The following is a 115,455-nucleotide window of genomic DNA, read 5'->3' as shown; positions in this document are numbered from 1 at the left end:
GCTTTCTCTGATCTAGTTTTCACATTTTTTTAAAGAGCTCTTCTTACTAAAGTTTTAATAATGGCCGCTATTATGAGCATCTTTCGATCTTCGACTGTGGTCGAAAGAGCTGATCGAACGAATTTTCATTCGGTATTATGACGCACGTTCGATGAAGGCAAGCATTATTGTGAATTTCGATAAATTCAAAAGTTCACAATAGCACATTTCCTTCAGCTGTCAAATAAAATAAAATTAATAGACAAAAGCAGATCTAGTTATTAAATGCAAATATTGAAAATAAAAGTACGACTACGACGGAATTGTGGTTTTATGATTCGTCAGAAGAAGAGAAAAGCTTACTGGAGCTAGTCAGAAGTAGAAGACGCGTGAGGGATGCTTCAAATACTTTGAAAATGAATTCCACCACGTAAGTGTAGCTTTCTAAATAAGTTGTTAAATTGTTGAAATTATAAGTTTTGTTTATAGATTTATTCAAAACTTCAGACTGTCCAAAGAAGCGTTCATGGACTTGTTGTCCAGTACAGATGAACTGCTTCAGCAATGCACAAGAGCCAAGCATATTCCTAATATTCTAAAATATGCAACAGTTCTCCGATTTTGTGCTTGGGGATCCTACCAACTGAGCATTGGAAACGAAAATGCATTCGTACTTGCCCAGCCGAATGTGTCTGTGGTTCTAACAGAGGTGTTGAATGTCTTGGAAAATTTTATTTGTGAAAGATGGATAAAATTCAATTATGAGGAGGCTGAGCTACATCAATCAAAGTTGCATTTCTATAATGTTAGCAGAATTCCAGGGATTATTGGCTGTGTTGATGGCACACACATTAAAGTTGTTGCTCCCAAAAAAGGATTACAGAATTTTTATTACAACAGAAAAGGATTCTACAGCATTAATGCTATGATTGTAAGTATACCATTTTGATATTAGTTTCAGGTTGGAAATACATAAGTTTACATCTTTATACAAATATTTTTTAGGTTTGTGACCATTCTATGACTATACGATACATAAATGCAAAATATCCGGGAGCAACACATGGTTCTTGTGTGTTCAATATGTCGGCCTTGAAATCACATTTGGAACAGCAAGAGCCCTTCCTACACACCAGAAAAATACAAATTATAAACGTGTGTGCGGCTTTGCACAGTACAAATTTCTGTAGAAGAGTTATCTAATGAAGAGGACGACCATGATATCCCATTCGCCGAAATTGAATCCACAACCAACTTGGAAGCAGAAGAAATCAGAAACTAAATATTGCGAGTTTTGTAGATACTTCATTTTATTGAAATAAAAAATTCATATACATGTATATATATAAAAAAATATTTGGTAAATTCATTATGGTTTTCATAATACAGTCTTAAATTTTATTATAAATTTGGTATAAAAAATATCACTTCAGTTTCATATGTTTGTTTAAAAAAAAAAAATCAGGTATTGTTCAGCACTTAAAGCATAAATTTGTGATGGCCTTATTTTTTCATTTTATACAACTCCAGCTTTTCCTGTTTCAATTTCAAAAAATCACGTTTATAATAGTACTCCAAGCTATACGTTCTCTTCGCATACTTTTCTGTCTCAAGAGCACTTTTTTTGATCTCTTCCAATGTTTTCAGCATCTCTTCTTAAACATTTTTTTGATTTGCTGTCTGCTCTTGCAATAGTTTGAGCCTATCGTTTTTGCTGCACTTTTTCGATTTGCTTTTCGTGGCCTCTCCTCATCAGGTGCATTTGTCCACTTACTTCCAAATTCTTATCCGATTCTAAGTTATCACTATATAATCGCTCCACAATCATATCTTCACATTCTTCATTCGCATTAGTACTAAGGCCATGCTCTTGTCCAGGTGGATCTACACTGGTCTGAAGACTTAACAAACCCATTATAGACTCTTCTGAATGCGTAAAGATATTTAACCTGTTTGGTCCACCACCAGTTGCACGGCATTCCACTATGTTCTCCGACAATTTTGTTTTTGTTTTTGACTTCATGTCAGCCCACACCTGAGACGACAAAAATAAAGTTGTATTATACAGAATTGACTTCTATGGTTCTTTAGTTCACCTTAATCCACTTTTCCGTCGTTCTTACTGGTGGTCCTAAACAGTTCAGCTCCACTGTTATATCATCCCACTTTTTTGTCACCTGAACCTTTGTGCAAGTTCATTTTGCTATATGGGAATTTTTTTCCATAATTGAAACCAGTCTTTCAAGCTGTTGTTTTGTACTCACGACCTTGGACCTATATACAATTAATTCAAATATTTTAAAATTACTACTAGGTAGTAAAAAATTAGAACATAAATACAAAAAATTTACATTTTAAACAATTCTTTTTCTGTTCGATACAGCGTCGACAACAAATTTCTATTCGCTACAAAATTCGGTACACAACGAAAATTTCGACAGAGATGAGGTGTCATAATACCAACTTCTAATTCGATTTTCGATGTTCGATAGCCAACGAAGATCGAAGATCGAAAGATGCTCATAATAGGGGCCAATGTTATCCGGAAAATCATTATCTTTTAATCATACTGTTATTTCTTTCTTAACCTCATTGTGGTAAGTGTCGTCCGATATATTCAACATTCGTTTTATACAGCCCATTGCTGTATTAATTATCATTGTCTTAAGATGTTTCGAATGAAAATACATGATGCGTCCTGATAATGTTGATTTCTTATACCACACTAACTTGATTTGATTGTCTTGTCTTATTATAATTGAGTCGAGATAGTGAACTTTCCGTCGTCTTCGAGTTCCGTAGTGAATTTAATATGTCTATCAAAAGAATTTAATACGTCCAGTGTGTTTTGTACCTCATTTTCATTGACTATTGTGAATATGTCGTCAACGTATTTTGTGAGTAGCCTCGGTTTGATTGTTAATTTTTCCACGCTGTTATCCAGTAACTTTTCCATTAAAATGTCTGCAATAACTGGTGACGTTGGTGATCCCATTGGTAATCCTCTCAGTTGTGTATAAATAATGTCGTTGAATTTAAAATATCTGTTCTCTTCAATGCAGAACCATTCAAGGCAGAACTTTAAAATTTCCATGAAAATTTTCTTAGGTATTTTAGTGAATTTTTCTATTATGGTTCATTTTTCTAGTATAATGTCAAGTGCAAGTTGTGTTGGAACACTAGGAAACAGTGATACAACATCGAAAGAAATCATTCTTTCATCGTCATAATATACGTATTATTAATTTTATCTTTGAAGTCAAGCGTATTTTTAATATTATAATTCGAATTCGTTGCCAAGTTTTTCAAAATGTTTGCAATATATTTACAAAGGCCGTAGGATGGTGATGAGGAAACAGAGCATATGGGTCTGAGTGGAGTACCTTCCTTGTGAACTTTTGGAAGCCTGTAGATCCTGGGAGATAGTGCCGTTGTAGTGATCATATTATTTCTTTCCGACTTGGAAATAATACCCATTTTAAAAAGTTTATCTACTAGACCGTTGTTTTTAGTTTGTAATCTGGATATGGGATCTTGTCTTTGTACTCTATACATGGTCAAATCATTTAGAATTTCATTCATTTTCTTATAGTAGTCATCTATTTCCATTGCTACAGTTTTATTTCCTTTGTCAGAAGTTAGAATTCGAATATTGTGATTTTGTTTAAGAAATTTACGTGTTCGTTCCACTGTGTCCACTATTGCACGATCTATTGCACTGGGTTTGTTTGTTTTTGCATGTTCTTTTACCAACAGAGAAAATTTTGTGCGCGACTCCTCTTGTTGTTCTTTACTTTTGTGTGTTTGTATTAGCTCTTCACCGTCCGCGATGTATTTAAATAAAGGGAAATTCTTGTCCTCAATTGGCAGCGCAAACTTTGGACCCTTGGTTAAGAGCGATTTTATATCTGGTGGAAAATCCACTTTGGTATTATTTATGAACCAATCTTGCTCTTTGTTGTTATCGCCGAATATGTTGTTTCGTTTGTTCCGTAATTCCTCATACTTTTCCTCTTGTTTATTTTTCAATGTTAACGTGAGTTTGTTGCCTACGTATTCCTGACTCTTAATAAACGCTTTAAAATCATCTTCGCTCAGACGTTCCTTCAGATTTATTGTAGTCTCCTCTGCCTGTTGTTGTTGCTTTCTTAATAGTGTATGTTTATGTTTAATAAGTAAATTAAGTATTTTTGTGTGGTAGTTATAAGTATGTCTATCTACAGTTTTGTCCGTGTTTTTGTGTATATCTACGTCGAAACTAAATAATTTTTTACATTGTGTTGTATTTTTGATAAACTTAGGGATTAACCTAGACTTTCTACATTTTAATAAGAATTTTAAACTCGATTTTAGTTTTACCAATTTCTTAGATATAAGTTGAAATTTGTTGATTGTTGCTTTTACGTTGTTGTTGTTATTCTTTATCTCCGCATATACCATTTTGCTGCTGATTTTATGCTGACGGCGTGCCTTCCGTTTCTGTATTATGATTGTTTAGCGACCTATTAAATTTTACCTTTTTACTTGCTGGCTCGAGGTCATATAAATAAAAACACGGTGTTTATATTTTGTGCCAATACAGCAACAATCAACAAGTTTCAACAGTGAGGTTCGAAAGTTACAATTGAAGTTCAAAAATTTCAATTCAAGTTCAGAAAATTTAAATTCAAGCTCAGAATTTCTATTTGTAGTTCAGAAAATTAAAATTGAAGCTCAGAATTTCTGTTTGTAGTTCAGAAAATTATAACTGAACTTAAATTGTAATTTTCTGAACTTCAGTTGTAATTTGCTCTGCTGCAGTTGAAATTTCTGAGTCTCAATTATAATTTACTGAACTTCTATTGAAAATTTTGAACTTCGATTGTAATTTTTTGAACTTCAATTGCAACTTTCAAAATTTTTTTATATAAAATGAACAATTTAACATTTTTTCTGATAGTTAAAGTGGTGAATTGCCTACCAGAGGTTTTAAACCACTTGCATTCTTGTTGGCGCTTCTCTATATTAATATAACAATATCTTTTAAATAATTTCATTAATAGTTAAATATAAATTTTTTCCTTTACATTTTAGAACTGTGTACAAAAATATGTAATTTTACATATCGCAACCTAAACCAAAAAGTATTGCAAGTCATAATCAGAGAACCTTTGGGTTGAATGTTGATTTTTATTTATTTTTTCTTAACAAAACCAGGCTAAACGATAACGTTAACTACAAAAAAACATAAGTTATTTTACGATGCTGTCATGGATCGATTTACACTTAAATACCGTTCAATTTTTTTTTAAGTTTTCACATTTTTTAGTTTAAAATGCGATATATACATTCAGTGGAATAAGTTTAGATTGAGGGTACTTCATGCAATTTTCTTTCTTCGTGATTTTGCAATAATAAACGTAGGTACTCATACTAATTTTTAGTTTTGAATAAGGGCCATTTAGTTGATGGTATTGGTACTGTCAGTTAAATTCATCAGCAATTACTTATATTCAAAATATTTTTTTGTTATACATCTCTTTTATAAATTTTGGTTAAAAATTATTGACAAATTCGTTGCAATTGAATTGCTTTAAAAATCTTTGCAAACTTTACGAGATTCTTGAATATTATTTTAATTAGAGCATAAAAAGCTTAGAATAGTAACGTAGGAAAAAACTTAGAATTATTTCAGTTAAGTTCATCACAAATATTTATATTCAAAATACTTTTTTGTTATACATCTAGTTTATAAATTTTGGTTAAAAATTATTGACAAATTCTTTTCAATTAAATTGCTTTAAAATTCTTTGCAAACTTTACGAGATTGTTGAATATTATTTTAATTAGAGCATAAAAAGGTTAGATTAGTAACGTAGGAAAAAACTTAGAATTATTAGATTCTTAGATAATCTTTAACCAAGATTCTTTCAGTGTGTGTTGTTCGTTGCATATTAATTTCCAGATCAAGAATACTCAAAGGTGTCGTGGCATCGTCTTGTTGGTCAATCGCGCGCCGTAATATCCAGTGATGGGATGCTGCATGCGCCATTCATTATAAAGTAGCGAAGGCACGGTCCTGCGCAAACACATCGCCATCCTATGTTGGCAAAAGATATGCGGAACTGTAGAGGAAGAAACATTTTTAAGATTTAATAAAATCAAAAATTTTAGTTGTGCTAAAAATGGGTAAAGTATTGTATGTTAAAGTATAGCAAAGTCTCAGCGGCATTGTCCTGGTGAAAATTGAGTGTGAATAGGTCTTATTCTTCATTCTCAGAAACATTTACAAAGGTACCTCGTAAGATATTAAAAATCCTACACGCTTTTTGCAATAACTTCAAAAAAACTCACATTCAAACCGGTATCATATCCCTACTTCTGTTTAAATTGTACATATCAATAGCTATCTTCACCACCAGAAGGAGTCACTATTATTTCCTACACCATATCGTCGCCAAGCCTAAGGATTACCCACTGGAAGAAGCTACAGGCCTGCCAAAATACTGCCCTCAGAACCGCCACGGGTTGTCTCTTTATGTCCCCAGAACACCATCTATATAATGAGGCGAGAATACTCCCAATAGGTGAAAGAAATGAAATGCTAACCGAACAGTTTCTGTTGAATACCCAGGAACATGGGCATCCCAACAGACATCTGATTGATGAGCTAACACCGCCCAGGGTCTTAAGGAATCACCCCCGTAAGCACTATGAGGAAATACGGCACCTGAGAACACAGCCGTATGAAGCCAAAAAACATAAGCAGGTCCTTGGTGAACTTCATAAACAGGCGTCGGACCTCTATGTCAGGAATTGCCCGGTGAATTCAGTACTCAAAGAACAATACCCTAAAATTGCAGAATAGGAATGTTGATGTCTGCGTATAGCTCGTACAGCTCATCATTAAATCTTCTTCGGTACTCGCCTTCGCCAACGTGTAGAGGTCCATAAATCTTTCGAAGAACTTTTCTCTCGAACACTCCCAAAGCCGCTTCATCTGCTGTTGTCATGGTCCATGCCTCTGCCCCATATAGCAGGACGGGTACGATAAGTGACTTGTAGAGTATGATTTTCGTTCGCCGAGAGAGGACTTTACTTTTCAATTGTCTACCTAGTCCAAAGTAGCATTTATTGGCAAGATTGATTCTTCGCTTGATTTCAGTGCTGATGTTGTTGCTAGTGTTGATGCTGGTTCCCAAATAAACGAAGTCTTTTACTATTTTGAAAGTATGGCTGCCAACAGTAGCGTGGTTGCCAAGGCGCGTATGCGCTGACTCTTTGCTCGATGACAGCAAGTACTTCGTTTTGTCCTCATTCACAATCAAACCCATCTTTACCGCTTCTTTTTTCAGCATATGCCAGTAATTGCACGCTTTTATAGTATTATGTTCCAGTGCGGTTAAGTTCTGCAGCTAGTATAATTTTCTCCAGCATCAAATTAAAGAAATCGCACGATAGGGGGTCACCCTGTCTGAAACCTCGTTTAGTTTCGAACGGCTCGGAGAGGTCCTTCCCAATTCTGACTGAGCTGATGGTGTTGCTCAACGTCATTTTGCACAGCCGTATATGTTTTGCGGGGAAACCAAATTCAGACATAGCGGCATATAGGCAGCTCCTTTTCGTGCTGTCGAAGGCGGTTTTAAAGTCGACGAAGAGGTGATGTGTGTTGATTCTCTTTTCACGGGTTTTTTCCAAGATTTGGCGCATTGTGAAAATCTGGTCAATGGTAGATTTACCAGGTCTGAAGCCGCACTGATAAGGTCCAATCAGCCGGTTCACGGTGGGCTTCATTATTTCGCACAATACACTTGAAGGGGCCTTATATGCAATATTAAGAAGGCTGATTCCACGATAGTTGGTGCATTTTGCAGTATCTCCCTTCTTGTGGACTGGGCAAAGAACACTTAGATTCCAACCGTCGGGCATGCACTCGTCCGCCCATATTTTGCTAAGCTGCTGCATGCGCCTTACCAACTCCTCGCCGCCGTACTTGAATAGCTCCGCAGGCAATCCATCAGCGCCCACGGCCTTGTTGTTTTTCAGTCTGGTTATTGCTATTCTAACTTCGTCATAATCGGGCGGGGGGACATATATTCCATCATCATCGATTTCGGGATCAGGTTCTTCATCTCTGCGTGGTGAATTGCTGCCTCCATTTAGGAGAGCAGAGAAGTATTCCCTCCATAATCTAAGATTATGGAACTCGTCTAACACCCCTCTCTTTATGGTCCACCCCTGTTGAAACAGCAAGTTTCCTCGGACTCCCGTTGGGGGACATTGATGACAATTTGTGATTGTTCAGACCTATTGGATGGGGCGAAGCACTGCTACAACAACAACATCAGAAGGCACTCGAAGACGATGCCTCAAAACTAACAACAAAAAGCAATAATTATCATTTCACTGACACAAATTTTATAGTTCTTTCTTCCGTAGTTGGACACAATCTTTTCATAATATTACTTAACAATTTAAGATTAGACATTTTTTTCAAGTTGTATTTTGACTTACCAGCAACAATAGAATCATGTTTAATTGTACGCTGCACAATCATTGTACCATCATGTAACGAAGCTCAGTTTCTTCCAAAAATTGTTCGGCACTGCAACGTAAAATCAGTGTACATGTTCTAGCATTAACGCAACCTTTAAATAATTACAAACTATAAAAATAAAATTAATGTCAAACCCACTATCAAACCTTGGAAAATGTTGAAATGTTCACCACCAACTTGACGTTCTTCAAAGTAATCACATTGACCCAAAACACTTGAATTAATATCATTAGTTGTAGTCATAACAAATCTTCTTCTGGTACACTAACAGAACATTTGACGAACTGCAAAATACTGTGTACCAACATCACCAATTGGTAGTTTGGATAACATAACATTGGCGTCGTACTTGGCTAGTTTATTGTACAGAATATGACATTCAGCATCAACAATTTTCGGATACTCTTGAACATTATCAATACGTACTTCAGCATTGTCACGCTCAGCCTTGAATTCCAATTCTATATTTAAAATTGCGATTTTATATTTTTTGTATGACGTCGGATCCACCAAAGAAAAGTACAGCGTCCACAACCATTTTAGAAAAGAAATCTTTTTGTTGATGAATAAGTTTGGAGGATATTGCTGTGGCAGCGCATTTTTCCAATAAAGCCCGTTGTTGTTCCTTTGATTGGCGCTTCGACATGTTCAGCCATGTCATATTTTGGTCATGCATACCCTGCAAAAATTGTTGGATTACGTGTTCCATTTTCTTCATGTTGGAGTACTCTAACAATACTCCTTTGCAAAGCGTTTGCGGACCACCATCAGCCGATCATTGCTCGTTTTTTAACGACCGTGATCACAACACGATGACGATTGAACAGAGTTGCCAAAAGTAAAATATTGCATACAAATAACAGCCCTTCAAAAAACGCGAGTACTCTATAAATAATGTAAGGAATACTCCTTTGGGAGTATAGGACTGCTCCAAATCTAATCTGTATTCATACAAAAAATGTGCTCCAATTAACATTGCTATGTCCTAGGAGAGGAGTAGGAGATCCCACTCTCGCTTTGTTTGTGAGTATTCCATAGAGTACATACGTGAGAGTACTTTCCAAGGTACTTTCACTGTAGCACTCCATGGAGCACCCACAGAGGATCATATGCCAAAGTACTAAAGAGGAATTGTGTCGGAAAGAATTATCGAAGTGAATTTAATTTAAAATGAAAGTAAATGAAGAGGGGCAATATAACTTTTATATTTTATACTACGAATATTCTTATGTTATTTAGCATTTGCGTGAATAAAGAAACTAATATAATATGTATACATAAAACCAGTGCGCTGTTGCATTTTATAAGAGTTGCCAAAGTAAAATTTTATTATCAGTTATTTGCATGCAATATTTTACTTTTGGCAACTCTGTTCGATCGTCATCGTGTCGTGATCACTGGCGTTAAAAAACGAGCAATGATCGGCTGATAGTGGTCCGCAAACGCATTGCAAAGGAGTATTGTTAGCGTACTCCAACATGAAGAAATTAGAACACGTAATCCAAGAATTTTTGCAGGGTGATAATGAAATTTTACTATGGCAACTCTGATAAAATGCAACAGCGCACTGGTTTTATGTATACATACTATAGTATAGAGAAATATTAGTTTCTTTATTCACGCAAATGCTAAATAACATAAGAATATTAGTAGTATAAAATATAAAAGTTGTATTGCCCCTCTTCATTTACTTTCATTTTAAATTAAATTCACTCCGATAATTCTTTCCGACACAATTCCTCTTTAGTACTTTGGCATATGATCATCTGTGGGTGCTCCATGGAGTACTACAGTGGAAGTACTTTGGAAAGTACTCTCACGTATGTACTCTATGGAATACTCACAAACAAAGCGAGAGTGGGATCACCTACTCCTCTCCTAGGACATCGCAATGTTAATTGAAGCACATTTTTTTATATGAATACAGATTAGTTTTAAAACACTCTTATACTCCCAAAGGAGTATTCCTTACACTATTTATGGAGTACTCGCGTTTTTTGAAGGGAAATTATAATGCTTTGCGTATAGCTTTAATGATGATACGTGCATGCACACCTTCCTCAACATATGGCTTAACTTGTTTTAAGATTTCACATGCTTAAAGTACTACTGAAGTGGTGCCATCGCCGACCTGATAAGAGAAACATTTTTATATGTATTTAATTAGCGAGCTTTTCTCATATTGCTTTATACAATGGTTTTTGTAATTGATATTAGAGAAAAATTGTAAGTTTACAAACGGCGATGGTTACTGGGACATTTTTCTGAATTTCACTTCTTCATCAGCTAGCTTTTCGGGAGCTGAGGGTTGAACTCGAATCTCGAACATTCACATCAGTGCAAGCCTTTAGTTGCTAAGCCATATGAATGTCCCGTTGTTCGCTGTACAATTGGTCTCTAACGCCCCGATTCTAGTGTGGTAACAACATTCTTCTCCACGGTAACGAAATCATGTGGCAACTTTTACACCCTTTTGGTATTCTACCCGCGAAAGTAACCGGATAATTTTTTATCCACAAAAGTAGGTGGTTACATCGAAATAACCTCACAACAGCTGTTGTTTAAAAAAAGGCAAAACTGAAAAATAAAGAATTGTAAGCCCAAATAAGTAAAGATAATAGTAAAAGAGTGTTGTCTATTGCTATACATATTTGTTTACATTATGTACTTTCACAGAATAAAGTACAATATACCTATGTATAAACTTATCATGCATAATATGCATATACACATCGTTCCGTTCATTCCCCTACAAGAAACGCTGATAGTTTTACTAATACACTCACACTTGTAATTGACAATGCTGATCCTGCGATGACGTAAACATTGATACTCAAATTTATGTATGTTCCTTTGTTCGCTCACGCATGTCCGCATGTTCCCAACGACAGCCTATAATCATGAAAAAGGACTCAAACTGGGAAAGCTTCGGACACCTGGTACAGAACAAAAGAACATGCAGCAGATACCATTATGCATGTGAGACAGATACATAATTCTCATCGGAATTTTATGTATGCGAGAACAGTTTATCCGATTTAATCATGTTGTCACTACTGACTGTCATGTGACTATCAAATGATTATCACGGTTGTCTTGTTATTTTTTAAATTTCGCCATTTTCTACCGACGAAAACCATATAAAAAATAAGTTTAAAAAATGAAAAAGAGAGCATTTCAAAGCTCCATGCTAAAAGAAAAAAAATTGAAAATAATATTAAAAAATGCCATTCCGACAGAATGTATGGGGCGCACTCAGAAAATTGATACGCGAAAAATAATAGTGGTTAGTGGTGATTCATTTTTAAGTGTGTTTACGCATGAGGAAAGCGTTCTTCTGTTGTTTTGTTATTTTCTGAATTTAAATTGAACATTCTGAACTCGAATTCTTATAAAACTATTTATTTTAAACAAATAAACACGTACAAAATTAAAAACGTAATGAAATAAAGTAAATAAAAAGCAAAAAGCATTGTTTCATTTTTGGCGGAATATAGCAATGGTCATTTATGATAGTATAACAGTCAAACCTGATATCTACAGTAAACTATCATTTATGACACTTTTTGATAGTTAGAGTGTCAGCACTGATCTCGGAAAAGGAATGAGAGTGTGCAGTATGGCTATATACTTAATCAATAGGCCATGTTGGTGTATAAGAAGGAGACAAAAACTCACACGTACACAGTTGTTTACATCACATTTGCGCAAGTCCTCTTAAGTTTTTGATAGAAAGTTTGTATGAGGCGCTGATCGTTAGGTTGACATTGCTGACAATCAGATGATAGTCATATGATAGTCAGTATTCTTGTAGGGTCGTTAACCTCGTATCTACAAGTGAGACATTTTCGGTAAAGCGAACACGGTTGCCACACCATGTTTTCATTTGGGACCAAAAAAATAAAATATTTCTTGTGTCAAGATACTTAGTTTTCAACTACCTTGCGCGGCTTAACACCACAATAGTCCTGGAATTCCTTGAAATCATTGAGCTGGGTGAGAAAGATTTAAATATCAAAGTGTCAAAAGAGAAGTAATGCATAGAATTTGTTTATATAAGTTTTGAAAGTGTGAGGCTCGCGGCAGAGTGCTCGCTATAAGCTATGCTAGGCGAGAAGCAATTTTTATATTCATATATTTTACATAGTGTTGTATAACCGACCGAAATATCTAGCCGTTATTAATATTATTATAAAAAACGAGTTTTTTTATTAGTCGGTTATTTCATCAACAATTAACGACAATGTGTTTGCCAACACTTTTCTTTTTAATGCCTGGCATAAATTATATCCTAGGTGAAATGTTATTGTTCTAGTACATTTTACTGACTGAGCAATTTTTTATGGTGAGAGTTCCATTGAGGTATATTCAAAATTATATGGGGGTTAACGAAACTGTGGCGAGTTTTTGGGCAATATTGTGAATTTTCACCTGAGTGAAAAAGAAAGAAAAGTACCAATCGTGGCTACTGCCTAAAAAGGACCAAAATTGAAGAAAAGGGACCAGCGGACCAAATGGGTTTGGAAGGGACCATTTTTGGTCCAAATGGACCAAAGTGGCAACCGTGAAAGCGAAGAAAACTACCTTTTAAATTTCTCCACAGACACTGGTGAGTTTATAGGTGATGACAGCGTTACCACTTGGGCCAGACTCGCGAATAAAAGAACTGGTAACGATATTCGGTTACATAATATTCTGGGAACTATTTTACCGGTAACGCTCAGAATCGGGGCGTAAGAGTTGCCTTTTTGTTTATATTCCTTTTGATCACCATGTAGGCACATACACTCTGTATGTAGTTTATTCCTAATGGTGTGGATATGATTTTTAGGCGCGCTTTTGAAAGCTTAGTAACATTTTTTCGGATTTTTACAGTATTTGATTTTAATACTTCTGCTGTTACTATTATATCAATATGATCATATGTATTTAATTAGCGAGCTTTGCTCATATTGCTTTATACAATGGCTTTTGTAATTGATATTAGAGAAAAATTGTATGTTTACAAACGGCGATGGTTACTAGGACATGTTTCTGAATTTCACTTCTTCATCAGCTAGCTTTTCGGGAGCTGAGCGTTGAACTCGAATCTCCAACATTCATATCAGTGCAAGCCTTTAGCTGCTAAGCCATATGAATGTCCCATTGTTCGCTGTACAATTGGTCTCTAAGAGTTGCCTTTTTGTTTATATTCCTTTTGATCACCATGTAGGCATATACACTCTGTACGTAGTTTATTCCTAATGGTGTGGATATGATTTTTAGGCGCGCTTTTTAAAGCTTAGTTACATTTGTTCGGATTTTTACAGTATTTGTTTTTAATACCTCCGCTGTTACTATTATATCAAATGATCATATGTATTTAATTAGCGAGCTTTGCTCATATTGCTTTATACAATGGTTTTTGTAATTGATATTAGAGAAAAATTGTAAGTTTACAAACGGCGATGGTTACTAGGACATGTTTCTGAATTTCGCTTCTTCATCAGCTAGCTTTTCGGGAGCTGAGCGTTGAACTCGAATCTCCAACATTCACATCAGTGCAAGCCTGTAGCTGCTAAGCCATATGAATGTCCCGTTGTTCGCTGTACAATTGGTCTCTAAGAGTTGCCTTTTTGTTTATATTCCTTTTGATCACCATGTAGGCACATACACTCTGTATGTAGTTTATTCCTAATGGTGTTGATATGAAAGCTTAGTAACATTTGTTCGGATTTTTACAGTATTTGCTTTTTAATACTTCCGCTGTTACTATTATATCAATATGATCATATGTATTTAATTAGCGAGCTTTGCTCATATTGCTTTATACAATGGTTTTTGTTATTGATATTAGAGAAAAATTGTAAGTTTACAAACGGCGATGGTTACTAGGCCATGTTTCTGAATTTCACTTCTTCATCAGCTAGCTTTTCGGGAGCTGAGCGTTGAACTCGAATCTCCAACATTCACATCAGTGCAAGCCTTTAGCTGCTAAGCCATATGAATGTCCCGTTGTTCGCTGTACAATTGGTCTCTAAGAGTTGCCTTTTTGTTTATATTCCTTTTGATCACCATGTAGGCACATACACTCTGTATTTAGTTTATTCCTAATTGTGTGGATATGATTTTTAGGCGCGCTTTTGAAAGCTTAGTAACATTTGTTCGGATTTTTACAGTATTTGTTTTTAATACTTCCGTTGTTACTATTATATCAATATGATCATATGTATTTAATTAGCGAGCTTTGCTCATATTGCTTTATACAATGGTTTTTGTCGCATGCCTGACGTTCTTAACGTTAATAAACGAAACGAAGTCACTTCGTTTCGTTTATTAGCGTTGATTATCGTAACGAAATGATATCGTTTCGTTCGTTAAGCATGCCTGGTTTTTGTAATTGATATTAGAGAAAAATTGTAAGCCATGGCGGAACCATACAAGGTGGCAGCATGGTGACATACCTTCAGACATAAATAAAAATTCCATGTACTTTGTTTTTGTAAATTCAATGGACAAATGTCAAAATAGTACTGCGCTGGAGGTTGCTGTATCAAATCAAATAAAAAAAGTTTATATTCAGCTGTCGCATGCTGCCTCTTTGTATCGTTCCGCCATGGGTAAAGCGAAGAAAACCAACTTTTAAATTTCACCACAGACATTGGTGAGTTTTTCGGCGCTGGCAGCGTTACCACTTTGGCCAGAATCGCGAATAAAAGAACTGGTAACGATTTTCGGTTACATAATATTCTGGGTACTATTTTACCGGTAACGCTCAAAATCGGTCCATTAGAGACCAATTGTACAGCGAAGAACGGGACATTCATATGGCTTAGCAGCTAAAGGCTTGCACTGATGTGAATGTTGGAGATTCGAGTTCAACCCTCAGCTCCCGAAAAGCTAGCTGATGAAGAAGTGAAATTCAGAAACATGTCCTAGTAACCATCGCAGTTTGTAAACTTACAATTTTTCTCTAATATCAATTACAGAAACATTTTTATTCTACACATTCTAATATAACAAAAAACTTACCTCTGCATTTTGAGATTTGGCGATGTCGACTAGAGTTTTACGGCTGGATGCACAATATCCAATAGTTTCATAATGGTTGCCCCATCATTTGATATTGTGGCCCTACCACTGGAATCAACAATATGTTTTGCCATACTGTTTGCGTCCACAATTGAATGCGAGGCATTGATGTTGGATATGAGTTGAGGTTCTACCTTGAGAGCTATCGGTACCCAAATATTTTTTACACAAAAACTCATGTACCCAATACAAGTTCAGGACGTTCATATTTATCGACACGCTGTCCGGTGTGGCTCAAATGTTGGAAATATTCAGTTGGCACTGTTGAGAAAAAATATGGATCAATGAACACAAGTAAAAGTGAAAGAGTTTTTTTACCATCTGTTGTTACTTTACACATTAGACATTGGAAACGACGACAAATTGCATATTAGCCTTGCAACGATTACATCTAATTGGACCCATTTCACCAAAATTTACAATGGGTGGCTCATATTCACCCTCAACCGTGAGTGCCATTGGCGAGATGGTAAGTGTAAAGGACAAAACTGTTGTTTTTAATAAATCAGCTGTTGCAGGTATGCAATAAAAAAAGGCCTGCAAACGAGAAAGATCAATGTAATTGCCAAACAAAAAATTAATTTCGAATATCGATACCTAACGTAACGTGGCGAGGAGTTACCCTGATCTTGTACCACATATTTTGTGGTCACCAATGGTGGTAATAAACCCTGTTCATTAGTAATAAAAGCACCATCATATCCTATAAATAATGTAAGGAATACTCCTTTGGGAGTATAGGACTGCTCCAAATCTAATCTGTATTCATACAAAAAATGTGCTCCAATTAACATTGCGATGTCCTAGGAGAGGAGTAGGTGATCCCACTCTCGCTTTGTTTGTGAGTATTCCATAGAGTACATACGTGAGAGTACTTTCCAAGGTACTTTCACTGTAGCACTCCATGGAGCACCCACAGAGGATCATATGCCAAAGTACTAAAGAGGAATTGTGTCGGAAAGAATTATCGAAGTGAATTTAATTTAAAATGAAAGTAAATGAAGAGGGGCAATATAACTTTTATATTTTATACTACGAATATTCTTATGTTATTTAGCATTTGCGTGAATAAAGAAACTAATATAATATGTATACATAAAACCAGTGCGCTATTGCATTTTATAAGAGTTGCCAAAGTAAAATTTTATTATCAGTTATTTGCATGCAACATTTTACTTTTGGCAACTTTGTTCGATCGTCATCGTGTTGTGATCACTGGCGTTAAAAAACGAGCAATGATCGGCTGATTGTGGTCCGCAAACGCATTGCAAAGGAGTATTGTTAGAGTACTCCAACATGAAGAAATTGGAACACGTAATCCAAGAATTTTTGCAGGGTGATAATGAGATTTTACTATACCAACTCAGATAAAATGCAACAGCGCACTGGTTTTATGTATACATACTATAGTATAGAGAAATATTAGTTTCTTTATTCACGCAAATGCTAAATAACATAAGAATATTCGTAGTATAAAATATAAAAGTTGTATTGCCCCTCTTCATTTACTTTCCTTTTAAATTAAATTCACTCCGATAATTCTTTCCGACACAATTCCTCTTTAGTACTTTGGCATATGATCCTCTGTGGGTGCTCCATGGAGTACTACAGTGAAAGTACTTTGGAAAGTACTCTTACGTATGTACTCTATGGATTACTCACAAACAAAGCGAGAGTGGGATCACCTACTCCTCTCCTAGGACATCGCAATGTTAATTGGGGCACATTTTTTGTATGAATACAGATTAGTTTTGGAACACTCTTATACTCCCAAAGGAGTATTCCTTACACTATTTATGGAGTACTCGCGTTTTTTGAAGGGTAATTGTAATGCTTTGCGTATAGCTTTAATGACGATACGTGCACGCACGCCTTCCTCAACATATGGCTTAACTTGTTTTAAGATTTCACATGCTTAAAGTACTACTGAAGTGGTGCCATCGCCGACCTGATAAGAGAAACATTTTTATATGTATTTAATTAGCGAGCTTTTCTCATATTGCTTTATACAATGGTTTTTGTAATTGATATTAGAGAAAAATTGTAAGTTTACAAACGGCGATGGTTACTGGGACATGTTTCTGAATTTCACTTCTTCATCAGCTAGCTTTTCGGGAGCTGAGGGTTGAACTCGAATCTCGAACATTCACATCAGTGCAAGCCTTTAGTTGCTAAGCCATATGAATGTCCCGTTGTTCGCTGTACAATTGGTCTCTAACGCCCCGATTCTAGTGTGGTAACAACATTCTTCACCACGGTAACGAAGTCATGTGGCAACTTTTACACCCTTTTGGTATTCTACCCGCGAAATTAACCGGATAATTTTTTACCCACAAAAGTAGGTGGTTACATCGAAATAACCTCACAACAGCTGTTGTTTAAAAAAAGGCAAAACTGAAAAATAAAGAATTGTAAGCCCAAATAAGTAAAGATAATAGTAAAAGAGTGTTTTCTATTGCTATACATATTTGTTTACATTATGTACTTTCACAGAATAAATTAGAATATACCTATGTATAAACTTATCATGCATAATATGCATATACACATCGTTCCGTTCATTCGTTAACCTCGTATCTACAAGTGAGACATTTTCGGTAAAGCGAACACGGTTGCCACACCATGTTTTCATTTGGGACCAAAATTCATCGAAAAAAAGGACCAAATTTTTGTTTTATTATATTAGTATAAAACACAAAATTTTAGGATGTTTCCATATAAAATTTTACTAAACATAGTGAAGACTTTTCTTTAATTCAAGCTGAAAAAACAAATATATGTGCATGCAACCAAAAATGATAATATATTTTGACATAGGATAAGTTTATGTCCTCCACCAACCAAACGTTGTGAACATAGTTTTGGTCACAAAGCTCTTGGTTCTGGAATTATGTTGTTGATTGCAATGAAATAAAATTTATAGTGCAGCTAGGTTTTAGTAAGAAACGGTTCAAAATTTGCGTTCTGATGTTGCCGAACTATGTATGTGGTATGTAGTAAATCATAAATGAAACTAGGCTATTTTTATAGATGATTACTTTTTCCCTTGCTGTTTAAACTTCATATAAGAGCCTAGATTCAGTAAGTGTGAGTTTTGATCCCAGGTCTCAGGGGTTCTGCTAGCACCTACGGGAATAATTTTATACAAAACATTTCTTCCGAAATCAAATATCTTTTGCATTTTTTTTCCTTCTGTATTCGAGTTAAAATATTTCTTGTGTCAAGATACTTAGTTTTCAACTACCTTGCGTGGCTTAACACCACAATAGTCCTGGAATTCCTTGAAATCATTCAGCTGGGTGAGAAAGATTTAAATATCAAAGTGTCAAACGAGAAGTAATGCATAGAATTTGTTTATATAAGTTTTGAAAGTGTGAGGCTCACGGCAGATTGCTCGCTATAAGCTATGCTAGGCGAGAAGCAATTTTTATATTCATATATTTTACATAGTGCTGTATAACCGACCGAAATATCTAGCCGTTATTAATATTATTATAAAAAACGAGTTTTTTTTTATTAGTTGGTTATTTCATCAACAATTAACGACAATGTGTTTGCCAACACTTTTCTTTTTAATGCCTGGCATAAATTATATCCTAGGTGAAATGTTATTGTTCTGGTACATTTTACTGACTGAGCAATTTTTTATGGTGAGAGTTCCATTGAAGTATATTCAAAATTATATGGGGGCTAACGAAACTGTGGCGAGTTTTTGGGCAATATTGTGAATTTTCACCTGAGTGAAAAAGAAAGAAAAGTACCAATCGTGGCTACTGCCTAAAAAGGACCAAAATTGAAGAAAAGGGACCAGCGGACCAAATGGGGTTTGAAGGGACCATTTTTGGTCCAAATGGACCAAAGTGGCAACCGTGAAAGCGAAGAAAACTACCTTTTAAATTTCTCCACAGACACTGGTGAGTTTATAGGTGATGACTGCGTTATCACTTGGGCCAGAATCGCGAATAAAAGAACTGGTAACGATATTCGGTTACATAATGTTCTGGGAACTATTTTACCGGTAACGCTCAGAATCGGGGCGTAAGAGTTGCCTTTTTGTTTATATTCCTTTTTATCACCATGTAGGCACATACACTCTGTATGTAGTTTATTCCTAATGGTGTGGATATGATTTTTAGGCGCACTTTTGAAAGCTTAGTAACATTTTTTCGGATTTTTACAGTATTTGTTTTTAATACTTCTGCTGTTACTATTATATCAATATGATCATATGTATTTAATTAGCGAGCTTTGCTCATATTGCTTTATACAATGGCTTTTGTAATTGATATTAGAGAAAAATTGTAAGTTTACAAACGGCGATGGTTACTAGGACATGTTTCTGAATTTCACTTCTTCATCAGCTAGCTTTTCGGGAGCTGAGCGTTGAACTCGAATCTCCAACATTCATATCAGTGCAAGCCTTTAGCTGCTAAGCCATATGAATGTCCCATTGTTCGCTGTACAATTGGTCTCTAAGAGTTGCCTTTTTGTTTATATTCCTTTTGATCACCATGTAGGCATATACACTCTGTACGTAGTTTATTCCTAATGGTGTGGATATGATTTTTAGGCGCGCTTTTTAAAGCTTAGTTACATTTGTTCGGATTTTTACAGTATTTGTTTTTAATACTTCCGCTGTTACTATTATATCAAATGATCATATGTATTTAATTAGCGAGCTTTGCTCATATTGCTTTATACCAGGCATGCTTAACGAACGAAACAATATCATTTCGTTACGATAATCAACGTTAATAAACGAAACGAAGTCATTTCGTTTCGTTTATTAACGTTAAGAACGCGAAATTAACGTTAATTTGACGATCTTAACGTTAATAAACGAAACGAAGTGACTTCGTGCCGTTTATTAACGTTGATTATCGTAATGAAATGATATCGTTTCGTTCGTTAAGCATGCCTGCTTTATACAATGGTTTTTGTAATTGATATTAGAGAAAAATTGTAAGTCTACAAACGGCGATGGTTACTAGGACATGTTTCTGAATTTCACTTCTTCATCAGCTAGCTTTTCGGGAGCTGAGCGTTCATAAACATGTCGAAGCGCCAATCAAAGGAACAACAACGGGCTTTATTGGAAAAATGCGCTGCCACAGCAATATCCTCCAAACTTCCCTAAAAGAAACGCTGATAGTTTTACTAATACACTCACACTTGTAATTGACACTGCTGGTCCTGCGATGACGTAAACATTGATACTAAAATTTATGTATGTTCCTTTGATCGCTCGCGCATGTCCGCATGTTCCCAACAACAGCCTATAATCATGAAAAAGGACTCAAACTGGGAAAGCTTCGGACACCTGGTACAGAACAAAAGAACATACAGCAGATATCATTATGCATGTGAGACAGATACGTAATTCTCAACGGAATTTTATGTATGCGAGAACAGTTTATCCGATTTAATCAAGTTGTCACTACTGACTGTCATATGACAATCAAATGATTATCACGGTTGTTTTGTTATTTTTTAAATTCCGCCATTTTCAACCGACGAAAACCATATAAAAAATAAGTTTAAAAAGTGAAAAAGAGAGCATTTCAAAGCTCCATGCTAAAAGAAAAAAAATCGAAAATAATATTAAAAAATACCAAAAGCTGTCGGAATGTATGGGGGCGCACTCAAAAAATTGATACGCGAAAAATAATAGTGGTTAGTGGTGATTCATTTTTAAATGTGTTTCCGCATGAGGTAAGCGCTCTTCTGTTGTTTTGTTATTTTCTGAATTTAAATTGAACATTCTGAACTCGAATTCTTATAAAACTATTTATTTTAAACAAATAAACACGTATGCTTTTATCACGTACAAAATTAAAAACGTAATGAAATAAAGTAAATAAAAAGCAAAAAGCATTGTTTCATTTTTGGCGGAATATAGCAATGGTCATTTATGATAGTATAACAGTCAAACCTGATATCTACAGTAAACTATCATTTATGACACTTTTTGATAGTTAGAGTGTCGGCACTGATCCAGGAAAAGGAATGAGAGTGAGCAGTACGGCTATATACTTAATCAGTAGGCCATATTGGTGTATAAGAAGGAGACAAAAACTCACACGTACACACTTGTTTACATCACATTTGCGCAAGTCCCCTTAAGTTTGTGATAGAAAGTTTGTATGAGGCGCTGATCGTTAGGTTGACATTGCTGACAATCAGATGATAGTCATATGATAGTCAGTATTCTTGTAGGGTTATTCATCAAAAAAAAGATTTCTTTTCTAAAATGGTTGTGGGCGCTGTACTTTTCTTTGGTGGATCTAACGTCATACAAAAAATATAAAATCGCAATTTTAAATATAGAATTGGAATTCAAGGCTGAGCGTGACAATGCTGAAGTACGTATTGAAATTGTAAGTTTACAAACGGTGATGGTTACTAGAACATGTTTCTGAATTTCACTTCTTCATCAGCTAGCTTTTCGGGAGCTGAGCGTTGAACTCGTATCTCCAACATTCACATCAGTGCAAGCCTGTAGCTGCTAAGCCATATGAATGTCCCGTTGTTCGCTGTACAATTGGTCTCTAAGAGTTGCCTTTTTGTTTATATTCCTTTTGATCACCATGTAGGCACATACACTCTGTATGTAGTTTATTCCTAATGGTGTGGATATGATTTTTAGGCGCGCTTTTGAAAGCTTAGTAACATATGTTCGGATTTTTACAGAATTTGTTTTTAATACTGCCGCTGTTACTATTATATCAATATAATCATATGTACTTAATTAGCGAGCTTTGCTCATATTGCTTTATACAATGGTTTTTGTAATTGATATTAGAGAAAAATTGTAAGTTTACAAACGGCGATGGTTACTAGGCCATGTTTCTGAATTTCACTTCTTCATCAGCTAGCTTTTCGGGAGCTGGGCGTTGAAGCCTTGGTTTGTAAACTTACAATTTTTCTCTAATATCAATTACAACAGCAATATGAGCAAAGCTCGCTAATTAAATACATATGATCATATTGATATAATAGTAACAACGAAAGTATTAAAAACAAATACTGTAAAAATCCGAACAAATGTTACTAAGCTTTCAAAAGCGCGCCTAAAAATCATATCCACACCATTAGGAATAAACTAAATACAGAGTGTATGTGCCTACATGGTGATCAAAAGGAATATAAACAAAAAGGCAACTCTTAGAGACCAATTGTACAGCTAACAACGGGACATTCATATGGCTTAGCAGCTAAAGGCTTGCACTGATGTGAATGTTGGAGATTCGAGTTCAATGCTCAGCTCCCGAAAAGCTAGCTGATGAAGAATTGAAATTCAGAAACATGTCCTAGTAACCATCGCCGTTTGTAAAATTACAATTTTTCTCTAATATCAATTACAAAAACCATTGTATAAAGCAATATGAGCAAAGCTCGCTAATAAATACATATGATCATATTGATATAATAGTAACAGCGGAAGTATTAAAAACAAAAACTGTAAAAATCCGAACAAATGTTACTAAGCTTTCAAAAGCGCGCCTAAAAATCATATCAACACCATTAGGAATAAACTACATACAGAGTGTATGTGCCTACATGGTGATCAAAAGGAATATAAACAAAAAGGCAACTCTTACGCCCGATTCTAGTGTGGTAACAACATTCTTCACCACGGTAACGAAATCATATGGAAACTTTTACACCCTTTTGGTATTCTATCCGCGAAAGTAGCCGGATAATTTTTTACCCACAAAAGTAGGTGGTTACTTCGAAATAACCACAACAGCTGTTGTTTAGAAAAAGGCAAAACTGAAAAATAAAGAATTGTAAGCGCAAATAAGTAAAGATAATAGTAAAAAAGTGTTGCCTCTTGCTATATATTATATATATGTTTGTATTATGTACTTCCAAATTACAATATAGCTATGTAAAAACATATGCATGTGTGTACATATATACACATCGTCTCGTTTATTCGTTAACCTCGTATCTACGAGTGACACATTTTCGGTAAAGCCATGGCGGAACCATACAAGGTGGCAGCATGGTGACATACCTTCAGACATAAATAAAAATTCCATGTACTTTGTTTTTGTAAATTCAATGGACAAATGTCAAAATAGTACTGCGCTGGAGGTTGCTGTATCAAATCAAATAAAAAAAGTTTATATTCAGCTGTCGCATGCTGCCTCTTTGTATCGTTCCGCCATGGGTAAAGCGAAGAAAACCAACTTTTAAATTTCACCACAGACATTGGTGAGTTTTTCGGCGCTGGCAGCGTTACCACTTTGGCCAGAATCGCGAATAAAAGAACTGGTAACGATTTTCGGTTACATAATATTCTGGGTACTATTTTACCGGTAACGCTCAAAATCGGTCCATTAGAGACCAATTGTACAGCGAAGAACGGGACATTCATATGGCTTAGCAGCTAAAGGCTTGCACTGATGTGAATGTTGGAGATTCGAGTTCAACCCTCAGCTCCCGAAAAGCTAGCTGATGAAGAAGTGAAATTCAGAAACATGTCCTAGTAACCATCGCAGTTTGTAAACTTACAATTTTTCTCTAATATCAATTACAGAAACATTTTTATTCTACACATTCTAATATAACAAAAAACTTACCTCTGCATTTTGAGATTTGGCGATGTCGACTAGAGTTTTACGGCTGGATGCACAATATCCAATAGTTTCATAATGGTTGCCCCATCATTTGATATTGTGGCCCTACCACTGGAATCAACAATATGTTTTGCCATACTGTTTGCGTCCACAATTGAATGCGAGGCATTGATGTTGGATATGAGTTGAGGTTCTACCTTGAGAGCTATCGGTACCCAAATATTTTTTACACAAAAACTCATGTACCCAATACAAGTTCAGGACGTTCATATTTATCGACACGCTGTCCGGTGTGGCTCAAATGTTGGAAATATTCAGTTGGCACTGTTGAGAAAAAATATGGATCAATGAACACAAGTAAAAGTGAAAGAGTTTTTTTACCATCTGTTGTTACTTTACACATTAGACATTGGAAACGACGACAAATTGCATATTAGCCTTGCAACGATTACATCTAATTGGACCCATTTCACCAAAATTTACAATGGGTGGCTCATATTCACCCTCAACCGTGAGTGCCATTGGCGAGATGGTAAGTGTAAAGGACAAAACTGTTGTTTTTAATAAATCAGCTGTTGCAGGTATGCAATAAAAAAAGGCCTGCAAACGAGAAAGATCAATGTAATTGCCAAACAAAAAATTAATTTCGAATATCGATACCTAACGTAACGTGGCGAGGAGTTACCCTGATCTTGTACCACATATTTTGTGGTCACCAATGGTGGTAATAAACCCTGTTCATTAGTAATAAAAGCACCATCATATCCTATAAATAATGTAAGGAATACTCCTTTGGGAGTATAGGACTGCTCCAAATCTAATCTGTATTCATACAAAAAATGTGCTCCAATTAACATTGCGATGTCCTAGGAGAGGAGTAGGTGATCCCACTCTCGCTTTTTTTGTGAGTATTCCATAGAGTACATACGTGAGAGTACTTTCCAAGGTACTTTCACTGTAGCACTCCATGGAGCACCCACAGAGGATCATATGCCAAAGTACTAAAGAGGAATTGTGTCGGAAAGAATTATCGAAGTGAATTTAATTTAAAATGAAAGTAAATGAAGAGGGGCAATATAACTTTTATATTTTATACTACGAATATTCTTATGTTATTTAGCATTTGCGTGAATAAAGAAACTAATATAATATGTATACATAAAACCAGTGCGCTATTGCATTTTATAAGAGTTGCCAAAGTAAAATTTTATTATCAGTTATTTGCATGCAACATTTTACTTTTGGCAACTTTGTTCGATCGTCATCGTGTTGTGATCACTGGCGTTAAAAAACGAGCAATGATCGGCTGATTGTGGTCCGCAAACGCATTGCAAAGGAGTATTGTTAGAGTACTCCAACATGAAGAAATTGGAACACGTAATCCAAGAATTTTTGCAGGGTGATAATGAGATTTTACTATACCAACTCAGATAAAATGCAACAGCGCACTGGTTTTATGTATACATACTATAGTATAGAGAAATATTAGTTTCTTTATTCACGCAAATGCTAAATAACATAAGAATATTCGTAGTATAAAATATAAAAGTTGTATTGCCCCTCTTCATTTACTTTCCTTTTAAATTAAATTCACTCCGATAATTCTTTCCGACACAATTCCTCTTTAGTACTTTGGCATATGATCCTCTGTGGGTGCTCCATGGAGTACTACAGTGAAAGTACTTTGGAAAGTACTCTTACGTATGTACTCTATGGATTACTCACAAACAAAGCGAGAGTGGGATCACCTACTCCTCTCCTAGGACATCGCAATGTTAATTGGGGCACATTTTTTGTATGAATACAGATTAGTTTTGGAACACTCTTATACTCCCAAAGGAGTATTCCTTACACTATTTATGGAGTACTCGCGTTTTTTGAAGGGTAATTGTAATGCTTTGCGTATAGCTTTAATGACGATACGTGCACGCACGCCTTCCTCAACATATGGCTTAACTTGTTTTAAGATTTCACATGCTTAAAGTACTACTGAAGTGGTGCCATCGCCGACCTGATAAGAGAAACATTTTTATATGTATTTAATTAGCGAGCTTTTCTCATATTGCTTTATACAATGGTTTTTGTAATTGATATTAGAGAAAAATTGTAAGTTTACAAACGGCGATGGTTACTGGGACATGTTTCTGAATTTCACTTCTTCATCAGCTAGCTTTTCGGGAGCTGAGGGTTGAACTCGAATCTCGAACATTCACATCAGTGCAAGCCTTTAGTTGCTAAGCCATATGAATGTCCCGTTGTTCGCTGTACAATTGGTCTCTAACGCCCCGATTCTAGTGTGGTAACAACATTCTTCACCACGGTAACGAAGTCATGTGGCAACTTTTACACCCTTTTGGTATTCTACCCGCGAAATTAACCGGATAATTTTTTACCCACAAAAGTAGGTGGTTACATCGAAATAACCTCACAACAGCTGTTGTTTAAAAAAAGGCAAAACTGAAAAATAAAGAATTGTAAGCCCAAATAAGTAAAGATAATAGTAAAAGAGTGTTTTCTATTGCTATACATATTTGTTTACATTATGTACTTTCACAGAATAAATTAGAATATACCTATGTATAAACTTATCATGCATAATATGCATATACACATCGTTCCGTTCATTCGTTAACCTCGTATCTACAAGTGAGACATTTTCGGTAAAGCGAACACGGTTGCCACACCATGTTTTCATTTGGGACCAAAATTCATCGAAAAAAAGGACCAAATTTTTGTTTTATTATATTAGTATAAAACACAAAATTTTAGGATGTTTCCATATAAAATTTTACTAAACATAGTGAAGACTTTTCTTTAATTCAAGCTGAAAAAACAAATATATGTGCATGCAACCAAAAATGATAATATATTTTGACATAGGATAAGTTTATGTCCTCCACCAACCAAACGTTGTGAACATAGTTTTGGTCACAAAGCTCTTGGTTCTGGAATTATGTTGTTGATTGCAATGAAATAAAATTTATAGTGCAGCTAGGTTTTAGTAAGAAACGGTTCAAAATTTGCGTTCTGATGTTGCCGAACTATGTATGTGGTATGTAGTAAATCATAAATGAAACTAGGCTATTTTTATAGATGATTACTTTTTCCCTTGCTGTTTAAACTTCATATAAGAGCCTAGATTCAGTAAGTGTGAGTTTTGATCCCAGGTCTCAGGGGTTCTGCTAGCACCTACGGGAATAATTTTATACAAAACATTTCTTCCGAAATCAAATATCTTTTGCATTTTTTTCCTTCTGTATTCGAGTTAAAATATTTCTTGTGTCAAGATACTTAGTTTTCAACTACCTTGCGTGGCTTAACACCACAATAGTCCTGGAATTCCTTGAAATCATTCAGCTGGGTGAGAAAGATTTAAATATCAAAGTGTCAAACGAGAAGTAATGCATAGAATTTGTTTATATAAGTTTTGAAAGTGTGAGGCTCACGGCAGATTGCTCGCTATAAGCTATGCTAGGCGAGAAGCAATTTTTATATTCATATATTTTACATAGTGCTGTATAACCGACCGAAATATCTAGCCGTTATTAATATTATTATAAAAAACGAGTTTTTTTTTATTAGTTGGTTATTTCATCAACAATTAACGACAATGTGTTTGCCAACACTTTTCTTTTTAATGCCTGGCATAAATTATATCCTAGGTGAAATGTTATTGTTCTGGTACATTTTACTGACTGAGCAATTTTTTATGGTGAGAGTTCCATTGAAGTATATTCAAAATTATATGGGGGCTAACGAAACTGTGGCGAGTTTTTGGGCAATATTGTGAATTTTCACCTGAGTGAAAAAGAAAGAAAAGTACCAATCGTGGCTACTGCCTAAAAAGGACCAAAATTGAAGAAAAGGGACCAGCGGACCAAATGGGGTTTGAAGGGACCATTTTTGGTCCAAATGGACCAAAGTGGCAACCGTGAAAGCGAAGAAAACTACCTTTTAAATTTCTCCACAGACACTGGTGAGTTTTTAGGTGATGACTGCGTTATCACTTGGGCCAGAATCGCGAATAAAAGAACTGGTAACGATATTCGGTTACATAATGTTCTGGGAACTATTTTACCGGTAACGCTCAGAATCGGGGCGTAAGAGTTGCCTTTTTGTTTATATTCCTTTTTATCACCATGTAGGCACATACACTCTGTATGTAGTTTATTCCTAATGGTGTGGATATGATTTTTAGGCGCACTTTTGAAAGCTTAGTAACATTTTTTCGGATTTTTACAGTATTTGTTTTTAATACTTCTGCTGTTACTATTATATCAATATGATCATATGTATTTAATTAGCGAGCTTTGCTCATATTGCTTTATACAATGGCTTTTGTAATTGATATTAGAGAAAAATTGTAAGTTTACAAACGGCGATGGTTACTAGGACATGTTTCTGAATTTCACTTCTTCATCAGCTAGCTTTTCGGGAGCTGAGCGTTGAACTCGAATCTCCAACATTCATATCAGTGCAAGCCTTTAGCTGCTAAGCCATATGAATGTCCCATTGTTCGCTGTACAATTGGTCTCTAAGAGTTGCCTTTTTGTTTATATTCCTTTTGATCACCATGTAGGCATATACACTCTGTACGTAGTTTATTCCTAATGGTGTGGATATGATTTTTAGGCGCGCTTTTTAAAGCTTAGTTACATTTGTTCGGATTTTTACAGTATTTGTTTTTAATACTTCCGCTGTTACTATTATATCAAATGATCATATGTATTTAATTAGCGAGCTTTGCTCATATTGCTTTATACCAGGCATGCTTAACGAACGAAACAATATCATTTCGTTACGATAATCAACGTTAATAAACGAAACGAAGTCATTTCGTTTCGTTTATTAACGTTAAGAACGCGAAATTAACGTTAATTTGACGATCTTAACGTTAATAAACGAAACGAAGTGACTTCGTGCCGTTTATTAACGTTGATTATCGTAATGAAATGATATCGTTTCGTTCGTTAAGCATGCCTGCTTTATACAATGGTTTTTGTAATTGATATTAGAGAAAAATTGTAAGTCTACAAACGGCGATGGTTACTAGGACATGTTTCTGAATTTCACTTCTTCATCAGCTAGCTTTTCGGGAGCTGAGCGTTCATAAACATGTCGAAGCGCCAATCAAAGGAACAACAACGGGCTTTATTGGAAAAATGCGCTGCCACAGCAATATCCTCCAAACTTCCCTAAAAGAAACGCTGATAGTTTTACTAATACACTCACACTTGTAATTGACACTGCTGGTCCTGCGATGACGTAAACATTGATACTAAAATTTATGTATGTTCCTTTGATCGCTCGCGCATGTCCGCATGTTCCCAACAACAGCCTATAATCATGAAAAAGGACTCAAACTGGGAAAGCTTCGGACACCTGGTACAGAACAAAAGAACATACAGCAGATATCATTATGCATGTGAGACAGATACGTAATTCTCAACGGAATTTTATGTATGCGAGAACAGTTTATCCGATTTAATCAAGTTGTCACTACTGACTGTCATATGACAATCAAATGATTATCACGGTTGTTTTGTTATTTTTTAAATTCCGCCATTTTCAACCGACGAAAACCATATAAAAAATAAGTTTAAAAAGTGAAAAAGAGAGCATTTCAAAGCTCCATGCTAAAAGAAAAAAAATCGAAAATAATATTAAAAAATACCAAAAGCTGTCGGAATGTATGGGGGCGCACTCAAAAAATTGATACGCGAAAAATAATAGTGGTTAGTGGTGATTCATTTTTAAATGTGTTTCCGCATGAGGTAAGCGCTCTTCTGTTGTTTTGTTATTTTCTGAATTTAAATTGAACATTCTGAACTCGAATTCTTATAAAACTATTTATTTTAAACAAATAAACACGTATGCTTTTATCACGTACAAAATTAAAAACGTAATGAAATAAAGTAAATAAAAAGCAAAAAGCATTGTTTCATTTTTGGCGGAATATAGCAATGGTCATTTATGATAGTATAACAGTCAAACCTGATATCTACAGTAAACTATCATTTATGACACTTTTTGATAGTTAGAGTGTCGGCACTGATCCAGGAAAAGGAATGAGAGTGAGCAGTACGGCTATATACTTAATCAGTAGGCCATGTTGGTGTATAAGAAGGAGACAAAAACTCACACGTACACACTTGTTTACATCACATTTGCGCAAGTCCCCTTAAGTTTGTGATAGAAAGTTTGTATGAGGCGCTGATCGTTAGGTTGACATTGCTGACAATCAGATGATAGTCATATGATAGTCAGTATTCTTGTAGGGTTATTCATCAAAAAAAAGATTTCTTTTCTAAAATGGTTGTGGGCGCTGTACTTTTCTTTGGTGGATCTAACGTCATACAAAAAATATAAAATCGCAATTTTAAATATAGAATTGGAATTCAAGGCTGAGCGTGACAATGCTGAAGTACGTATTGAAATTGTAAGTTTACAAACGGTGATGGTTACTAGAACATGTTTCTGAATTTCACTTCTTCATCAGCTAGCTTTTCGGGAGCTGAGCGTTGAACTCGTATCTCCAACATTCACATCAGTGCAAGCCTGTAGCTGCTAAGCCATATGAATGTCCCGTTGTTCGCTGTACAATTGGTCTCTAAGAGTTGCCTTTTTGTTTATATTCCTTTTGATCACCATGTAGGCACATACACTCTGTATGTAGTTTATTCCTAATGGTGTGGATATGATTTTTAGGCGCGCTTTTGAAAGCTTAGTAACATATGTTCGGATTTTTACAGAATTTGTTTTTAATACTGCCGCTGTTACTATTATATCAATATAATCATATGTACTTAATTAGCGAGCTTTGCTCATATTGCTTTATACAATGGTTTTTGTAATTGATATTAGAGAAAAATTGTAAGTTTACAAACGGCGATGGTTACTAGGCCATGTTTCTGAATTTCACTTCTTCATCAGCTAGCTTTTCGGGAGCTGGGCGTTGAAGCCTTGGTTTGTAAACTTACAATTTTTCTCTAATATCAATTACAACAGCAATATGAGCAAAGCTCGCTAATTAAATACATATGATCATATTGATATAATAGTAACAACGAAAGTATTAAAAACAAATACTGTAAAAATCCGAACAAATGTTACTAAGCTTTCAAAAGCGCGCCTAAAAATCATATCCACACCATTAGGAATAAACTAAATACAGAGTGTATGTGCCTACATGGTGATCAAAAGGAATATAAACAAAAAGGCAACTCTTAGAGACCAATTGTACAGCTAACAACGGGACATTCATATGGCTTAGCAGCTAAAGGCTTGCACTGATGTGAATGTTGGAGATTCGAGTTCAATGCTCAGCTCCCGAAAAGCTAGCTGATGAAGAATTGAAATTCAGAAACATGTCCTAGTAACCATCGCCGTTTGTAAAATTACAATTTTTCTCTAATATCAATTACAAAAACCATTGTATAAAGCAATATGAGCAAAGCTCGCTAATAAATACATATGATCATATTGATATAATAGTAACAGCGGAAGTATTAAAAACAAAAACTGTAAAAATCCGAACAAATGTTACTAAGCTTTCAAAAGCGCGCCTAAAAATCATATCAACACCATTAGGAATAAACTACATACAGAGTGTATGTGCCTACATGGTGATCAAAAGGAATATAAACAAAAAGGCAACTCTTACGGGCCGATTCTGAGCGTTACCGGTAAAATAGTCCCCAGAACATTATGTAACCGAAAATCGTTTCCAGTTCTTTTATTCGCAATTCTGGCCAAAGTGGTAACGCTGTCATCATCGAAAAACTCACCAATGTCTGTGGCGAAATTTAAAAGTTGGTTTTCTTCGCTTTATCCATGGCGGAACGATACAAAATGGGAGCATGCGACAGCTGAATATAAACTTTTTTATTTGATTTGATACATCAACTTCCGGCGCAGTTAGATTTTGACATTCGTCCATCGAATTTACAAAAACAAAGTACATGGAATTTTTATTTATGTTTGTAGGTATGTCACCATGCAGTCACCTTGTATGGTTCCGCCATGGCTTTACCGAAAATGTGTCACTCGTAGATACGAGGTTAACAAATAAACGAAACGATGTGTATATATGTACATACATGCATAAGATTTTACGTAGTTATATTGTAATTTATTCTGTGAAAGTACATAATGTAAACAAATATATAATATATAGCAAGAGGCAACACTATTTTACTATTATCTTTACTTATTTGCGCTTACAATTCTTTATTTTTCAGTTTTGCCTTTTTCTAAACAACAGCTGTTGTTTGGTTATTTCGATGTAACCACCTACTTTTGTGGGTAAAAAATTATCCGGCTACTTTCGCGGATAGAATACCAAAAGGGTGTAAAAGTTTCCACATGATTTCGTTACCGTGGTAAAGAATGTTGTTACCACACTAGAATCGGGGCGTTAGAGACCAATTGTACAGCGAACAAGGGGACATTCATATGGCTTAGCGGCTAAAGGCTTGCACTGATGTGAATGTTGGAGATTCGAGTTCAACGCTCAGCTCCCGATAAAGCTAGCTGATGAAGAAGTGAAATTCAGAAACATGTCCTAGTAACCATCGCCGTTTGAAAACTTACAATTTTTCTCTAATATCAAAAAATCCGAACAAATGTTACTAAGCTTTCAATAGCGCGCATAAAAATAATATCCACACCATTAGGAATAAACTACATACAGAGTGTATGTGCCTACATGATGATCAAAAGGAATATAAACAAAAAGGCAACTCTTACGCCCGATTCTAGTGTGGTAACAACATTCTTCACCACGGTAACGAAATCATATGGAAACTTTTACACCCTTTTGGTATTCTATCCGCGAAAGTAGCCGGATAATTTTTTACCCACAAAAGTAGGTGGTTACTTCGAAATAACCACAACAGCTGTTGTTTAGAAAAAGGCAAAACTGAAAAATAAAGAATTGTAAGCGCAAATAAGTAAAGATAATAGTAAAAAAGTGTTGCCTCTTGCTATATATTATATATATGTTTGTATTATGTACTTCCAAATTACAATATAGCTATGTAAAAACATATGCATGTGTGTACATATATACACATCGTCTCGTTTATTCGTTAACCTCGTATCTACGAGTGACACATTTTCGGTAAAGCCATGGCGGAACCATACAAGGTGGCAGCATGGTGACATACCTTCAGACATAAATAAAAATTCCATGTACTTTGTTTTTGTAAATTCAATGGACAAATGTCAAAATAGTACTGCGCTGGAGGTTGCTGTATCAAATCAAATAAAAAAAGTTTATATTCAGCTGTCGCATGCTGCCTCTTTGTATCGTTCCGCCATGGGTAAAGCGAAGAAAACCAACTTTTAAATTTCACGACAGACATTGGTGAGTTTTTCGGCGGTGGCAGCGTTACCACTTTGGCCAGAATCGCGAATAAAGAACTGGTAACGATTTTCGGTTACATAATATTTTGGGTACTATTTTACCGGTAACGCCCAAAATCGGTCCGTTAGAGACCAATTGTACAGCGAAGAACGGGACATTCATATGGCTTAGCAGCTAAAGGCTTGCACTGATGTGAATGTTGGAGATTCGAGTTCAACGCTCAGCTCCCGAAAAGCTAGCTGATGAAGAAGTGAAATTCAGAAACATGTCCTAGTAACCATCGCAGTTTGTAAACTTACAATTTTTCTCTAATATCAATTACAGAAACATTTTTATTCTACACATTCTAATATAACAAAAAACTTACCTCAGCATTTTGAGATTTGGCGATGTCGACTAGAGTTTTACGGCTGGATGCAAAATATCCAATAGTTTCATAATGGTTGCCCCATCATTTGAAATTGTGGCCCTACCACTGGAATCAACAATATGTTTTTCCATACTGTGTGCGTCCACAATTGAATGCGAGGCATTGATGTTGGATATGAGTTGAAGTTCTACCTTGAGAGCTATCGGTACCCAAATATTTTTTACACAAAAACTCATGTACCCAATACAAGTTCAGGACGTTCATATTTATCGACACGCTGTCCGGTGTGGCCCAAATGTTGGAAATATTCAGTTGGCACTGTTGAGAAAAAATATGGATCAATGAACACAAGTAAAAGTGAAAGAGTTTTTTTACCATCTGTTGTTACTTTACACATTAGACATTGGAAACGACGACAAATTGCATATTAGCCTTGCAACGATTACATCTAATTGGACCCATTTCACCAAAATTTACAATGGGTGGCTCATATTCACCCTCAACCGTGCGTGCCATTGGTGAGATGGTAAGTGCAAAGAGAATAAATACAATAAGAGGCGTCACTCGTTATATTTTTGGCATTTACTCGATGTATACTGAGAGGTAGTCGCTACTTTTTTTTTGGGCGAGATGTTTATAAATGTCTTCTATACATTTTCGTGGGGTATTTGTGTTTATTTTCCAACTGTATTTAATTAATTTATTTAATTCTCTTCCAAAAATCACAGTTGCACAAGGGGCCTACGGATAAATGCGAGACAATTAAAAATGTCCCTCTCAGAAAACATTCGGCATCAATTTTTTTCAATTTCCAGCGAGATACTCACCACAAAATAACGAGTGACGGCTCTTATTGTATTCATCCTCTTTGGTAAGTGTAAAGGACAAAACTGTTGTTTTTAATAAATCAGCTGTTGCAGGTGTGCAATAAAAAAAGGCCTGCAAACGAGAAAGATCAATGTAATTGCCAAACAAAAAATTAATTTCGAATATCGATACCTAACGTAACGTGGCGAGGAGTTACCCTGATCTTGTACCACATACTTTGTGGTCACCAATGGTGGTAATAAACCCTGTTCATTAGTAATAAAAGCACCATCAGCGCTATTTTGATTTTCAACGATAACGCTTATCGGATTAGGCATCTGATCGGGATCTAAACGGAGTTGGGCTACAGTTGCGGCTGTTGATATATACCAGTACCAGGTGCAGGTGGTTGCTAACGAAAATAATACAAAAATAAAAATCAGTAATATTTGAAATATATTAGCTGTATTAGCATACATTATAACCATGACGTCCGGGTATTGGGGGTTGACCCGGCATGGGTGGCTGACTGGCCATTGGCGCCTGTCCAGGTTGTGTTGGTGGCATCATTTGACCCATGTAACCACCTGGTGCACTTGGTTGTTGTAGAGGATAGCCTGGATGTTGAGGTTGTGGAGGCAACCAGGTGGACCAGATTGTGGTGGATAGCCCGACTGTTGTGGCATTGGCAGATAGGTTGTTGCTGCTGCTGTCGTGGCATTGCATAAAAAATGGCTTTTCGTTTGAACTCCGGAAATAGCTTTCACAACAGTGGACTTACCGTGTCCAATCCTGCCAATATTGATTGTTGCCTGACGCAAAATTACCTCTGGCGATAATGGGGACACATTTTCGATATCCTGTAAATAATAGATTTTTATTAACTCAAATTATATTAAAGCAATATAACAGAATGAACGATGCAGATTTTGTAGCACCAGTAATGAAAATGAATGAATGGATGTGTAGCGATATGGGAAAATGATGTTAGATTTCCCAGAAAATGGCTTTTCCCATATCGCATTAAAACTTACTTGATTTTGGTTCCTTTGTGGAAAATATAAATGTATTATTAATATAAAATGCAAATACCGTAGCGCACACAACACTTAATTTAAATTTAGTTTTTATTATATCCGAAATTATTTGTAAATCAATTTTTATTACTCTGCTGTTGCTGCGCTTGTGGTTTCAAGCTGAAAACAACAAATGGCGGATAGATGGAGTTTTTACCTTCGTATTGCTTGCTGAAACAACTGGGCGAATTAGTTGCAATTCCTGTATACGACCTCTCAAAGCATCCATCTCTGCCTCGATTTGTTCTTCAAACTGCGTTATTTTCTCGTTCATACGCGCTTCGAGTTTTGATGATATACGTGCCTCTTGCTCTTTCAGTTGTGTTTCCATCTTTGATGTAATCTTTGTCGACATTTCTGAAATACGTGTCTCATGTGATTCCAGCTGGGATGCCATATATGCCTTCTGCTCTTCCAGTTGAGATGACATTCGCGATGAGATTTCTGAAATACGTGCCTCCTGTGCTTCCATCATGGATGTTAAACGTGTCTCCTGCGATTCCAAATGTGATGACATATACGTTTTCTGTTCTTCTAGTTGAGATGACATTGTCGATGTTTGAGCAGATATTGCAGCCAAAATCATGTTCAAGTCTGTGCTCGTAACTGTCTGCGATGTTTCGTTTTTCTCTTCAATTTTTGTTGTTGTCTCGTCCCCATCAGGATAAAAGACATACTCGTCCACATCAATTCCTTCTGCTTCCATTGCCTCTCGTAGCCGTGCCTGAAGTTCGAGTTTAACGCCGCTTGTATTCAATCCACGGCTCTCCAACTCCTTCTTCAGTTGCTGGATCTTCAGTTCACTTAACTTTGCCATGTTCTTGTTGTCTTCTGGAATTTATTCAACAATTCCTCTTCTGACACCAATTGTAACGAATTTGCTTGAAAATCTTCTTATTTGCCTTTTTGCTAAGTTCGTATCACTAAACTGTTGAATAAATAACTCCAATATTGAATAATGGAAAAATGGCCTTTATTAAAGTACTTCACAATAACACTTATACTTTGCAATTAGCTGGCTTAATAACCAAACTGACAACTTAAATCAAACTGAATTCCAGCGCCTCTACAATTGTCGCCTTTTATACTCTTTGATTTCAACCTTCGCTTCTTCTAGGCGCTTCCAGAATCTACTAGTCCAGCAGCTCTCAAACTTCTCAGCTGTAACTACAATTGCACAATTTTATAGTTTTTCTCATTGCATACTTATAGGAGTATCTCAGATATATTCATGTGTTTGTGCATTGACTCTCCGCTTCTCGTATACGTACATGGTACATATGTGTAGACGCAGTTATTGTGTCGTTTATGTAGATACATAATGATTGAATTATTGATGTGCATTCACGTCACTGCTTAGCATCGGCTTAGAGACGATAGCATCGCTCAGTGCTGCTAACATTCGTTACAATATTTATAAATATTAGACGTGTTTTTTACACGCGTATACGTTTCGTTTGCGCGTGAAAAAAAACGCCTTTCCTTGCTTAGATAACCCCTTCAAAAAACGCGAGTACTCCATAAATAATGTAAGGAATACTCCTTTGGGAGTATAAGAGTGTTCCAAAACTAATCTGTATTTATACAAAAAATGTGCTCCAATTAACATTGCGATGTCCTAGGAGAGGAGTAGGTGATCCCACTCTCGCTTTGTTTGTGAGTATTCCATAGAGTAAATACGTGAGAGTACTTTCCAAAGTACTTTCACTGTAGCACTCCATGGAGCACCCACAGAGGATCATATGCCAAAGTACTAAAGAGGAATTGTGTCGGAAAGAATTATCGGAGTGAATTTAATTTAAAATGAAAGTAAATGAAGAGGAGCAATACAATTTTTATATTTTTTACTACGAATATTCTTATGTTATTTAGCATTTGCGTGAGTAAAGAAAATAATATTTCTCTATACTATAGTATGTATACATAAAACCGGTGCGCGGTTGCATTTTATCATAGTTGCCATAGTAAAATTTTATTATCAGTTATTTGTATGCAATATTTTACTTTTGGCAACTCTGCTAGATCGTCATCGTGTCGTGATCACGGTCGCTAAAAAACGAGCAATGATCGGCTGATGGTGGTCCGCAAACGCATTGCCAAGTAGTATTGTTAGAGTACTCCAACATAAAGAAAATTGAACACGTAATCCAACAATTTTTGCAGGGTACGTGTTCCATTTTCTTCATGTTGGAGTACTCTAACAATACTCCTTTGCAAAGCGTTTGCGGACCACCATCGGCCGATCATTGCTCGTTTTTTAACGACCGTGATCACGACACGATGACGATGGAACAAAGTTGCCAAAAGTAAAATATTGCACACAAATAACTGATAATGAAATTTTATTTTGGCAACTCTGATAAAATGCAACCGCGCACTGGTTTTATGTATACATACTATACTATAGAGAAATATTAATTTCTTTATTCACGCAAATGCTAAATAACAAAAGAATATTCGTAGTATAAAATGTAAAAGTTGTATTGCCCTCTTCATTTACTTTCATTTTAAATTAAATTCACTCCGATAATTGTTTCCGACACAATTCCTCTTTAGTATTTTGGCATATGATCCTCTGTGGGTGCTCCATGGAGTACTATAGTGAAAGTACTATGGAAAGTACTCTCACGTTTGTACTCACAAACAAAGCGTGAGTGGGATCACCTACTCCTCTCCTAGGACATCGCAATGTTAATTGGAGCACATTTTCTGTATGAATACAGATTAGTTTTGGAACACTCTTATACTCCTAAAGGAGTATTCCTTACACTATTTATGGAGTACTCGCATTTTTTGAAGGGAAGTGGACGCGGATAGAATACATAGAATTAGTGCAGAGGGTGAAACATAGACACATATTTCAGTTACATCGGAGTATAATGCGTATAGAAATTTAGTACTACTAATTTGAAGCGTAGCAATTTCAGAGGTGTATTTAGGTTTTGTCGCTTAGCAGTCCATATAAAGTTTATGCGTAAGCGTATATAGATGTGAAAAAACAGCTATTTTTATATTTATAGTTATATTTTCTACATGTATCCTTAATATTGATTAAAGACTGCAAGCATGGCACAATAATTGTACCATGATTCCAGAAAAAATTTAGTGACCGAAAATGGCGACCAAAAACAAAAAATCCCACATTGTTCCACAATTGTTAGTATGAGAAAATGAAATGGCCTAACTGCAATGTCCCATTCATATATGCTTGCATTTTCTTACATGGTATGTACCAGGGATGCACCTTAACGTTAAGCTAATCGTTTATCAAAAAATTTCCACGGTTTCCGTTGAAACACTTCGAAATATTATCAATAAAGAAATTATCAAGATAAATTTTATCTCGTTTTTAACCGAAACGAAAAGCTTTCGTTATCGCTAAAAACGTTAACAAAAACGTGATACTTTATTTTTGAATTGTGCTGGCAATGCTATAGCCATGGTGAAGCCGTAAGGTGGTAACAGCGAGCGGACACACACACACAAACTCCATGTAATTTGTTTGTGTAATTCGTTGGTGGTAATGTCAAAAATACTCTGAGAAATGTTCGTACTGTCAAAATTCATGAGAAAAGTTGCAATCAGCTTGGCTAATGCTTTCACCTTTAATGACTCCGCCATCAATCAGCTATTTGAAATTAATAATCAACATAAACGATTTGATTTCGTTTTGATATGGCAGAAAACGAAACAAAATCATTTCGTTAGTTTGACGTTCTTAAAGTTAATAAACGAAACGAAATGACTTTGCTTCGTTTATTAACGTTAATTATCGTAACGAATTTAGCGGTGCAAAATTTTTGTTGAGAGATATAATTTAATTTATATTGTGCGATTGTGATACAATTACAAATTATTGTGCTGCTAAATTGCTTGTAATGAATTCGAAAGTGGTTGGCATTCATTAGCTAAACTTTGAGTGTATATCGTGTACATTCCCTGGCCTAAAACTTTTTTCGCGAATTTAGCTGCAGACTTGTGCTAATTTTGGAGCATTAAATATTGTGGAATATATATAATGTTTGCAGGTAAATATAAAACGTTCATGCAAATCTGAATAGGTGTGATAATTTCACATAGTTTTCGCAAATCCATTTAGAAACCTCGAGCAAATGCGCCAACTTCCATGTATTCGCCAGCGCCTCCAGCAACGACACCGCCAGGGCAATCTGTACCTGATGGTCCCAATCAGATGACTATAAATAGAACAATTATACCTGGCTTGCCTCATACGCCACCACCAAAACAAGCAGTACACACAAACATATATTTTTAAATAGTTTTCTGTCTAATAAATTTTGTTATTTTCAAACTGGTCAGCTACACCACCAACATCAATTGCAGGCGGTGTTACATGTCCATACCAGCAAACAGGTGAACAGCAAATGCCACCGTGACTGGGTCCAATGCCACGACAGTCTGGTCTAATGCAGTCACAATCCTGTCCACCTCACCACCCTATGCACCATCCATTTGGTGGCCATGAGCAACATGGTCCTCCAGGTATGCCGCCCGCATCTACATGACCAGGTGGGGCAATGACACCACATCCACTTATACCAAGGTATATACCACAACAGTAACCGGGTTATGCAATGCCACGACAGCAGCAGCAACAACCTCCCACGAACTACTTTTTTTCTTTACATACGCATGTCTAACTGTTGTCATCCTCCCAGCAGCTCCTTGCAGCAGGACTGCTCCATATTCTCTTGCTCCGGGAAGGTATCGAATCCAATCCGGGTCCGTCTCCTGACCCCGGTCCTGAGAAATGGTTTTGCTGCATCTGCCGGAAAAGAATCTTTTTAGGACGGTCATACTCTGTTCAGTGTGTCTCGTGTAAGGGATGGTTGCATCGGACAGGTTGTTCTGGGCTTGATCCCAAAATTCGACGTCCACGTAACTTTTATAAATCTTTTGTGGCTCCTTGCTGTTCACGCTCAAGGGCGTCCCGTAGTCTACATCTAAGCGCCCCCCCCCCCCCCCACTACCTTCCAGCAGCCCCGATGCTCAGCAAGCCACAACAAGTACCCGCTGCTGCTCGCGCCCCACGGCGCCAACAACTGAAACAGCTGCTACCACTCATAACTACAGTCTTCCCCCGTCTTCTCCCCCCCCCCCCCCCCCCCCTCTTTTCCGGCAGCAATCGTGTAGGTCAGGGAAACAGACTCTTAGTCCCTACCTCCGTTTGCACCGTTTGCCAGCACAGAATATATGTGTTTGCGACATCCGCCCAATGCAGCTCCTGCTTTGGGTGGTGCCACTTTCCTAGATGTTCTGGTCTCCGCGACGGCAACCCCCCGGCGGGTTTCATCGCGCCATGTTGCCAGGTCGCAAACCCAAATCATCCGGGTACCCCAATGCTTGCCCAAGGACGCCCAGTCCCAGGGCCACAACAGCAATTGCGTCCTGGCCTTCCTCAACCCAGGCGTAGTCACCCGTCACTTACCTCCAGAGTGGCAACGTCTCCCCCCATGCACTTCAGAATTCTGCAGTTAAACTGTAATGGACTAACTGGGAAGATTACGGAGATAGTCAATTTCATGAAGCGGCACAACATCCGCATTGCTGCGATTCAAGAGACTAAACTCACAGCACGATCAGCATTGCAGACCTGCTCTGGGTATAATGTCCACAGAAAAGATCGCGAGAGCGGAAATGGAGGCGGCCTCGCGTTTATAATACACCACTCTGTGCAATATCACATATTTGATCCTGGCATCGACCGCAGGGACAATGTCTTAGAACGTCAAGGCCTATCTGTCCGGTCAGGCGATGCAAACCTAGAAATCATTAACATCTACATCCCCCCTGCCACCTGTTGCCCCAGTGGATACCGCCCTAATATCAGAGCCTTACTCACTGGCAACAATCGCATTATCTTAGGCGATTTCAATGCCCATCATGATCTATGGCATTCAAATTTGCGGGCGGACAGTAGGGGTGAGATGTTAGCGGATCAAATAGAAGAAACGACGTTCTGCACAATAAACGGAGACGCCCCCACACGTATGGTAGGAAGCTGTCACAGTTCGCCAGATATCTCAATCGTGAGCGCAGAACTCGTAAACTGCGTCAACTGGCAGCCGATGGTATCATTGGCATCCGACCACCTGCCTATACTTATTTCGCTCGAGCGTCGCCGACTTCATTGTCACCGAAAAACGCACTTTCATAAACTTTAAAAAAGGAAAGTGGGAAGAATATAAATCTTTTAGAGACAACCTCTTTGCTGCCCTCCCTATCCCGACTGATGCCCGCCAAGGGGAGCGTGCCTTCCGCAAGGTCATTGAATCCGCCTCGGCACGTTTTATCCCCGCCGGGAGAGTTCCCGAAATCCGGCCCCACTTCACGGCGGAGGCCGCAAACTTAGCGAGAGAACGTGACCTTATAAGGCTGCTTGATCCAGGCGACCCCCAAATAAGGGATATAAACCAACGCATCAGATTGCTTGTGGATGAACACAAGCGGGCGAAATGGGAGGAGCACCTAAGAGGTTGTAACCTCTCTACCGGTGTGGGTAAACTTTGGTCCACCGAAAAGTCCCTATCGAATCCGACTAAGCACAAAGACAAAGTTTCCATCGCCTTTGGCGACAAAGTGCTGTCGGATGCGAAAAAATGCGCGAGCGCTTTCTGCCGACAATATATAATGCATTCTACGGTCGACAAAGATAGACGGAGGGCCAACAGACACGCACATAAACACAAATTCAGCGCGTCACCAATTACCATCACCGCCAAAGAGGTTGAGGACGCCATTGGTCGCGCTAAACCATCCAAAGCAGTGGGCCCAGACGGCATAGCCATGCCGATGCTTAAAAGCCTAGGGAAAGAGGGTTTCAAATATTTAGCGCAGGTCTTCAACCTGTCTCTTTCCACCTTTGTCATACCCGAGAAATTGAAAATGGCCAAGGTGGTCCCGCTACTAATGCCTGGTAAACCAGCTAACATAGGAGAGTCGTATCGTCCGATATCTCTCCTATCGCCAGTAGCAAAGACGCTCGAAGCCATTTTGCTCCCTTATTTCCAAGCAAATTTGCAGCTAGCCTCCCATCAGCATGGCTTCAGAAAACTCCATAGCACCACCTCCGCGCTAAATGCCATTAGCACCCAGATAAATTGCGGTTTAAATCAAAACCCCCACCATAGAACAGTACTCGTAGCGCTAGACCTATCAAAAGCTTTTGATACGGTCAACCATGGCTCGTTACTGCAAGACCTGGAAGGGTCTACCCTTCCCCGATGTCTTAAAAGGTGGACCGCAAATTATCTGGGTGGTCGGCAGGCATCGGTGCAATTTAGAAACGAAATATCAAAGCCAACGAGAATTAAACAAGGGGTGCCACAGGGTGGTGTCCTTTCCCCACTTTTGTTTAATTTCTACATATCTAAGCTACCTTCACCACCGGAAGGAGTCACAATCGTTTCCTACGCCGATGACTGCACAGTAATGGCCACAGGCCCAGGCCCACAGATCGATGAGCTATGCAATAAAATAAACGGCTACCTCCCTGACCTCTCCAGTTTTTTCGCCTCGCGAAACCTGGCATTATCACCGACTAAATCTTCCGCGACCTTATTTACAACATGGACGCCCCAAATGTCGACCATTTTGAACATCCACGTCGATGGCACTACGCTACCGACTGTCCCACACCCCAAAATCTTGGGTGTGTCGTTTGATCAGGATCTACATTTTGGTGAGCACGCAGCCGCAATTGTTCCGAGAATTCAGAGCCGTAACAAAATTCTCAAATCCTTTGCTGGCAGTACCTGGGGGAAAGATAAAAAAACGCTCATGACTACATACAAATCAATTAGCCAGCCGTTTACGTGCTACGCGTCACCCATATGGACGCCAAGCCTAAAAATTACCCACTGGAAGAAGCTACAGGCCTGCCAAAATACTGCTCTCAGAATTGCCACGGGCTGTCTTCTTATGTCCCCAGAACACCATCTGCATAATGAGGCGAGAATACTCCCCATCAGGGAAAGAAACGAGATGCTGACCAAACAGTTCCTGTTGAATACACAGAAACCTTGGCATCCCAACAGACATCTGATTGACGAGCCAGCACCGCCTAGGGGCTTTAGGAGTCATCTCCGTAAGCATTTTGAGGAAATACGGCACCTGAGATCCCAGCCGTATGAAGCGAAAAAACACAAGCAGGTCCTTGTTGAATTCCACAAACAGGCGTCGGACCTTTATTCCGGGAATTGCCCGGTGAAACCAGTACTCAAAGTAAAGTATCCAAAACTTGCGGAAGAGGAACGCGTACTCCCCAGGGAAACGCGTGTCACTCTGGCTCAACTTCGTTCTGGATTCTGTAACAGGTTAAACTCTTACCTATCCAGAATCAATCCCGACATACAAAATGTATGCCCCGCTTGAAATGTGTCCGCACATGACACCAACCATCTCTTTAATTGTAATGTGGAACCAACGCCTCTAACACCCCTTTCCCTATGGTCCACCCCTGTTGAAACAGCAAGTTACCTTGGACTCCCGTTAGAGGAAATTGATGACAGTTTGTGATCGGTCGCGTCTGTTAGGTGGGGCGAAGCACTGCTACAACAACAACAACAACTGACAGGTGGCCTAATTTTTCGTGAATCAGCCGTATTATATTAGATTCCATTTCGTCCGGAATAAATAACATTTTCCTTCCATTAGGCTTGCATTTGTTTACAAGGCCGTGAGCTGATTTCATGGTCCTTCACTGAACCATTTTCAAGACGGTTTCGAAGAATACTTATATTTTCATCGCGTTCCTGGGCGATCTGAACTTCAAATTCAACTTCCTCAATGTTAAGGACGTGTGCAATTTGCGCTCTACTCAGAGCACCGACATGTGCATAGACGTGCACTTCCTATGTTGTATTTTATAGTTATAGTTCTCAAGTTCGAGAGCCCATCTAGCAATTCTAGGGCTAAGTTGTTGTCAAGAGTCGTGGTTAACGAATTACAATCTGTAATAATTTTGAACTGCATACCCTCAGGATAGGTTCTAAATCTCCTTAGGGCATAAATTATTGCTAGAGTCTCAAGCTCAAAGCTATGGTGTCTGGATTCGGCACTGGAAGCAGTTTTTGAAAAGTAAGATATAGGGTGAAATTTGTTGTCATCCTGTCGCTGTAAGAGAGCTGCACCAAATCCAATGGAACTTGCGTCACAATGTAACTCAGTTTCCTTCCCTCGGTGATAAATAACTAATACTGGGCTATTAGTCAGGCGATTCTTCAATTCATTAAAAGCATTAAGGCAGTTTTCATCAAAATTAAAGTCAGTGTTTCTTTTCAGCAGATTCTTTAGGGGTTTAGCAATCTGAGAAAATGACGGCACAAAACTTCGAAAATATGAAAATAATCCTATACAAGACTGCAGCCCCATTGGGTCACTTCATACCCGAGATAATCAATTTCCCGGTATCAAAATTTGCTTTTATCTAGGTTAAGCTTTAGTTCTCTCAAAGACAATCTTTCAAAAACGATTTTCAATAGAGTCCTGTGCTCTTAAAAATCGACTGTGGCGATACAATGTCATCCATGTACATTATTATTACTCTACGGTCTACTAAATCTCGGAACACTGTATTGATAAATCATTGGAATACGGCAGGGGCATTCTTTAAACCGAACGTCATTTTCAAATATTCGTATTGCCTATTAAGCATATATGACACTACCTTATTTTTGCTTGGATTCCAAGCTAAAAAAACTGACGAATCTTTATCGGAACTTCAAAACGCAAAAACAATTTCTATCATGAAAAAGCGAGACCACTCTTCCCCCAAAATTAGTGAGCTTGACATGTTTTTGTTTATGTTTTACATTTTATTTTTACATTAACACTTTTAACAATGAAAACAATGCAAACAACACGCGAAAATTATTTCGGTCTCATGGTTCACTTTTTTCACAAGAAAGTTGTACGGAGAAATATTTTTTATTTTCTAAGAACTCGATGCAATCGTCAATAAGGGCAATGGGTAGTTGTCCCTAACAGTTATTTTATTAAGAGGTCGATAATCCACACACATACGAGTCTTTCCGTTTTTCTTTCGTACCAGGACTATAGCGGAGGCGTATGGCGTATTGCTTGGTCTTATTATTCCTTCCGTCTGCAATTTATTTACTATTGATTGCACGTTATTTCTTTCAGCATAAGACAGACGTCGAGAAGCACAATGGAAAGGCACATCTGTTGCCAGATGAATTTTCATGTGGTATTTAAGTGGTTCGATCTCAACGTCGTTCTTAACATAGCTATTCTCAATTAATAGTTTCATGCAACTATATTCTTTATTTGAAAGTTTAGGATCTATACCAAGACATTTATTATCTATTGCTATATCTAAACTAAAGATATCTGGAATGTCAGTATCAACAGGTACCATACTACATAAGGGGTTACTAGTCTTAATATTGCATACAGATCCAGACGCCGCAGCATTTGGTACATTGGAGGCATTAGTAGTATTTGTTTGCTTGTTGACAATTGGGCGGGTATCGTAACCTCACAACAATTGCTTTTCTTCACTTATGTATTGCTTATCGACACTAATTAATTTGATGTTAAATAAGTCTAAGGCAAGGTGCACACGAGGCTACGCGTCATAGACGCGTACAAGATATTTCATATAGCTACAATTTCTCTACGCTTCAAGATCTGCACACAAAGCTACTATCGAGCGTCGCTACAAAAAGCAAACAATTATTAAAAAAAATAAAAAAAATTATTTCTTCAGCTATATCCGTCCCCGAAAGGAAAATAGGTATTAAACGTTGTTTGCATCCCGTGCTTTTGTAAATTATGAAAGGCAATTTTAAACCACCGCGGACTAGAGAAAAAGGTGATTTCTAGTTTCCAACACTTTTTAGCCTTTTAAACGCTTCAACAATGTCTAACCAAGCTGTTGTGGGGTTTAATACTCTTTTTCGCTTTGGTAATATGCCTTTCGCGCACTTTTATTAACTAAAGTAAAATTTTTTAACTAATTACACAAATTTGCATACAAAAAAATGTAAACAAACATCTTGTTCTTCTTTTTTTTTTCAAGCGTACGTACGCTCAGCGACCAACATTGCTGTATGCTTAGCTACACGAAAAGTTCGTGCTTTGTCGCTTTCATGCAGCTGACGCCTGGTATGCAGCTCTCCATTCAAATACATGTGTTCGGCACCAAGCCTGCAGCGTTTATGACGCTTAGCCCCGTGTGCACCTTGCCTAAGAAATCACGTCCCAAAATAAACGGAGATTCATGTGTTCATCAGATAGTATTTTCAATTCAATTTCCTTTATTTTATCATGAAATTTAATATTACATTTAATATTACAAATATATTTAATTAGATTTCCACTGATCGCTTTATATTTGGATTTTATTTCCGTCTTCCTTTTTATCAGCTGGTTTGGGACCACTGATTTTCTTATAAAACTAACCGGGCTGCCAGTATCAAAGAGCTAAAATAAATTATTAGTTTCTACCCTTTCATATAACTTAAAAATAACTCTTATGTAATGATATGCAGCAACCGTAGCAAATTCCTCATCAGCATCGACATCAGCTTCAGATACTGTAGCCATTTCGTTTTTCCGTTTGAGTACCTTTTTGGGGTTCGGGCAAGCTCGATGGTCGTGTCCCATCTTCCATCATTTGAAGCATGACCCGTCTGCTCTTAGCGGAAATGGGTAGTTAGATTTTATGTGCCCATGTTGAGATCAGTTGAAACATAATGGTTTCATTTCACTTTTTTGCTTTGCCGCTTCACTTGTTCGGTTCTTATGTGCATTTGTAGTTTGTGGGCCGCTCTGGACAAAATATTTATTTTGATAGCGGCTTATGAGTCCTTTTAGCTCTTCAATATCTCGAGCCGTCAGCGGGAGGTTAGCATTTGGCACTGCATTCCCAATGCCGTCGATGACAAAGTCAATTATTTCTTCTTCTGAGATGTTGGCTCGTTTGGCAATTGCTTGCATGTGAAGGACATAGCAATGCAATGTTTCGTCCTTTTTGCGCCATTTCCTTTGGGACAGCATTTTGTATATTTCTTGTCGCGTTACTGATAAATTAAATTCTTTCATAACTGCGCTTTTTAAGTCATCGTGCCGATCATGCAACGTCGAAGCGCAAGTAATTTGAAAATTTCGTCTGCAGAGGTTGATTCGAGGATCTCTTCTAAGTCCCGGATGAAGTGGTGGACAGGGTATGCCACATCGTCCCCACTAAATTTCGGCAACGCGTGCTCGATATCAGCAAGATCTAATCTGCGTTAATTTTTTCCGCGGTGTAATTTTGCAATTACTCGATCTGCTGCATTAATTTCACTAATTTTCTACTCTTTTCTGGAGCAACGTTATTTCCTCATCGACCCTACCCAATATCATTTTCCCAGGGTTAGTAGTATTCACATTATTAATATCGATAGAAGTAAAGTCATCGGCATTGTGACAGCATTGGCATTGGAAGCGGCAGCGGCATTAGTGGCGTTGGTGACGGCATCGGCATTGGTAGCGGCAGATACGTTAGTGACGGCATCGGCGTTTGTGGTAGTACTGGCATTAATTACGGCATCAGCTTTAGTGGCAGCTTCGGCATTTTTTCCAACATGGGCAGTGGTAGCGGCCTCGACGGCATGCTCATTGTGCACAATACTGCCCAGCAATTTGCGTAATTTAGTTGTGGTGGCCGATTGTGGAAAATTCACATGCGCTTCAGTGAGCACATTTATAATTTGTTATGGTATCGCATTTACAGTGGAAGCAGTAAGGAAGGCGGTCGGCATGATGTGTTGGTGCACAGTGGCTAGTCATTGTCGGCTGGGGCGGGTCCTTGCCAACCTTACTGTTCCTGCGCCATAATCAGAAAAAATTCCTATCATGCCAATCAAAACTAGCTGTCAAAAGCGCAGAGCGAATTCAAAACGCTTACAAATTCAAATTAAAACAACATCCGGCCGAACCGGATGTCACGGACAGACCGTTAAACCTTCAAAATTTAAAATTCAAAATTCAAAAAAAAGAAACTCAAAAAAAAATCTAACGCAAAAGAAGACAAAGCTAACCGAACCGGAAATGACCGGTTACTAACGGGTAAAATTTAAAATAAAAAAAAACGCTGAAAAATTGAAAGGAAACATGAAAAAGGCCGAATATATCTTGGGGGCGCCGCGGGTGTTGTTGCGACGCCCGGTGCTAGACCCACCCTCAAAATCCATGGCCACCGACGCACCTAATCTTTCGGTGGCCCCTTACCTGTATACCCTATGCCTTCTAAATGAATGGTACCATCAGCATTCCCATCATAAATACAATTTATTTATAATTCATCTTACAAAAATAAAGGGGGTAATTCCAGAGTAGTTAAGTTTTGTTGTGATTACATTAGCGATTGTTTAAATTTTACAATGGTTTACAATTACCATATATATCTTCGAAAGAATTAAATAACAAATTATTAATTAATTTTTTTTTTTGATTATTTAAACTAGAAGTCTTTAAGAATAGATAGAAAAAAAGACGTGGGCATGGAAAAGGCGGAATGGTAAGTAGTGTGTACTTGGGATTTCGTAATCCCTTACCCGTTTGCGGTTTGTTCGGATTTCCGATATCAGTTCTTTTACCCAAATTTGTTTTGATATCTTAATTTATTTGGTTTTATTTTAGGTTAATTTATTCGCGTTTAAGTTCAATTTATTTTAGTTTTATTACTGGGAAATTCAGTTTAATCAATAACCTCTCAACCCGTACGCGTATCATTACGAATATGTTAATTTGTGTATGTTAGAATTGGTGTTATGTAAATGGGTAGGGGGTATATATATATCGAAGGTAGTAGAAGAGGGCGAAATAATTATATAATTAGATTTACTTATACCAAGGGATTTATAGGAATAAAGGAAAAGAAAACCACTTAATATATAACCAAATTCTACTTCCTGCATTTAGGTGTGTACGTATATAAGTAATTTGTAATAGTGGTCATTACGTAATGTTTAACCCGAACCCTAAAAGGGACTATGTGCTTATGCACTTGTAATACTAACAATACTAATGACATACATATAAATTAATCTTGCTAAATTCAAAGGTGTAAACATTTGCTCCTTTTTTTTTTTTTGGAGTTGACAAAATGTATTAATATAAAGTACTATGCATGATGTATTATACTATGACCTAATGTGATCTACTACTTCAAAGATTTTATCATTAATTCATAAGATTAAATGGAACGATAAATGAAAAATAGGCAGCCATGGTTACAAAGTGGCAATGAAAACGAATACTAATTCTTCCGGTTGTCATCTCCCGGTAGGTATTTGCTTGTATGTAACCATGTTTGCTATAAATATATATGTATGTATTTCTATACTAACGTATGCCTATGCGTAATTTTATGTATGCCTCTGCTTACATGTAATTTACCATAGGCGATATCAGCACCTAAGCAGGTATTTAAAAAAGGGTTGCATACATATGTGCAACTCTAAGTAGGCATATGCTTATATATACATATACCCGTATTCGCTATTAGCACCCAAGTATATATTTACAGGTGGTTGCATTCAATACGCAACTCTAAGTGGGTATATGCCTATATATGCATATGACTATAATTAATACAAGTACTTGACCATATGTCTTCATGTTATGGTATATATATGTGTATATTTTTATTGTTTCATTTTCTTTGTGTGCCTACGCTTATGTATATACGTATACAAGTGTATTTAAGCCCTCCGCATGGGGGCTTTGGAACGGACTCACCCCTTTATGTGGTTCTGGTTGCGATGGCCGGCTCTGCATCAGACCTAGGTGCACGATCGTACCGTTGTTGTAGTTGGTATTGTTGTTGCTGTCGTTGGCTTGGGCGCGCTGTTCTGGTACCGTTGGTGGTTGTCGGATGACTCCGTCGATGATGATAGCACGCTGGTGGTTGTCGCGCTCGGAGATGCGCCGTCGAGTGCGTGCGCGCGGTGGTGCGCTGGTGGTTTTGGTGTACCTTGCCACAAAACCCGGATGCATGTCCTACCAAACGACCTTCACAAAGGAAGAAGTCATATGTATTGCCAAATTTGCGTACCGGTTCAGATGTCTTGCACTCATTTAGCAACTTATTAAATGGTGTAATAGTTAGGCCCTCAATGCCGGCTTCTTGAACATAGCAAAATTGGTAGCCCCGAATGAACTTGCTTTTTCTGGTAGCGAACGCAGTTTTAAAAAGGTTTCAAAAACTTTATTTCTATTATCGTCGTGTACAAAGACATTTACGATTTTAAATGATACAATTCCTCGTGAATTCGCGATTTCAGATTAAGCATTGCTAGCTTTTGGTGTAGATATATCAAAATTCTTGGCCGGAAAACTCGTGGCTGTCTTTTGGGTTCTTCACCAATACGCCCTTATTTATGTGCACAGCACGCGATGACGTTTTACGATGCGTTGAATATAGCTGGGGATGGGCAGTAATGATTAATTCTTACTATAAACCAGCAACTACACTTCAAGGCTGGAGCCTATTTTTTTGCGTCCATTCGCCAGCTAACCAAAAAAGGAAGAGAGACCAAGCTTTTTTTGTTTCCGCGCAAAAATTGTCTTTTTCTTCCGATTCTTTTTTTTCTTGATGCCGATTTTTCCATCTTTTTTTCTTTTTTTCGATACCTTTAATCGCAACTTTCGCCACATCGCTAGGTGTGTTCGCGTGAACACGCTCCCAAGTGGATCGTAGCCGTAGACCGTAGCAGCAGACAGTAACAAATTTCCTGTCTCGATTGGTTCATTGTAAAAATTTTGTATCGCACTTACTTTTTAGGGTTAACCCCACACCTCAAGTTGTAAATTGGTTAGGTATTTCAATTATTTTATACGATGTTTAAGGATTAAGTTGAAACACGACTTTTCTAGTCTTTAGATTTACCGGAAGTGCCGGCCAATAGGGTTGCATAACTTCTAAAAGTAAGGCCACATTATGCTGCACTACGCAGCACTGCACTGCACTACAAAATATTCTTTGCATGTATGAGGCAATTCACACCTAGCGTCAGCAGCACTGCGCGACCCGGCACAGCGCGGCAAATTTGATCAACTAGGCAAAAAAGCCGCGTTGGGAAGTGTCGCGCAGTGCTGCTGCCGCTAGGTGTGAATTGTCTCATAAGAATACATGCAAAGAATTTTGCACCATCTTTTTTCAATCTGGGCAAAATAGTGTGGAACTCTCCTTCCTCATATCTTGAGGATGAGATGTCTTGGACCCATAGCCACGACCTTTTTCTTTTCCTTTCCACTTCTTCGCACAAAAATGAAATAATTACAGCTTCAAAAACTGTGTCGTCCATTTTGCAAACAAAAATAAACACAAACTTTTGCCGCAATGTGTCGCTCGATTGCCGCTTAATGTGAATTGCCAAAATATGTCGCTCTGTGAGGCGCCGCTGCCGCTACGTGTCGCGCAGCGTAATGTGCGCTTACCTTAATAACTTAAGCTACATGTACATAATCGATTACTTAATAGTTACCAATAACTTGGTCACTAATTGTCGTCTTAATGACTTTTACATTGCTGTCGGGCAAAAGGTAACGCATGCGCTCTATTTAATTATAAGTTATTCATATATACAATGTTTTTTTACAATTTAAATTATTCCCTTATTACTCTAGTGAACTTTACATATATGAATTTTTATATTTATAAACTATATAAATACATTAACGTCTATTCATAGTCGTGCCCTTTCCGAAACCTGGTTTTGAAGTTCTTATTTTTCCTGCGCTGGTAGTGTTGCTCATCAGTTTGCAGAGTCATATTATGCCCCTATTACCGTTTACAACTCAACTTAGTTGGGTTGTAATTAAAACAACTCAACTTTAAGACAACTCAACTCCTGTTTGGTATTACGAATTACAACTTATTTCAGTTGAAATTGAATTGAGTTGCCAACTTCAGAAAGTGATGATTTGACAGATAAATAAACAGCTGATCAATTTGTGGCAGAAATTTAAGCATTTTCAAATGTGATTTTTTATTAATATTATATGAAATCTATTTTATAATGACAAAAATGTTGGTGACTGACATGTCGCGAATACGGAAAACATTCGCGTGATCATTCCAATCCCTTGGAACTACCAAGCACCAAGTAAGAAAATGTTTAAGTGACAAATAATGAGTTTCATATGAAGTTATTTTGCAGATTTGAAAGGAAGCATTTTACTCAGTACTAAACAAAATTAAGGACCAGTTCCGCATACGCGTTCGTATTTTAAAATTATGATTTTGGTGTTGGACTGGTTTTAGATATTATTGAGGAGCGTATTTGTGCGAAGTAGATTAAAACCCAAACAGAAAAAATTGTATTTTACTCAAATAGGATTCCCAGGACTGCATCCGAACTGCGGCCAGCCTCGTCCAACTATGGAATGTCGCTACATAAAGTCAAAAAGTTATTCAATGTAATTCGTTTAAACGTTGTTTTTTCTAGAAATGTGTACAAAATTGGTGATTATTTTTTGATTAAAAAAGGTTTAACTACCGGCTTTAAATTTTTTGCTTTTTTTTGGTAACGTTTTATAAGCCCGTGCACCATCTAACTCTTATCAAAGGTGGTATCAAAAGACGGGTTTCCATCTCCGTTTTTAGGATTCGAAAGCGGAAATTAAAAATTTTATTTCTTTCGAAAGATATTTACAAAGACCCACAAAATGGCCCAAGAGGGTCCGAAATATGAGGCCCGTTCCACAGTTTTTTTTGCACAGAACATCTTTCTGCGTTGGCGGCCTTTGGCCGCGATTCGTAAAAATAACTCTGGTTGGGTCCAACACCTTTCTGCATTACTGTGTACAAAAAATCTGGCAAAATACAACAACCACATGAAATTAGATTTTATTAGAAATAAAAATTTTAATTTTTGTGGTAATTTTTTACGACAGCATGACACTAATACGTGTCCAAAAATATCGAGAGAGCTATTAAACGATGCGTCTTGACATCAGTATTAATAATCCAAAGGCAGAAAAATTTTAACTCGTTCAAAAGATATTAAACAAAAACCGAAAAAAGACAACAACATTACAACAACCACATGATAATCGCCAACTTCAACTGCAAATATCTCCGGACAGAGATAAAATGTTTCTTTTCCGCCACCATTATTGTTCTCGAGATTAATACGCGTGTTTTGACACCTCTCTCAATATTTTTGGACGCGTATTACCAGTGTCATGCTGTTGCAAAGAATTACATTTTTTGTTTTCGGATTCTTAAATCGGAGGTCGAAACGTGTCTTTTGATACCAACTTTGAACATTTTTGTTAAAAATTAGGTGGTGAACCGTCTTCTAAAACGTAAAATTTTTTCAAAACAACTGCAAAATTGCATGAGACAACTGCTAGTAAGCAGTTGTAAAATTTTGACGTCTTTGACAACTACACCAACACAAGGTTGTAAACGGCAATGCCACACAAAGTTGTAAGACTAGACAACTCAACCGAAATTTTTTTTGACAGGTTGAGTTGTAATCTGTAATACCAATTTGCGAAATTTCAACCCAACCAGAGTTGAGTTGTAAACGGTAATAGGGGCATTAGTTTGGTAGGTATAGTAACATCAGACGTAGCGAAATTAGGAAGCATGTCAGGAGTATCACCAGAATCCAAAGAAGCATGTTGATTCATTTCGTCACCTCCGTTTTCTTCCATATCCGGATTCATTCCATACTAGTCATTATAAATAGCTTGTAGATGCCACATAGGTGTAACCATACCCTTAAGATCTTTCAGTTCAAATCTTGTGGTGTACAATGAGCAAACTTTTCATAAACATGTACACGTGAACTTGTATTTGTTCTAAATTGTTCACCACATTCTAAACATAGAAAAGATGTTCTTTCATCCACTGATTTCTCATGTTCCTGTATTAAGTGTTTGCGTAAATACCATTGTGATTACAATATGGACAAACAGTCAATTCTAAACTTTTCGTTGTTACATCAATTGTTTCAGCGTGTTGTACACGTAAATGAAAATTCATACTTGAATGTATTTTCGTCTTCCAATCGCATAATTTACATTTTAAATAATGACTATTAGGCATATGAGAAATCTCATGGTCCAATAATTTGTTGAAGCTTGGTGTAGCTGCTTGAATATCACAAAATTTACATTTTGCACCACGTTCGTTATATTTAAATTGTAAATGTTCTGGTTTCTCTACACGATGCATAAAGTTTAGATGCTTTTTCCAACAATGTGGTGAATTTAATTGAAATACAATCTTAACATCTAATTCTGGTCGTACCGGATATGACAGTTTTGCTTCAGGTTATAATCCACACTCATACTATTTTTAGATTCTGTTTCATAATTTTCATCATTTTCAACATTGGACTTTGCATCAACATCATTATCATCATCGTAATTTTTTGATAACTCTGTTTTAAGCTTCATATTTATCAAAGGTTCATCTTCCTTAGTATTAGAATTAGAAACATTGTCATCTTCGGTTAAGTTTTTATCAAGTTTAGCTTTTTTCCTAGGTTTAAATTCTTTACTATCCGTACTAGAATTAATACCATCATCTACATTTTTCGTGGTCTGTTTGAGTTCTTAAATTTGCCAATGGTTCGCCTTTACCAGTATTAGAATCAGAATGGCCTTGGCCATCTTCACCGTGTTGCAAAGTAGGCGACATATGTTGGTGTTGATGTTTGCGCATATTGCGGATATGTTGGTGGTTCACTAGTCATTAATTGTTTAGAAGTTTCAACTTGTTGCGATTGCTGTTGTTGTTGCTGGCTGATGATGTGGTGTTAACGTTTATTGTACAGTTTATTCGGGTGATTGCACATATTGTTGGTGTTGTTATGATGCTGGAAAGCCTTCCGATATTGAAAGTCCTTGATTAGTGTAATCCCCACGTAGTGAACTACTCCTGTGACCGCGTTCGCGGTAACTATTACATCTGAAGGCGCTTAAGTTACAGGCATAGCTGACATCGCTTGTATAACAGGTTGACTCTAAAGTAAAAACCAAAACAAAATATTAGAATCAGTGTTTATGAATAACATACTTTAATTAATCTCTTACAACAACCTGATCGGTGGCTACATCGCTATGTAGGTAGTGTGGTGTTCCACCTTGTATAAACGTAGGTACTATATGTGCTCAACGGTGCAAATTGACATTAGCAGTAATATTATTTACATAAACATAGCTTGGTATTTGTGCAGGCCTCAATATAGCATACATTGGTTCAGTTCGGTGTGCACCAGCCACTGGTACAAACACTTTTGAATGCATAGCTTTCATATAGGATGGATGTCCAGCGGTGCTCGGGTTGTGCCAAAATGTAATGGAGAGCCTGCACCAACATGCGCACTCTGCCAAAATACATTAACCTTGAAACATATTTTCTCCGACTGTACCATACTGCAAGCAACAAGAAACATCTATCTAAAGAAAAATTGGATAACCATTCTAAAAAATCCCACAAACGACAACCTAAACGCAATATACAATTTCATCAAAGCTATTAAAGCAACAATCTAGCAAACCAACTCAAAAAACTCCTTCTGTTAATTACATATATTTAAGTTATAATATAGAGCCGATAGCCCTGGCAGCTAGTGCTCACTAGTCTATTTAACTAGTTATTTTATTTAATTATGTTAATAAATCATAATAATAATAATAATAATAATTTCCGTCACATGTCACAACTAAAATTAACTTAATGTTATTTTGGGCGAAGGCCGCCAACGTAAAAAGGTGTTCTCTGCAACAAAATTTTTAATTTCCGTCACATGTCACAACTAAAAGCACAAGATATTTTTCGTTGTAAACAAATATATTTTTTTGCGTTTCAATGTTTTCCGGAATAATTAATGAACTGTCATTTCGATGACAGCATGAAACGTCGATGTGTTAGTGGAGAGCGAAAAAAGCTTTGAATGTGTGAGTGAACTGGTTACCACCGTCTTGTAGGGAAGCTGTATTTCGTTGCTAACTAGTACAATTAAAACACTAGCTAGTGTGGTATTTAATATATAAATCACTATTTAAAAATAAGCACTATTTATTTTTATAAAATATTTTTATTTAACCGCTCCTAAAAGTATGTTACAAAACGTTTTTAAATATTTCAACCGAATGAAAATTTTTGAAAGACAATATTTTACAATTGAAAAATAAAAATTAACAAGAACAAAAAAATTCAACTTATTTAAAGTAGGTACATTTAAAGTTGAATATAAATATAACCCTACAATACTCCCCCTTCCGGAGATTTAATGTTAAATAAATTAAAAGTAACTTTCTTTTTTGTTTTTGTGTTAGGTATCTGTATTTTATCAATCATTGCTGGTTTTAAACGATCAATAGGAATAGATTTAATTTCATTGTTTATCTCAATTTTAAAGTTTTTAATATCTTTCTCAATAACTCTATAAGGACCCTCATACGGATGTTGCAAGGAATGTTTGTTTATTACACGTACAAAAACGAAATGACAATCTTTTAAATCTTTTGGAACAAAAATACCACTAGAATTTTGATGATGTTCCAAATTTGATTTAAAATTTTTAAAATGTTCACGCAAACTACTTAAAACATCCGTTGAAGTTATATTCTCTGTAGTTGAAACAAATAATTTACCAGGTAATCTTAAATTTTGTCCATAAACCATTTCAGCCGGTGTTGCTGAAATATCTTCTTTAAAAATCGATCGCAAACCCATAAGTACCATTGGTAACTCTTCATACCAATCTCTGGATCCATTCCTAGCCATTATTGAAGATTTAAGCTGTCTATGAAAACGTTCTATCATTCCATTAGCTTGGGGATGATAAGGAGAAGTTCTTATTTGATGACTTCCAAGAACTTTCGTTAATTCTGAAAACAAGTTTGAAGTAAATTTGAGATCCCTGATCTGTTGTTATTTCTAATGGAACTCCAAAACGTGAAATATATTCTTTAAAAAATTTATTTACAACCGTAACTGCAGAAATATCTCTTAGTGCGAATGCCCCTGGCCAACGTGTAAATCTATCAATTATAGTTAATATGTAACGATATCCTTTTGAAACAGGTAAGGGTCCAACAATATCTAAGTGAATGTGTTCAAATCTAGATTTTGGAATTGGAATTTTCATAACTGGAGATTTTGTATGACGATGTACTTTCGAGTTTTGACAACTTATACATTCTTTAGACCAAGTATTAATATCTTTATTCATTTTAGGCCAAAAATATTTCTTAACTATCAAACGACGTGTAGCTCTACTACCAGGATGTGAAATCCCATGTAACATATCAAATATTATTTTTCTTAAATTGTTTGGAATGAAAGGCCTAGGATTTTCTCCTGACACTTCGCACCATATATTAAAGTTAAGAACAGGAATTTTTATTAGTTTCAAATTTAAAAATGTTTGCTCTGAGGTAAGTTTGCTTAATTCACTGTCCTGTTGTTGTTCACTTTGTAAAATTTTTAAATTAATGTCCGAATTATTAATCGCTTCTACTTCAAACGCACGAGATAATGTATCAGCTACAACATTTTCTTGTCCTTTAATATACCTAATTTCATTCGTAAACTGAGCAATGAATTCCATATGTCTAGTCTGTCTTGGACTGCGTTCTGTTTTTGAATTTAAAGCAAATACAAGAGGCTTGTGATCTGTGAAAACTGTAAATTTACGTCCTTCTAGAAGGTAACGAAAATGTTTAATGTTCAAATAAACAGCTAATAGTTCCCTATCAAATGCACTATATTTAATTTCGGATGGAGACAATTTCTTTGAAAAGAATGCAAGTGGTTCTGACTTATTATTAAACGTTTGATGTATGACACCACCTATTGCCGTATTGAATGCATCTACATTTAAAGAAAGTTTTGCATCTTTGTTAAAATGATTTAACAATATCGCAGATGCAAACTTTTCTTTAATGCATTCGAAAGCTTTATTAGATGTATCGTCCCAAATTAAAATCTTGTCTCGCTTCTTCTTTGTTCTGTTAATTAAATCATAGATAACTGTCGTAAACTCTGCTAATTTTGGTATATATCGATGGTAATAATTAACCATACCAATAAATTTTTGTGCCTGCTTAATATATTTTGGACGATCAAAATTTCGAATGGCTAAAACTTTTTCTTCTGAGGGTCTAATTCCCGTTTCAGAAATATTATGTCCTAAAAAGTCAACATTTGTTACGCCAAAAGTACATTTACTTGGTTTTATATTTAAACCGTACTCCGTTAGGCGCTGAAATAGTACGCGAAGATCTTTGAAATGTTGTTCCTCATTTTCGCTTGCCACTAAGAGATCATCAAAATATGTAAAAACAAAGTCTAAATCATTAACTACTTCATTAATAAATCGTTGGAAAGTTTGCGCAGAGTTCCTAAGCCCGAAAGGCATTCGTACAAATTCAAACATGCCAAAAGGCGTAGTGACTGCAGTTTTATAGATATCCTCTTCTGCCATTGGAATTTGGTGATAAGCTCTTACGAAATCTAATTTTGAAAATATTTTCTTATTTCTTAGATTCATGTTGAAGTCATGAACATGGGGCAAAGGATAACGATCAGGACATTTAATCTTCTAAAATCTCCACAAGGACGCCAGTCATTTAACTCCTTCTTGGGTACAAGATGTAAAGGAGATGCTACTGCTGAATTAGAAGGTCTACATATCCCTGTCTTTACTAAAAAATCGAATTCAGTTTTAGCTACTTTGAATTTAATGCGGTCTAAACGTCTTGGTTTAGAAAATGGCAAATTTCCTTCAGTGACTAATCTGTGAACTGTTGTATGTCTAACTGGTTTTGAATAATCTGGTTCAGAAAATAAAGAAGGAAATTCTTTTAGTAACTTTGTAAATTTGTTATCAACAGCGAAAACTTTTGGTAGCGAAACATTACAAACACATGAAATTGTGTTAACTGAAAGACTTGTTATCGGATCTACTAAGCATTTGCGTTTAACATCAACTAAGAGACCATATTTACACAAACAATCAGCACCGATAATTGGTTTAGCTATATCCGCTATTAAAAACGTGAACGGAAATTCGCGACGCAGTCCTAAATTAATATTTGAAAGTTTTTTACCGTATGTCGAAATCGTTGAACCGTTAGCTGCAGTTAAAATAATATCTGATGACTTTTTCGAATTTGAAGATTTTGAAACCGGAAGCACTGAAATTTCTGCTCCACTATCTATTAAAAAATTAAGTTTGTTTGTTTTATCAAAAATAAATAAGCGACGTGTAAAGGTGTCTAAATGTCCGTTGTTTGTCGCCGTAACAACGGATAACTTTAGTTTGACGAACTATTATTTTTAAAAGCGCATGGTTGTTCGCACTTCAAAGCCTGATTACCAAACTTATAATGATACCTACAGAGCCAATTTGGGTTGTCACGAGACTTTGATCGATATCTAGAAGGACTTCTAAAACGATTCCTACTAAAAGATCGGGACCTTGAATAATTTTGACTCATCTGATTTTTAATTTCATTGATCTCTAATGACAATTTTTCAAAATTTTTGCACATCATGTTAGTTGTTTGAACCAAATTTGAAATAATTGCATTTTCGACTTTAGAATTTGGAAAATTACTAACTGAGGCTATTTCATTTTTATTATAAACTTCCCAAATATTATCGGCTAATTTAACTAATTCACTTATTTCATTCAAATTCGAACTAGTAAGAATAATACTTAAATTTTTGGGCAACTTCCTTATCCAAAGCTTTTTAAGAATTTCTTTGCTAAAATTGTTTCCAGAGAGTAGCACTAGAGACCGATAAAACTCAGAAGGTTTACGATCTCCCATTTCTGAATGGGATAACACTCGATCTAATTTGGCATTCTCACTTAATGAGTGCCGTTCAATTAAAATTTTCTTTAATGCAGAAAATTTTTCATTTTCAGGAGGATTTTGAATAAAATCAAGAATTGTCATAATTACATCCTGTGGAAGTGCAGTTATGACATATTCATATTTTGTCCCTTCCTGAGTAATGTTCTTTCGACTAAATTGCATTTCAGCATGGATGAACCATGCTTCAGGGCAATTAGTCCAAAACTGGGGAAGTTTTACCGATGTAGCAAAAATTTCATTATTTTGATTCACATATGGATTTGGTAAATCATTTTGATAATTTTCATTATCCAAATCAATAAGTGCATCGTTTACTTGATTTCGTGGTATAGATGTACGTATATTATTTGATGGTGAACGAAACATTGTTAATAGAAATAACTACAAAAATTATATTATAGGAAGAAATAAAAATGTCCGGAAAGGAGCGTTTACAAAACCCAAATTATTAATCTATTTTGATACATATACAGATGCATATAAATAATATTAATACTACCCTACAAGACGGAGGTAACTAGTTCACCCACGCATTCAAAGCTTTTTTCGCTCTCCACTAACACATCGACGTTTCTTGCTGTCATCGAAATGACAACGTCATCTTAATACGACAATTTATAAATTATTCCGGGAAACATTCTAAAACGATGAAAAACTATAATTGTGGTAATTAAACTAATAAACTAAAAAGTGCTTGTGCTACGGGCTTTTAGGTGTGACGTGTGTTAGCTGTTTAGGCACTTCTAAATTAACCTGGCGCATTAACTAGAGGCAGCCAAGTCCTCTTGCCACCAATTGGAATTGGAAGATTCGATTTCCAAAACCAAAAAAGGTAACGTTTTCAAGACAGTGCACAACCTAAACAAAGGTGGTATCAAAAGACGCGTGTCGAGATCCGTTTTTAGAATCTGAAAGTTGTATAGAATCGACGGGATGGCCCAGAAGGTTTCAGGTGGTCATACTAAATCGCTCCCGGGGAGTGTCCTTATCGCTACAACCAAAGCAACATTATTTACTCTCTGCTTTTCATTCATACGTATGTGTATTTTTAAATAATAAAAAAATGTTATATTATTCTAATATATATCATCTCTGCCGGGGTGCGATTCAGCTCAGGATATGCAAAAACAACAAGAAACCTACAATTAAATGCAGATTCACGTGTCATTTGCCAAGGATTTACCGGTAAACAAGGTACTTTCCACAACCAACATGCTTTGGAATACGGTACAAAATTGGTTGGATGTATTTTCCCAAAAAAGGGTGGAACTACGCATCTTGGTTTGCCAGTATTTGCTTCGGTAATTTATATTGATTTGTATTGATTAAAAATTGCAATAGTAGATAATGTAATGTGAATTAAAATTGAATAGGTAGCCGAAGCAAAAAATGCAACCGATCCGCATGCAACTGAGGTTTATGTGCCGCCACCGGGAGCTGCTGCTGCTATCATAGCAGTATTACAAGCACGACATTTCTTTGATTGGTTGCATAATCGAAATTGTGCCCTAACATGATATGGTTCGCGTTAAGCACGCTATGTTAAAGCAAAATAAATCTCGTCTAGTCAGGCCCGATTGTCCAGGATCATCGCACCAGAAAGGGTAAGTAAATTGCCTACCATATTAAATATATAAACAACATGTATGAATTTGTTAGTGATAATTTGTCATGCTTTTGTTGATAATCAACTGAAGAAGGCAAACACCAAAGAGTTCGAAGTTCATGTAAATACCATTTGATTTCTTTAAATAGCGTTTGGAGAACAAAACCCATATGTATGTATGCATACAACTGCATAGAAAGGGAGAGATTAATTAATTATGATCAGTATATTTATAGGATTTTTATTATTTTCCCTGCGTCGCCGTTGCCATTACATTGCGTTAAGAGAGGACATCAACACCTTACCCACAACCAGTTAAAATTTTAGTAAATTTTGCTCTTTTCATTACTGATTCAAAACGTGGGAAGTTATATATGTAGCATTCCATGGAGAATGGTAAATTTTAGCAGAATTTCGCATTGCGGTCATTATTAATATTCAATCCGTAGAAGGTTCAATGTAGTCATATCAATAGTTCCGGAGATGGTCGGGTTAGTACCTCAATGGTGCTTGTTACCGGAACGTAGATAGATAATTTATTGAGGATTGCACAGTGACTTGCACATCTCCTTCACAGCACCTCATCGTAGCCGACTTCTTTGATGAACCCTAGCAGAGTTGTTGGCTTGAGGGATTAAATATGGGAATGCACTGGCCATGGTGAGCCCATAAACTTAGCCCTACGTTTTGAGATTGCTTCGTATTCTTGGAGGATATGGTCCGCCGTACGGCTGTGTTCTCAGGTGCCGTATTTTCTCATAATGTAATGAGGGCGTGAACAACAAGAAGCCACAAAAGATTTGTAAAAGTTACGAGGACGTCGTGTTTTGGGATCAAGCCCAGAGCAACCTGTCCGATGCACCCATCGCTTGCACGTGACACACTGACAAGAGTATGACCGTCCTAAAAAAATTCTTTTCCGGCAAACGCAGCAAAACTATTTCTCATTACCGGGGTCAGGAGAAGGACACGGATTGGGTTCGATACCTTCCCGGAGTTACTCCTACCCCAGAAAACGGTATTGTTGTTGTTGTTGTAGTGATTAGGTTACTCCCCAAAGGCTTTGGGGAGTGTTATCGATGTGATGGTCCTTTGTCGGATACAGATCCGATACGCTCCGGTAACACAGCACCACGACCATCTCGGGAACGATTTATATGGCCACATTGAACCTTCAGGCCATCCCTCCCTCCCCACCCCCAAGTTCCATGAGGAGCTTGGGCACAGGGCACTTTTGATGACATCGACGAATTATTTCGTTGACTTCTTCAGATCGCAAAAACTCATTATTCACGGTACCGATATCGAAGTCGTTTAAATAATCTAGACTTTAATACAGAGTTGGTGGTATTGTTGGAAGGCTTTTTGAAGATGAACCTTCGTCATTGTTACCACGAAAACTTTACGATTTCGGATTCATGTAAACATATATTTTTGTTTGATGTTTTTATTGTCTCCTCACAGTTCGAGGGACCAGGTAAAAAATCATTATCAATATTCGTTGCTTTTGAAATTCGGCTTAAAATTTCCACATGGAACTAAAGACTCTCCTGAATTAAAAAAAAAATGTCTTAGTACCTCTAAATCGCGGGCCCCCGAGAAATACCGGGCCCCCTGAGAAATATCGTGCCCTGCGCTTGCCAGGCTAAGGCTCCAGCTATTAGGAGTGATAAAGCTGTCAGATCTAGAAGCAGCAAGTGGCTTAAATCCTAGGAAGCTTCTAGTATTTTTCAAGAGGACGGAGTTTTTTTATAACATAGGTCCTGGTTCTTGATAGGGTTTTCAGCTTGGTAGTTAAAACAAACTTCTGGTAACACTACGGACTCATTCAGTCTATGTGAGATCCTCATAAACCGGCCACTTCAACCTAACCTATATTTGTTGTGTTTTGGTTTTTACTTTAGAATCTACCGGTTAAGTAAGCGATGTCAGCTAACTAAGCGCCTTCAAATGTAGATCCATAAGGAACATGAGGTCGCCAGAGCCTCGGCTGTTAAAGAAACAGGATTCGCCACGGGTAGGTGACGTTGACAATTGGGTTGGAGAGGCTATATATTGCGCTGGCAACCCATTGAAAGGATTGCGCTACAAAACCCCTTCAATCAATTTGGTATTTTAGTCGCCTCTTACGACAGGCATAGCTACCACGGGTATACTCTAAGCCCACTAACCCGCTGGAGCCATGAGAAGCGTGAATGCACTTTGGGTGTCGCAAGGCAAGTTCCGTCGTGCCTGGTGTTGTTGGGTGAGCGGCCAGGCAAGGCAGCAGGGTACACACGCACCATTCAGGAGGATACCCTCGCTGAGCCCCGAAAATCTGGGAAAATTAGATGTACTGCTCAGATCCAGCAAACGAGTATGTTCTGTACTGGCATATGATAAACTTGCAGACAACCAAACGTTTACTTTCCTGTCCAAAAGGAAATTGGTGCTCGGCACTGCTGCTAAAAAAGAATAGACGTAGTCATATCAATTCGTTCCCGGGTTACTCGGGGAAAGCAGTTTTAGCAGTACTTTGCCCGTTTCAATTTGCACATCCATTCAAAGAACTTCGCATAATGGATTAAACAGTCATCTGCATTTATTCGTTTTTGTTTTTGTAGCACGCCTAATTTACTACCTATTACCCCAACATCTATCAATTATCCCTTGTTATAATCTTCGGGTACCCCCGCTACCGGAAGATGCCTTGGCATGGTGGAGGTTCACTTGAATTTACTTTACAGGTCCTGATTCTGGTAATCTGAAATCCCCTTGAGTATCTTGTATTTATTAAGCACTTCCGGTTATATTAAAAACTTATTATCTATCCTTACTGATATTCGTTTCTTTTTCATTCTAGGTAATTCGATTTGACGATGTGGGCAAAGCAATATTCCAGCTGTGGCTGTAAGAAGAACGTACATTTGCTCAAACTACAAGAAAACTGCGACAACTGTCCCTCGGCCTTTTTAGTATCACATATAAGGCCCTACCACGCATATTATGGGAAAGCGTCAAGTTCAAAGGCTCAACATCACCTGCAAATCGACTTTGATATCAGGAAATGGGGCTGCATATATTCCGGTATTATATCTACAACACTCATATCTATGCAAACTGATACTAACAACACCACCCGCGCAGGATAAATTGAGCACCATCAGTGTGAGCTTCCAAACTCAAAATGGTTTCAGAAAGGGCACGACTACGAATGAGTTTATGTCTTTACATATGTAGTTTGTACATATAAATATGCACATATGTAAGGTTTACTAGAAAATTAAGGAAATTATTTGTAAAAACCATTGTATACATAATTTATTCATAATTAAATATTATTTAAACAAAAGGGACGCGTTTCATTCATATAAAAAGCGAATTGACAGAAGGTAACCGGTACGGGTAACCGATAGGCCAGTTACCCGTGTTGTTGCATATATTTTGGTTAGCGATAACGAAAACATACCTAATGAAGTAACTTAAAAATGTAAATAACATCGAGCGAGAAGGAATGTCGAAAACACAATAGGTAAGAGCGAGAAAGCGAGTCACACGTACACTATTTTGAGAGAGCGCATGCCCCTACAAGAAACGCTGATAGGTTTACTAATCCACTCACACTTGTAATTGACAATGCTGATCCTGCGATGACGTAAACATTGATACTCAAATTTCTGTATGTTTCTTTGTTCGCTCACGCATGTCCACATGTACCCAACGACAGCCTATAATCATGAAAAAGGACTCAAACTGGGAAAGCTTCGGACACCTGGTACAGAACAAAAGAACATACAGCAGATACCATTATGCATGTGAGACAGATACATAATTCTCAACGGAATTTTATGTATGCGAGAACAGTTTATCCGATTTAATCATGTTGTCACTACTGACTATCATATGACAATCAAATGATTATCACGGTTGTTTTGTTATTTTTTAAATTCCGCCATTTTCAACCGACGAAAACCATATAAAAAATAAGTTTAAAAAATGAAAAAGAGAGCATTTCAAAGCTCCATGCTAAAAGAAAAAAAAATCGAAAATAATATTAAAAAATACCAAAAGCTGTCGGAATGTGTGGGGCGCAGTCAAAAAATTTATACGCGAAAAATAATAGTGGTTAGTGGTGATTCATTTTTAAATGTGTTTCCGCATGCGGAAAGCGTTCTTCTGTTGTTTTGTTATTTTCTGAATTTAAATTGAACATTCTGAATTCGAATTCTTCTAAAACTATTTATTTTAAACAAATAAGAAACACGTATTCTTTTATCACGTACAAAATTAAAAACGTAATGAAATAAAGTAAATAAAAAGCAAACACCATTGTTTCATTTTTGGCGGAATATAACAATGGTCATTTATGATAGTATAACAGTCAAACCTGATATCTACAGTAAACTATCATTTATGACACATTTTGATAGTTAGAGTGTCAGCACTGATCCAGGAAAAGGAATGAGAGTGAGCAGTACGGCTATATACTTAATCAGTAGGCCATGTTGGTGTATAAGAAGGAGACAAAAACTCACACGTACACAGTTGTTTACTTCACATTTGCGCAAGTCCCCTTAACTTTGTGATAGAAAGTTTGTATGAGGCGCTGATCGTTGGGTTGACATTGCTGACAATCAGATGATAGTCATCTGATAGTCAGTATTCTTGTAGGGGCGTTACCTTTTTCACGACAGCAATGTAAAAGTCATTAAGACGATAATTGGTGACCAAGTTATTAGTAACGATTAAGTAATCGATTAGGTAACGGGTACCTGTCTTGTAGGGTAGATACAGCTCACCAAATATTTGTCGCAATGTTTTTAAAATTGATTGATGAATTTAGACAATGTATTGTGCAATGGCTTTAAAATTGATTGATGAAATTGGACAATGTATTGTGCAATGGCTTTAAAATTGATTGATGAAATTAGACAATGTATTGTGCAATGGCTTTAATTGTTTTGTATTTGTAGCTTTTGTTGTTGCTCTTGCAATGTTTGATTGAAAGCATGGTTCAACTATATACAGGTTGGCTCATCTGTAAAGCAACAAAATATGTCTGTTCAAATTGTCAAAATCTGTGTATTAGTGTTGGTGCGAATGGTATGGAATGGAAACATAACACTTAGCAGTTTTTGTATGTGTAAGTAAAATGTTGCCAATGAGTTGGTTTCATTTTGAGTTTGCCATCTCCTTTTGACAATCCCTTCGACCATGCAATGACATAAATAAAATCAGCTGATGAGATGAGCCAACCTGTACATAATTGAACCATGATTGAAAGGCTAATGTTAATGATGCAGCGGTAACGTCTGAAATAATGACAATCCAAAAATACGACGAAGACGACGTCGTGCAGTTGAAAATAAACTAATTTTATAGAAGTGAATCTAGTTTTTGTACGACCACGTCTACGTCAAATACGCGTTAGAGAGGGCTCTTGTGATGTTCACGATATATTTGGTATATATTTTCAACTTGTTTTTCAGATAATTCTTCGAGTAGTCAGGACACTTCACACTAGTTTAAAGGTACGAATTACAAAACTTTTAGCGAGTTAGAGCTGGACGTTGTAAGATGTTACGCACTTTATTTGAAAGTGAATTTAAATAAATCTCTTCACTGGTCTTTTGTAAATCAATTAAAGTTTGTTCAAGTGCACCACCTTTAACAATTTGTTTAAGAATTTGCTGATAAAAACGTAATAAGTTGGATATAGTAAACAGAACTATGGTATCGTTTTCGGAAGTCAATATGGTTTCCACTCGCATAATATATAACTACCCTACAAGAAACGCTGATAGTTTTACTAATCCACTCACACTTGTAATTGACAATGCTGATCCTGCGATGACGTAAACATTGATACTCAAATTTATGTATGTTCCTTTGTCGCTCACACATGTCCGCATGTACCCAACGACAGCCTATAATCATGAAAAAGGACTCAAACTGGGAAAGCTTCGGACACCTGGTACAGAACAAAAGAACATACAGCAGATACCATTATGCATGTGAGACAGATACATAATTCTCAACGGAATTTTATGTATGCGAGAACAGTTTATCCGATTTAATCATGTTGTCACTACTGACTGTCATATGACAATCAAATGATTATCACTGTTGTTTTGTTATTTTTTAAATTCCGCCATTTTCAACCGACGAAAACCATATAAAAAATAAGTTTAAAAAATGAAAAAGAGAGAATTTCAAAGCTCCATGCTAAAAAAAAAAAAATCGAAAATAATATTAAAAAATACCAAAAGCTGTCGGAATGTGTGGGGCACACTCAAAAAATTGATACGCGAAAAATAATAGTGGTTAGTGGTGATTCATTTTTAAATGTGTTTCCGCATGAGAAAAGCGCTCTTCTGTTGTTTTGTTATTTTCTGAATTTAAATTGAACATTCTGAACTCGAATTCTTATAAAACTATTTATTTTAAACAAATAAGAAACACGTACCCTTTTATCACGTACAAAATTAAAAACGTAATGAAATAAAGTAAATAAAAAGCAAAAAGCATTGTTTCATGTTTGGCGGAATATAATAATGGTCATTTATGATAGTATAACAGTCAAACCTGATATCTACAGTAAACTATCATTTATGACACTTTTTGATAGTTAGAGTGTCAGCACTGATCCAGAAAAATGAATGAGAGTGAGCAGTACGGCTATATACTTAATCAGTAGGCCATGTTGGTGTACAATAAGGAGACAGCAACTCACACGTACACAGTTGTTTACATCACATTTGCGCAAGTCCCCTTAAGTTTGTGATAGAAAGTTTGTATGAGGCGCTGATCGTTAGGTTGACATTGCTGACAATCAGATGATAGTCATATGATAGTCAGTATTCTTGTAGGGTAGGAAGAGAATAAATCGATTTTTGCTGAACATCAACTGGTGGCGTTATTATTTCATACAGCATACAAGAATTAAAATTTGATTCGTTGTTTTTGAAGGACGGTTTTTATGTTTGGCTGGCTAGATCGCCAATGTGGTATTTAATATATAAATCACTATTTAATAATAAGCACTATTTATTTTTATAAAATATTTTTATATACAAAACGTTTTTAAATATTTCAACCGAATGAAAATTTTTGAAAGACAATATTTTACAATTGAAAAATAAAAATTAACAAGAACAAAAAAATTCAATTTATTTAAAGTAGGTACATTTAAAGTTGAATATAAATATAACCCTACAGCTAGCTTACCGAATTGCATGGAAAGCAACAATAAAAAGTAATCGAGTTGAGTTGGCTAAGCGCTTTCAGTTGAAACCGCTTAGGTAATTGTCGACCTGATTCATAGTGTTGTATAGTGTTGCATATCCAAAAATAGGGCACTATTGTGAACGAGCGAATGAAATGAACATACGAATGTGCAGATAAACAAAAATAACAAACTACCCTGCAAAAATCGTGTGACCAAAAACGCACACAAACACACGAATTTTTGACAGGGGTGACGATTTGGAATGAAAATTCTTCAAATGAAATAGCATGTTGACAAATTTAGCTTTCCCACAATGTATCGTGCTCTCTCGCACCTATTACTTTAATAGGGATAGCAAAATACGTAATTTTTGCGTGCAAAAAAATTCGCCATTTCTAATTCAGCAGAGACAGCAAAACATTTGGTGGTCGAAAATTTTTTCAATTTCGAGAGTTTTAAATGGAATATCTCCGGAAATATTTAAAATTAAAAGGGAGTTCTCCAGATCACATATATATATATTTTAAAGCGCGCAAACTTATAATTTAAAAGTAATTTGGTGTTAAAGTTTGCAAATTTCTATACAAATTTTATATGTGTATACGTATATATATGTGGCAGCACAGCTTTTTAATGTCATCAATAAAATATATGTATATATATATATATATATATATATATGTATATATGTGCATGTTGCTACAAAAGCGCGATTGATTTAATAAAAACATTTATAATAAGTGAAAACAATGCAAAAATGAAATGTGAAATATACAAAAATACAATTTAAGTTTATCGTTGTCAATTTATATAGATATGTATGTGGATTAAGGTTTTGAAAGATGTGTAAATTGTAATTTAAAGTTCTATAGAAATTTGTTAAATTTGCAAACTTTAACAACAAATAACTTTTAAATTATAAGTTTGCGCACTTAAAAATATATATATTTGTGATCAGGAGAACTCCCTCTTTCATTTGATACCAAGTTTTACCCCGAACTCGGGGGTGCTATTCTAAAATTGTCCCAAAGTCTTTAATATACAATGATTTTTGCTGTTTATTTCGACAAAAATTTTTGATTTGATTTTGTGCTCATCGAAAGAATTCACAATTATATAGCACCATGCCGCGAATAATGATAAAAGGTGGTGTGTGGAGAAACACTGAGGTAAGCATTTGACGCGACTGGTTACTCTTGGCCGTTTATTAACTAAATTGATAACTTTCAGGATGAAATCCTCAAAATAGCTGTAATGAAATATGGCAAAGACCAGTGGTCACGTATTGCATCACTGCTGCACCGCAAATCTGCCAAGCAATGTAAGGCACGCTGGTACGAATGGCTTGATCCTAGCTTAAAGAATGGTCACGCGAGGAGGATGAAAAATTTTTGCATTTGGCCTAATTAATGCCAACACAATGGCGTACAATTGCGCCGATTATTTCAGAGGGTTAACTGGCACCAATTGTTCACACCAAATTGTTAGGTACAGGATTCGCCACGGGTAGGTGAGGTTGGCAATCACAACCCCTTGAATCATTTTGGTCGGCAGGTATGCCGCGGATATATTCTTGGCACTTGTTATTGATGGCTTTTATGATGCCACCAACACAACCTGGACAGACGCCAATGCCAACAACAACAACAACAACGCCAATGCTCAGTCAACCACCCAAGCCGTGTCAACCCCCAATACCCGGACACGTCCGGAGGTCCTGGTTATAATGTATGCTAATACAACTAATAATTTACAAATTTGCTGATGATTATTTTTGTGTTATTTTCTTTAGCAACCACCTGCACCGGTTACTGGTAAATATCAACAGCCGCAACAGTATGATCAAGCCCAACGCCGTTTAGATCCCGATCAGATGCCAAATCCGATAAGCGTTATCATTGAAAATCAAAATAGCGCTGGTGGTGCTTTTATTACTAATGAACAGGGTTTATTACCACCATTGGTGACCACAAAATATGTGGTAGAAGATCAGGGTAACTCCTCGCCACGTTACGTTAGGTATCGATAATCGAAATTAATGTTTTGTTTGGCAATTACATTGATCTTTCTTCTTTGCAGGTCGTCTTTGTATTGCATACCTGCAACAGCTGATTTATTAAAAACAACAGCTTTGTCCATTACACTTACCGCCTCACCAATGGCACGAACGGTTGAGGGTGAATATGAGCCACCCATTGTAAATTTTGGTGAATTGGGTGCAATTAGATCTAATCCTTGCAAGGCTCAATAGCAACTTGTAGATGCTGGTCGTCGTTTCCAATGTCTAATGTGTAAAGTAACAAGAGATGGTAAAAAAAATCTTTCACTTTTACTTGTGTTCATTCATCCATATTTTTTCTCAACAGTGCCAACTGCATATTTCCAACATTTGGGCCATACCGGACAGCGTGTCGATAAATATGAACGTCCTGAACTTGTATTGGGTACATGAGTATTTGTGTAAAAAATGCTTGGGTACCGATAGCTCTAATGGTAAACCTCAACTCATATCCACACCAATGCCTCGCATTTAATTGGGTTCACGTAGTATGGACAAGCATATTGTTGATTCCAGTGGTAAGGCCACAATTTCAAATGATGGGGCAACCATTATGAAACTATTGGATATTGTGAATCCAGCCGTAAAACTCTAGTAGACATCGCCAAATTTCAAAATGCTGAGGTAAGTTTTTTGTTATATTAGAATGTGTAGAATAAAAATGTTTCTCTTATCAGGTCGGCGATGGCACCACTTCAGTAGTACTTTAAGCAGGTGAAATCTTAAAACAAGTTAAACCATATGTTGAGGAAGGCGTGCATGCACGTATCACCATTAAAGCTAAACGTAAAGCATTATAATTATGCATGACCAAAATATCGCATGGCTGTACATGTGGAAGCGCCAATCAAAGGAACAACAAAGTGCTTTATTGGAAAAATGCTCTGTCACAGCAATGTCCTCCAATGTCCAAGAGTATCAGAAAATTGTTAATGCTGAATGGCGTCTCCTGTACAATAAAATAGGTAAGTAAGGCGCCAATGTTGTGTTTTCTAAACTACCAATTGGTGATGTTGGTACACAGTATTTTGCAGATCGTGAAATGTTCTGTTAGTGTACCAGAAGAATATTTGAAACGTACAATGAAAGCTTGTGGTGGAGCTGTTATGACTACAGCTAATGATATTAATTCAAGTGTTTTGGGTCAATGTGATTACTTTGAAGAACGTCAAGTTGGTGGTGAACATTTCAACATTTTTCAAGGTTTGATAGTGGGTTTGACATTAACTTCATTTTTATAGTTTATAATTATTTAAAGGTTGCGTTAATGCTAGAACATATACATTGATTTTACGTGGCGGTGCCGAACAATTTTTGAAAGAAACTGAGCTTCGTTACATGATGCTATAATGAATGTGCGGCGTACACTTTTTTTTTTTTTTTTTTTGAATATATATATTTGCAATCTATTCATAGAACAATAAGCAAATTATTTAACAATGGGAGTTTGACTTGTATTATTGATCTCCAGTGAGGTCAATAATAATACAGTGACAAATGTACAACGTACATATACATATGATAACATATACATATTTAGATGTAGAGAAAGAAAGAATCAATTAATTAGTGTTTGATTATTATTATGTTTTACTTTTTTTTTTTTTTTTAGTTAGTTTCTAAACGGTAGGTCTAGAACATGATGTCTTTTAAGCCTTATGATTTCGTTGATTTCATCTAATAACGTAATAGCCAGCAGGTTGTCATGATAGCTGATTCTGCGTAGGTATGCTGCACTGAATCTATTAATTTCATTTTTTATAAACGGAATATTTAGATCTGAATGGATGGCTTTATTTCGGCGTACAATTAAACATGATTCTGTTGTTGCTGGTAAGTCAAAATACAAATTGAAAAAAATTTCTAATCTTAAATTGTTAAGTAAAATTATGAAAAGATTGTGTCCAGCTCCGGAAGAAAAAACTATAAAATTTGTGTCAGTGAAATGATAATTATTGCTTTTGGTTGTTAGTTTTGAGAGTTCCTTCTGATCGTATATGCCGGTTCTTTTGCATTCTTTTACATGCATAAAGTGCCGTTTAAGCCTTCCTCACCCTCTCCTCCACGTTGAGCTTCCATGACAGCTTACTGTCTAGGATCATTTCTAGATATTTTGTGCAAGGTTTCCCCGTAGGGTCGCCCCTCCTAACTTAGGCCTGGTCCAATTAGGGACCTTGTACCTCTTTGTAAACAAGACCATATGCAACGTCATCTGCGTAAACCGTAAGTTTTTCTGGTCCCTCGTAGAATCCCCTAAGCAGTTGGTTAATGACCAGCGTCCACAGCAGGGGTGATAGCACCCGGAGTGCCCCTGTCCACTAATTTCGTGGCCGCGTACAATCCCCATTGCGATGTAATCTTACTGCAGTTTAACATGCAGTCGATCCATCTGGGTAAGGCTGGATGTACTTTAACGTAATTAAGACCATCAATAATCGCCCATTTAGAAAGCCCCGGCAATGCTTAAGAAGACTTCTAGAGCATATTCCTTATATTCCAGGGCTTTTTCTATGCTTATTACCACCCTATGCAATGCGGTGTCTACTGACTTGCCTTTGGTGTACGCCTGTTGTGGTGTGGAGAGCAGCTTTTCATCCACGTTGGACTTTATGTACACATCTATCAGCCTCTCAAAGGTTTTGAGCAGAAATTATGGGTCTATAATCTTTGGGATACACGTGACCGATCTTCCCCGCCTTTGGTAGGAAAGCTACACGAGCAGTTCTCCAAGAGTGCGGTACATGATTCAGTTTATGCACCCATCGAATATTATTTTAAGCCATCCCACGACCGCCCTACTTGAAACTTGTAGCATGGCCGGACATGTACCATCTGAGCCCGGCGATTTCACCACCACTACGAGGTCCTCAGTAGTGTAATTAGGCAGCATATATGAATGCAGCTGTTTCCTTACCATTACTACAACTCGCACCCGTCCTTCCGTTTGCGCATAGTAAACGCCAAATCCGCGCGCGCTAAGTCCAGAAACCTTTCCTCCCGATGGAAGCCACGGCTCCTGGATCAGCGCGTTAGGAGGAGGAGTTCGCTCGACGCCACTTTACTGTGTTGGAGGTTTATCTGTATGACTCGCAGTACCAATGGGCTGCTTGTCCCCCTCCAGCACCTTCATCGTGACGTCGTCGTCCTCCTCTAGCCCTTTTGGTTTAGAGTGTTCGAAGCCCCCTTCAGCCTCTTGTACCTGTTGTGCCGGGTGTTCCTCTGTGCGACCCACAGCACCATCTGGCTGTTGGTCCCCTTCTAACACATTCGGGGTGACGTGGGCTACCTCCACCTGTCTTTTTTCCCTTAGGCTTTTGAGGTTCTTTTCGACGTCCACCGTGTTAGGACTTTAATACCCGCGACTTCTTTTCCCGAGTCGCATATACATTTTGCCTGTGCCTAAGGACATTTTTCCAAGCTGTGCGTACAATATATCCTCCGCCTGCTTGTTTATTTGGAAGATGTATAACTAACCTTCGTCCGTAGGCCGAGATACAGTAAGGACCTTCGAATCCTGTGTCGGTATGTTCGGATTCTGATTCTGCAAAAGTCGCAGTGTATCCTCCGACTTCATCACGCATGGTATCCATACCTTAACTTTTGTTACCTTGGGGATTTGCGCTTTATCCACCATCTCAAAACGAGCGTACGTGCCCTGCCTTTGGAGGTTTGGAACCACTTCCTCCAGCCATCGCAAGCTCGCGATGTTGTCGCACGCTATCATCTTCATACCATTATACCATCCCCCGAATCAAAGGTTGGAAGGAGCTTACTTGGTTATTCCCGCATCATCTTAAGCATTAAGCTAATAAGCTCCTTTTCTACAGATCTGGAGATCGGCTAAGACCTCACACCAACAACGATTTTCGTTACAATTGCTAGTGCATGCTCTCCAAGATGTAGATCCTGATCGAAAGTCACACCCAAAATTTTAGGGTGTAAGACAGTCGGTAGGGTAATGCCATATGGTCGACATTTGGCGCGGTCATGTTTTAAATAAGGTCACCAACGATTTGGTTGGTGACAATATCAGGTTTCGCGAGGCGACAAAACTGGAGAGATTGGGGAGATAGCTGTTTATTTTATTACAAAGCTCATCGATGTAGGAAACAATAGCATAGGCGTAGAAGCAATAGTGACTCCTGGTGGTAAAGGTAGCTATTGATATGTAGAAGTTAAGCAGAAGTTTGAATATGAGTTTTTTAAGTTATAGCAAAAAAAGCGTCTAGGATTTTTAATATCTTACCAGGTACCTTCGTACATGTTTCTAAGAATGGAGAATAAAACCTATTCAAACTCAATTTTCACCAGGACAAAGCCGCTGAGACTTCGCTATACTTTAACATACAATACGTTACCCCATTTTAGCACAACTATCATTTTTTGATTTTATTAAATTTTATAAAATGTTTCTTCCTCTACAGTTCTATTTCGGTATTGGATGGTAAATATGGCTTTCGCATTTTCTCCATCAATAACTGTGAAAAGGTGGAAGAAATCTATGCGTGTAAATCTCACATATTATCTTGGTCGAGCGTTTTTTCAATAGCTCTCTAGTGGTGATGGTGACAGCAGAGAAACCCAACTGTTTACAAATGTTACACTTCAAAAAGAATCAAAATATCTGCCATTGCGCCTACGGCTCAAATACCCACAGTATATGAATGAATCGATTGCACCTAATTGTCTGCCTAACGGATAGTATACATATTCATCAAATCGAAAATATTGCACCAAACGAACTGGGTCTGAATACTGAAACAGTACACATATTCAAAATCGATGAGGAGGCTGTGATGATGGTATAGGGTGAGTTGTTGAATAACATACGAAAACCACTTTAACCCATCTATATATTTGCATTACAGCTAAAGCGTTACAAACAGCAAAAATTGCTGGCCCCAAGCAATTGGAAAAGGCAGTGAAGCTTTCATCACACCGTACGGATGTTGTAAAGTTAGAAACTGCTGTTGTAACAGCTGCCACCGACACAACGGTCATCTCTACTTCGCCGAGTAGCGGCTCGTCCGACTATCTATCGAAGACAGTATAATCATATCTTTTGCCAACACAGGTTAGCGATGTGCATGCACAGGAAATGATTTCAATTGGAAAACAAAAATCAATTAAGAGAGTTGATTTATTATTAAAGTATTTACTTTTCTTTATATCAACAGTATTAATTTAAGTTGCAATATCACGTACATATATAATAAGGGATGTGATACGATTGCTGTCGGAATTAGATTTGAAACCAATCAATACTCCTGCTATGGGTTGCAGAATTATTGCTTGAATGATTAGATTTAGAACAATAATAAGTCTGACTCAATTAATAGTCGTACATTTTTAAGTTCATCAATTATGACAGCAATCGGATTCCGCGACACCTTTGAATATTCTTGATCTTAAAAAAGAGTAAACCTAATCTGAATTTCTACTAAGCTTTAAGTTGTAGATTATTCAAATAATTGGAGTTTTTTCTAAAGCTTAAAATTATTTTCTGCTCGCTTAGAAAAGATTTCAATTGGAAAACAAAAACCAATTAAGAGAGTTTATGTTATTATTAAAGTACTTACTTTTCTTTATATCAACAGTATTAATTTAAGTTGCAATATCACGTACATATATAATAAGGGATGTGATACGATTGCTGTCGGAATTAGATTTGAAACCAATCAATACTCCTGCTATGGGTTGCAGAATTATTGCTTGAATGATTAGATTTAGAACAATAATAAGTCTGACTCAATTACTAGTCGTACATTTTTAAGTTCATCAATTACGACATCAATCGGATTCCACGACACCTTTGAATATTCTTGATCTGAAAAAAAAAAAGAGTAAATCTAATCTGAATTTCTAATTAGCTTTAAGTTGTAGATTTAAATTGATTCAAATAATTGCAGTTTTTTCTAAAGCTTAAAATTATTTTCTGTTCGCTTGGAAAAGATTTCAATTGGAAAACGAAAACCAATTAAGCGAGTTTATTTGTTATTAAAATACTTACTTTTCTTTATATGAACTGTATTAATTTAAGTTACAATTTCATGTGCATATATAATAAGGGATGTCGTGATACGATTGCTGTCGGAATTAGATTTGAAACCAATCAATACTCCTGCTAAGGGTTGCAGAATTATTGCTTGAATGATTAGATTTAGAACAATAATAAGTCTGACTTAATTAATAGTCGTACATTTTTAAGTTCTTCAATTACGAGAGCAATCGGATTCCACGACACCTTTGAATATTTTTGATCTGAATTTATACTAAGCTTTAAGTTGTAGATCATTCAAATAATTGGAGTTTTTTCTAAAGCTTAATATTATTTTTTTGCTCGCTTAGAAGAGATTTCAATTGGAAAACAAAAACCAATTAAGCGAGTTTATTTATTATTAAAGTTCTTCTGTTTTATATGAACTGGATTAATATAAGTTCCAATTTCATGTACATATATAATAATATTGAAAATAATAAATATTGAAAATTCAATTTTTTTGGTTCATATTTTATTCATATGGCTGCTCCAGGTAGAGTAAATCTGCAGGTAAAATTCACGTTATATGGCGGTTATATAAATGGTAAAACCGCAGTAAAATTGATTGTCAAATGACTCGAAAATGTAGAGTGAAATGACGGAAAAATGACCGCCATTTGACGAGCATTGTGACGTGTGTGAGCAGCACAGTACTATGCTCACATCCTATAGGTGGGAGCGGAATGCACTATCACATTAATAGGAACGAAACGGAAAATTTGGTCACAAAACCTAATCCGCCCATGCAAAAATGACTATGAATATAACCGCTGCAGAAAGTCACAATGACCGTAAAATGACTAGTAAAATGACGTGGAGCGTTTTTGCAGGGTAACAGCGTGGCGGCAGGGTGACATACATACAAACAAACACACGCATTTCATGTATTTTGTTTTTGTAATTCTCTGGTTGAGTTTGGGTTTACAATATGTATGATCGATGCCAATCTATTGGCAGATTAAAAAATAAAATAAATGTAAGGAGCGATAACCTCCGAAGAGATCTAAGGCCGAGCTTCTCTTCCAATTTGTGTCGTGCTCCTCTTGATTTTCCCTACAAATTGGCCGGGCGGGACCTACATGTTTTATGCCGACCCCGAACGGCATCTGCAAGGTAGATGAGTTTTCACTGAGAGCTTTTCATGGCAGAAATACACTCGGAGCGCTTGCCAGACACTGCCGAGGGGCGACCCCGCTTAGAAAAATTTTCTTCTAATTGAAAAACCTTATTTCTAAAATTTTGATGTTGCTTTGCCCGGGCTTTGAAGTAAAGCAATCCTATTGTAAATATTGTAAAACTCTCGATATGAAAATAGATGGCAACCTTGGAAATAAATATGATGGCCGGTAAATCTAAAGACTAGAAAAGTCGTGTTCCAACTTAATCACTAAACATCGTATACAATAATTGAAATACCTGGCCAATTTACATTAGAAAAGTTACCAAAAAGTGGGAAAAATAATTTCACTTGCAGTGTGTCAGAGCAAGTTTTAAATTCTACTTATGCTTTGCTTGCAATAAAAGTTTGCAAGTTGGCTATTTTTTCATGTCAGATGGCGCCAGTGTCGCTCTGCTTATGTGACGAGAATTTCATCGCAACATAACCTTAATTTAAGCTGCAGACATTAGTGCTTTATCGGTAACCTTATAACAGCTGATTCGACCAACCTTATGGGAATCAGTGCAATCGATTATTGGTGCCGCTAAGGTCGTAACCGTATCGTAGCCAACAAATTGGTTTTTGGTTTACCGTCGTAACGATAAACAGCTGATTACGTTGGGGATACGACTACAGCGATACGACAAACGGCACCAATGATTGCAGCTTTAAGCTGCCAATCCACAAATCACACACATAAGATTGCGCATGTAAACAAAAGATCAACTGCCCTACAAGAAACGCTGATAGTTTTACTAATACAGTCACACTTGTAATTGACAATGCTGATCCTGCGATGACGTAAACATTGAGACTCCAATTTATGTATGTTCCTTTGTTCGCTCACGCATGTCCGCATGTTCCCAACGACAGCCTATAATCATGAAAAAAGACTCAAACTGGGAAAGCTTCGGACACCTGGTGCAGAACAAAAGAACGTACAGCAGATACCATTATGCATGTGAGACAGATACATAATTCTCAACGGAGTTTTATGTATGCGAGAACAGTTTATCCGATTTAATCATGTTGTCACTACTGACTGTCATATGACAATCAAATGATTATCACGGTTGTTTTGTTATTTTTTAAATTCCGCTATTTTCAACCGACGAAAGCCATATAAAAAATAAGTTTAAAAAAGAAAAAGAGAGCATTTCAAAGCTCCATGCTAAAAGAAAAAAAAATCGAAAATAATATTAAAAAAAAACCAAAAGCTGTCGGAATGTGTGGGCGCACTCAATAAATTGATACGCGGAAAATAATAGTGGTTAGTGGTGATTCATTTTTAAATGTGTTTCCGCATTAGGAAAGCGCTCTTCTGTTGTTTTGTTATTTTCTGAATTTAAATTGAACATTCTGAACTCGAATTCTTATAAAACTATTTATTTTAAACAAATAACAAACACGTATGCTTTTATCACGTACAAAATTAAAAACGTAATGAAATAAAGTAAATAAAAAGCAAAAAGCATTGTTTCATTTCTGGAGGAATATAACAATGATCATTTATGATAGTATAACAGTCAAACCTGATATCTACAGTAAACTATCATTTATGACACTTTTTGATAGTTAGAGTGTCAGCACTGATCCAGAAAAATGAATGAGATTGAGGAGTACGGCTATATACTTAATCAGTAGGCCATGTTGGTGTATAAGAAGGAGACAAAAACTCACACGTACACAGTTGTTTACATCACATTTGCGCAAGTCCCCTTAAGTTTGTGATAGAAAGTTTGTATGAGGCGCTGATCGTTAGGTGGACATTGCTGACAATCAGATGATAGTCATATGATAGTCAGTATTCTTGTAGGGTGTTTTTATGGGCACTTCAAACGTCACTTTATTTAGCTCTTTTTTTCTCTTCTTTCAAGCAGTCAGCTGTGACGTAGATGCGCAGAAGAAGCAATTTTGAACTCGTGAATGCGCAATATGGCCCTACAAGAAACGCTGATAGTTTTACTAATACACTCACACTTGTAATTGACAATGCTGATCCTGCGATGACGTAAACATTGATACTCAAATTTATGTATGTTCCTTTGGTAGCTCACGCGTGTCCGCATGTTCCCAACGACAGCCTATAATCATGAAAAAGGACTCAATCTGGGAAAGCTTCGGACACCTGGTACAGACCAAAGAACATACAGCAGATACCATTATGCATGTGAGACAGATACATAATTCTCAACGGAATTTTATGTATGCGGGAACAGTTTATCCGATTTAAACATGTTGTCACTACTGACTGTCATATGAAAATCAAATGATTTTCACGGTGGTTTTATTTTTTAAATTCCGCCATTTTTAACCGACGAAAACCATATAAAAATAATTTTAAAAAATGCAAAAGAGAGCATTTCAAAGCTCCATGCTAAAAGAAAAAAATCGAGAATAATATTAAAAAATACCAAAAGCTGTCGGAATGTATGGGGCGCACTCATATAATATGGCGGAATATAACAATGGTCATTTATGATAGTATAACAGTGAAACCTGATATCTACAGTAAACTATCATTTATGACACTTTTTGATAGTTAGAGTGTCAGCACTGATCCAGGAAAAGGAATGAGAGTGAGCAGTACGGCTATATACTTAATCAGTAGGCCATGTTGGTGTATAAGAAGGAGACAAAAACTCACACGTACACAGTTGTTTACATCACATTTGCGCAAGTCCCCTTAAGTTTGTGATAGAAAGTTTGTATGAGGCGCTGATCGTTAGGTTGACATTGCTGACAATTAGATGTTAGTCATATGTTAGTCAGTATTCTTGTAGGGGGGTAAGTGATTTGTGCTGCCAAGCAATAAAATAAACAATGTCCTATAAAGCTGGAGACATTGGTGCTTTATCGGTAACCTTATAACAGCTGATTCGACCAACCTTAAGGGAATCAATGTATTAGATTATTGGTGCCATATCGTAACGCTAACCCTGCAAAAACGCTCCACGTCATTTTACTAGTCATTTTACGGTCATTGTGACTTTCTGCAGCGGTGATATTCATAGTCATTTTTGTATGGCGTGATTAGGTTTTGTGACCAAATTTTCCGTTTCGTTCCTATTAATGTGATCGTGCATTCCGCTCCCACCTATAGGATACGAGCATAGTACTGTGCTGCTCACACACGTCACAATGCTCGTCAAATGGCGGTCATTTTTCCGTCATTTCACTCTACATTTTCGAGTCATTTGACAATCAATTTTACTGCGGTTTTACCATTTGTATAACCGCCATATAACGTGAATTTTACCTGCAGATTTACTTTACCTGGAGCAGCCATATGAATAAAATATGAACCAAAAAAATTGAATTTTAAATATTTATTATTTTCAATATTTATGTACATGAAATTGGAACTTATATTAATACAGTTCATATAAAAGAGAAGAACTTTAATAATAAATAAACTCGCTTAATTGGTTTTTGTTTTCCAATTGAAATCTCTTCTAAGCGTGCAAAAAAATAATATTAAGCTTTGGAAAAAACTCCAATTATTTGAATAACCTACAACTTAAAGCTTAGTAGAAATTCAGATCAAGAATATTCAAAGGTGTTGCGGAATCCGATTGCTGTCGTAATTGAAGAACTTAAAAATGTACGACTATTGAGTCAGACTTATTATTGTTCTAAATCTAATCAATCAAGCAATAATTCTGCAACCCTTAGCAGGAGTATTGATTGGTTTCAAATTTAATTCCGACAGCAATCGTATCACGACATCCCTTATTATATATGCACATGAAATTGTAACTTAAATTAATACAGTTCATATAAAGAAAAGTAAGTATTTTAATAATAAATAAACTTGCTTAATTGGTTTTCGCTTTCCAATTGAAATCTTTTCCAAGCCAACAGAAAATAATTTCAAGCTTTGGAAAAAACTCAAATTATTTGAATCAATTTAAATCTACAACTTAAAGCTAATTAGAAATTCAGATTAGATTTACTCTTTTTTTTTTTTCAGATCAAGAATATTCAAAGGTGTCGTCGAATCCGATTGCTGTCGTAATTGAATTTGAAAGTAATAAAGTAAAGTAAAATATGAATTTAAAAATGTGGGACTAGTAATTGAGTCACACTTATTATTGTTCTAAATCTAATCATTCCAGCAATAATTCTGCAACCCTTAGCAGAAGTATTGATTGGTTTCAAATCTAATTCCAACAGCAATCGTACCACGACATACTTTATTATATATGTACATGAAATTGTAACATAAATTAATACAGTTCATATAAAAAAGAAGTAAGTACTTTAATAATAACATAAACTCGCTTAATTGGTTGATATAAAGAGAAATAAGTACTTTAATAACAACATAAAAAATATATTAATTGCTTTGAGCTATATTGTTGCAGCGTCGTCTAAGTGGCCAGCACTGTACATAGCAAAATATTGTTATATTACATTATATTATATTCATAATAATTAAATCCTTGCAAAGCTTGGTTTAAACTGCGTTTTTTGGTTTAAACTTACTATCAAATTAAAATTTTAATAAATTTCTCACTTCAAACGTCGCCGCAACAGCCTACACTAAACCAGTAAAAAAATGCATAATCCTTTTTTATGTTCAAACAAAAATTGTTTAATTTAATTTAATTTATTTACGATCTTGAAGATCTATATAATTTAATAAGGCTCAATAGCAACTTGTAGATGCTGGTCGTCGTTTCCAATGTCTAATGTGTAAAGTAACAAGAGATGGTAAAAAAAATCTTTCACTTTTACTTGTGTTCATTGATCCATATTTTTTCTCAACAGTGCCAACTGCATATTTCCAACATTTGGGCCATACCGGACAGCGTGTCGATAAATATGAACGTCCTGAACTTGTATTGGGTACATGAGTATTTGTGTAAAAAATGCTTGGGTACCGATAGCTCTCATGGTAAACCTCAACTCATATCCACATCAATGCCTCGCATTCAATTGGGTTCACGTAGTATGGACAAGCATATTGTTGATTCCAGTAGTAAGGCCACAATTTCAAATGATGGGGCAAGCATTATGAAACTATTGAATATTGTGAATCCAGCCGTAAAACTCTAGTAGACATCGCCAAATTTCAAAATGCTGAGGTAAGTTTTTTGTTATATTAGAATGTGTAGAATAAAAATGTTTCTCTTATCAGGTCGGCGATGGCACCACTTCAGTAGTACTTTAAGCAGGTGAAATCTTAAAACAAGTTAAACCATATGTTGAGGAAGGCGTGCATGCACGTATCATCATTAAAGCTATACGTAAAGCATTATAATTATGCATGACCAAAATATGACATGGCTGTACATGTGGAAGCGCCAATCAAAGGAACAACAAAGTGCTTTATTGGAAAAATGCTCTGCCACAGCAATGTCCTCCAATGTCCAAGAGTATCAGAAAATTGTTAATGCTGAATGGCGTCTCCTGTACAATAAAATAGGTAAGTAAGGCGCCAATGTTGTGTTTTCTAAACTACCAATTGGTGATGTTGGTACACAGTATTTTGCAGATCGTGAAATGTTCTGTTAGGGTACCAGAAGAAGATTTGAAACGTACAATGAAAGCTTGTGGTGGAGCTGTTATGACTACAGCTAATGATATTAATTCAAGTGTTTTGGGTCAATGTGATTACTTTGAAGAACGTCAAGTTGGTGGTGAACATTTCAACATTTTCCAAGGTTTGATAGTGGGTTGACATTAACTTCATTTTTATAGTTTATAATTATTTAAAGGTTGCGTTAATGCTAGAACATATACATTGATTTTACGTGGCGGTGCCGAACAATTTTTGAAAGAAACTGAGCTTCGTTACATGATGCTATAATGATTGTGCGGCGTACAATTAAACATGATTCTGTTGTTGCTGGTAAGTCAAAATACAAATTGAAAAAAATTTCTAATCTTAAATTGTTAAGTAAAATTATGAAAAGATTGTGTCCAACTCCGGAAGAAAAAACTATAAAATTTGTGTAAGTGAAATGATAATTATTGCTTTTGGTTGTTATTTTGAGGCATCGTCATCGAGTTCCTTCTGATCTATACGATCCCATGCCGAATGCCGGTTCTTTTGCATTCTTTTACATGCATAAAGTGCCGTTTAAGCCTTCCTCACCCTCTCCTCCACGTTGAGCTTCCATGACAGCTTACTGTCTAGGATCATTCCTAGATATTTTGTGCAAGGTTTCCCCGTAGGGTCGCCCCTCCTAACTTAGGCCTGGTCCAATTAGGCACCTTGTACCTCTTTGTAAACAAGACCATATGCAACGTCATCTGCGTAAACCGTAAGTTTTTCTGGTCCCTCGTAGAATCCCCTAAGCAGTTGGTTAATGACCAGAGTCCACAGCAGAGGTGATAGCACCCGGAGTGTCCCTGTCCACTAATTTCGTGGCCGCGTACAATCCCCATTGCGATGTAATCTTACTGCAGTTTAACATGCAGTCGATCCATCTGGGTAAGGCTGGATGTACTTTAACGTAATTAAGACCATCAATAATAGCCCTTTTAGAAAGCCCCGGCAATGCTTAAGAAGACTTCTAGAGCATATTCCTTATATTCCAGGGCTTTTTCTATGCTTATTACCACCCTATTCAATGCGGTGTCTACTGACTTGCCTTTGGTGTACGCCTGTTGTGTTGTGGATAGCAGCTTTTCATCCACGTTGGACTTTATGTACACATCTATCAGCCTCTCAAAGGTTTTGACAGAAATTATGGGTCTATAATCTTTGGGATACACGTGACCGATCTTCCCCGCCTTTGGTAGGAAAGCTACACGAGCAGTTCTCCAAGAGTGCGGTACATGATTCAGTTTATGCACCCATCGAATATTATTTTAAGCCATCCCACGACCGCCCTACTTGAAACTTGTAGCATGGCCGGACATGTACCATCTGAGCCCGGCGATTTCACCACCACTACGAGGTCCTCAGTAGTGTAATTAGACAGCATATATGAATGCAGCTGTTTCCTTACCATTACTACAGCTCGCACCCGTCCTTCCGTTTGCGCATAGTAAACGCCAAATCCGCGCGCGCTAAGTCCAGAACCCTTTCATCCCGATGGAATCCACGGCTCCTGGATCAGCGCGTTAGGAGGAGGAGTTCGCTCGACGCCACTTTACTGTGTTGGAGGTTTATCTGTATGACTCGCAGTACCAATGGGCTGCTTGTCCCCCTCCAGCACCTTCATCGTGACGTCGTCGTCCTCCTCTAGCCCTTTTGGTTTAGAGTGTTCGAAGCCCCCTTCAGCCTCTTGTACCTGTTGTGCCGGGTGTTCCTCTGTGCGACTCACAGCACCATCTGGCTGTTGGTCCACTTCTAACAAATTCGGGGTGACGTGGGCTACCTCCACCTGTCTTTTTTCCCTTAGGCTTTTGAGGTCCTTTTCGACGTCCACCGTGTTAGGACTTTAATACCCGCGACTTTTTTTCCTGAGTCGCATATACATTTTGCCTGTACCTAAGGACATTTTTCCAAGCTGCGCGTACAATATATCCTCCGCCTGCTTGTTTATTTGGAAGATGTATAACTAACCTTCGTCCGTAGGCCGAGATACAGTAAGGACCTTCGAATCCTGTGTCGGTATGTTCGGATTCTGATTCTGCAAAAGTCGCAGTGTATCCTCCGACTTCATCACGCATGGTATCCATACCTTAACTTTTGTTAACTTGGGGATTTGCGCTTTATCCACCATCTCAAAACGAGCGTTCGTGCCCTGCCTTTGGAGGTTTGGAAGCACTTCCTCCAGCCATCGTAAGCGCGCGATGTTGTCGCACGCTATCATCTTCATACCATTATACCATCCCCCGAATCAAAGGTTGGAAGGAGCTTACTTGGTTATTCCCGCATCATCTTAAGCATTAAGCTAATAAGCTCCTTTTCTACAGATCTGGAGATCGGCTAAGACCTCACACCAACGACGATTTTCGTTACAATTGCTAGTGCATGCTCTCCAAGATGTAGATCCTGATCGAAAGTCACACCCAAAATTTTAGGGTGTAAGACAGTCGGTAGGGTAATGCCATATGGTCGACATTTGGCGCGGTCATGTTTTAAATAAGGTCATCGATGATTTGGTTGGTGACAATATCAGGTTTCGCGAGGCGACAAAACTGGAGAGATTGGGGAGATAGCTGTTTATTTTATTACAAAGCTCATCGATGTAGGAAACAATAGCATAGGCGTAGAAGCAATAGTGACTCCTGGTGGTAAAGGTAGCTATTGATATGTAGAAGTTAAGCAGAAGTTTGAATATGAGTTTTTTAAGTTATAGCAAAAAAAGCGTTGTTTTTAATATCTTACCAGGTACCTTCGTACATGTTTCTAAGAATGAAGAATAAAACCTATTCAAACTCAATTTTTACCAGGACAAAGCCGCTGAGACTTCGCTATACTTTAACATACAATACATTACCCCATTTTAGCACAACTATCATTTTTTGATTTTATTAAATTTTATAAAATGTTTCTTCCTCTACTGTTCTATTTCGGTATGGGATGGTAAATATGGCTTTCGCATTTTCTCCATCAATAACTGTGAAAAGGTGGAAGAAATCTATGCGTGTAAATCTCACATATTATATTGGTCGAGCGTTTCTTCAATAGCTCTCTAGTGGTGATGGTGACAGCAGAGAAACCCAACTGTTTACAAATGTTACACTTCAAAAAGAATCAAAATATCTGCCATTGCGTCTACGGCTCAAATACCCACAGTATATGAATGAATCGATTGCACCTAATTGTCTGCCTAACGGATAGTATACATATTCATCAAATCGAAAATATTGCACCAAACGAACTGGGTCTGAATACTGAAACAGTACACATATTCAAAATCGATGAGGAGGCTGTGATGATGGTATAGGGTGAGTTGTTGAATAACATACGAAAACCACATTACCCCATCTATATATTTGCATTACAGCTAAAGCGTTACAAACAGCAAAAATTGCTGGCGCCAAGCAATTGGAAAAGGCAGTGAAGCTTTCATCACACCGTACGGATGGTGTAAAGTTAGAAACTGCTGTTGTTACTGCTGCCACCGACACAACGGTCATCTCTACTTCGCCGAGCAGCGGCTGTTCCGATTAACTATCAGAGACAGTATCATCATATCTTTTGCCAACACGTTCAGCGATGTGCTTACGCAGGACCGTGCCTTCGCTACTTTATGATGAATGTCAATTCCCACCAATGGCTATTGCGGCGCGCGATTGACCAACAAGATGACGGCGCAGTATAGATAAAGAACGTTTGACTGCCGCAGCGAGAGCTGGATGATAATGGGGTCTAGAGTGACTCAAGATGATGTATCGCTAAAAATAGCAAATACCCCTATAGAAAGAGTAACCCGAATAAAATACCTGGGAATAATTATAGATGACAAATTAAAATTTGATGAACATCTTAAATACATCGAAGGGAAAATTTCCAAAAAAATAGGGTTCATGTTTCGTTCATGCAGGCATATTAGTATGCAATACAAAATAATGGTCTATAGATCCATTATCGAGCCGCATTTTATTTACTGTCCTACAATCCTATTCGCATTAGCTGATTCGCAAAAATCCAGGCTACAAATTAAACAAAACAAAGTTATGCGTTTCATATTAAGAAAACGGTATGATACCCCAATTAAGGATTTACTAGACAGCTTAAACTGGCTTAGTGTAAAACAGAACATCACTTACTACACATTGAAGTTTATACACAACATAAAGTTGGGAAACTTGCCGAATTACCTAAGTGAACGTGTCAGACTAAACAGAGAGGTCCATAGCTATCAAACAAGACACAATAACAACTTTTACTTGCCGGTAGTGAGATCTGAATTTGATAAAAAAAGTATATACTTCGAAGGAATTAGAGAATATAATGATCTGCCAATTGATATTAAAAACTGTAATAATACCAAAAAATTCAGAAAGTTATTATACAGCTACTGTAAAGCGCTACCTGTAAAGTAGTTAAATTTATTTAGTAAATATTTTATAGATTATTATATAGTTGAAGTAAAGAAATTCAATGAATTGAAACAAATATGTAAACATTAAAAATACTTTGTACCTTATTAAATTATATAGATCTTCAAGATCGTAAATAAATTAAATTAAATTAAACAATTTTTGTTTGAACATAAAAAAGGATTATGCATTTTTTTACTGGTTTAGTGTAGGCTGTTGCGGCGACGTTTGAAGTGAGAAATTTATTAAAATTTTAATTTGATAGTAAGTTTAAACCAAAAAACGCAGTTTAAACCAAGCTTTGCAAGGATTTAATTATTATGAATATAATATAATGTAATATAACAATATTTTGCTATGTACAGTGCTGGCCACTTAGACGACGCTGCAACAATATAGCTCAAAGCAATTAATATATTTTTTATGTTGTTATTAAAGTACTTATTTCTCTTTATATCAACCAATTAAGCGAGTTTATGTTATTATTAAAGTACTTACTTCTTTTTTATATGAACTGTATTAATTTATGTTACAATTTCATGTACATATATAATAAAGTATGTCGTGGTACGATTGCTGTTGGAATTAGATTTGAAACCAATCAATACTTCTGCTAAGGGTTGCAGAATTATTGCTGGAATGATTAGATTTAGAACAATAATAAGTGTGACTCAATTATTAGTCCCACATTTTTAAATTCATATTTTACTTTACTTTATTACTTTCAAATTCAATTACGACAGCAATCGGATTCGACGACACCTTTGAATATTCTTGATCTGAAAAAAAAAAAAAGAGTAAATCTAATCTGAATTTCTAATTAGCTTTAAGTTGTAGATTTAAATTGATTCAAATAATTTGAGTTTTTTCCAAAGCTTGAAATTATTTTCTGTTGGCTTGGAAAAGATTTCAATTGGAAAACGAAAACCAATTAAGCAAGTTTATTTATTATTAAAATACTTACTTTTCTTTATATGAACTGTATTAATTTAAGTTACAATTTCATGTGCATATATAATAAGGGATGTCGTGATACGATTGCTGTCAGAATTAAATTTGAAACCAATCAATACTCCTGCTAAGGGTTGCAGAATTATTGCTTGATTGATTAGATTTAGAACAATAATAAGTCTGACTCAATAGTCGTACATTTTTAAGTTCTTCAATTACGACAGCAATCGGATTCCGCAACACCTTTGAATATTCTTGATCTGAATTTCTACTAAGCTTTAAGTTGTAGGTTATTCAAATAATTGGAGTTTTTTCCAAAGCTTAATATTATTTTTTTGCACGCTTAGAAGAGATTTCAATTGGAAAACAAAAACCAATTAAGCGAGTTTATTTATTATTAAAGTTCTTCTCTTTTATATGAACTGTATTAATATAAGTTCCAATTTCATGTACATAAATATTGAAAATAATAAATATTTAAAATTCAATTTTTTTGGTTCATATTTTATTCATATGGCTGCTCCAGGTAAAGTAAATCTGCAGGTAAAATTCACGTTATATGGCGGTTATACAAATGGTAAAACCGCAGTAAAATTGATTGTCAAATGACTCGAAAATGTAGAGTGAAATGACGGAAAAATGACCGCCATTTGACGAGCATTGTGACGTGTGTGAGCAGCACAGTACTATGCTCGTATCCTATAGGTGGGAGCGGAATGCACGATCACATTAATAGGAACGAAACGGAAAATTTGGTCACAAAACCTAATCACGCCATACAAAAATGACTATGAATATCACCGCTGCAGAAAGTCACAATGACCGTAAAATGACTAGTAAAATGACGTGGAGCGTTTTTGCAGGGTGTTGTCGTTGAGACCAAAAATGCGACTCTAGACCTGAGATTTCCATCAGGTGAGCGAGGCTGTTTGTAGTTTTGACGTTTATCGCTTAGTGAACACACTTGGTATAGGTACACTATGATCACCATTTTCACTAGTCCGCGGTGGTTTAATACTGCCTTTCATAATTTACAAAGGCACGGGGATGCAAACAACGTTTAATACCTATTTTCCAGGGATGCACCTTAACGTTAAGCTAATCGTTTATCGAAAAATTTCCACCGTTTCCGTTGAAACACTTCGAAATATTATCGATAAAGAAATTATCAAGATAAATTGTATCTCGTTTTTATCCGAAACGAAAAGCTTCGTTAACGTTAAAAACGTTAACAAAAACGTGATACTTTATGTTTGAATTGTGCTGGCAATGCTATAGCCATGGTGAAGCCGTAAGGTGGTAACAACGAGCGCACATACACACACAAACTCCATATAATTTGTTTGTGTAATTCGTTGGTGGTAATGTCAAAAACACTCTGAGAAATGTTCGTACTGTCAAAATTCATGAGAAAAGTTGCAATCAGCTTGGCTATTGCTTTCACCTTTAATGACTCCGCCATCAATCAGCTTTGCCAGCATAGTTTGAAATTAATAATGAACATAAACGATTTGATTCCGTTTTGATATGGCAGAAAACGAAACGAAATCATTTCGTTAATTTAACGTTTTTAACGTTAATAAACGAAACGAAATGACTTTGTTTCGTTTATTAACGTTAATTATCGTAACGAAATGATATCGGTTCGTTGGTTAAGCATGCCTGCTATTTTCCTTTGGTTTCGTGGACGGATATAGCTGAAGAAATTTTATTTTTTATATTTTTCAATAATTGTTTGCTTTTTGTAGCGACGCACGAAAGTAGCTTCGTGTGCATATCTTGAGGCGTAGAGAAATTGTAGCTATATGAAATATCTTGTACGCATCTATGACGCGTAGCCTCGTGGGCACATAGCCTAAGGTCGTAACCATCAAAAATATTTAAGAAAATTTGTATAAGTGGTATTGATTGTCCCTCGGCGTTACCTTGGCACCAAAAGTTCGTCCAAATTAGCAGATAAATTTTTGGGTCGGCACAAAACATGTATTTAGGTGAGACAGTTCGTAGAAACACGAATACACGATAAGTAGCATTCGAATTGGATGGAAAGCTAGACCTTAATCTCTTATATACATCAAATTGTTAATATTAGTAGTCGGGTTTTTCTTCTCGTCGCGCAGACGCTGATACATTTCCAAACAATTTGTTGAAGAAAATTCCTTAGAAGGGGATCGTGGCCTGATTCTTCCTTTTGCGGGAAACTACAATACAATTCTTGAATTGAAAATTCTGGAATGCGGTTGACCGTTGAGATTTCTTATTCTCTAGTTATTTTCACCAATAAAAAATTCGATTTTGGATAAAATATCATAATATAATTGTTAGAACGCAAAAATATATGGTAATTCCATACGAGAGCATGACACCGGTAATACGCGTCCAAAAATACCGAGAGGTGTCAAAAGACTCGTATTGACCTCGAAAACAATAATCCGAAAGCGGAAAATAAAAATTTCAGATCGTTCAAAAGATATTAACGAAAAACCGAAAAATGACACCGGAGTGCTCCGAAACCGTGGGTAGGATCCATAGTATTTTTGCACAAACACCTCTCTGCATTGGCGGCCTTTGGCTGCGCTTATAAAAAATTACATTGGGTGCGTTCAACACCGCTTTGGAGACCAAAACTATATCCGCGGAAAACACTTATGTTCACAATTTTTTGTGGGCATCACAAAATCACCAAAATTACAACAACCACATGAAAATTTTCAAAATTTCTTTTGCAAATATCTCTTGACATATCCACAATTTTTTAACTCCGCTTTCAGATTCGTGATCCTGGATCCAAAACGCGTCTTTTGATACCCCTCTTGATATTTTTGGACGTGTATTAAGAGTGTCATGCTGTCGTATAGAATTACCAAATATATTACAGTTTGTTATATTTTTGTTATGAAACAACACCAAAATAAAAAAATAAAAATGTGAGAGCAGTGCGAATTTAAAAATTTTTTTAAACGTCATTTCGGCTCTCACCGGTTTTACCTTATAATATTTATACCATGCAATATACCACCCTACAAGACGGAGGTAACTAATTCACCCACACATTCAAAGCTTTTTTCGCTCTCACTAACACATCGACGTTTCATGCTGTCATCGAAATGACAGTTCATTAATTATTCCGGGAAACTTTGAAACGGAGAAAAAATATCATTGTTTATAACGCAAAATATCTTGTGCTTTTAGTTGTGACATGTGACGGAAATTAAAAATTTTGTTGCAGAGAACACCTTTTTACGTTGGCGGCCTTCGCCCAAAATAACATTAAGTTAATTTTAGTTGTGACATGTGACGGAAATTAAAAATTTTGTTGGGTAATAGTCTAGTTGAGGGGTCGACTGCTAATACGCTACCAAAAATATCGAGAGAGGTGTCAAAAGACGCGTCCCTGCAAAAACGCTCCACGTCATTTTACTAGTCATTTTACGGTCATTGTGACTTTCTGCAGCGGTTATATTCATAGTCATTTTTGCATGGCGTGATTAGGTTTTGTGACCAAATTTTCCGTTTCGTTCCTATTAATGTGATCGTGCATTCCGCTCCCACTTATAGGATGTGAGCATAGCACTGTGCTGCTCACACACGTCACAATGCTCGTCAAATGGCGGTCATTTTTCCGTCATTTAACTCTACGTTTTCGAGCCATTTGACAATCAATTTTACTGCGGTTTTACCATTTATATAACCGGCATATAACGTGAATGTTACCTGCAGATTTACTTTACCTGGAGCAGCCATATGAATAGAATATGAACCAAAAAAATTGAATTTTCAATATTTATTATTTTTATTATATTTACATGAAATTGGAACTTATATTAATACAGTTCATACAAAAAAGAAGTAAGTACTTTAATAATAAATAAACTCGCTTAATTGGTTTTTGTTTTCCAATTGAAATCTTTTCTAAGCGAGCAGAAAATAATTTTAAGCTTTAGAAAAAAAGTCCAATAATTTCAATAATCTACAACTTAAAGCTCAGTAGAAATTCAGATTAGGTTTACTCTTTTTTCAGATCAAGAATATTCAAAGGTGTCGTGGAATCCGATTGCTGTCGTAATTGAATTTGAAAGTAATAAAGTAAAGTATGAACCTAAAAATGTAGGACTAGTGATTGAGTCAGACTTATTATTGTTCTAAATCTAATCATTCAAGCAATAATTCTGTAACCCTTAGCAGGAGTATTGATTGGTTTTAAGTCTAATTCCAACAGCAATCGGATCACGACATACCTTATTATATATTTACATGAAATTGTAAGTTAAATTAATAAGTTGATATAAAGAAAAGTAATTATTTTAATAACAAATAAACTCGCATTATTGGTTTTTGTTTTCCAATTGAAATCTTTTCCAAGCGAACAGAAAATAATTTTAAGCTTTAGAAAAACTACAATTATTTGAATAATCTACAACTTAAAGCTTAGTAGAAATTCAGATTAGGTTTACTTTTTTTTTCAGATCAAGAATATTCAAAGGTGTCGTGGAATCAGATTGCTGTCGTAATTGGCGAACTTAAAAATGTACGACTAGTAATTGAGTCAGACTTATTATTGTTCTAAATCTAATCATTCCAGCAATATATCTGCTACCCTTAGCAGAAGTATTGATTGGTTTCAAATCTAATTCCAACAGCAATCGTTCCACGACATACTTTATTATATATGTACATGAAATTGTAACTTAAATTAATACAGTTCATATAAAGAAAAGTAAGTATTTTAATAATAAACTCGCTTAACTGGTTTTCGTTTTCCAATTGAAATCTTTTCCAAGCGAACAGAAAATAATTTTAAGCTTTAGAAAAAACTCCAACTATTTGAATAATCTACAACGTAAAGCTTAGTAGATATTCAGATTAGGTTTACTTTTTTTTCAGATCAAGAATGGATGGATAGATGGGTTAAAGTGGTTTTTGTATGTTATTCAACAACTCACCCTATACCATCATCACAGCCTTCTCATCGATTTTGAATATGTGTACTGTTTCAGTATTCAGACCCAGTTCGTTTGGTGCAATATTTTCGATTTGATGAATATGTATACTATCCGTTAGGCAGACAATTAAGTGCGTTCGATTCATTCATATACTGTGGGTATTTGAGCCGTAGACGCAATGGCAGATATTTTGATTCTTTTTGAAGTGTAACATTTGTAAACAGTTGGGTTTCTCTGCTGTCACTATCACCACTAGAGAGCTATTTAAGAAACGCTCCACCAAGATAATATGTTGCGATTTACGCGCATAGATTTCTTCCACATATTTACCATCCAATACCGAAATGGAACTGTAGAGGAAGAAACATTTTATAAAATTTAATAAAATCAAAAAATGATAGTTGTGCTAAAATGGGGTAACGTATTGTATGTTAAAGTATAGCGAAGTCTCAGCGGCTTTGTCCTGATCAAAATTGAGTTTGAATAGGTTTTATTCTTCATTCTTAGAAACATGTACGAAGGTACCTGGTAAGATAATAAAAATCCTCAACGCTTTTTTTGCAACTTAAAAAACTCATATTCAAACTTCTGCTTAACTTCCACATATCAATAGCTACCTTTACCACAAGTAGTCACTATTGCTTCTACGCCTATGCTATTGTTTCCTACATCGATGAGCTTTGTAATAAAAAAAAAAAACAGCTACCTCCCCAATCTCTCCAGTTTTGTCGCCTCGCGAAACCTGATATTGACACCAACCAAACCATTGGTGACCTTATTTAAAACATGGCCGCGCCAAATGTCGACCATATGACATTACCCAGAGCTGTAAGAAATATTTAATATAATTCGATAAATCGGCAGTACTTGGGGTAAATATAAACAGACGTTTGCATGGTACGCGTCTCCGATATGGTCGCCAAGCCTAAAGGTTACTCACTGGAAGAAAATACAGGCCTGCCAAAATGCTCCCCCAAAACCGCTACGGGCTGCCTTCTTATGTCCTCGGAACACCACCTGCACAATGAAGCGAGAAAACTCCTAATAAGGTAAAGAAATGAAATGCTAGCCAAACAGTTTCTGTAGAATACCCAGAAACCTGGGCATCCCAACAGACATCTGATTGTTGATCCAACACCACTTAGGACGTTAAAGAGTAATCTCCGTAAGCATTATGAGGAAATACGACACCTGAGAACTCAGCCGTATGAAGCAAAAAAACACAAGCAGGTCCTCAGTGAACTCCACAAACAGGCGTTGTACCTTTATGCTAGGAATTGCCCGGTGAAGTACTCAAAGAACAGTACCCAAAACTTGCGGAAGAGGACCGCATACTCCCCAGGGAAAAGCGAGTCACTCTAGCTCAACTTCGTTCTGGATACTGTAACAGGTTAAACTCTTACCTATCCAGAATCAACCCCGACATACAAAATGTATGCCCCGCTTGCAATGTGTCCCCACATGACACCAACCATCTCTTTAATTGTAATGTGGAACCAACGCCTCTAACACCCCTTTCATTATAGTCCACCCCTGTTGAAACAGCAAGTTTGGACTCCCGTTAGAGGATATCGATCACAATTTGTGATCGGTCGCACCTATTAGGTGGGGCGACGCACTGCTACAACAACAACCATCTCGGGAACGATTAATATCATCACTTTAAACCTCCTAAGCCATCCCGCCCCACCCCCTATTTACACGAGGAACTTGGGGTCGCCATTAAACATTACACTGAACGAGGCCACGGCGACGTTACTGATCAGTTTAACGCCTTACAGGTAGTTGGCAAAAGAAACGGCATATACGACCAGAAGGCACTCGAAGACGATGCCTCAAAACTACAACCAAAAGCAATAATTATCATTTCACTGACACAAATTTTATAGTTTTTTCTTCCGGAGTTGGACACAACCTTTTCATAATATTACTTAACAATTTAAGATTAGAAATTTTTTTCAATTTGTATTTTGACTTACCAGCAACAACAGCATCATGTAACGAAGCTCAGTTTCTTCCAAAAAATTTTCGGCACCGCCACGTAAAATCAATATACATGTTCTAACATTAACGCAACCTTTAAATAATTATAAACTATAAAAATGAAATTAATGTCAAACCCACTATCAAATCTTGGAAAATGTTGAAACGCTCACCACCAACCTGACGTTCTTCAAAGTAATCACATTGACCCAAAACACTTGATATGAAATCATTAGCTGTAGTCATAACAGCACCCCCACAAGCTTTCATTCTTCGTTTCCAATCTTCTTCTGGTACATGAACAGCACAGAACATATCACAATCTGCAAAATACTGTGTAGCAACATCAATTGGTAGTTTAGAAAACACAACATTGGCGCCTTACTTAGCTAGTTTATTGTACAGGAGACGCCATTCAGCATCAACAGTTTTCTGATACTCGTGGACATTGCTGTGGCAGAGCATTTTTCCAATAAAGCACTTTGTTGTTCCTTTGATTGGCGCTTCGACATGTACAGCCATGTCATATTTTATCATGCATAATTGTAATGCTTTACGTATAGCTTTAATGATGATACGTGCATGCACGCCTTCCTCAACATATGGTTTAACTACTGAAGTGGTGCCATCGCCGACCTGATAAGAGAAACATTTTTATTCTACACATTCTAATATAACAAAAAACTTACCTCAGCATCTTGAGATTTGGCGATGTCGATTAGATTTTTACGGCTGGATGGACAATATCCAATAGTTTCATAATTGTTGCCCCATCATTTGAAATTGTGGCCTTACCACTGGAATCAACAATATGCTTGTCCATACTACGTGAACCCAATGTAGTGCGTACAGCGTCCACAATTGAATGCGAGGCATTGATGTTGGATATGACTTGAGGTTTACCTTGAAAGCTATCGGTACCCAAACATTTTTTACACAAATACTCATGTACCCAATACAAGTTCAGGACGTTCATATTTATCGACACGCTGTCCGGTGTGGCCCAAATGTTGGAAATATGCAGTTGGCACTGTTGAGACAAAATATTAATCAATGAACACAAGTAAAAGTGAAAGATTTTTTTTTACCATCTGTTGTTACTTTACACATTAGACATTGGAAACGACGACCAGCATCTACAAGTTGCATATGAGCCTTGCAGCGATTACATCTAATTGCACCCAATTCACCAAAATTTAGAATGGGTGGCTCATATTCACCCTCAGCCGTGCGTGCCATTGGTGAGACGGCAAGTGTACTGGACAAAGCTGTTGTTTTTAATAAATCAGCTGTTGCAGGTATGCAATACAAAGACGACCTGCAAAGAAGAAAGATCAATGTAATTGCCAAACAAAACATTAATTTCGATTATCGATACCTAACGTAACGTGGCGAGAAGTTACCCTGATCTTCTACCACATATTTTGTGGTCACCAATGGTAGTAATAAACCCTGTTCATTAGTAATAAAAGCACCACCAGCGTTTTTTTGATTTTCAATGATAACGCTCATCGGATTTGGTATCTGATCGGGATCTAAACGGCGTTGGGCTTGATAATACTGTTGCGGCTGTTGATATTTACCAGTAACAGGTGCAGGTGGTTGCTAAAGAAAATAACACAAAAATAATCATCAGCAAATTTGTAAATTATTAGTTGTATTAGCATATATTATAACTAGGGCGTCCGGACGTGTCCGGGTATTGGGGTTGACCCGGCTTGGGTGGTTGACTGAGCATTGGCATCTGTCCAGGTTGTGTTGGTGGCATCATAAAAGCCATCAATAACAAGTGCCAAGAATATATCCGCGGCATACCTGCCGACCAAAATGATTCAAGGGGTTGTGATTGCCAACCTCACCTACCCGTGGCGAATCCTGTACCTAACAATTTGGTGTGAACAATTGGTGCCAGTTAACCCTCTGAAATAATCGGCGCAATTGTACGCCATTGTGTTGGCATTAATTTGGCAAAATAAAAACCTTTTCATCCTCCTCCCGTGACCATTCTGTCTTCTTTATGCTAGGATCAAGCCATTCGTACCAGCGTGCCTTACATTGCTTGGCAGATTTGCGGTGCAGCAGTGATGCAATACGTGACCGCTGGTTTTTGCCATATTTCATTACAGCTGCTTTGAGGATTTCATCCTGAAAGTTTTCAATTTAGTTAATAAACGGCCAAGAGTAACCAGTCGCGTCAAATGCTTACCTCAGTGTTTCTCCACACACCACCTTTTATCATAATTCGCGGCATGGTGCAATATAATTGTTAATTCGGGAAAATTTTAGTATAGCACCCCCCGAGTTCGGGGTAAAAATTGATATCAAATGAAAGAGGGAGTTCTCCCGATCACAAATATATATATTTTAAAGTGCGCAAACTTATAATTTAAAAGTTATTTGTTGTTAAAGTTTGCAAATTTAACAAATTTCTATAGCACTTTAAATTACAATTTACACATCTTTCAAAACCTTAATCCACATACATATCTATATAAATTAGCAACGATAAACTTAAATTGCATTTTTGTATATTTCACATTTCATTTTTGCATTGTTTTTATTAAATCAATCGCACTTTTGTAGCAACATGCACATATATATATATATATATTTTATTGACATTACAAAGCTGTGCTCTGCCACATATATATACGTATACACATATAAAATTTGTATAGAAATTTGCAAACTTTAACACCAAATAACTTTTAAGTTAGAAGTTTGCGCACTTTAAAATATATATATTTGTGATCTGGAGAACTCCCTCTTAAGTTTAAATTTTTCCGGAGATATTACACTTAAAACTCTGAAAATTGAAAAAATTTTCCACCACGAAATGTTTTGTTGTCTCTGCTGAATTAGAAATGGCGGATTTTTTTGCACGCAAAAATGACGTATTTTGCTATCCCTATAAAAATAATAGGTGCGAGAGAGCACGATACCTTGTGGGAAAGCTAAATTTGTCAACATGCTATTTCATTTGGGGGATTTTTCATTCCCAATCGTCACCCCTGTCAAAAATTCGTGTGGCTGTGTGCGTTTCTGGTCACACGATTTTTGCAGGGGTATTAACCTCGAGAACAATAATCTGAAGGCGGAAAAGAAAAAGGTAATAGTCTAGTTGAGGGGTCGACTGCTAATACGCTACCAAAAATATCGAGAGAGGTGCCAAAAGACGCGTCTTGACATCAGTATTAATAATCCGAAGGCGGAAAATAAAAAGATTAACGCGTTCAAAAGATATTAACGAAAAACCGAAAAAAGACCCGCGGGTACCTCCGAAACCGGGGGTCGGATCCATAGTATTTTTGCGCAGAACACCTTTCGGCGTTGGCGGCCTTCGGCCGCGCTTGTAAAAAATTACCCTGGGCTACGCCATGCCACGTCCGGGTGTGTGGTTTAACCGTGGCTACCGCCACGGTGATGCACAATTTTTTTGGTGGGTACAAAACAACAACAACCACATGGAAATCGCCAACTTCAACTGCAAATATCTCCGGACAGAGATAAAATTTTTCTTGGTAATAGTCTAGTTGAGGGGTCGACTGCTAATACGCTACCAAAAACATCGAGAGAGGTGTCAAACGACGCGTATTAATCTCGAGAACAATAATACGATGGCGGAATTTTATCTCTGTCCGGAGATATTTGCATTTGAAGTTGGCGATTTCCATGTGGTTGTTGTTGTGTTTGTACCCCCAAAACAAATTGTCCATCACCGTGGCGGTAGCAACGGTTATACCACACACCCGGACTTGGCATGGCGTAGCCCAGGGTTTTTTTTATAATCGCGGCCGAAGGCCGCCAACGCAAAAAAATGTTCTGCACAAAAATACTATGGATCCGACCCCCGGTTTCGGAGGTACCCGCGGGTCATTTTTCGGTTTTTCGTTAATATCTTTTGAATGCGTTAAAATTTTTATTTTCCGCCTTCGGATTATTAATACTGATGTCAAGACGCGTCGTTTGACACCTCTCTCGATATTTTTGCTAGCGTATTAGTAGTCGACCCCTCAACTAGACTATTACCAAAAATATCAAATAATAATAAAAACGGAGCTCGAGGCGCGTCTTTTGATTCCTCGTTTGATAATTTGGTAATAGTTGTTGTTGTTGTTGTAGCAATGCTCGCCCCACCTAATAGCCGCGACCGATCACAAATTGTCATCAATATCCTCTAACGGGAGTCCAAGGAAACTTGCCGTTTCAACAGGGGTGGACCGTAAGGAAAGGGGTGTTAGAGGCGTTGGTTCCACATTACAATTAAAGAGATGGTTGGTGTCATGTGGGGACACATTGCAAGCAGGGCATACATTTTGTATTTTGGGGTTGATTCTGGATAGGTAAGAGTTTAACCTGTTACAGTATCCAGAACGAAGTTGAGCAAGAGTGACACGCGTTTCCCTGGGGAGTATGCGTTCCTCTTCTGCGAGTTCTGGATATTTTTCTTCAAGTACTGGATTCACCGGACAATTCCCGACATAAAGGTCCGACGCCTGTCTATGGAGTTCACCAAGGACCTGCTTGTGTTTTTCCGCTTCATACGGCTGGGTTCTCAGGTGCCGTATTTCCTCAAAATGCTTACGGAGATGACTCCTTAGGCCCCTAGGCGGTGATGGTTCGTCAATCAGATGTCTGTTGGGATGCCCAGGTTTCTGGGTATTCAACAGAAACTGTTCGGTCAGCATCTCATTTCTCTCCCTGATGGGGAGTATTCTCGCCTCATTATGCAGATGGTGTTCTGGGGACATAAGAAGACAGCCCGTGGCGATTCTGAGAGCAGTATTTTGGCAGGCCTGTAGTTTCTTCCAGTGGGTGGTTTTTAGGATTGGCGACCATATGGGTGACGCGTAGCACGTAATCGGCTGGCTAATTGCTTTGTATGTGGTCAAGAGCGTTTCTTTATCTTTTCCACAGGTACTGCCAGCAAGGGATTTGAGGATTTTATTACGGCTCTGAATTCTTGGAACAATTGCGGTTACGTGCGCACCAAAATGTAGATCCTGATCAAACGTCACACCCAAGATTTTGGGGTGTAGGACAGTCGGTAGCGTAGTGCCATCGACGTGGATGTTCAATATGGTCGACATTTGGGGCGTCCATGTTGTAAATAAGGTCGCGGAAGATTTAGTCGGTGACAATGCCAGGTTTCGCGAGGCGAAAAAACTGGAGAGATCAGGGAGATAGCCGTTTATTTTATTGCATAGCTCATCGATCTTTGGGCCTGGGCCTGTGGCCATTATTGTGCAGTCATCGGCGTAGGAAACGATTGTGACTCCTTCCGGTGATGAAGGTAGCTTAGATATGTAGAAATTAAACAAAAGCGGGGATAGGACACCACCCTGTGGCACCCCTTGCTTAATTCTCCTTTGTTTTGATGTTTCGTTTCTGAATTGCACCGATGCCTGCCGACCACCCAGATAATTTGCGGTCCACCTTTTAAGACATGGGGGAAGGGTGGACCCTTCCAGGTCTTGCAGTAACGAGCCATGGTTGACCGTATCAAAAGCTTTTGATAGGTCTAACGCTACGAGTACTGTTCTATGGTTAGGATATTGATTCAAACCGCAATTTATCTGGGTGCTAATGACATTTAGCGCGGAGGTGGTGGTATGGAGTTTTCTGAAGCCATGCTGATGAGGGGCTAGCTGCAAATGTGCTTGGAAATAAGGGAGCAAAATGGCTTCAAGCGTCTTTGCCACTGGCGATAGGAGAGATATCGGACGATATGACTCACCTACGTTAGCTGGTTTCCCAGGCTTTAGTAGCGGGACCACCTTGGCCATTTTCCATTTCTCAGGTATGACAAAGGTGGAAAGAGACAGGTTGAAGACATGCGCTAAATATTTGAAACCCTCTTTCCCTAGGTTTTTAAGCATCGGCATGGCTATGCCGTCTGGGCCCACTGCTTTGGATGGTTTAGCACGACCAATGGCGTCCTCAACCTCTCTAGCGGTGATGGTAATTGGTGACGCGCTGAGTTTGTGTTTATGTGCGTGTCTATTGGCTCTCCGTCTATCTTTGTCGACCGTAGGATGCATTATATATTGTCGGCAGAAAGCGCTCGCGCATTTTTTCGCATCCGACAGAACCTTATCGCCAAAGGCGATGGAAACTTTGTCTTTGTGCTTAGTCGGATTCGATAGGGACTTTACGGTGGACCAAAGTTTACCTACACCCGTAGAGAGGTTACAACCTCTTAGGTGCTCTTCCCATTTCGCCCGCTTGTGTTCGTCCACAAGCAATCTGATGCGTTGGTTTATATCCCTTATTTGGGGGTCGCCTGGATCAAGCTGTCTTATAAGGTCGCGTTCCCTCGCTAAGCTCGCGACCTCCGCCGGGAAGTGGGGCCGGATTTCGGGAATTCTCCCGGCGGGAATGAAATGTGCCGAGGCGGATTCAATGACCTTACGGAAGGCACGCTCCCCTTGGCGGGCATCGGTCGGGATAGGGAGGGCAGCAAAGCTGCTGTCTGCTGTAGATTTATATTCTTCCCACTTTCCTTTTTTTAAGTTTATGAAAGTGCGTTTTTCGGTGACGATGAAGTCGGCGGTACGCTCGAACGAAATAAGTATGGGCTGCGCTCACGATTGAGATATCTGGCGAGCTATAACAGCTTCCTACCATACGTGTGGGGGCGTCTCCGTTTATTGTGCAGAACGTCGTTTCGTCTATTTGATCCGCCAACATCTCACCCCTACTGTCCGCCCGCAAGTTTGAATGCCATAGGTCGTGATGGGCATTGAAATCGCCTAAGATAATGCGATTGTTGCCAGTGAGTAAGGCCTCGATATTAGGGTGGTATCCACTGGGGCAACAGGTGACAGGAGGGATGTAGATGTTGATGATTTCTAGATTTGCATCGCCTGACCGGACAGATAGGCCTTGACGTTCTAAGACATTGTCACTGCGGTCGATGCCAGGATCAAATATATGATATTGCACAGAGTGGTGTATAATAAACGCGAGGCCACCTCCATTTCCGCTCTCGCGGTCTTTCCTGTGGACATTATAACCAGAGCAGGTCTGCAATGCAGATCTTGCTGTGAGTTTAGTCTCTTGAATCGCAGCAATGCGGATGTTGTGCCGCTTCATGAAATCGACTATCTCCGTAATCTTCCCAGTTAGTCCATTATAGTTGAACTGCAGAATTCTGAAGTGCATGAGGGGTGACGCCGCCACTCTAGGGGTAAGTGAGGGGTGACTACGCCTAGGTTGTGGAAGGCCAGGACGCAATTGCTGTTGTGGCCTTGGGACTGGGCGCCCTTGGGCAAGCATTGGGGTACCCGGATGATTTGGGTTTGCGACCTGGCAACATGGCGCGATGAAACCCGTCGGGGGGGTGCCGTCGCGGAGGCCAGAACATCTAGGAAAGTGGCACCACCCAAGGCAGGAGCTGCATTGAGCGGATGTCGCAAACCTATATATTCTGTGCTGGCAGACGGTGCAAACGGAGGCAGGGACTAAGAGTCTGTTTCCCTGACCTGCACGATTGCTGCCAGAAAAGAGGGGGGGAGAAGAAGACGGGGGCAGGGGCTGATGCTCAGCATTACAACCAGCTCTACTACGAAGGTAGTAGTTATGAGTGGTATCAGCTGTTTGAGTTGTTGGCGCCGTGGGGCGCGAGCAGCAGCGGGTACTTGTTGTGGCTTGCTGAGCAGCGAAGCTGCTGGAAGGTAGTCGGGATACGCTTAGGCGTAGACTACGGGACGCCCTTGGGCGTGAGCAGCAAGGAGCCACAAAAGATTTATAAAAGTTACGTGGACGTCGGGTTTTGGGATCAAGCCCAGAACAACCTGTCCGATGCAACCATCCCTTGCACGAGACACACTGAACAGAGTATGACCGTCCTAAAAAGATTCTTTTCTGGCAAATGCAGCAAAACCATTTCTCATGACCGGGGTCAGGAGACGGACCCGGATTGATTTCGATACCTTCCCGGAGTAAGAGAATATGTAGCAGTCCTGCTGCAAGGAGCTGCTGGGAGGATGACAATTTGTGGGAGGGACGAAACAAATTAAATGGGGTCACACTGAAATGACAGTCCTTGGTCGGGAAAAATCCCGAGTCGCTCCGGTACATAGAACAGACTGCTTTGGGAAGCGATTTGGTAATAGTCTAGTTGAGGGGTCGACTGCAGCAGCTACCAAAAATATCGAGAGAGGTGTCAAACGACGCGTCTTGACATCAGTATTAATAATCCGAAGGCGGAAAATAAAAATTTTAACGCGTTCAAAAGATATTAACGAAAAACCAAAAAAAAGACCCGCGGTGCCACGGTGATGCACAATTTTTTTTGTGGGTACAAACACAACAACAACCACATGGAAATCGCCAACTTCAATTGCAAATATCTCCGGACAGAGATAAAATTTTTCTTTTCCGCCATCGGATTATTGTTCTCGAGATTAATACGCGTCTTTTGAGCGTATTAGCAGTCGAACCCTCAACTAGACTATTACCCATAATTTTTGATAAAAATTAGGTGTTGCACCGTCTTTTAAATCATTACCATATTAAGTTGTATAGAATCGACGGGATGGCCTACAAGGTTTCATGTCATACGAAATCGCTCCCGATATGAACGGGCTAGTACCTTAATTGTTCCCGGAACGTACCCGATTGCATCCGGCAAAGTCGATAACGGGGAGTGTCATCGCTACAACAACAACAACATTATTTACTTTGGTAATAGTGCAGTTTACGGTACCCACCGAAATTTGGGCAAAATTTTCGAGTGAGGTATCAAAAGACGCGTATTCACGTCTAGATCAAGAATCCGAAAGCGGAAGTTAACTATTTTTACCCGTTCAAAAGATATTAACGAAAAATCGAAAAAAGACCCGCGGGTCCCTCCGAAACCGGGGGTGGGGTCCATAGTATTTTTGCGCAGAACACCTTTCTGCGTTGGCGGCCTTCTGCCGCGCTTATAAAAAATAACCCTGGTTTACGCCATGCCAAGCCCGGGTGTGTGGTATAACCGTGGCTACCGCCACGGTGATACACAATTTTTTTTGTGGGTACAACACAACAACAACCACATTAAAATCGCCAAATTCAACTACAAATATCTCCGGGCAGAGATAAAATTTTTCTTTTCCGCCTTCGGATTATTTTTCTCGAGATTAATAAGCATCTTTTGATACCTCACTCGAAAATCTTGGCTCAACTATAGGGTGGGTACCGTAAACTGCACTACTACCTTTACTTTCTGATTTTCATTCATACATACATATGTGCATTTTTAAATAATAAAAAAAATGTTATATTATTCCGCCGGATTGCGATGCAGCTCAGAATATGCCAAAATCATTGGAAATTTACAATTAAATGCATATTCACGTGTCATTTGCCAAGGATACAAGGTACTTTACAACCAACATGCTTTGGAATACGGTACCAAACTGGCTGGATGTATTTCCCTAAAAAAGGGGGGAACTACGCATCTTGGTTTGCCAGTATTTGCTTCGGTAATTTATATTGATTTGTATTGATTAAAAATTGCAATAGTAGATAATGTAATGTTATTTAAAATTGAATAGGTAGCCAGAGCAAAAAAGGCAACTGATCGGCATGCATCTGTTATTTATGTGGCGCCACCGGGAACTGCTGCTGCTATCCTAGAAGCAGAAATGTCTGATTGTTTGCATCACCAAAGGTGTCCCATAACATGATATGGTTCGCGTTAAACACGCTCCCTTAAGGCAAAAAAAAATCGCGTCTAGTCAGGCCCGATTGTCCAGGAATCATGGCACCAGAAAGGGTAAGTAAATTGGCTACCATATTCAATAATTTGTCATGCTTTTGTTGATAGTCAACTGAAGAATGCAAATACGACAGAGTTCGAAGTTCATGTGAAAACCAATTAATTTTTTTAATTAGCGTTTGGAGAGAAAAATACATATGTATGTATGCATAGAACTGCATAGAAGGGGAGGAATTAATTAATTATTATCAGTAGATTTACAAGATTTTTGTCATTTTCCCTGCGTCGCAGTTGTCATTATATTGCGTTAACAGAGGACATCAACACCTTACTACCCACAGCCAGTTAAAATTTTAGTAAATTTTGCTCTTTTCATCACTGTTCCAAAACGCGGAAAGTTATATATCGAGCATTGCATGGAGAATGGTACATTTTAGCAGACTTTCGCATTGCGGTCATTATTAATATTCAATCCCTAGAAGGTTTAATGTAGTCATGTCAATAGTTCCCGAGATGGTGGGGCTAGTACCATAATGGTGCTTGTTACCGGAACGTGGATAGATAGATAATTTATTGAGGAATGCACAGTGACTTGCACAACTCCTTCAAGTACCTCAACCTAGCCGACTTCCTTGATGAACCCCAGCAGTGTTCTTGGCTTGAGAGATTAAATGTGGGAATGCTCTGGTGAGCCCATAAACTTAGCCCTACGTCTTTAAATTGCACCGCAATCTAGAAGGATATGGTCCGCCGTCCGCTGACCCATCACAAAATCGGTATGTGTTGTTCGATATTATACCCAGCTTTTGCATGTGACTGTTCAGTCTACAGTGTCTTGTAAGAATAGCCGTTAGGACTCTTAGATTATCTTTTTGAGAAGCATATTAATGCCCTATATCGAGTTGTGCTGTAACCCCTTAACAGTAACTTAGATTGACTCAGGCCTGGCATATTGCGCCAGTGTTCTCTCTTTTCCCTCCCTTCTATTATTAGGGGCATTTATTGAGTGAGCCAACTGCCAGGAACGGCTCGGGATCGATGGGTAATGCAGTCCGCCTGCTGTTGTTGTTATAGCAGTGCTTCGTCCCATCCAATAGGTGCGACCGATCACAAATTTTCATCAATGTCTTCTAACGGGAGTCCAAGGAAACTTTCTGTTTCAACAGGGGTGGACCATAATGAGAGGAGTGTTAGAGGTGTTGGTTCCACAATACAGTTAAAGAGATGGTTGTTGTCATGTGGGGACACATTACAAGCAGGACAATGTTTTGTATGTCGGGGTTGATTCTGGATAGGTAAGAGTTTAACCTGTTACGTTATCCAGATCGAAGTTGAGCTAGAGTGACTACTCCTCCTCTGCTAGTTTTGTTCTTTGAGTACAGGAATCACCGGCATAGAGGTTCGACGCCTGTTCGTGGAGTTTACTGAAGACATGCTTGTGTTTTTTAGCTTCATACGGTGTCGTATTTCCTCATAATGTAATGAAGGCGTGAACAACAAGAGCCACAAAAGATTTATAAAAGTTACGTGGACGCTGGATTTTGGGATCTAGCCCAGAGCAACCTGTCCGATGCAACCATCCCTTGCACGTGAAACACTGACAAGAGTATTTATTTTTTTAATTTAATTTATTTATTATTACGGCTGTTTAGGCCTAAAACTTAAACTACTAAGTACAATTCATTGTTATAATCACTTATTTCTATTGAATATGCTGTTGGAATGCCATGTGATTCCGGTCAGCATATTTACTAGCGTAACAAAGGGACGTGTCTGGGAGCCACTCATTTAAGGAAGGTTGGAAAGGACGCGTTTCCAATCCTCCAGTTCTCCCAGCTCAAGGCAACAAAATTTGGAAATTATATTTTGCAATTATATGTGTATTTTAAGCTGTCGGAATGTATTAGTCTCCGATCAACACAGCTAAACATGTCTTTGGATGTTGGAAATTGAAAATAACGTGTATCCAATCACCCCTCAACTTTGTTTAGTAAAGACGCTGTCGGAATGCATGAAGATTCCGATAAGCACAGCTCAACATATAATGGGAGGTTGAAAAGGACGCGTTTCCTATCCCCCCTGCTCCAACTTTTGTTTGGCCTTATTTTCGTTATTTTTGTTACAGATTATATAATTTTATTGTTATATTAATGCTGTCGGAATGCGAGTGATTCCGATCAGCAACAGTAAATATCAGCTGGAAATACCAAATTCCAGCGAAATTAGTTGTTGGAACTGTCTGGAGTTACAGGTGGCAGCCGATGTTCTTTTCCTTAAGGCCGGATGCATTGTATTTTGCTGCTTCCAATATTACCATTCCCTTTTCGCGCTCCAGTATCGGATATATCATGTAAAAAATAAGAGGAGAAAAACTTTATCTTATTGGAAGGGTTTTACAATGCTCTAATAAACTTTTTTTAAAAGTATTGAAGTTATTACTACTTTTTATGTGATTAGGAAGTTCATTGAAATATTTCAGGCCCTTATATATATGACCGTCCTAAAAAGATTCTTTTCCGGCAAACGCAGCAAACTCATTTCTCAGGACCGGGGTCAGGAGAAGGACCCGGATTGGGGTCGATATCTTCCCGGAAGAGGAGAGTATGGCGCAGACCCGCTGCAAGGATCTGCTGGGAGGATGACAATTTGTGGGAGGGACGCAATAAATTAAACACTGAGTCCGCCTGCTCATTACCCTTTACTCCCCTGTGGCCTAGGACCCAGGGCAACAGTACTACGTTGCGTGCTCCTAATTGATTTAGCTTTCCTACGCACTGAAGGATCAGTGCTGACTTTATTTCGAACGCCGCAAATACCTTTAGTGGGGCCTGACTGCCTGACTGAGTATGGCAATTGTTTCATTAGGGTATCAGCGCTGAAGGTTCAGCTTAGCGCACTAACTTATGGCGAATACTTCCGCTTGAAAATGCTGGGATGTGCTTTTAGAGTTACTGATATTTTGGCTCTGAGTCCGAAAACTCTGGCTCCATATCCCTCTGACGTCTTCGAGCCATCTATGTACCATGCGATCTTGAGCGGACTATTAATACATTGCACCCGCCCATACCTATACAGCCGTACCAAGAGACGGAGCAGCCCATTACATGTTGGCACAACCGGGGCACTGCTAGAAATCCAATCTATATGAAAGCTATGCATTCAAAAGTGTTTTACCAGTGGCTAGAGTTGGGTCGTTTCGTTCTGAACTTGTTCAATTGACCGGGTCTCTCAACTGAACAAGTGAACTAGATCTTCGATTTCGGTTCTATTTGTTCTTTTAGTTCATTTGTTCTTTGAGTTCGTTTTATCTAAAGTTATTCTTTCTCTCTTCTCGTTCGCGAACATTGAAAATTCACACTCACATACGCTGAAATTCACAGTGAGCACGAATGTCGATGATGCCACTTACACTAAAGATATGTGTGGTCATGTGTGTGTGGCACTGCTACAACAATTATGTATGGACTATTTATGAAAAACATTTTTTGCAAGAAACTAATTATTACATTTATTAAACTTGAAAAGTTCATATTTACAATTTGTGTCTGTACTCTTTCAATTTCCTGGATCTTCCGAAATTTGTAACTTTTTTTGAAGTTAATTATACATATATACATATATTAACTTATTTATTCATAACACATTTAAATATACCTACACAAAGCATTGCTGCATACACACCCCCATCTATACTTGTTGGCTTTTTTCGCGGGTGCGAGCAGCAGTGAACAAATTTGCTTGAAAAAAAAGAACAGATGAACAAAAAGAGCAACTTGTTCGTTCATCAGAAAAAGAACGAAAGATTCGAATCTCTGAAATGAACGAAAAAGCACAACTCTACCAGTGGCTGGTGCACACAGAACTGGACCAATGTATGCTATATTGATGCCTGCACAAATACCAAGTTATGTTTATGTGAATAATGTTACTGCTTATGTCCATTTGCACGGTTGAGCACATACAGTACCTACGTTTATACAAGGTGGAACACCACACTATCTACATGGCGATGTAGCCACCGATCACGTTGTTGTAAGAGATTAATTAAAATATGTTATTCATAAACACTGATTCTTATATTTTCATTATCATTAAACTGTAGACTCATGACGGGTATTCTTACTGGACACTGCCTTCTGGCGTCACATGCCTTTAAATTAGGCTTGGTCAGTGATAGCAGATGTAGGAAGTGCGGGTTGGAGGAGGAAAGGATCGATTACGTTCTGTGCTCGTGCCCTGCGCTTGCCAGGCTAAGACTCCAGCTGACAGCTGTCAGATCTAGAAGCAGCAAGTGGCTTAAGTTCTAGGAAGCTTCTGGTATTTGTCAAGAGGACGGAGTTATTTTATAACATGTCCTGGTTGTTGATAGGGTTTTTAGCTTGGTCGTTAAAACAAACTTCTGGTAACACTACGGACTCATTCAGTGTATGTGAGGTCGTCATGAACCCGCCAGTTCAACCTAACCTATATTTTGTTTTGGTTTTTACTTTAGAATCAACAGTTTAAGTAAGCGATGTCAGCTAACTAAGCGCCGTCAAATGTAGATCCATAAGGAACATGGGGTCTCCAGAGCCTCGGCTGTTAAAGAAACAGGATTCGCCACGGGTAGGTGGGGTTCACAATTGGGTTGGAGAAGCTATATATTGCGCTGGCAACCCATTGAACGGGTTGCGCTACACAACCCCCCGAACCAATTTGGTATTTTAATCGCCTCTTACGCAGGCATGCCTACCGCGGGTATACTCTAAGCCCCCTAACCCACTGGAGCCATGAGAAGCGTTAGTGACCTTGGGTGTCCCAAGGAAAGTTCCGTCGTGTCTTGTGTTGTTGGGTGAGCGGCCAGGTAGCAGCGTGCAACAAATGCACCATTCAGGAGGATACCCTTACTGAGCCCAGAAAATCTGGGAAAGTTGGATGTACTGGTCGGATGCAGCAAACGAGTATATTCTGTAATAGCATATGATCAACTTGGAGATAACCAAACATTTTTTTTCCTGTCCAACAGGGAACTGGTTCTAGACCCTGCTGCTAAAGAAGGATAGGCGTAGTCACATCAATTCGTTCCCGGGTTACTCGGGGAAATCAGTTTTAGCAGTACTTTGCACTTTTCATACTGCACGTCCATACAAGAACTTCGGATAATGAATTAAACAGTTGTTGTTGTTGTTGTTATTGTTGAATTAAACAGTCATCTGCATTTGTTTGTTTTTGTAGCACGTCTAATTTCCTTCGTAACAACAATCAATTATCCCTTGTTATAATGTTGTGTTCTCTATGAATGCAACAGCGAAGTATCTTCGAGTACCCCTGATTCTAGTTATCTGAAATCTCCTTGAGTCCCTTGTGCCTTTGGCCTCTCAGAAAAGAGCTAATTGTGGAGCCCTATTTATAGAACACTTTTCGGGTTAAATGTATTAAAAACTTTAATCTATCCTTACTGATATTAGTTTCTTTCTCATTCTAGGTAATTTGATTTTGACGATGTGCGCATATCAATATTCCAAATATTCCAGCTGTAGCTGAAGGAAGAACATGAATTTGCTCAAATTATAAGAAAACTGCGACAACAATCCCCCCCCCCTCCCCCCCCCATTTTAGTACCACATATAAGGCGCTAACAAGCATACTATGGGAAAGGGTCAAGACTAAAGGATCAATATCACCTGTAAATCGACTTTGATAGCACGAATTGAGGCTTCCGGTATTATCCCTACAAAACTCATATGGCTCTGCAAATTCATGTTGAACAACACCACCAGCGCAGCAAAAATTGGGCACCATCACTGAGCTTCGAAAGTTTCAGAAAGGGCACAGCTATTAATAGACGTTATTGTACTTAATTAGTTTGTACATATCAATATACACATATGTAAAGTTCACTTGAGTAATAAGGGGATAATTTAAATTGTAAAAAAACATTGTATATATGAACTGTTTATAATTAAATACTATATGAACATAAAGGACGCGTTTCATTCATGGAAAAAGCGATTTGACAGAAGGTAACCGATACGGGTAACCGATATGCCAGTTACCCGTGTTGTTGTTGTTGCATATGTTTTGGTTAGCGATAACGAAAACATAACTGATGAAGTAACTTAAAAATGTAAATAACATCGAGCGAGAAGGAATGTCGAAAACACGAGAAAGAGCGAGAAAGCGAGTCACACGTACACTATTTTGAGAGAGCGCATGCGTTATGCGGCAGTTACCCACCGACGTGTGCCGTACGTAAGGACGTTTGTCGTACGAAGCACGTTTGACCGAACTCTCAAGCCCGTAGGAATCAATGTGTGCGTCTGTGTACATGTACATAAGATATTTGTGTGTGTATTGTTTACAGATAAGCACTGTTGCCATTGACCATTTTGCATGTATGCTTATGGAAACATCAACTTTTTCCAATTTAATTTTTGATATTGTAAAAGGCCGGAATACTATTAAATAAGTATAAATAGATTAAATATTTATAATCAGCACTTTTACATAATTATTTCGAATTATTTTCACAATTTTTCAAACTTTAATTAGGCGTTTTTGCATAAAATTGCAAACGGTCAAAAATTAGCGCACAAAAGTTTACTAGGCAACTCTGTCTAGTGAGAGAGCGATCAGCTGACACGTTCTTACGGAAAAAATCAAAATTGTTTTGATTTCTACGTTCCGGGCTACGTACGTAAGGGCGTTGCACGTCGGTGAGTTTTCGTTTACATTGCACACTCATAAGATAGGTCGTGTCAGCTGACACGTTTTTTCTACGTACGTTCGTGAGTAACCACGGCTTTACCTTTTTCACGACAGCAATGTAAAAGCATTAAGACGATAATTGGTGAACAAGTTATTGGTGACGATTAAGTAATCGATTTTTTTGCGATCTTCTCTCTTTTTTTTACGCTTAATTGCCACAGCGAGCAATATTGCTGCAGCACAATTGTTGTCCGTATTCATCGCTGTCTGAAAGAGAACTAATGTTCGGCCAAAAGTTCGTATGGTGTATGGCCAAAGCTACGAACAAGATTGCGGAATGTTCGCGGCATAGTGTACAAGTACAAGTGTGTTGACTTATCTGTCAAGCATTCTGACAGGCACTCGCTGTATTCGGAATGACAGCGAATTCAAAATGGATACCATTACCGAGTGCGCCGAATGATTGAAAAATTGAAAAAGTCGATACGATTGGTAGTCAAAAATGTTGTCGTTGAGACCAAAAATGCGACTCTAGACCTGAGATTTCCATCAGGTGAGCGAGGCTGTTTGTATTTTTGACGTTTATCGCTTAGTGAACACACTTGGTATAGGTACACTATGGTTCGCGGAACTGTTCGTGTCGTGTAGTTGGCGCTTTACGGGTACCTGTCTTGTAGGCATGGTTAAATTATTTACAGGTTGGCTCATCTCATCAGCTGACTTTATTTATGTCATTGCATGGTCGAAGGGGTTGTCAAACGGAGATGGCAAACTTAAAACGAAACCAACACATTGGCAACATTTTACTTACACATACAAACACTGCTAAGTTTTATGTTTCCATTCCATACCATTCGCACCCACACCAATACACAGATTTTGACAATTTGAACAGACATATTTTGTTGCTTTACAGATGAGCCAACCTGTATATAGTTGAACCATGCTTGTAGGTCAGTCGTCTACAAAATTGAGAAAATGGTTTCAGTAATCGAACAGCGATTGAACAGGTGATCGAGGCTGTTTACTATTGTGAACGTTTTTGTCAAAAAGGGCTCCGGCGATTAACAACGAGATTCACTGAATATTGTGTGTGTTAGTGCAGTCGGGTGGCTTCGTGACACACGTATTTGTTGTCGGCTACACGTTGATGAATAGCAAAAATTTCCTTCACTTGACCCGCGCAATTGAATGAGGATAGACGTGTAATATTTGGTTGTGTGAACTTTTTTAACTGTGCGAATTAAATAAAATTTGTAGTGTTGTTGATAAGTATCGTGCTGTAAAAAGTGACTGTTATTGTCAAGAATATTGAATAGAGGAGAGTCCAGTGTTAGTGCTTTTTAATTGCGGCTTTTCCAAGTAAGTGCTTGGCATTCTTAAACAGGTTTTTCTGCATTTTAAAAATGGCGGACGCTTCGGCGTCTGACATGGTGGACAGTATGGATGATTCGGATGATCATTTATCTAAACTAAATGGTACATCGCAGAAAGACTCCTTACGGTCCAAAATGAAAAGAAGAAAAAAAAGTGAAAGGAAGAAAAATGAAGGCTCTCAGCCTTACAAGTTGCCCCCATTGCAGGGGATGCTTATAAACCGAAAAGACATTAAAACTAATACAAAATTGACGAAAATAGGGACTGAGGGTTGTACACCTAGAGTAAATGCCCTTAAAGCTTGAAATTCAGTTCTTTGAGTATTTCTGTATTCCTACATCAAATATGAAAAAATCGTTCAATTTTCGAAGAAGTGATTTTAATCGTTTCAATTCTGCTTTACGTGGAGTTGATTGGGATGCTATGCTTGGCGAAAGTGAAGTTGGAAAGTCTTTCAATGTATTTAAAAATGAAATTCATAAGATTTGCGAAAAAATCGTGCCGGTATATAAAAATAAAATTTACAAATCTCCCTGGCACAATAGTGAGCTCAAACATCTAAAAAATTTGAGAAACAAGTTCCTTAAAAAATATAAGTTTACTAATCAGCGTCGATTTTATGATTTGTTTATTGTTTATAAGAAAAAATTTAACAATCTTAATAAGTCTTTATATGCTAAGTACGTCAGAAATTTTGAGGTAAACATCAAGAGCAATCCGAAGAACTTTTGAAATTACATTAACTCCATGAAGAGCGTATCTAGCATACCGAAATCAGTAAGCTACAATAATATTACTGCCAACTCTGTTAATGAAGCTGCTAATCTCTTTGCTGACTTCTTCTCGGCGAATTTTATCACAGATAATGATTTAACTGTGGAAGATACAGATAACATACACAAGTTAATTAAGTCTCCCTCTGCTAATAATTTTGGGTCACTTACTCTCTCTGAGGCAGACATAATTGAGGGGATTATATAACTTAAAAATTCCTCCAGAACTGATGTTGATAATCTTTCAGTTATTCTATTGCAAAATTGTCCTTCGCTAGTATGACCCTTAATGATTATATTCAATAAATCATTGGAATCGGGTATTTTTATTGATGACTGG

At 37.5% G+C, this 115,455-nt stretch overlaps 2 protein-coding genes and 6 long non-coding RNA genes across 26 annotated transcripts; 4 read left to right on the top strand and 4 right to left on the bottom strand.

Annotated features, from left to right (window-relative positions):
* Positions 1 to 1,283: 1,283 nt before the first annotated feature.
* Positions 1,284 to 16,283, bottom strand: LOC137244508 (uncharacterized). 6 transcript variants are annotated; one of them, XR_010951065.1, is made up of 10 exons: positions 16,184 to 16,283; positions 15,905 to 16,123; positions 15,527 to 15,847; positions 10,752 to 11,092; positions 10,571 to 10,646; positions 8,662 to 9,194; positions 8,473 to 8,606; positions 2,331 to 6,083; positions 2,076 to 2,253; positions 1,284 to 2,014 (listed from the first exon to the last, which is right to left on the bottom strand). XR_010951065.1 is itself a non-coding variant. In XM_067773569.1 (8 exons), exon 8 carries the CDS (start codon positions 4,417 to 4,419, stop codon positions 3,190 to 3,192), a length of 1,230 nt encoding a protein of 409 aa, XP_067629670.1. In that variant the 5' UTR covers positions 4,420 to 6,083; positions 8,473 to 8,606; positions 8,662 to 9,194; positions 10,571 to 10,646; positions 10,752 to 11,092; positions 15,527 to 15,847; positions 15,905 to 16,123; positions 16,184 to 16,283; the 3' UTR covers positions 1,284 to 3,189. The 6 variants fall into 6 exon arrangements, 1 of the variants encoding a protein (XP_067629670.1); XR_010951066.1 differs by having other exon boundaries at positions 1,284 to 2,253; positions 8,662 to 8,868; positions 8,942 to 9,194; XR_010951062.1 differs by having other exon boundaries at positions 1,284 to 2,253.
* Positions 16,284 to 24,209: 7,926 nt separating this feature from the next.
* On the bottom strand, positions 24,210 to 24,931 carry LOC137246722 (uncharacterized). Its single transcript, XR_010951664.1, has 3 exons — positions 24,832 to 24,931; positions 24,553 to 24,771; positions 24,210 to 24,495 (listed from the first exon to the last, which is right to left on the bottom strand). It is a non-coding gene; the product is annotated as an uncharacterized lncRNA (long non-coding RNA).
* A 1,130-nt stretch (positions 24,932 to 26,061) lies between these two features.
* On the bottom strand, positions 26,062 to 34,721 carry LOC137246721 (uncharacterized). The gene is made up of 3 exons (XR_010951663.1): positions 34,284 to 34,721; positions 33,906 to 34,226; positions 26,062 to 26,182 (listed from the first exon to the last, which is right to left on the bottom strand). It is a non-coding gene; the product is annotated as an uncharacterized lncRNA (long non-coding RNA).
* A 26,412-nt stretch (positions 34,722 to 61,133) lies between these two features.
* LOC137246723 (uncharacterized) lies at positions 61,134 to 65,623 on the top strand. 2 transcript variants are annotated; one of them, XR_010951666.1, is made up of 4 exons: positions 61,134 to 61,709; positions 61,790 to 61,974; positions 62,051 to 62,277; positions 65,122 to 65,623. It is a non-coding gene; the product is annotated as an uncharacterized lncRNA (long non-coding RNA). The 2 variants fall into 2 exon arrangements; XR_010951665.1 differs by having other exon boundaries at positions 61,142 to 61,709; positions 62,047 to 62,277; positions 65,122 to 65,621.
* Positions 65,624 to 69,878: 4,255 nt separating this feature from the next.
* Positions 69,879 to 78,040, top strand: LOC137244507 (uncharacterized). 6 transcript variants are annotated; one of them, XR_010951058.1, is made up of 12 exons: positions 69,879 to 69,913; positions 70,607 to 70,655; positions 70,717 to 71,214; positions 71,279 to 71,505; positions 71,566 to 71,795; positions 71,853 to 72,169; positions 72,223 to 72,510; positions 72,570 to 72,748; positions 72,804 to 73,271; positions 73,323 to 73,378; positions 75,970 to 76,354; positions 76,414 to 78,040. It is a non-coding gene; the product is annotated as an uncharacterized lncRNA (long non-coding RNA). The 6 variants fall into 6 exon arrangements; XR_010951057.1 differs by having other exon boundaries at positions 69,901 to 70,037; positions 70,445 to 70,655; XR_010951060.1 differs by lacking the exon at positions 69,879 to 69,913 and having other exon boundaries at positions 69,940 to 70,655; positions 72,580 to 72,748.
* Positions 78,041 to 83,375: 5,335 nt separating this feature from the next.
* On the top strand, positions 83,376 to 88,767 carry LOC137244506 (uncharacterized). Of its 3 annotated transcripts, none has more exons than XR_010951054.1 (7): positions 83,376 to 83,460; positions 83,518 to 83,834; positions 83,888 to 84,175; positions 84,245 to 84,413; positions 84,468 to 84,601; positions 87,277 to 87,597; positions 87,657 to 88,767. It is a non-coding gene; the product is annotated as an uncharacterized lncRNA (long non-coding RNA). The 3 variants fall into 3 exon arrangements; XR_010951055.1 differs by having other exon boundaries at positions 83,377 to 83,460; positions 84,235 to 84,413; positions 87,446 to 87,597; XR_010951053.1 differs by having other exon boundaries at positions 83,377 to 83,460; positions 84,235 to 84,413; positions 87,657 to 88,760.
* Positions 88,768 to 93,415: 4,648 nt separating this feature from the next.
* Positions 93,416 to 99,555, bottom strand: LOC137244512 (protein transport protein Sec24C-like). Of its 5 annotated transcripts, none has more exons than XM_067773583.1 (9): positions 98,779 to 99,555; positions 98,553 to 98,717; positions 97,951 to 98,177; positions 97,661 to 97,890; positions 97,262 to 97,602; positions 96,958 to 97,208; positions 96,746 to 96,905; positions 96,569 to 96,683; positions 93,416 to 94,939 (listed from the first exon to the last, which is right to left on the bottom strand). In XM_067773583.1, the coding sequence occupies exons 1-5, from the start codon at positions 98,821 to 98,823 to the stop codon at positions 97,517 to 97,519; spliced, it is 753 nt and encodes a 250-aa protein (XP_067629684.1). In that variant the 5' UTR covers positions 98,824 to 99,555; the 3' UTR covers positions 93,416 to 94,939; positions 96,569 to 96,683; positions 96,746 to 96,905; positions 96,958 to 97,208; positions 97,262 to 97,516. The 5 variants fall into 5 exon arrangements, with proteins under 5 accessions (XP_067629684.1, XP_067629688.1, XP_067629687.1 ...); XM_067773587.1 differs by having other exon boundaries at positions 96,569 to 96,666; XM_067773586.1 differs by having other exon boundaries at positions 96,753 to 96,905.
* Positions 99,556 to 105,271: 5,716 nt separating this feature from the next.
* Positions 105,272 to 112,241, top strand: LOC137244513 (uncharacterized). 2 transcript variants are annotated; one of them, XR_010951068.1, is made up of 4 exons: positions 105,272 to 105,748; positions 105,865 to 106,042; positions 106,115 to 106,335; positions 111,743 to 112,241. It is a non-coding gene; the product is annotated as an uncharacterized lncRNA (long non-coding RNA). The 2 variants fall into 2 exon arrangements; XR_010951067.1 differs by having other exon boundaries at positions 105,272 to 106,042.
* The last annotated feature ends 3,214 nt before the right edge of the window (positions 112,242 to 115,455 follow it).

Source organism: Eurosta solidaginis, chromosome 3, assembly GCF_040869045.1.
Source record: "Eurosta solidaginis isolate ZX-2024a chromosome 3, ASM4086904v1, whole genome shotgun sequence".
Taxonomy (NCBI): domain Eukaryota; kingdom Metazoa; phylum Arthropoda; class Insecta; order Diptera; family Tephritidae; genus Eurosta; species Eurosta solidaginis.
The sequence above is the reverse complement of the archived record's forward strand: the minus strand, read 5'-3'. Positions and strand labels throughout refer to the sequence as shown.

Coding starts and splice junctions, on each gene's coding strand:
- LOC137244508 (XM_067773569.1), bottom strand. CDS start 4,419: ATGGTATATGCGGAGATAAAGAATAACAACAACAACGTAAAAGCAACA.
- LOC137244512 (XM_067773583.1), bottom strand. CDS start 98,823: ATGCCGCGAATTATGATAAAAGGTGGTGTGTGGAGAAACACTGAG. Junction 97,891..97,950: donor TTCTCGCCACGTTACGTTAG/GTATCGATAATC, acceptor TCTTCTTTGCAG/GTCGTCTTTGTATTGCATAC. Junction 97,603..97,660: donor GTGTAAAGTAACAACAGATG/GTAAAAAAAAAT, acceptor TTGTCTCAACAG/TGCCAACTGCATATTTCCAA.